We start from the raw sequence: 124,409 nt of genomic DNA, 5'->3' as shown, positions 1-124,409 counted from the left end.
TCATGGTTATTGTTCACATATCATTTCACAAACTTTTGAAATTCAGTATGCCAGAAAATACCATCATGGTTATATTTTCCGAATTCACTAAAATGTACCCCTTAATTTTTCCATGCTTCCCAAATACTGAACTCGCCGGACAGGAAATATATAATTAAGAAGTAGATTTGAAGTGCTACGTCGTTTCTATTCCATGCATCTTGTGCAATATAGATGCTAATAGCTTCTGATCGCCTTTGCTTTGTTGATGGGATACTCATAAATTCATTTGACTAAAAGCCTTTTCCATTCGAGCTCAATTACTTATGGTTTATTGGCGTTTGAGGACACCAGTGGCAATGTATTCTGGTCGGTGTTGATGCCGTGACAAGTTCGTGAGCATCGATCATTGTCGATAAAATTTCAATGAATTTTCAGTAAATCACTGATTACGCGAATGAGATTTGATACCCGTGAACGTTTGTTTACAAACAATAGGGGTGCAGGGAAATTTCCAGCTAGATTCGCATTTTAAAATGTTCTTTATTTTGTTGGTATCTCCTTTATTTCTTTGATATAAAGGATATCTCTTTGATTATAACCTTTTTTATACTATGCTGTTAAGGTTTCTTCATTTTTCAAGGAACATACTTATTTATGCAAATTACAGTTATTTATTTCTGAATCTTTGTTTGTTTCATCTACTAATTTTGGCCCTTTGGCCGCCCATTTCCCTGCTTTAACAAACATCAACAGCTTTCTGTCTATCACAGCATTAAAAGACATTTCAAACAATTTTTTTATTTTGTGTACCAATGTTTTATTTTTTTATTCTGTCTGAGTAAAATGTTTTACTGTCATGACGTGTACACACGTTTAATCACATCAGGCCGTAAAACAGTACAAAACAAACAAAAACAATCAAATTTACAAACCGGAATATCAAAATTAATACATTCCCTTTTTTGTGACAAGTGTATTTCAATAATAATTTTTACTCTTCATAAATACAATCATCTAGAAAAAACTATTTCAATGAATTTACAACATGTATAAATATAACAATAAATAATGTCTTAAAACCCCGACAATTCATGGATTTAGAAGCATGACAAATGCGAAATTCTTCATTCAAAATCAGACGCATTTTGAATTTTGAAAGTCAGTTTGTTGCAATTATGACTCATGAAAGTGCAAATATACAAGCAAAATCAAATCAAGAAATGAAATTTATTCATACTAATGGTTGAATATGTGTTCCCAACGAAGTGTTTGCAATATCAAATTAGCAAATGAAAAATGTTAAACCTGAGTAACATGAACACATTCGTTTTAGTTTTACCAAAACAATAAAAACACTGTTTTTGATAATTATTTTTCAATCCATTAAAATACAGTATAACGAATGAACAAACCATTATCTTAGCTTTTAAAATATTTTACTTTTCGGTAACCCTGTACGTGTAACACACGACACTTTAAGATTATTTTCTTAAGAAAATGAAAACATTACTTATCTAGAATGAAGATGCAGAGACTATTGAATGCAATTAAGTTCAGTTGCAGATAAAAGTAACATATATGGGGGTAAGATTTTACAGCCATGCCACGGTACATTGCCAATATTCTCACCACAGTGGCGAGGAGGGGCAAATCTAAGTTCAAACTTTGTTCATCTATCGATCTTCTTTATGGTAGAAATTATGATGTTTTCCTCTTTTTCACAGCTCATGGTTATCCCATCATATGTTTGCAAAGGTAATATCATTTTGAACATCAGACCTGTTTACACTCATACACCTGCCATAGAGTTTCTCACCCGTATTTCTTATTTCTATATGTTTTTTTTAAACCCAATCATTTCCTGGTTCGATATTTTTTTGTTTTGTTTGAATGTTTGGACTATTCACTAACAACGGCGTGAAAATGAAGGAAACGGTATTTAATAATAGGTTTGAATAGATGCAAAGAAAATCCTCTTTTAAAGACTCAACATTCCCCGATTCAACATTGATGACAATGGAATATAATACGCATGCTGTTCAATCACGGGGGGGGGGGGCAGGGGTGGCTAAGCATATTTTAATGGGGGCAATTAAGATAACCTAAAGGTATATGTTTTTTCTACATCTAATTACAGAGTTACACGGTCCAGAAATATATTTTAATACTTTTGTTCCTTCTACCTTCTTTTTTCCTCCCTCCCTCCTTTTGTTGTAGTAGTGCGCCGCCCTGGAGGCTGTGGAGGGGGGGGGGGGGGGGGGGAGACAGACGAACATTCAAAGAAGAAGGACCGAATCCGGGATTTCACATATTCTTAGACAAGTTTAGCGTTAACAGAATGCATTTAATTGACAAGGTGAATTCCAGAGGTATTTCTGTTTTTACATTAGACGTGAGTCATCCATAAAGGTAACGCCCACATGTCTTTGTTATTTCACGAGGATGTGAAGTGTGGCTTATAAGTTAATTAAATACCATTTAGAGCTTAAATGTTTATATACTGAATACCGAATGAAACATTGTTAAATACTGAATAATGTACTATTTATACCTTTTATAGTACATACATCCAGTTTAAACCACTGACAACTGACTTTTTATCATTTAAAATCATAAAAATAATTTTGAACAAACCAATACTTGCTGTTTAATAACCACATATATCAAAATTGAAATATATAAACGAAATACAGACTGGGAATGTGGTTAAATCTTATTTCATAATGTTGATATAATTATGTTAAACGTCTACGTTAAACAATGGAATACAAGGTTTTGTATCATTGTTAGAATCGCACACACTGCGAAATAGTCAGTTTCACTTGAAAGCAACTTGATAATTTGACGTTTTGAATTGATAACGTCATCATTGCAGGATTTACATAATTGAGCAAATACATACGACGTTTTTCACTAATAATAATAATCAGAAACCTCATAATGTTCATGGGTGTGCTTTTCTCAATATTCTATTTTTGGAAACACATTACGTGTCGAACAAGGAACTTCAATTTCAAAACATTACTATTCTTAATTTCCCAACATTATTTGTGCACCTCAAGAGTTTGTTTCAATTTGAGAAACCAGTGTGGCTTATTGAAAAACACATTGAAAATGTACAAAGACTGACTTGTGTAAAAATTCTCACTTTTTCAAATAAACTTCAGCATGGGTTCATTTCAAGTCGATTTAACTCTCTCGAGCCACCATGGATTTATTTTTCATGTAGTCACTTCCTGGTTCGAAATTCCTCTCAACGAGTTCAAATCTGGTGTTTGATATCGTGAGATCGTGATAAACACAGTCATGGATGATCGATCTATCGAATTGTATATCAAATACACTGGAAAATTATACTTGGCCATGCAGTCTCCCTCTCTATTTCTCTTTTATCTCTTTCTGTCGCTCTCCTCTTGATTTTTAAAGTTTATAACCCGATTACTATTGGGGACATGAACAAATAAATTTAGATGATACTGATTACCAGTCATAAGAACAGTTGAAATCATAAAATTACCCAGATAAACAGAGAATTAAAGACTATCTCATTTACAAGATCAATATTGAAAAAAAAAAACACGTTGAATGGCTTTCACAAGATTTATATTTGATGTACGATAAGTAACGAATTTCATATACGAAAAAGATTTGTTTTTGTTAATTAGGGGATTTCAAAACGAATTTTGCACAGGGAAGAAATAACATGAAACAAACACCCCCCCCCCTTTCGAAACATGATTAGGGCCCCGTAACACAAAGGTTAGCGATTGATCGTATACGCTTGATTTTTACGATTGATTGTACAGTGTAGTCAATGGAAACAATCAAGGAAAAATTTTCTACGATCATTGCTAAACTTTGTGTTATGGTCTCCTGGTTATCAAAATCGAATATTTATCTATATGCGCAAGTTAATAGAAAACAAATATTTTCTGAACAAACACATAGGATAAATATGATCTCTGAGAGGGAGGGGAGGGATTTCCCCGAATTCCTATTTGTTTATGTCACATAATTATAATTTGGCTGATATGAGATAGAAACAAGAAAGGATGGATTATTTTAAGAGTGCAAAAACTGATGACTGTCCAGTAGTACACACGGATGTGTACAGTTTTGGAGTTGATGGATCCTTTTTTACGAAATCTTGAAAAAAAAAAGAATAAATCCTTGGCAAACGAACGTTAATGTCAAGCATATCTTTAGCGTTGTCAAGAAGTCTTGTTTGACCTTTAATTTTAGACCAATAATTACACATATTCCATCTTCCACTTAAGACGTTTTTTTGGTGGCGTATATATCTAAGGGCTGGTTTGTTTGATGACTGTTTGACAGCTGAATTAAAGTGCTATGTGCATTTGTAAAAATTTTAATAAAATGATGCAAAGTGATGTTTATTGTCAGTAGATAGGGCTAACTTGAATAAGGACTATAATCATGATAATGTTTACGGTCATGACTCTTTAGCTCTGGTGAGAGCTTGATGATTGATGTATGCCATTCATGTTCAAATGTTATAAGGAATCATTCGTTTTGAAAGCTTTTACACATCACGTAATACATGTCACTTAGAGATTAATATTGAGGGTTAATATCGCTTCTTTTGAGAGCAAGAGGGGCGTTAAATCAATACTCTCATTATACTAGGAAATCAAAGTTCCATATTCCTGCCCTAATCAAAGTAAGTTCAAAGGGGTCCTTTTGTCAAGAACTTGCTAAGGTCCATTTAATGCATTGTGTTTCGCCTTGTTAACTGGTCTCAATACCACTATTGTTTTCCAATGTATTTATTTACCCCTGAAATAGCTCAAGGAACAAAGCTTTCACCAGAGGTGCCCATGACAGTAAAACTTCCCGATCACGCCATTACTTGGCACTTGGCTTCATCCTTTTTAAAGAGTGGCACTCTTAATTGTGAAATGGTCCGTGTCGAAGTTGGCCAAAACCCCTCAGAAAGTAAATCAGCAGGACAAAGGGTCAAGATGTTTATGAGGATCACCATAATCTTGGACAACATGACCGATGACGTATACTTCTTAACTTACACTTATTCCTACACTCTTAAAACAACTCAGTAAAATTTCACTGTTTCAATAATGGAGCTGCAGCGTGTAAAATATGCCTATGTCCAATTATGTATGACCATGTCAACATAACACATCTAGGAAAATATCTGAAAAATTATTCCATTGCTTAACCATATACATATTAAAAAAACACTTGTGTTTACTTACATCATATCTTATATAAAAAAAAACCTTATATACCTGTAAACCGAGTATGCAATTAATTGCAATATAATTACAATAAAGTTTGGCAAGGTGTTCCTTTAAACGATTCTCTTATTTCTATATATTTACAAAATTCTTGAAATAAATAAGAGTATGCACCTTCCTATGCACCGCAAAAACGATGTTTACAACTTTAAGCACGTTTTTTTATTTCATTCACTGTAACAAAAACTCTGAAGCAATTGTTTACACTTTTTAAACAAAAAGTTTAAACAATAGAGAAAGACGAGCTTAAAATTTTACACAGCGTTGTTATATACATTGTATGTATTAACATACTAATTATGGTTTTAAACTAAACCAAATGTGGTTTTTGATGTTGCATGTTACAAACTGTACAAAAACAGATTTACAAGGCATTACAAAAAATATTGAATAATCTTAACCACTAATGGAGCGCAAGGCCTCTTAAGAGTGGAGAGCTCTATTCATTTACCCACAGACAGGGTCAACACTTCCAAATAAAAATAATGTTCAGTAATATTACTCTAATAAACTATAGATCACATTAACTTCTTTCACTTCAAACATTAACCCTGAAAGTATAACTGTCTCGTGGCAAATCATCTTGATAAATTGAGTTTTGAGAAGACTGCATTAATATGATTAACCATCGATGCATTACTAATAGAATGGCTCGTGTTTGCAGTTTTAATATATTTTAATTATATAATGTTTATGACCATTAGACAAGGTCGACTGAATCTCAACTGAAAAAGGCACTCACATTAATTTCAACAATCTGAAAGATAGTGAACATTATTCTCATTGTCTCCGTGCAACATGTGCAGTGTTTATCTCCCCGTGGAGACAGAACAAAATTACCCCTATTTAGCGCATTCATCATTTTTATTAAAAACATTTATGTAAACAAATTAATGTAACACTATATAAAACAGAAAACTGCAAACCCTTTGCTTTTGGCGACCCGTAAACAAGGTAAACCGTCTTCAAGACCCAGCCAGCAGAAACTATGCGTTTTTGCACGATGTCGCATTGGTAAAGTAATGACTGTTTGCTGTTTTCTGCCAGACGCGACTCGAATCATGAATTCAATATTGTTTTACTTGAGATAATAGTGATATCAAAGGTATAATGAACACATGCATCAACCATATCTCAAAATTCCTTATATTTAGGTGCATTTTCATTTTTTTTCTTCTGCAAGTTGAATACGTACCTCAATAAGAATACCAAAAAGACTTGAAACTTATGAAGGTCAGTAAGATTCTAGGAAAATAAATATTACTGGAGTATAAGGTGTTATCAAGGGTAATGAAAACATGTACCTGGGTAATTTGCAGTTATTCTGGCATGCATCGATAATTAACAAGGAAAGAGAGTATTTTTCCTTTTAATTGTGTACACATGGTATAGGCATATACGGCTCTGAGTGAAAGACTGGGCCATAGAAGGTTCGAGAAAAATATTATCTGGTTACATTTATACAAATATATCGAATGACGGTGAATAAAGAACAGGTTGATCACAAAACTTTAATCATAGACATCAACATGATTGAGGCGGATAATAATGCAAGAAGGAGCAAAATTATGATTTCAATTGTTTTATCAATATTTGAGATCAATCCAATTTTGTTCAGGCCACAATGAATACATTCGAGAAAAATAGGCAATAAATGATCCCAAAATAAATATTCTTTATTCGCCGTCATTCTTACTTTTTGCACCACAGTAATTATCTATATATCCGGCATATAAATATATATTATATGATTATACTTTTAGATCTATTTTCAGAATAATAAAATACAATCAACTGCAGATTCATATATTTGAAGAAAAAATATTAACTTTGCACGACAATCAAGACCATAACACGGATTGCATATTGTACTGCACAGAAACAAACAAAAATATTAAGCTTTTCATTAATGTACATTCAAGATGCATAAATTAGAAAATAGTGTTTTGTGCTATTTACATGATAAAGGCCCCCATGTGGAACGTTTGTTTTGAACACGCTGAAACAATAATAACATTTCTTATCTTGAAAATAGTTACTAAGCTTTGCAGAAAGGATTCAGTTCAGAAGTAGAATGATATACTATAGGAATGTACCGGGTGTGTGCAGAAGAGAAAACATTTTCTCTTAATATGAGAACATCATAATTATTGTTAAAACCTCTTTTTATACGATAATGGTCAATCAAGTTTGTTTGTAAAAAAAAATCTTAGCAGACAGTTGCACAATAACTGAACAATAATTTTCAATAGCATCTTCTATCAAAGAAAGTTGTCAAAAAAATTAATGAACTAAAAAAAATCTTTCAAAAGAGTAAAGAATTGGCTCTATTTTGTCCTCCTTCGTGGCTACAAATATACATTCAAAATCTGAAATTCTTTACAAATACTATATTATGATAGAAATCTTGGCTAATTTTGTTATCCTATATACACACACAAAATTATACAGTCATATCAACGATACCGATTCCAAACCCGGTAACCGATATCAAATAATAACTTTGGTCGGGTTGGAGTCGGTTACGCGGGTCCGACTATGGTATTAATCTTGCACTAACTTGAATTAAGTAAATAATTAGAAATGGGGTATAAGCAGTTACTCTACCGCTTGTGGCATTCGGGGCACTTCCGTAACCCATTCTCGTCGCAATACGAACATTTGAGTGCTATGAATGCATCCGTCCAGTTATTACGTAATAACGACTTCTTACTCCCGTTGCAAAACGTACAGGGAATGTAGCGATGGCCGCCGCATCCTTTACAGCTAATCATGGGGTTGTGCTTCTGTAAAGAGAGAGAGAGAGAGAGAATAAAATAAAATAAAAAAGAGAGAGGTTATTAATGATGATTTTAAAAAATGAAGAATGTACCTCGGTGTCACGCTAGATCACTCCTTTTTAACATCCTCATAGTACAAAATTGTTAAATCCACCAAATACTCATAAGAATGCGAAATTATTTTGGTAGTGATAAATGTAGATATACGGTGGCGGTAAAAACTTATTTTTTTAAATTAGAAAACAGAACTGTCAAAATAAATGCAAATATCTCTGAATTCATCAGAGTTCTGGTGATAACTCTATACTGTATAAATTATCCATTATCGACTTTTATGAGTGGAATGACTTTATTCGGCATCTTATACTAGTAATGAAAGAAAATGATTTCATATCTTAGTCTGATAGTTCTGACGTATACCGTTCAAGAATGGTACTTTTCTTCAAATAATCAACTTCTGGTATACTGTACATGTCGAATGTATGTCTGAGGGCCGTTATTTTAACACGTTGCACCGCTCCAGAAAATCGCGAGCGAGTGAAGCGAGCCAGTCAAATTTGTTGATTTATTATGTATAATGATGAATAATTAGCACATCATGATTCATTAAAAAAAAGAGAATATATGCAACAAGATGTTCATAGACAATCGATGAGAAACATGATGTTGAACAATATATATATATATACATGTATATATACATATTTAGAAATGGTAAATATTATATTTTGGGTAGGGGGGTGGGGAGGGGGCGGGGTACATGTACCAACCTCATACTCGCACAAAAATTATGCCTATGAGTAACGTACATTTAGTAGAGAACATGAAGTTTGTACCCATGCATGCATGTCTTTATGCAAGAACCAAGTTCATCCAAAATTGTTTTTAATTAAACAAATGACCGTCTCATTATTATAGTTGTCTATCAATTTTGCAAAAACTTGTAATCGAGTGATCTAAATCTGAGTGATTCATGATCTACAGTTCATTCATTCATGTGTAGCGCCTTCCTGGTTATCTTTTGTATGATTAAAGCAATTCTAAATAAGCCTTGAAGTTCTTTACCTTTAGGACTTAACCGATAAAAAGAGAGATAAGTATGATTTAGCTTTTGTAACAATGAACATGCTCACATAATGCAAGGACATATCCTGTTTCGTGATAATAGAGTGGGCATAAGGATCAGTATGAATCCAAGAAACATAACAAACATTTAAGGGTCGCTATCACTGAAATGATAATGATCCCAAAAGTTACACTCGTGTATTTTCACGTGTCTGATTTATTTGCAAGCGAATAAACCACAAACAACAAACGACTTCATACAGCTCGCTTTACTCTAATGTTAACATTTCAACAACAATGTTCAATGTCTAATATGCATTGTTTAAAAGTTGGACATTGTTTTTGTAAATTTTCAAAACATTTTATTCAAACTCTCTTTAAACTATCAAAGAATAACCGTAAGTTTATTTCAATAAAACACGCTGTGTGAAACATACATTTCGTTTAATTCTTTTGTTATTGTGTACATCATAATGATACGATATCTCTTTGAAAGAGGGGTTCTACATTTTTTTTGTTAATAGGCTTATACTAACGCTTTAGGTATGATAACACAAGTAAGAAAATGAATCTTGATATCACCATCGCTCAATCTCATTTAAAAGATGGGGGTGGGGTCATATTCTGCTTTTGATGTTTTTGTTATTGTTATTTCTTGTAACATATATAATGCATGAAGGGATACAGGCACTATTCGTTGTAAGTATTAATAACTTGCCATTGTGGTGCTGAAATGTATTATGTTGCTGATGTCTCTTTGGTAGTTGTTAATTTTCTGCTTTTCATAACTTCATATATAATTCATAAAATGATACACACACACACCCACATCCAAGCGTAAAATAAAATAATCATAATAATACTGGTGCATGGACGTATCACACTGATCCCTATATATACCCTAAATGTTAAGCATCCGATTTAAGAATTAGTACCTGCGCCACAGTATTGACCAAAACCTACTCCTACCCATAATTACAAGCCAACAAACATGTAATGGTAAATTCCAGTCAGACTTTCAAGCCCTTTCAGGGGGGCCATTTGCATTGTAATATACCAATGATGCTTTGAAAGTTGGGTATTGATCGGAATGACTATAAAACGAAACAAAGACTTTGTGGATGAAAGGATAACAATGAATATTGTAAAGAGAGAGAGAGAGAGAGAGGGGGGGGGGGGGGGTTCGGTGTAGTATTCTATGTCCGTAAAGACAATGCATCATGGATATATCTACTATTATACTAGGGTGACCCGAAATGGGTAGAAGCTATGGATCTGCAATTCCCTGCTCAAACTATACATCATTTCCTTTCCAATTGTTATGCTTGAATAAGATTTTTTTTTAATGTGAAAGCTGGTGTAAGAAATGGATCATCCACTCTGGCATTATAGATTATGAAAGCAAGTTAGCCAAAACATGACTATGAAAATGATCAGGGACAACGGCTGCGACTTTTAATAGGGGAGGGGGTCGGTGAACTGGCAAGACAGACTGCGGATGCCATTCTATATTGTTCTTAATATCCTATGGAGTCGCCCCTGAAAATAACATATGAACATGATGAAGGTATACACCCATATTACACAGCATCTAAGTTTAATGGTTGTATTTGTGACAATTAGAATTGATGAATATTTCTTGGAATGTCGCCTCAAACCACAATCAATATAGATCGCCACTGACCAAGCTTTCGAAATGAGCTAGCTTTTTGAACAATGCTCTTCAATAATCTGTTAAACTCGGTAAACAGAAGCATATATCTTTCTTTAGAATCAGCCATGACTAAGTCAGTTAGTTTCAAAGGTTTATTATAAACTTCATCATTCCTTTTTCATTATTTTTTTTATTAAACCTTTAATTCTATATCTATATCATTTTTTTTTTGTGGGGGGGGGGGGGGGGGCTCCTTTTCTCCATGCTAACATGAATGTTAGCTACCAGGCAGTTCATGTATCTGTGAGTATTTACTTTAAAGTTTAATGTAGAGCAGGTTTATCTTTTCTATTTTTCTCAATCTTCCTCGAAATAATCTAAAAACTTTTATCGACAATAAATGAACGAACTTCTTTTCCACTCTTGGGTTTTTTTCTTTCTTTTCTTATTTTTGCACCTAGTTTTTGTCTTCTTCAAACTTAAATCGTACAAATCATAGAAGGAATTTCTTAAACCAATGTACGTGCAACGACCCTGATTGAAATATTAATTAACTAATGGTTCGTAAGACAATTCTGTCATAAATACGTTTCAATTTTAGGTTTAAAACTCAGATGACTTTTATGCGTGATGACAAACCGATGACCTGTGCCTAAATTTGGTCTACATTACTTGAAATATATTTTTAAATCTAATATTAGTAGTAGTAGATATAGAAAACAGAGTTGACTCTAAATTTGCTCTTGAACTTTTTGACACCTTTTCTTTTCTTTGGTTCACAAAATAACAACGATTACATAACCAGTGCGACAGTAAAAAAAAAAATCCCCCTTTCTATTGCATTTTTTTAGGACAGAGAGAACGACCTTACATAATTATACAGTGTTATTTTCATTGTATACTAATGTAAACAGTGATTCAAACAGGCAATTTCACAGGTGAATTCCTCCTTTGAACAAAAAAAATGGAAATAAAGATAAATGACGACAAAGATCGGAATGCAAATGTTGCATTTTCAGTTGTATTTCTCGTCAAGCTTTTATACCTTCCTTGAAAGAAGGGACAAAGGAAATCATCCAAACCTGGGATTCAATGGCTAATTTGTCACTATCGTTTTATAAGATGTGGGCAATAGAAAATGAAAATTATTATTTTCTTTGTTAAACTGTCATCAGTCGAACACAATTTGACAATTTTGAGACAAAAAATGTCGCGTATGAGGTGAGCGCTAGGCTATCATTGTTTTGATTCTCGGTTGCAGGTGAATAAAATATAATCTTTCTTCTGAAGTTTAAGGATTTGAAAAGTTGCACATAGAGCAATTAGGGTTCATTATGCTTGAAAGCTTCCTCGAAAGGGGAAAAATCAAACATTTCTAATTTGATATCGAACAACATGTTTGAATAAAAAATCCGATTGAAATATTTTGTAAATTGATTTTGTATATTTGGCAGAAGCGTACAACATCAATAATAGTAATGGTATTTTCCCTTTCTATGTGAAATGTGCCTCCCATTTTCGTATAGGCCTTACTGCTTTATTTTTACTGAATGAAATACTGAATTTAATTTAAATGAAAATTGAAACAAAGACTTCCTCAGTTGACGATATATTTACCTCAAATCTTTGTAAAATTCTCCTCAATTCTCCAGATTCATTGAGTTCTTCTAGCTTCCTGAGATCCTGTGAAAGCAAAGGAATAAAATTATTGAATAATATTATTAAAATACTGTCAAGAAATCTCTGAAAAAAGAACGAAAGACATAGAAAGATAGTGTAATAAAAATATGAAATATGCAATTCATATTTGCCTTCAAAAGAAAGAAGTCAAACGTCTCGAATGAAACAATTAAAAAGCAATTATTATGCATGATAGATCCTGCTTCCTGTCTTTAATTAAAGATTCCAAGGTGACACAAAATAATGTAGATAAAAAAATTGTGCAATACGATGGCATCACGTATTGCGTGTCCTTGAACTATACCATTATACAATAGACGAAACACAATGGGTAATAAAGGAGCGCCAAAGTCATTTTTACATATTCGATTTAACACCTAACTGGAATGTTATGGATGCCAACTGACGTGTGTAAATAACATAATATGGAACTTGTGCAGAAGTTCTATACCACAACATGAAAAAGGGAGAAATTTGTGCTTTTAGGGGCTGCTTTCCTTTAAATCTTTAAGCGAGTTTAATTTGCCACAAGCATAAAGAGTAAATACTTTGAGGGCAGACCGTGATTTACACGTTATTTATTCTGTAAATGTGAGCGAGCGAAGCGAGTGAGCAAAGGAAATTGATTTTTTTTTCTCATAACTATAGCTTCATTCCCGTTATTTAGTATATAGCAGTAGAAAAAAACACCAAACATAAAAGCAAATTCACCGGATTCGCATTCGTCACCATAATGTGGCATATAAGCCTGAATGTTCGTTGGCATTACACTTAATTTCTCAAATGCAATACTCCATTACATACAGACGACGTCATTTTACAAACGGGTTTATTCGTTTGTCTTAGTTATGTATTTGACTATGTCTATTCAGAGAGCGCAAGCAAAAATGTAATTTTGTAATATACATTGATTGTCACACTCGAGGAGTTAATTGCTGTTGCCATGAAAACGGCACAGCTGAACCAAGCTAAAAAAACGTGAATTATCTAGCGAAAGCAAAAATCAATTTTCGAAGCCTCTTGACACGAACGTGTTGTGTGTTATGGTAATGGTAGAGACTAAAGTGTGTAATTACACTGTCTGCACTCTGAAGCGTTCACAAAATTTATGTTTGTAATTAATTTCGATGTCCAAATAATTTTGAAGTGCATAGATACATATTAATGTGCATAGCTAAAGACATTAAATAGTGAAATTTCAATAAATGCCCCTTAAAGGACAAGTCCACCCTAGCAAAAAGTTTATTTGAATAAAAAGAAAAAAATCGAACAGACATAACACTGAAAATTTAATCAAAATCGGATAGTTATGACATTTTTAAGTTTCGCTTAATTTCACAAAAGAGTTATATGCACATCCTGGTCGGTATGCAAATGAGGAGACTGATGACATCATCCACTCACTTTTTCTTTTGTATTTTTTTATATGAAATATGAAATATACTATTTTTTCCTCATTGTCAAGTGAAACAACAATAATTCTTCCCTGAAAATATGGAATTAGCATTGTGTAATAATATATGGTTCAGTAAAGTTGGTCCATATTGTCAAATTTGTAAAAAATGAAATATTGTATAATTCAAACAATAAAAAATAAAAGAAATAGTGAGTGAGGGACATCATGGACTGTCTCATTTGCATGTCACTGAGTTGTGCATATCACTGTTTTTTTGAAAAATAAGCGAAACTTTAAAATGTCATAACTTTCTTATTTTACATCCGATTTTGATGAAAATTTCAGCGTTATGTTAGTTTGATTTTTCTCTATTTATTCAAATCAACATTTTACTGTGGTGGACTTGACCTTTAAATTCGAATACATGTAATTCATTTCGAAAGTTAACATATTTTAATCATCCTACAAGCTCGATCAAAATGCATCATGTTTAGTAATTGGTTCGTTGCAGAAATATGGTGCGAACTTTAACATAAATGTATTTAAAAAAATAAGATGTAATAAAAGAAAGAGGGATGCAACTACAATAAATGACAAAAATGAATATCAAATTAGGATAAGGAAACTATCAGTTTTATATCAAGCAAATATTTGATGTTCATGTTTCGTGAAAGAAAGACGCCATTTTTGCAAGACCTGTGTGTATGTTCAACTTAAGCCCATACATGACTTTTCAAAAGGACTAGAATTTCAAAGAATCCAAACAGCCATCAGCATAATAAGTATACTCTTTATAATACATATTTGTATAATTTATTATTATCTGCTGAAATGAATACATCTCGACAGGTTTTACATCACTGTTTGTCAAATATTCATGTTTTAAAAATGCCGTCATATAATTCACAATATTGTCATCGCTATAATATGTTATATATAGATGCAATAGGCACTGGCGTGCATAACATTTCCGATGTAAACAGCTCCGTTATATCTTACTTCGTAAAGTAACCATACATTTGAATTTTAATAATTACAAAGAAAAATCAAAAGAAAATCATATTTATGGAATTTTCCTCTGTCAAAATAGTCATTATCATGACCTTGCATATATAGCCTACAAACGAGACAGTGTGTTGTAGCATCGACAAAAATAGACTAAAATACACATAAAAGGGCTCTCTTTTCATGGGGCAAAGGAACATGACAATAGACTGACGATGTGAACAAACAACACGTCTGAAAACAGTGACAGGGCTGTGCATAATGATTCAAAAAGGAAGTATTCAGTGTAACAGAAACGTCACTCACTGCATGTGGGAGTAAACACACGCAAATGAGTTACTTCTACTATTCTACACTGTATATATACTGCATAGGTGTATAAGTATGTCCGAGTCTGTGAGTCCATGTATGTCTCGAGCTAAAAACTACGTTCATACTCATTAACAGCAATTATATCTCTCACCAATATATTCATTAAATGTAGAACTATGTATATACTACAAGTGATCTTCATTATACATTAACGTAAACTAACTCAAGCTTTATTTTAGGGAAAAGTGAGAAAATATTTTTTTTTTAAGGTATAAGAATAGAAGTTGAAGCATTTCAGCTTCTCGTTTAGTTGATTTCTTTTATTCAGAAATATACCGTATAGGCCTGACTAAAGAAATGAACCCAAGATATACACGACGACATGTTATCACCTTTTGAGGGAAGGCGTTTTCTACGTGACATCAATCTTCTTTGCTTATTAACGATGGCTCTAATAAAGTATTATACAGTCTAGCAGAGCAGGTGTATTACTAATACCCTTTTACAAAAAAAAAACACCTGCCCAAATCAAGTGGCTTGCATAATTATATCAGTTGTATTGTGGAATTAACTTGTGGACTACAGAGATCTAGTGACACAATGACTCCGTGTAAAAACATTTTTTTGTGCACATTATGTGATTGCACAGTCGATACAAAGGATGAACATTCATTTATACTTCTCAAGGTGTGTAAATAAAGTGTAGTAATATGCTTTACCATTAATTTGCTTAAGTATGTTTGCCTAAGGAACGGGCTTAATACTTCATCAGGGTTTACATTGAGAAATAACCGATAACCTTGGGTAAAAATAAAAATGATATAAGTATACTAATGATTATGCTGTCACCTTGAATGCTTTCATGTCTGTCACGCTAACTTATTAGTAGTTATTCTTGTTCTAAATTTCAGACTTAACAAAATGACACAAAGCTAGTAACTTGCAGTGAAGGTCTACACACACTGACACATCTAAAGGAATACATAAAATGAATGCATGTTTTCCTCAAAGGAAAACAGGCCTTTTACTTTCCTCAGCATAAACATCATCTAAAAGGACAAAGGAGCTCTGTGAATGGAGAATGGCATTTGAAGAAGAGGAGGGGGAGGCTGGGGGATGCAGAAAGATCATGGACCCTACTATAAGGTCCATGGAAGGATCGAGGGAGGATGGGAAAGATGGAGAGAAGGAGCTACGAGGAAGTGAGGAGGGGAGAGAGGGAGGTTACGGAGAAATAGAAGAAGGGAGGAGATGTATAGAGAAGGAGGAATGGTAAGGATGAGACAACGTGGATAGAAAGTAGAAAGAGGGAAGTTAAAAGAGAAGAAAATTAAGGGAGGAGAGTGTGATGAGCTACGAGGATACGAAGAGAGGGCGGATGTGAAAAAAGGTGTTGAAAACTGAAGGGGAGGAGAAATGAGAAAAGGGTAGAAGGAGAGAGGAGAAATTAAATAAGGGTAGTAGGAAGATGAAGGAGAAATGAAATGGAATGAGGGATGTGGGATGAGTATATGAGGTAAAAGAATAATACAAAAAATTAAGTAAAAGGAGAAAACAAAACAGTTATCCACTCACCCCAACCAATTCTCCATCTATGAAGCAGATAGGCAAGTTGATGTCTGTGGTAGTACCTAGCCTCTCTTCAAGCTCCTTCTGATGTTTCGCGTTCATGAAGAGATCCCGCTCCTCGAATAAGACCCTGTGATTCTGAAAGAGTTTCCGCACGTACTGGCAGTCGTCGAATGTCTGTCGGACGATCCTGACGCTGGTCGTGTAAACGATTATCCTACCGACCTCGTCAGCAGAGTTGACGACATTTGATTTCTGAATGAAAATGATTATAATGATGATGGAGTAAAGATGTGTCAAACAATTCAAATTTATCACAGAAGATTTTAAAAATGCAGTATATATAATCACATCGACAATGTTGAGAAGCGATGTTAGAGATTTACATTTGTTAATTGTCTTTGTCATGTTTTCATTATTATATCTTACTATTTAAAACAGTGTGTAAATTGAGATATTATATATGTTCATCAACAAAAAGAACAGGCAATTTCTTTATCTACTATAGAAAAAGTATGAACTGACTCATCAATTCCATTTGATATTTGATGCGAATTTATTCATCGGTGTCTTATTCCTGCAGAATGGAACATGATGAACTTGAAAAATTTCATGATACAAACCGAAAATAATGATAACACCTTTTTGGCATTTCTATTCTTTACCATATTCATTCCCAATTATGTTGCTACAATGTTTAATATGCCTCTTCCGTAAAGAGCAAAATGTTTGTCATAATCTATACCAAACTTCACAATTATATTCATTATATTTCGTACTATATATTATTACAATACGACTAGTTTACATGACATGGGTCCATTACAAGACCCTATACTGTCTATATTCCTTTGAGGACAGTGCCTCTCTAATGTATAGGAAAAGCAGTCAGTTTGATTTGCCTGAAAATATAAAGATTTAAATTACACGAAAGGGCATCAAATACATTTGTTATCAATATGTTAACTTTTTTTTACCTTGAACCTGTATTCAATGACCTGAAATGACTAGGGACGTCACAATAAACAATCTCCTTGAATACAAAATTCCATTTACATAGTATCTATCCTTCAATGGTTTTCAACCATATCTTTCATAAATGTTCATAAATGCGATTTGTATTTGCCCATGGAACGCAAGGATTTCAACACGAAGGCTGACACTGACAAAAGAAAAGGATACAATCGAATTATTTAATCTAAGCTATAACAGCCAACCTTTATTTGTCTAAGATATCAGAATCCATTACTTCGCGCAAACAGATCGTGAGTTATGCCGACTTGAAATGCAAATATACTCTTCGCAAGGTCAAAGATGCCTTGTTTTAATTCAATACCTTGACATTTACATACGAGCTAAAAAAAAGGAATTTAAATATATCATATTTAGGCTTATTTTTTGTTACACGATGAGATCATTTTACAGGAGAACTCCGTAATCATGGTGATGATTTTTTTTTCTTAAAGAAAATACGAACAAACAGCATTTCATATCGATTTCATAGCACCAACTCTAGAGCTCAACTACTAAAATCTGGTCAGATTCATTACCCAAAATGCAACATTCTGAGCAGTGTAGTCTTGATATGGAGACTCGCTTGAAAGATAACATACTAACTCACTACTTAATACATTCATACCGCAATAACTATGTTACCAAGTATAGCAAAACAAGTTCTTTCCCATTCAAAGCATTTTTGGTCTCGCTGTGATAATGAAATCATAAGTAGATATTCTCTATATTTTTATTAATATATCAAAAGGTAAATCTTAAACTTTAAGACTAGCTCGCATACAGTCAATGAGAGACAACGCATCGTTTTGGTTAGTTCGATCCCCCGTTGAAAGTAGAATAATCGTTTGCAGACGTTTAGTTTTTTTTTTTAATACACACATTAATTATTCTAAGTTCGATTTGCAACAAAAAGTGAGTATTCATGTATAAAATAATCTCAAAGAAATGCAAAATATCTTGAAGACATTGTTTCAAATACTTCATGATTTTCCATGTACATGTATATAAGTCAAAGAATAGTGCGTCAAATATGATATCACGGACCGCAGAGCCCTCCTTTATAATTTTTAGGGGGGCAGTAAGCGGGAAAACTGGCAGGCGGCGATGTATCATAAAGGCAAATAAAATATATCGGTATAGATATAAAAGTGTAGGCCTATACTAACAGAACAATTAGCATGATATTGCTTGCGGCTGTAATACCTGTCCTCATCTCGCTCGCGAGTTCATATGAATAAATAATGATGACGGGCTGACACCACAATTACTGGTCCGCTTGAATAAATAGGCCTATCAAAGAATTATTGATCTTTTGGTGCACAAAAGGGCTCATCATTTTAACACACGGAGTCAGTGGCTGTTTTTTATGCACCTGTAGTATATTGCCTAGGCCAATAAGGCACCCCACGGTGGCTGCTTGATATATCGGTGATCATTTTGATTTTTTAAATGATAATTCATTAAATGATGGGATATAGTGCCTATGGTACTTACTGCGTGATTACAGTCGATAGTATTTCTGAACGTTTTCTGTCAATCTCGTTTACAAAAATATAAACACAAAATAATCTTCATGTAGACTTATAGAAATGACACACTCATGTCATTACACTCTAAAAAGGATTGGTCATCAACATGACAAATCTCTTGCATGGTTAATGTGTGTCTGATCGATAAATTTGGTCAAAATCAATCAAATTCCTGGTAGATTTTAACCAATAATCTGGTATATTTTGACTATTTTTCTCAGTAGGACACATATTACCCATGAGATTAGTCATGTTGACCAATTTTTGTTACAGAGTGTACAGTAGTTCTATGCACAGAGGTGATAGTCTGTAACTATAAACTTCATAGAATGATTTGGTAATCTGCACAACAGTATCGATTGATCATCAATAGGGTGGTGTTTTTTTTCAATAATTTTTTTTTGGGGAAAATTACTTTTGGGGAAAATTACGAATATTCATACACAAACCTCTGGTCATGAGAAGAAGAGATATTCATCCATAACGGATATGATTTGTCAGAATGTATATTTTCATGCCCATTCTCCGTATTAAATTTGGGCATTTTTTTGTTGGTATAATGGGTGTAAGCAACTAATCATACTTCAAATATACGTGATGCTATGTAAAGATGACAGGGTGTGGGCTTGACATGCCCAGCTATTAAGGGTCTCCCTGCATCGCAAAATAAATATTATGGTAATGTGGACTATCACAACCAAGGTTTATGGGGGAATGATAATTATCTTTATCTCGACCTGATCCAGACTATTGGCTGATTGGACTTAGGACTCATTTTAAGGACAAGCCTGAACTCACAAAAAGAGAAAGAAAGAAATGAAGAGAGAAGGAAGGTTTGGAAGGCGGGAGGAAAATTATTTAAAAAAATATACAAAAAGAGAAAGAAGGGGGAAGAATGGAAGAAATGAATAAAAAAGGAATAAAAAGTGAAAGAAAGAAAACAGAGAATGAAATAAAAAAGAACGAAACCATGAAAATGGGTAAGAAGAAATAAATAGATTTTTATAACAAGAGAAAGGGATAAATAAAGAAAGAGGAAGTGCAGAAGAAGAAAGACAGAAAGAAATGGGTTCAAATAAACCAAAAATAGATTGAAGAAGGGATATAGGGAAATACAAAATGATAAAAATTAGAAGAAAAGTAACCAGAAGGAGTTACGAGATATATTTAAAAAAAAACACACATTTTGTCAAAGGGTTAATTTCTGTTCGGCCATTGTGTTACTGAACTACCTTAACGATGCACTTTACTTCAGTAATTGACTGAAAGTCATTTGGGAGTGCCACTGGCATCCAATCTCAAAACAATTTTACTTTTAAACATTATTTGGTGTACAATAATGATTCAAGGTAATACAAATACTTAGTAAGTTTGTATAGAAGAAGTGACGACTGGAGGTGTAGCCGGAGTGAAAAATGTATGATTATGATTGCTCTTGGTATATGGAGAGCGCTATTGAAATCCAGCTAACATTGTATCGTTATCATTATCATGATCATTATATAATTAGCATTTTTATTATCACCAATGTTATCATCATCATCATCATTTTTTTTTCATTATCACTGTCATTATTATTATTACTATTATCATTATCATCATGATCCTATTTGTGACAAAAATATGAAGCGACCTCTACAAGGGTTGAAACATTCAAAGTTGACGTCTGATCTACATGGCTCCCGAACATGACTTCTGTTTCAACTACCATGCCAACAGCTCTGAATCATCCCTTATGAACATACAACACCCTAATCCAACTAACCTAAATGTTTACCACCAATTAAATCCATGTCTATCTTCCCACTTTCTTTCCATTTCTTCTAACCCCTCTCTCCCCCTCACGCTCTTATTTTTTCAAACATCTCTATCTCCCAAATTCTCTCTTTCTCACTCACTCTCTGATTACTCAGTGATTCTAATGTCTTCGAGTTGTGACGCATCACTTTTTCACATAATTACCTATTTACTAATGGCGTACAAATTCATGCACATGTATTGCCTTTTTGGCATTTTCATATATTCCCTTCTATATCCAAAGACCATCCCCTGTAATTAAAGATTAAACTTTAATAAAAAAATGTATAAATTTATATTTTGCGTGCTATTATAGGCAGAATGCACATTCAGCAACAGTTAGTATTTAAAAATTCGGTATTTGAAATATAAACACTTTCTTAAAAAAATATTGTCAATAGATAATAAATAATGAATATCGTGGATTACAATGGGTAGACATATATTTGCACCAAGTTTATCTCAACTGACCCTTAATCTTGACATTTTATCTCGTTTGTTTAAGAATTGAATTGAATACCATGTAATATTCAGCATACCTCTTATTGGGTATATATACATGAACACCCCTATTATAAATAGAATAAAAATAAACCATGATTAGGAACTGTATAGAATATAAATAATTACCTTACCGGTAGATTAAGGATTTATATTCTATACAGTTCCTAATTCAAGATATTATATGTACATGTAGTCCTCCTATCTCACCGTAAACAACCCCCCCCCCCAAAAAAAAAGTGGGGGGGGGGGGTCAACATAAGAGGTTATTGAGTGCATGTGTGACTTCCATTACCCTCATTCATTCCTAGATCCTGGTGTAGTGGTAGGATGTACCCCCTTGTTATTGAGTTATTACCCCTGGAATTACTTTCCTTACCCCCATTCATTCCTAGATCCTGGTAGGATGTACCTCCTGGTTACCGAGTTATCACCCCTTGTGTTACTTTCATTACCCCCAAATCCTGGTAGAACGTACCCCTGGTTATTAAGTTACCACCCCTTGTGTTCCTTTCATTACCCCCATTCATTCTCAGACCGTGATAGGATGCACCCCAAATACCTGTTATTAGACATCTTTCAACACCCCTATAAACCACTCCCATGTAATTAGTGAATCTAGAATGCTCTTAATGGTTAAATATTTGCTTCTTAGGAAACTGGATAATTATCATCCATGCATGGGTCTGTAGACATAATTATCAATGACTTTTTGACCTACTTGTACTGTACATGCATGTTGAACGTGCAGTGTTATGGTAATTGGTTATGTTCTAGATGTGACTCTAGAACATTTTCTCTATTCTATACTCATTAATATCCATGTCACATTACCATACGAATATATAAATGATTTACTAACCTACTTGTGCATGTAAGTTGTTTGTAGTGTTGTGGTAATTAGTCATGATCTAAATTTGACTTGATCAAGTAAGGGTGTTTTATCATGTTTATTCTTAAAATAATGTCAATTTCATATGATTACTGATTTTATGTACTGTTTGGGACCTAAGGCTTATCAAGGGAATGTTGATAAACATATCAATACCCCACCCTCATTGTATTTCCGGTATTTTTTTCATGGTTATTATGTTACATACACGGTTCTGTTCATAAAACATGCTGAATAATAAGGAAAAAAAGTGTAATTACATGTACATACAAAGACCACCAATAATTTCACTTTGACTTTCGATTATATTCATGCAAACTAATAATACAAAACATCACAATACATACACAGTACAATTTCACAAAACAATTAATACTTCTAATACAAACCTTATTATTATCCAGTGGTTTAAACTCGAAGTTGGCTATGCCGGCCCGAACCCTGTTTTTGACACCCCTCACAGTTCCCTTGACACTCTTGATGTCGTCACCGTCACCCCTCGCCAGCCCTCGGCGACCGACGAACCTCAGAGTCCTGTTCTCATCCTCTTTCGTTTTCGGAGGCGGGTTGAGGTTCTCGTTCACATGAAATTGCATCTGGGGAATCTGATTCACGTTGTTATTCTCACGGCTGTTGTTGGAGTTGATGATAGCAGTGTTTCTGGACTTCTTTTCGTGCGCGGCAAACGCCTCTGGCACATGCAGCTGCATAGGAAAACCGCGACAGAAATGATCTATCGAAGACGATGAAGATGTGGACATAGAAGATGGTGAGCTGGGTTCGTCCGAGGACACTCTCATCTGCTGGAAATAAGAGTCCAAATCTTCTTGATCCTCAGTGTGATATAACCCTGATTCGCTGATTGGTATTAGTTTCTTAGATCCTCTGCCTCTGGGTGTTGAAGGCGATGCCATCGCGATGAAAATATCCGAAAAGATAGAAAACGGCGACTCAACAAGTTAAAAACCACTTGTTACATCCACAATAGTTATACCGGTTCATACACCATGGAAATATACAATGCACTCTCGTACGGCGACGCCACGACGAATGTGTGTGCAAAGCGAATGGCAGTTGGCGTCCACAACAGATAAAATGCTCGGTGTGTTGTCGAACGCCAAGATTCGGATGATTGCGCATCGCCTGGGGGCGTTGTAGGGATAATAGTTAGCATCAGGATAATAGCTCGCATCAATGCCTCGAACGGAATTATGAATTACGGGATTGAAGGGGAGAGTTTTAAAAGAGGCCTTTGTGACATCATGAATCTTCTCTGAGTTCGTTCACGTCAAACTCCGAGAAGGCGATCGATATATTTGCTATTGAACTCTATTGATACGAAATGACTATGAAATGACCCGAAACAACTTTAGGATACTTAACGAGGGAAATTGGAATTGCGAGACGGATGTGGATTTAGATGAGGAACTTAGAGCTGAATTGGATTTGAGACGATATCACTGGAGTGAGTGTCGATATTTGGCAGAGGATGTCTCATATCCCGTCATGCATTGCACGTTCACTCCTTGCCTCTCCCTTTGAGGAGCCCGGCATAAGGGATTTTTGCATATTTCATTTGCAATACGTACATGGGTTTTCTTTTACTAAAAATGAATCATGTTAATCTTTGAATCGCCAAAGGTATACCTAGTTTAAGTCCTGATTATTTTTTTAATGCTATGTTGCATGATATTTTTAAATAATAAACAAACAAATATTTGATCTGCCGTGTCTTTCTGTTATTTAAATGCCCACAATATCCATCCACTCCTAATTTTTATTTGGAATTTCATGTTTACTGAAAATACAACATGCACTAGTCTATAAAATATTATTTGCACATACCAGTTTATTACTTCAGATGATTCATGAACTAAATTTCTTAATGGTTTTCTCATCGAACCACGGCTTGATTATCCGAACTGTGGCATGTTGTGTGGTATACATTTATCCTTGTGTTGTTCTTTTTCCGACATTTGGGGATCAGCGGTTTAGGTTGAGTGTTAAGTTGTAGAAGTTTCTTCAGTGTTTCTCTATTTCTATCAATTTTATAGTCCATTGTGTGTACTTTTATGTGAAATTGAATATATTGAGAGAAAAGGAAAAAACATGAATCAATATATTCTAACAACATAACCGTGATTTTATTCAACTGATATACATTATATAGAAAATGATCGTCACAATATTAACAACCATTGCTTAGGCTAACCATCAAACATCATTACTAGTATCATAACATGGACCTACTACCCCTACTACAAGTCATGATCACACCCTTCCTAGAAATGCTGATATGTTCACGGAACTAAAATGTACATATACTGAATATAATCTTAATCAAGTGTGACCAAGCCAAGGTTATAGCGGATCTAAGTAAGATTTATTTTGTTAGCCACTGAACTCGATGGCCCAAGTTCGGTGGACTGCAGAAGTTTTGGAGATCAGTGGTTGCAGAACACAATAAATGGCGCCCTCTATATGAAATGGATATGAAGGCAAATGCTCGTGATCTTTCGTGGGGACCCGGGTTGCATAACCTTCTTAGTTGCATATTCATTTTTGATAAACCATAATCATCACCCGTGTCATCATCGCTGTTGTCATCGCTATCACCACCACCACCGTCTTCTTCTTCTTCGTCGTCATCATTATCAACGTCTTAATCGTCTCATCATCATCATCATTATCATCATCATCATCATCATCATCATCATCATCATCATCAACAACCACCACCACCATCACCACCGTCATCATCACCTATCAAACATGTCACTATACAAAATCACCACCACTATCATCTCCATCATCATCATCATCTTCATCTTCATCATCATCATCATCATCATCATCATCATCATTATCATCATCATCATCATCATCATCATCATCATCTTCATCATCATCATCATCAGCATCATCATCATCATCACCACCTCCATTACCACCACCACCACCACCATCACCACAGTCATCATAATCATCATCACCCATCAAATCGTCTCATTATCATCAACCACCGCCAACACCACCACCATCGTCATCATCATCCTCATCAGTTATGGACAAGGTCTCGAACTCTTTATCAGTTCTACAGAGGATCTTCAAACGGTATGAAATATCGAAAATCAACAAAGGGTATTCACACTAATAAGAAAAAAATCTAGATATTGTAAACGAGATGATAGAAAAATCTAACGAAGAGAAATAACACCTGCACACATAAACACGATGATTTAATTGTGTGGAAGAGCCGTGGTGTAGTGGTTCTGACTCTCGCCTTGTAAACAGAGGGTCGTGTGTTCGAATCCCACCGCGGTCTAGCGTCCTTTGGCAAGGCGTTAATCCACACTTTGCCACTCTCGACCCAGGTGCTAAATGGGTACCCGGTAGGATGCGAAAGATATTGTGTGTTTGATTTTGCTAGCGCCATAATGAGGCTGCGATGAATGCAAGGAATGCTCCCCAGGGAGTGGATATTGTGCACTTTTCGTGCGGGATTGAAATGAATCCAATGACCGGGGTAATAATATGCTGTAACGCGCTTTGAGCCATTCAGGGAAAAGCGCTTCATAAAAATTGGCTATTATTATTATTATTATTATAATTGATTTACTGTTTCATATATCTTCAAAGAGGTAAATAGCTAATATTTGGACAAATGAAACTGAAACTAAAACAAATAACAAAAAATGTACCCTTGCTGATCTATTTTAATTTGCTACCCCCTCGTTATTCCATGAATCATCCTTGATCGTCGTTAATTATTTAAAATGGAGTTTGGTATTGATCAAAGTAAATGCAGTATAAACGATGGGAATGCTTACTATTAGGCAATTTACAAAGCCATCTAATTAATTGCATTGAAAATTATCGATCAACGCTGGAGTTAATCTATGAATCTGCATTCCGGCATATTCGTTCGGAATTCTCATTGTTATTGCAAAATCTCATTGTTATTGCATGAATGAAGGAAATGTATGGTTTACATCCTTGAAATCATTACGAGATGCAATCAATATTAATTCATCCAAAAATTTACCTTAGAAGCTTAAATCATTTGTTACCATGGTAATATTGTAGAACGCATCGGTATGTTATACGGAGACAGATCAGCTCATTTGGGAAGCATGTTACATTTTCCTGGTTTGGACTTCAATTCGAGAAATGAATATGACACCAAAGGTAGGAAATTAATGATTTAATTTTCTGTTTTAGATTCGGAGAGATATTATTTTACAGTATAGTCGGCATGTATTATAATTTAAGGATTATTTACTACTAGTTCTTATTGATTTCATAACAGTTTCGACCCTGCATCATCATCATCATCATTGTGGTCATCATCATCACTTCAATGGTACTCCTCTATATCCTCCTCAACATTTTCATCATTAACATTATTTCTATCACCACCATCACCATCAATATCACCATCACAACCACGTTCATCATCATCATCATCACCACTACCACCACCAACAACAACATCATCATCATCATCATCATCCTCATCATCATCATCATCACCACTACCATCACCACCAACAACAACATCATCATCTTCATCATCACTACCACCACCACCACCATCATCATCTTCAACATCACCACCATGACCACGACGACTATCATCGCCATCAAATTCTCCGTCATCATATGAATAATTTACATGAATATAGTCAACTGTAACCGAATCGACTGCTTGTGATTCTTTTTGTATACCCTCCTAATAAATGTAGCCTCTGATAAGATTACTGAAATTGGTGGTGACATAAGGAATGAACAGTGTGCATATTATAATAAAATTATGATGTATTTAATGAGTAAATATCGGGCAGAACTTGTATCCTGCGTTCGTTCTAAAGTCATTTTTACTTCAACTGGAGTTTTAGAATAAAAAAATATATATATGGTAGGAACTGATTGAATATCCTGCTCTTATCTCCCACAGAACTTTATCCAGATACTATTTATCTCAACAAACCTCGGTGAGTAAAAGAAGGAGACTGCCATTGCTTGAGAATATCATCACACTGTTTTGATAGGAGATAAATTATCAGACATCTTATTTCGAATGTGAGCCAAAAAATTCAGTTTAGACACGACCCGCCATTATTACATAGTTGTATTTGATTCAAATCAATCTAAATTTATATAAATCTAAATTTATATTGATCTTATCGGGTTGGTAAATTGCCATTGCCAACTCGTCCACTCATCACATGGTCTAACTTCATTTAGTCCAGTGTCATTCGGTCCATCAACAATTCGTCTCATAACCATTTGGTCTAATATCCATTTGATTTTTTTTTCGCCCAATTAACACTTATTCCAATTAGACTAAATGGTATATGGACTAAATGGCTATTGGACCAATCGGTTTTTAGACAAAATGATGAGTGGACCAAATGATAGTAGGCGAGTTGGTAATTGGACGAATTGGCATTAGACCAATGATAATCCCATATTCTGCTGTAATATTATATTGCTGCTGGTCTTTCATGGAGCCAGGTTACTTGAATAGGATTACCGTAATAATATATAGGAAGATGACCATTGATTGATTCAAATATTTTGTAGCTTTCTGTTAGACGGGAACACATATATGCGTTGCACCGAGTGAAACATAAGACAGTTCATCGATAAAGGAAATAATTGGTTGTCTCATGATGCGGCACTGAACTGAAATTGCGACGTTTCGACTGCACCTGCTAGTCTTCGTCAGGCAATGAAGTGGACATGTGTGTGTGTATTTGAGTTTTGTCAGACTTGTATCAATCAGATATGATTATTTACGTCTGGGACCGACCTTTAACGTCACCATCCGAAAGACGTGACCAGGGCTCGAACCTCGAACCTCTGCATCAATTTGTAACTTCCCCACATAGCTTGGATTACAGGCGCACGCCACAACGCCCGGACAATCGCTGCGTGCGCCTTTATACCCTAAGCTGCGTGCCGTCGGTGCTATGACGATGATCAACATCTTCCGTACTAAGACAGTTCATGTTCTGATGAAAAGACAAACATAAAAGCTGATTGAGCTTACAAATTAAGGAGCAAGAGTTCTTAACAGGGGCCTACAGATGGGGGCGGGGGTGGGGGGCTTGGGAGCGCTTGCCCCCGCCCCCAAAAAATGTCAAATTTGTTGTTCGCTCCCTCGCAAGTTTTTATAAATTTTGCCCGATACGCCATACCTGGCCCTTCAAAATTTTGGGCACATTACACCACTGGTAGTATTTAGTATTTAGAACGTAAATATCATGGACCCTTCATATGAAGGTATAATTTTATGTCGACGAAATTTATTATCATCTGTTAAAATATTAATATCTACATTATTATGGAGCATTCATCCGTTTTTGTTATTAAACTCAGCTGCTGCTGTTTTGGCGGCTTCAGGGCGTGGCCCCTCCGGGCTCAGCTCAAGCAGCACATGGCGTGCGAGCTATATGACTGACAGAGAGATAGGGGTGATTGCTTCGTTGATCGTTTGAATGGCAGACTGACTGGCAGAAAGTCTGACAGACAAAAAATCTGACAGACAACAAATCTGACAAACAAAAAAAATCTGACAGACAAAATGTCTGACAGACAAAAAAATCTGACAGACAAAATGACTGACAGAAAAAAATATCTGACAGACTGACAGATAAAATGATTGACAGATAAATTGACTTACAAATATGTGACAGACTTTCTTACAGACTGACCGATTCACTGATTTGGTGATTGCTTCATTGATTTGTTCATTAATCTATTGATCGATTGACTCGCAGACAAACAAAATAGCCTGATAGACAAAAAAATCTGACAGACAAAATGTCTGGCAGACAAACAATCTGACAGAAAAAAAACTGACAGACAAAATGTCTGACAGACAAAAAATCTGATAGACAAAATGACAGACAAAATATCTGACAGACTGACTTAGAGAGACAGGTGTGATTGCTTTGTTGATTCGTTAGTTGATTGACTAACAGACTCGTTTGCAGACTGACGTTAGAGTGGCTGACAAGCAGAATGACTAACAGATAACCTGACTAACTTATTGGTACTGATTGATTACTGATTAATATACATGGTAAACGCTACTTGCGTTGTTTCTTTGTTCACATTTGCATTTATCAATTCAATATGAATCAACTTCATGATATTAATTCATTTGCAATCAATAAAATGTGGTTATTATCAAACCCGCAAAACCATTCATATTTTTTTTAATGTATCGCTCATTATTCAATTATATCAAAAATTTTAGCTTGCGCGATCGGCTGAGAAACACATCTTGTCCTTTATTCAACAACGTGCTTTGAATTTCCAGTTTTCGATTCGAAGTGTAAAAGAATAGTGAAGCTTGCGCTCCGGGCTCGAATCATTTGTTTAATTAGATACAACAGCTCACACTTAGTACTTATAACAAAAAAAAAACATTGCACGGTCCCTCTTTTAGATATAACTCTAGAAATTTTAGCGCACGCTTCGCCCTCACAAGATAATCGAATCTTAGGATAGATTTTGACATAACGTTTAGAATAAGATATTTCACCCTTTTCTTTTCCATTTTCTTTCGTTACCTTTTTTTTCTTGGTGGTGAATTTTTGTTTGCCCCACCCCATCTGTAAGCCAGTGTGACCCTTTAATTTCTCGTAATATTGATTGTTTTTCGACTTGAATATGATTTTACATGATTTCAGTGATACATTGCCTTCTGCTCGATCAAAATGAAGCCCATACAAGAAGCATGGAGTTTCTTTAAAACGATGCAGACAATCACCGTTAACCCATAAACAATACGCCGAATGTTCATTCACAATATGTCCATGTGGTATATGCACTGAGGCGAATGAGCACACAATGGCGGGAAATTTTGAAAAATGCTTGTTTCAGTCGTGTAATCTGAAGTCGAAGCCGGAGTCGACGTGAGATTTCTTGTTTTTGTCCATCTTTATAGTGTCCACCTTGTGATGACAGCGACCCCTTGGGAAATGTTTAAAACGGTGAACTTTTGCGACCTTTTGTAATTGGTTCAAAGCAATACACTAACTGTTCCATTTTACCAATGACGAGAAAACATATACAATGTGTTGATGTTTGTCAATATCAATTAAAATGTTTATCAGTTATCATGCAAACCTTAAGAAAACCTATAGGTGTCGATCCGGGGGGGGGGGGGGTGGGATATATCGCCCCAATATTTCAGGTGGAGATGGCCTGTGTAAGCATCCCCCCAATAATTTAAGGTCGAAGATCATATTTTAATATGATGAATCATAAAGTATGATCATGATGATACTAATAAAATTTGTATTATATCCTACATAGATTGAATCTTGTACAGTGCGTCCCAAAAAAAATATACGCTTTTGAAATGGCTGCCGAATAAAAAATATAGCACTTTGGGGAAATAACTTATAGATATGGAAAGCCAATAAAGCCAACTTTCAAGTGACACCAAAAACTTGGAAAACTATTCATGCTTGAGCGAGCACTGCCCACTGAAACAAAGGGTATGAAAATTAGAGTGGGCCGAAATTAGCCTTCCAATTTCTTTCAGGTTTTTTGTTTGGTACTTGCAAAGTTGAGGGTTATTTGGTGAATTAAAGATCAATTGTGATCAGTTTGTTGTTTGTGAAAATTTAATGCGTTATTAAATTGAATTTATTACATTGAAATTTAATGCATGAGTTATAGTGAATTACAATTTTTAGTGCAGCATTTTGTCTTTATCATGTGGATCTCAACAATGTGTTTATGAAAGTCAGGAGAAGAGGGGGTAATATGACTTAGGTAGGTGAAGTACGTTGATGGGATAAAGATCAACAGCACATTTAGCAACCCCTCCCTCCATCTCAACCCCCCCCCCCCCGCTTCTCTCCTCCTCAGACGCTAAGCTCGGCTAGGCTGGGCAGGAATTAGCCTTACAGTATTTTTGAGTGGTTAGTCCTTTGGAACTTGCTAAGCTAAATTAATGAGTGAGATAAGTTTTGGTTTCTTAGGCAAATTTCATGAGTTACTAAATTGAAATTTAATGCATGAGTGAACAGGAATTGAAATGTTAGTGTAGCATATTCATCTTGTGGACCTCAGAAGTGTATTCGTGAGAGTCAGAGTAATGTGATGGTACCTGTTACAAGCAAGAGGGCGAGATATGCTAAGACTTGGTTAAAAGGGCATTCTTCTTCTTTTTGTCCTTTTACAAATTAAAAGTCATATGTACCCTCCCCTCTCCACTTCCATTTGGACTTCACGCGTACATGACAATAGCCACCAGTCTCTCAACATGAGGGGAGGGCGGGAAAGAGGGAGGGGGCGGGGGCTGAATGTTCTGTTGACCCTTATTCCATCAACCTACTTCCACTTAAGTCATATCTCACCCCCTATTCTCCCGACTCCCATGAACACACTGCTGAGATCCACATGATAAAGTTGAAATGCTGACCAAAAAGTGTAATTTGTGTTCACTCATGCATTAAAGTTCAATTTAATAATAATTTGCATAAGCAACCAAAACTGGTCACGGTTGATCATTAATTTATCACAACGCCCTTAACTTTGCAAGTTCGAAAGGATTTGCCTCTTAAAACTGACATAAATTGGAAGGCTAATTCCAGCCCACCCTAATTTTCATACTCTTTGTTTCAGTGGGCAGTGCTCGCTCAAGCATGAACAGTTTTCCAACGTTTTGGTGTCATTTGAAAGTTGACTTTATTGGCTTTCCATATATGCAAGTCTTTTTCCCCAAAATGCTATATTTTGTTTATTTGGCAGCCATTTCAAAAGTGTATCGTTTTTTTTGGGACGCACGGTATAGTGATTGGTTCAAATAGCATCATGTGACCAAATATATTTCAACTATGATGTTGCGTGACGTCAGACCTCGATATATTTTTCGCTATACCAATATTCTGACGTCATTATTTCAGAAAACTTGATATTAGCTAAACTGTCGGGCGCACCGGCTAGCGAGCTCTCTCTTCCGCGGAAGTCCCGTGATGCGTCGGCGCAGGCACTAATCTGCGTTCCGCTGAGCGCGGTGGCTCGGAGAAAAGTAGGTAATTCAACGCAAGTAACCGGACTTTGCAAGCTCAGCGCATAGATTTTGGTTATAAATTATTAAAAGTAGGATATAAAACAAATATATCAGGCGTTTCATTCGAAAGCATAGTGGAAATTATTAATCCTCGGTTGGACTGGCAAAACTACTATGTTTCCCTCGGGGCTTCGCCCCTCGGGAAAAATAGTAATTGCCAGACCAACCTCGGATAAATAATTTAACTATACTTTCTTAAAGCCTGATATATTTGTTTATTATTGCTATTATTATTATTTATTATTATCAATATTATCTGAATAATGATAGTGATGACTATTATGATGATGGTAGTGATAGTGATCATATTTGGGTGTTTCCATTATATAAGGGACAAAATGGGTATCAATCACGCACGGGGGAGGGGGGTGAATCCCCCTTTCAAGTGGGGGTGGCGTGTGTTATCACCCCCATCCAATAATTTGCGACCAAACATCATAATATTTATCATGAATCATATATATGGCAAGTATCCTCATGATACGAAGAGTACATGCTCACGGTTCGTTATGGTGATATTGATTGTTGTATATATGCATTTTTTCTCTCTCTGAATTTACTTATATTTTGAATAAAACCACTCCTTACAGATATTGTTAGAAACAGATAGATAGAACAATAGAAGAAGAAAAAATAAAGGATAAAAGAGAATAACATTTTCATACATGACATTATATTTTTTAAAAATGTAATCCTCCCCGCAACCAAGCGCTTGTGTTGTGCCCGCGCACCCTTTTGTACGTCATCTTAATTTTTGTTAGTATTCTTTATCCCGGTTTATGATGCAAAATAAGTAGAGAACATACATTTGTACATTGTAAAAGAAATGAGAATGGAAATTATAAAGATTGTATGAAAGGTTAGTAACCCCGGAAACCGATAAAATTCCTCAAAACAGCTCATTTTCAGGTCATAAAAAAAAGCTAGAGATTCGCGCTCTCATTGGTCTAGTACATGTACGTAGTATCTAGTCTTGGGGAAATACAGCTGACTTGTACTTAAAAAATGGAAAAGGAATGGGTTGATTGATCAAGTATTCATTTGAATATTGCATAACAAAATAACATAATTCCACATGGTTGCTATGGTATAAAAACTCAAATCATTGAAAAGAAGGAAAAAAAATGCCATCAATATCAATCCATTTGGCAACATTCACCTCCCCCCTCTCCCCAAAATCTGGAATCTGCAAGTCAAAATGTGACATTGTCCTTGAAAGTACTCTATAAGCTGAAATTTTGAGTCGACCATAAAATTGCCCCCCTCGACAATAAAAATGGGGGCTGAATAAATTAAATCACTCAACCTTTGATGAAATAGAAACTGCACCTAAAAAAGAAAAAAAATCACAATGTTACACCTCGACATTCTAAATTTACTATCTACGCATTGTACAGTACCCATGATAAAACTAAGAACTGGGGGTCAAGAACAATGACACAATTGGTTTGCGAATAAGGGCTCCTGAGTCGATTGCTCTTCTGGGGAAAGATCCTTAAATGAAGCCAACCTAACCCCGACCTCTAACCCAATGCTAATCCTACACTGAAGAACCAAAACCCACGTCATAACACTAACCCTAGAAGGAAGGAGCGATTGACTCAAAAGCAAATATCGCATTATTACAGAAGAGGGGGGGGGGGGGGTTAGGAGATCACAAATGACAGAAATGGGAGGGTGGTCACAGTGCATAGGGGGGGGGGTCACAAAGAATAGGAAAAGGGGAGATGACAATAGAAAAAGGGCAGGCAACACACAAATAAGCATCACTAAAGAGCAAGAATTTGTCATTTTCCAAGGGATTTATTTATCAAAGAAAGTGTTTTAAAAAAAATGACCAGCAGCCAAGAAGATTCATTCAAGTAAGGAGGTTGCCATAGCAGCTGACCTCTTGATTCAATGGAGCAAACCTCACAAAATGGCCAGCAGGCTGATCTGAGCTGGGAGCCTTCTTGACCAAATCACACAATATACGATGCCACCACCGCTGGACACTGTCGTGCATGATATACCCCATCCTTGATGTAGGTGCTTTATTTTCAAGTTCCATGATACCCTGCATAGCTAAGAGTAAGGAAGACAATGCATTGATTTTCCAAGCAATTTTTTTGTTTTGGGGGGGGGGTGGGAACTTTACCCACATCCTCTACATTTTGCCCCATCCCCAACACTCTCTTCCCCCACCCCCATCTTTTCTCTTTCCTACCAAATGAATCAGTGTGTTAATTTCCTTTGTAGTCTCTCTATTCACCCTTGGACAATACTACCACCTTATTGCCTTTAATATGTTCCCTATCTCATTACCCCCCCCTCCTCTCTATTCCCCCTCCTCCCCTATATTTCCCCCTCTTTCTACAAGTTTACCTGTGAATCGACCAATTGCATTCTCTCTCCATACCTCCCTGTACTATCCATTAAGGGGAGCATTTCATAAATATCTATGTCGGTGAATTTCACCATCAGATGTTAAAAGCTACTGTAAAACATAGCATCTGATTGGCTAAGATCAAATTAGTGATAATCACTGATAAAAGTCTTCATAAAATGCCCTCCATATCTTTCTTCATTTCACATCCTTTCAACATCTTTTCTCAATGACTGATATGTTCTAAATAATTTATCATAATTTAATTATATTAAAAAAAGATCTGTTTCGAACGGATTTTCGGGTCTCTCGCCCCACCCGCGACCTGGCAAAAGTGTCCAAAATTGCCCCCGAAACCACCCCAAACCAGCCGTCTTCGCCCTGAGGAGTCTTCTAGCATCCAGATGGGTCGATATACAAAAAATAAAGAAGATCTGTTTTGAACGGATTTTCGGGTCTCTCGCCCCACCTGGCAAAAGTGTCCAAAATTGAGTAAAATCAGTATTTTCCAAAATTGCCCCCGAAACCCCCCCAAACCAGCCGTCTTCGCCCTGAGGAGTCTTCTAGCATCCAGATGGTTCGATATACAAAAAATAAAGAAGATCTGTTTTGAACGGTTTTTCGGGTCTCTCGCCCCACCTGGCAAAAGTGTCCAAAATTGAGTAAAATCAGTATTTTCCAAAATTGCCCCCGAAACCCCCCCAAACCAGCCGTCTTCGCCCTGAGGAGTCTTCTAGCATCCAGATGGTTCGATATACAAAAAATAAAGAAGATCTGTTTCGAACGGTTTTTCGGGTCTCTCGCCCCACCTGGCAAAAGTGTCCAAAATTGAGTAAAATCACTATTTTCCAAAATTGCCCCCGAAACCCCCCCAAACCATTATAAGCAGAATTTTTGGAGAGGTCAGACGTGTTTTAAAAGTGCTCTGACATTTTGTGCAATTTTGCCGTGTTTCCTGACATTTTGTGAAAACGATTTATATGGTTGTATCAGAAACTGGATAGCGGATATCAAGGATATACTCATTTTTCAATTGGATAACTTATTTGGATATTATCGAACGTTTTTTGCTTGAAATTTCGATCATTTTGGAGAGGAAAGTGTCAATAAACTTCTAAAAATAACTTCATTTACGCGTCATTGCCTAGCAACGCATCATTAAACGCATACTGGCCTGGATGGAACGCATCACTGGTATCTCTTTGCGCAACCATTCTTTGTGCGCGTAATTCTAATTGTTTCCTGTCATTGTGACGTCAACGATGTCTGGGAAGAGAAAGTCGTCGAAAAACAACTCTGGTGATAACGTAGAGACGAATGAGAGCTATCTTCTATCACTAATCAAGGATGAGCTAGGGAAACTCTCCAATTCCTTGAATGCTAAGCTGACCGTTTTGGAGCAGTCGATCGACAGTGTACGAGAGGGACAAAGTAGCATTGTCAACTCGCTGTCGTTCCTCAACGAGAAATTTGGGGAAATGAAGTTGAAGGCCGAGAAGATTGAAAAGGAGAACAGAGAACTGAGGGAGCAGAACATCTGTCTTCAGAAGAGGTTCAGTGAGTTGACCTTCCAGCTTAACGATCTTGACCAGTACCACAGGAGAGTCAACTTGGAGGTGGCAGGTGTACCAGAACGACCGGGAGAGGTTCCTGAAAGGATCATACTCAATATTGCAAAACACATCAGCCCAGAGCTTGCAGCATCCGACTTCGATGTGGTTCATCGGCTGGGTTCCAAGCGCCAAGCTGATAACAGAGCCCGTCCAATCATCGTGCGATTCACCACAAGACGTGCTCGGAACATCATGTATGATGGAAGAAGAAAGCTGAAGACCCTCAGCACAAAAGATCTTGGATACAACAGCGATGGCAAGATCTACCTCAATGAAAACTTGATCGCTTCCACTAAGGAGCTAATGAAAGATCTCAACAAGGCCCGCCGAGATGCCGGATACAAGTTCTTGTGGACCCAGAATGGCCGAATCTATGTAAGGAAGGATGAGAAGATCATCATTCATTCCAGAGAGGACTTTTCCAAACTGTAGTAGGACTATCCTTCACCCATTCCATGTTATTCGATTTTCCAGTATTCTTTTCATTTATTATGAAATTCTCGTCCCAAAATTTTTCGCATTGTTCAATATCTGTGTTATTTTCCGTGGTATATTTTGCATTCCTTCACTGCCCTTTCAATAATGTTTCAATACCAGACATTTTATGGAGGTCATTTTACTTATTTTTGTGTGCAAATATTCTTCATCGCCCGTTAATAATTGTATTAGATAATCTTTATTTTGTTAACCATTACAACTGTAGTATTTTCCGAACTCGAATTTTTGGTCATGATGGTATCAAATCTAAAAAATGCTTTATATGCTCAGCTAACAAAGATTTTGTTTTAAAATGGCAATATATTATATTTCATAATGGTGGATAATATGCGTGATTTCCCCTTTTATCATCTGAATAATGATGATTTCTTATTACTAAATCATCAAGATAAAAGCAATGTTATCTCAAATCATTATACTCCATTTGATAGATTTTCTACTGATATTCTTACAAATAATTTTGATGAACTTCAAGTTGAATTCGATATTCATGATAAAGCATACAATCTTTCCTCTTCTCCATATTATACAGAAAATTCATTCAAAGACTATGCTAAATTGATTGGAGAAGATGATGTTTTTATTTTGCATTTGAATATAAGAAGCGCTAACCAAAACTTCGAGAAATTACGATTATTATTAGAAAATACACAGTTTGCCAATCCCCCAATTATTGCTCTTACTGAAACTTGGTTCACGGAAACCCCGAATTCCTTATGCACCCTCCCGAATTATGATATTGTTATAAACAATAGGAAAAATAAAATTGGAGGTGGACTAGCATTATATATTCCGTCTTCATTTGATTATGCAATTAGACATGAATTTGAATATATGAATGAAATCATCGAATCCTTATTTGTAGAAGTAAAAATTCAAAAAGATAAGAAAACTCTAATAGGTGTCATCTACAGACCTCCTCAAACTTCTTGTATAGAAGATTTTTTACTTGCTACTAATGAACTTTTGCAAAACGGAGAATTGATAAATAACAATTGTATCATCACTGGTGATTTCAATATTAATCTCTTGACCAGTAATCACTCTTTAACAAATGATTTCCTTGAATTAATGTTATCTTCTACTTTTTTGCCTATTATTTCTAGACCAACCCGTATTACTGATCATTCTGCTACGCTTATAGATAATATATTCTGTAACTCTCACCCTCTTCCGAAAGCTGGCATTGTAACGACAGACATGTCCGATCATTTTCTTATTTTTACCCATATCCAAACAATGCAATCACTCGCAAAAATGGAAAAGAAATATAGGATCTGTCGCAACTTTAGTGATAAAAATATTGAACGCCTTCAAGAAGATTTAAGCTCTGTTGATTGGTCTGACGTTTATAACTCGAATGTGAATGTCGATGACTCATTTGACATATTTTTGAAATCTTTCAATGACTGCTTAGATTCTTGTGTTCCTTTAAAGAAATATCGAAATTACGATTATAAACGTGTTCCAAAGCTCCCATGGGTTTCAAAATTGATATTAAGGTCTATAAATCGGAAAAATAATCTGTATGTTTCTTATATATCAAATCCAAATGATATTTCAAGGAATAGATACACGTCTTATAAAAATACCTTAACAACTACTCTCCGAATAGCAAAAAAGAGGTTTTATTCAGAAAAATTAAATTCATATAAAACGACCTTAAAAATACATGGAAAACAATAAATGGGGCTCTAAACAAAATTAACAAATCTAGTGCTGTTCATAAATTATGTGTAGATGGAAATATGGTTGAAGATACTCATTCTATAGCAAATGAATTTAATACATATTTCTCTCAAATTGGACCAAAGTTAGCTGGAAATATTATGCCTGTAGAAAATTCGTTTAAGGACTTTTTGGATAAACAAAATGAAAGTTCAATATTTCTTACTCCAGTTCATAGAGAAGAATTACTTGAGATTGTATTTAATTTGAAAGCAGAAAAGACTCCCGGTTATGATGGCATTACAAATAGAGTTGTGAAAAACATTATACATTCTCTTGCTGATCCTCTGCTTCATATATTTAATTTATCGTTGCAGCTTGGCCTGGTCCCAAAGAAGATGAAAATAGCTAAAGTTATACCCATTTTCAAGAAGGGAGACCAATTAATTACTAGTAATTACCGCCCAATATCTTTGTTAACTTCGTTCTCAAAAATTCTTGAAAGGATAATTTATAAAAGGACAGTTGCTTTCCTTAAGAAATATAGTATTATATGTGATAATCAATTCGGTTTTAGAGAAAAACATAATACAACTCATGCTATATTGACATTAATAAATAAAATATCTACTTCTATTGACAATTCTGATCACACCGTAGGGTTATTCCTCGACTTCTCAAAAGCGTTTGATACAATAGATCATGAAATACTATTATGTAAGCTATCAAATTACGGTATCAGAGGGACAGCTTTACAATGGTTTAGGAGTTATCTTACTGATAGAATTCAGTTTGTTACAGTAAATGAATCAGAATCTCCAACAAGGCCAGTTTCCTGTGGAATTCCACAAGGTAGTATTCTTGGCCCTTTGCTATTTGTACTTTATGTTAATGATATGAAAAATTCATCTCATGTTCTCTCATTTATTCTCTTTGCTGATGATTCCAATATTTTCTTTACACATCATGATCCACATGTACTTGTGAGCACTATGAATGCAGAATTTAAAAAAGTAACAAACTGGATTACAGCCAACAAACTGTCATTGAATCTGCAAAAAACTAATTATATGCTTTTTAGTCATTCATTGAAACATCTACCGCATCAAATACTTTTAGATAATACTGAAATCAAAGAGGTGCAAACAACAAAATTCTTAGGTCTTACTATTGATCACAAGCTTACGTGGAATGCTCATATCAACAATATTTGCAAAACTGTGGCAAGAAATATTGGAGTCATCAATAAGCTTAAAAACGCTCTTCCAGCACAGGCGCTATCCATGTTGTATTGTGCATTGATTCTACCATATCTTAATTATGGAATTCTGGCATGGGGTAATGCCTCTCAAACGAGACTCAATAAAGTCTTGCTACTTCAGAAAAAAGTACTGAGAATAATATGCAATATGTCCTTTAGAGCTCATACAGATGAATTGTTTCGTCATAAACGTATCCTTAAAGTCAATGACCTGTACCGCTTGCAACTATTCCAATTCATGTATCAGCTAGATAGAAATAGTGTACCTAATGTCCTACAAAAGAAATTTATGAGAAACAATACTTTACATTCATATAATACGAGACATTCAAATGACTATCACTTACCCAAAAGTAGAACAGTATTTTCTAGCAAAACTGTATTTTTCACAGGACCAAAACTCTGGAATTCTCTGGACAGAGTAATAAAAGAGGCAGCTAATCTAAACCGATTTAAATTACTCATCAAAAAATTTATTCTGAATTCTTATTGATTCAATCAAATATTTTGTGAACCTCATACTTACCCACGGTATTATTGATTATTTTAAAGTCAATATTTAATTTTGTATATAGTGTAAATCCATTTGTGTTACAGTGTTTATATATAATTTTATAGAATTTTGCTGATTATTTTACTCTACTTATATCATATTACCCTTGTATAACATTTTGATAGGGGGTCTACATTTTACAAGCTTTGCTTTTTAGTAGACCCCTCCACTTTTTTCATTTCATTGCTACGTTTCAATCCTGTGTGTTATGCATTTTTTTTTTAGTGTTAAAATGATTTATTATAAATGTACTTTGATGATTGTGGAATATGAATATATCAATAAATAAATAAAAAACCAACTGTCTTTGCCCTGAGGAGTCTTCTAGCATCCAGATGGGTCGATATACAAAAAATAAAGAAGATCTGTTTCGAACGGATTTACGAGTCTCTCGCTCCACCCGCGACCTGGCAAAAGTGTCCAAAATTAGGCAAAATAAGTATTTTCCAAAATTGTTCTTGAAACCAGCCGTCTTCGCCCTTAGGCGTTTTTTAGCATCCAGATGTGTCGATATACAAAAAATAAAAAAGATCGCTTTCGAACGGATTTTTGGGTCTCTCGCTCCACCCGCGACCTGGCAAAAGTGTAAAAAATTGAGCAAAATAAGTATTTTCCAAAATTGGAATCGAGTATGATATTACATTGGTTTTCTTTATACGGCCCGAATACTGATATTCCGGAATCTTACATCGACTTACAACATAATCATCATTGACTTCGAAAATTCACATTTGATTATTTGTGGAGATTGGAACCTTGTTCAGGACCAGATTCTAGATACCCATCGTTTTTTTACACATGAATAATCCTAGAGCAAGCTTTCAGGTTAACAATATGAAATGTGATGTAGATTTATGTGATCCATGGAGAATCAGGTTTTCGGTGATGTGGCATTATACGTGGTGTCAGCCAAACCCTTTTAAGCAAGGAATGTTAGATTTTTTCCTTATATCTTCAGAATTGTTATCACTTGTCCATAAAAAAATCGGAAATTTTGTCAGGTTATAGAACAGACAATTCATTGGTCCTCCTAAGTTTGAAATTGAGATAAAGCGGGGCCCTGGTATATGGAAATTCAAATATTCTTTATTACAGGATGATCAATTTGTGTGAAGGATTATCAAAACTATTAAAGAAACAATATTACATATTACGCTACAAATGAGGTGATGTTCGATGAGAACGATAATATACTGTAGTTGGAAATTGTGAACTTTCTATCAATGACCAGTTATCTTTGAAACTCTGATAATGCTTTTGAGGGCTTAATCTATATCTTACAGTTAATTCGTCAAGAAACAAAATAAAGATAAACGAACACTGAGAATTGGAGAAGAATATTGAAATACTTAAACAAAGACTATAGTGAATTCAAATGATAAGATAAGTTTATTTGTAAAAATTAATGATAAAAAAATCACAACTTGAATCATACCGTTTGAATAGTATTGATGGAATTATTATGAGATCTAAAATAAAGTGGATGGAATGTAGTGTAAAAACATCGAAATATTTCCTGAATTTAGAAAAAGAAAATAAAGTTAATAAAGAAATAAGACAATTGTCTACAGAAAATGGAGAAGTGATCACTGGACAAGATAAAATATCCAATGATATTTTTCGATTTTATTCAAGACTTTATGAAAAAAGGAACACCGAAGATATAGATTTGGCAATACTGAGTTTTCCGGATATTCCCAAGTTAACTCCAATGTCCAACATACTGGAAGGACCTTTAGAAGAAAAGGAAGTGGTTAAAAAGTATGAAAAATAATAAATCTCCCTGGCAAGATGGATTCTCTGTTGAATTCTTACGCTTTTTTGGGGGGAAATATCTAAAACTATTCATGGTCAGATCTTTGAATTTCGCGTATATAACAGGTTCTTTGAAATCACAAAACTTAGGGGGTGATTACTTTAATTCCCAAGAAAAATAAGCCAAGACATTTATTACCAAATTGGCGACCAATTTCACTTTTAAATGTTATATATAAAATTGCAACTGGGTGTATAGCAAATCGTTCCCTCTAAATAAATGAAAATCTAAAGGGTTTTTTGAAAGGACGTTTTATTGAAGAAAACATTCGCTTGCTTTATGATATTCTCCTTTACACTGTACTCAATGATATACCTGGTATGCTGTTAATGATTGATTAAAAAAAAAAAGCATTCGATTGTGTATCGCATAAATTTCTAATTAATGTCTTTGACTTTTTTCAATTCGGTCCGTCATCTAAGAAATGGATTCATGTATTTTATTCAAATGCTTCTTCTTGTGTAACAGTGAATGGTTTTTGTACAAAAAGATTTAATATAGGAAGAGGATGTCGCCAAGGAGATCCGTTATCACCCTATCTCTTTTTACTTGCTAGTGAAATATTAGGAATTTTAGTTAGACATTATTTCCAATGATATTATTGGTTTCCATGTAGAAGGAAAATATAGTAAGCTACAACAATATGCTGACGACACAACTTTTTACACTTAACGGTTCAAAAGAAGATTTAAGGTGCATTGGAAATATTAGGTCATTTTGAAAAAAATGTCGGGCCTTAAGGTCAATATATCAAAAACTTATGCAATATGGATAGAGAAAAATAGATTTTGTAAAAAGCAACTTCGTCCTGAGCATAATATTAAATTGGGTATCAGAGGGCTACTCTAGGTACTTGGGTATAGATTTTTCGGTTAATCTAGTAGAAATGGTCCACCATAACTATATTGAAAAAAAATAAAGAAATAAAACGTCAAATTGTCTCATGGTCTAAAAGAACTTTAACCGTTCTGGGAAGAATTACTGTAGTAAAATCTTTGTTGGTACCGAAACTAAATTATTTATTGCCTTCACTTCCAGAACCAAGTCAGGCAATAATTAAAGATATAAATCGTTCATTCTATGCATTTATATGGGGAAACAAACCTGATAACATAGGTAAAAGGCAAATGTGTCAACTGTGTGATAAAGGCGTACGTGGTTAAAATGATAGATATTTACATACATGCTAAATCTCTGAAGATTTCATGGATAAGACGATTTTTAGACGATTCTCAAAACAGTTTTACTTTTCATATGTTCAATGTTTTCTTAAATCAAACACACCTTCACTCGTACATGGGCTCACATTATTATAGAACAGGGGTTCTCGAACTACGTACGGCCCGCGGGCCAGATCCGGCCCGCGGAGCTTTTTAATCCGGCCCGCGAGACTCTGTTGGGTTTTTTAATCACTTTTAAGTCACAATATGAAACGTATAGCTCAATATGATTACATTGTGTATCCATGTAGACCTAACCGTAATAAAAGTAATGGCAGTCAAATAAATTTGACTTTTAAAAAAAGTTTAGTGGAGTCTTTTCTGTCTGTTCGATCTACTTTCTTATTAGATGACCAGCGCTGTTCTCACCATGTTTGGACCTACAAACAGGTGCGAAATTGCATTTTCCACAATGAACATTTTAAAGAACTAACTCATACCGAAGTACCTTGACAGGGGCCGTGGAACGGTTTTCAAAGTGGGGGGGGGGGGGGGGGGGGGGCTGGCCATGCAAAAAAAAATTCATATCATGGTCATTTTTACGTTTTTGTACATGGTTTTGGAAAAAAGTGGGGGGCAGAAGCCCCCCCCCCCCGCCGCTTCTGCGGCCCCTGCTTGACCAGAGAAGATTTGCACCAGTGCCTTCGTCTGGCAATTACGCCTTTTGTGCCAAGGTTCAAGCAACTTTTTGTTGACAGACTGTCACTTTTCCCATATTGAAAGAGACTAGGAGACTGAAATCCTTGTTAGAGTCTACGACAGACATGCTCTATTATTCAATCTACTTTGACTACAAAAAATATTGATACTTCAAGACATTATCTGTCTCCCCAATACCAGGTATGTACAGGTACAATCTAGATTCCTTTTAACAAAGTACTACAATTTTGTTATCATTAATATTGACTCTCGCTGTATTTTGAAAGCTTTTCTAATTTTGCCTGCGTTCCATATGAAACTGTTATAAATTTGCTGGATTAATGCTCCCAAAATAGGGCCAGATTGCACAAGAGAGCATCTAGGACCCCGACCGCAAGGGTCTTTGCGCTTCGCGCACATTTTTTCTAATTATCCACTTCATCCTGGCCCTTTCAGGTCTATTTGGAGTCTCATCTGGCCCTTCAAAGAAAAAGTTTGAGAACCCCTGCCGTATGTCAACTGTCCAGCGCGCTGCAATATACGCACGTCGCGTGCGCAAAAAAAGTGTAGCCTATTGGTACCGTAGGAGGCTGAAATACCTCTTATCGAGACCAATTAACATTTTGAATTTTAGACAGAATTATAGAAATAATCGGCTCTGTAATGATATTAAAATTACATTAATAATTATACCAATATATATATATATATCGAAACATTTGATCAAAACAAATATTTATAGAATATATTTATTACCTTTAAAAGTTTAAACAAAATTATAGAAATCATTATTTCTAAGATAATATTCAAATTACATCAAAAATTACACTAAGATATATTTTGAAACATTTATCAAAGTAAATAATTATAATATCTACCTTAGAAAGATTTGATAAATGTGGAACCAAACGGCGGCTCTCCTATCGTTTCGGCAAAAATTTGAACCAGTCATTTGGATCTGGCGGGCCCGTTCAGCTAGCCGTTTTGGACCCGGGCCAGTTCGTTATGACACCTGCACGAACTTCGCTCGAGGTATAGTTATAGCACTCATCTCGACTGTGGCGCTGGCATGCCGCAGTGTTGGTCAACTCGATAAAGGCCGATTTTCGTAGTGACTGTACTATTGAGAATGCGTTAAGATGCCCAAATGCTGTGTTCCTATCTGCCCAAATCACACGGATCGAGCGGTTGTGCCTGGAAGATCGTGGCATAGGTAAATTTTACATTTCAAACCATGACTATCGAGTTACTTTTAATATGTTTACAACTGCACTGCCACGATTTGTACGTGATGTAGATCTATGTAGTCCCATGTATTGTGTTGTATGTACTAGTTCTACTACTACTAGTACTAGTAATTATGTAGTCTACTTTCTATGTAATCCAGGGAGCTTCGGCCCGCGAAGCGGGCCGGAGCCCAGGAGTCGTCCGTGTATAAATACTATTACTAGTCAAACATATTATTCTCTCCAAAATGGGGTAGAAAACTAGAATGGGGTCGGAATCACTCCTAGTACCAATGAGGTCCAACATTACATGTATGGACCTCATAGGCGACATCAGTGGTATTCTTGGTTAGAAATCTCTGAGAACAGGATATTTATATATTATATCACAAGTACAAGCTATATTCCTTTCTCTTATTTAAATTATAATTTTATAGTGTAAATGCATCGTTAGCAACAACAAAAAATGAAAGAAATGAAGGGGAACTTACATTTTCACGGCTTTTTCCTGATTTTCTGGGCAGCTGCTCTTCTCTTCTGACTCGCGATCGAAGCTGATATGAAGATCACGTGATTCGCGTTCTCGTCAGCTGATCGGTTGGTTATTCTTTTCGTCAGACGTTAATAATATATATTTTATAATGCTAGCATTCATCGCTAATTTAGGTGAAAGAGATTGAAGTTAAACAGCGCCAGGTCGGAATCATAATTATTTTGGAAGAGTGTATTTATACACTCGATCTCATACCTGACGTAGACGGCGCTATTCAACAAATGCACAATCTTCAATATAAAAAATAAAACAGAAAGAACGCCTTGAACACAGGCCAAAATGCCTAACGATTTCTCCGCGGCATTAACAACTATCGTAAAGGGCGCTCCATTTATCAATAAAGATGGATGCTAAGCTGTCTATGGCGACAAAATTTGCCGCAAATATTTACGAAGAATTGTGAGAAATGGTCTGAAAATGCAACAAAAGAACCGGTGAGTACCGATTAAACATTATCAATTTATTTAATAGAACATATTTAATGACTACAATGTAACAATTTCTAGATAATATTGCTTAGTTCTAAGCTAGGGCGGCCCAAATGCGCGTGAGTGGAGTCCCAGTTTATTAGCACGGGTAAGTATTGGGGTGTCGCCTAGAGTGGTCGGAATAGCACTTCAAATAAAATAAAATTGAAACCGACCACCCGCGATACTCACTCACACAACATGCGAGGTTAGTATACTAACCTCGCACAACACACGTGATTTCATAGTGCATTTTGACGTTTTCATTCATCACACGAATGTGAGGGACTAAACTACGCCAAGCCTTTCAATATTTGTCCACTATGTTAATCTTGATCATATGATTTATTTAAGTATATTTGAAAAAGGAATTATAAATTATTTATTAAAGTGTTTTTATCGCTTACCTCCAAATCTCAACCAGGATACTTCGTTCGATCCGTCCTTGGTCATCCTCATACTGCGGTGGAAATTACGCAAACAACAATCGAAATGCGAAATTTTCCTATCGAACATTCTCTATTCAAGTCGTAGGGGAGGGAGAAAGGAAAGAAAAGAAGGGAAAGGAAAAAGCGAGAAAGGGAATGGAGGGGGCGGGAAAGGAAAGGAGAGACAATGAAAGACAGATCAGGGGAGGGGGAAAGGTAAAGGAGAGAGAGGGAAAAGGAGACCATAAAATAGAAAGAAAACAAAAGAAAGGAAGAGGGGAAGGGAGAGGGAAAGAAAAATGGAAAGAGCGAGAAAAGAGTAGGGGAGGGAGAAAGGAAAGAAAAGAAGAGAAAGGAAAAAGCGAGAAAGGGAATGGAGGGGGCGGGAAAGGGAAGGAGAGACAAGAAAAGACAGATCAGGGGAGGGGGAAAGGTAAAGGAGAGAGAGGGAAAAGGAGACCATAAAATAGAAAGAAAACAAAAGAAAGGAAGAGGGGAAGGGAGAGGGAAAGAAAAATGGAAAGAGCGAGAAAAGAGTAGGGGAGGGAGAAAGGAAATAAAAGAAGGGAAAGGAAAAGCGAAAAAGGGAAGGGAAAGGGAGAGAAGAAAAGAAGGGAGAACGAAAATGGGGAAAGGGAGAAGGAGAGGGGATGATGAAGGGGATAGGAAAATGTCAAGTTTGAAGATCTGAATATTAACACTAAAACAAAATTAGACTCCCATGTTTTATTTATAAAAATACCATCTTTTTCATGATTATAAAGGTTCAACGTCCCTGTTCTAGGTCTAAACTTCAACATAAATCTACTGGCGCTTCGCGCTTGAATTCTGGAGGTCATTCCTCTTTTAAAAGTATAGGTAATCTGTCGGACTTTTCAAATCCCAAATTTAAATCTTAAGCGCAAATGCCCTCGCATTATTTTTCATTTAGATACAGTCCTGTCATCAATATCAAAAACTCTAAGCGCGAGCTTCGCGCTGGCATCATTTTTGTAAGTGACATTTATGATGTTGTTCATATTTTTAAAATGTCCATTTGTTGAGGTTTAAATGTCCAAAAGTTCAGCGCTCGCATAATTTGTAAGGTAAATAGGCCTACCCTTTTAATTGTTATACAAAGGCGCTTATAAGTTATACAACGTCCAGAATGCAGTTCGGAATATTGAAAATAACTATTGGTCCCGCTATTTCTGCCCGTGCGACAAGCATTTATCATTTTGAATCATGAGATTCACCTTTAAAATATGATGAAAAAGTATCGTTAAGACTGAATTAAGAAAAAAAAGAAGCTCACGTTTCACGCTCGCATTTTGATCCGTTAGCTTGTGATAATAATGGTGACTTCGTTAATATATCTTAGCGGACATGTCCACCTTTTGGTGCTTCAAGAAAAATAAACACAACACACAAATAATAATAGAAAACGAACAAGAATAGAATAGATAGTTACCTATCCCACTCATGAATTCTTATTTAACAGTCCCCAAAACGTCTTTTTTTCGTGTTAGCTTATTTCATATACATATATATATATATATATATATAGGTCTCCTCATCATGGTTATAAAAAGTGCTCAGAATGTTTTATTTTCAAGTCCTTGTATCAGAATTTTCAGCTCGGGCAGCTCTATCGCATTTTGATTACTATCCTGTTGATTTATTTACTTGAACAAAATATTTAAAATGTCCAGCTTTTAGAACAGATATCAAAAAAAGGTATTCACCTTTGATCATAGATGAGGAAGAAGAAAAAAGTACAAAAAAATAGGAAACAAACTAACGAATTAATGTGACATAATTTTTCTTCATTTCAAGGCGACTCTTTACATTTCATCATCGCTGATGGCGCTACAATAGAAAATACCGCTTGACAGCAAAAAAAAAAAACAGAAAGAGGAAAATAATGCTGAGCGTCTAAAATGAAGCTAGCAGTACAAGCTGCAGAACCGTAAACAAACATCTTGTGAATAATATCGCGCGCCCTCTTTAAGCAAAAGTTTACAACCACGATGACCCTGCGGTATCTACGTGAAGATCACGAGAAAATGTTTTTTTTTCTTAAAAACACACCAAAGAGAAGACAAGAAACGATCCATATGGTTCGGTAAGTGTCATAGCACAATTAGAAACATTATTTTAAAAGGAATGGCATAGTTATTTTAGTAAAAAGGGTGTGAAAAATTCGCGTGCACCATGTGCATATGAATCCTTTGCACGCGAGATGCATTGATCCCATGAGTGCGCGATACTACATGCTTTACATGCTTTAAGTTAAACTTAAACTAAAAGTTAAAGGCCGATTCTTGTCGCGGTGGCAAAATATTTTGACTCTTCCAAATCAATTCTATGATGTCAACATGCTAAATGATCGTCTCACTACTTCCACTGCGAGCTCCGGCACATGATGATTCGACAATTGACAACGGATTTTTGTTCTAAACAAGACTAAATAAAGCCATTTCCTATCGGAAACGGGGCGGGTTCGGGTCTAGTCAAAACAATTTTGATGAATTCTGCTAAATTTTTGCCTTTTTCCTCTTTTTCTCTTGAAATATCGATTCTTACCTATGGACACTGCACCTACTCTCCTGCGCGTATCGTTTGTAATACACAATAATCTTAATGCGCGCAAGGTGGTCGGTTTCAAAAGAGGTGGTCGATATGTGGTGGTCTCACTATACTAGTATCCGGACATCGAGGCACAAACTGGACTCTCAATCCCTTAATTTAAAAAAAGGAAAAGTTAGACGTCTATGTCACATTCGTTTTGGTATTGATCGGCCATTTTGTTTTTAATTTTGACAGAAGGAAAACGAACGAGACAGATCTTTTCCTTTTTTTGAGGGTCCAGTTTGTAGCTTTCACAGCCGGTTCGACTTTAAGACATTCTCATATCTGAGTGTTGGCAGCCAAAAACATAATCTCATGAATGAATTAGCATGAATATGCTTGATCCCCCCATTTGTCTGCAAAAGATCATGATATGGCAATAAAAATTTACAAGATGGTAGAAAAATTACATTAATTTGTAGAGCTAAACTTCACTGAGTATATATTTACATGTATATACTTCATTTTATATGAAATAATTATATGCTAATTTATTCATAAAATCATATATTCTGTTCTAATTCAGTAATTAAAGCTTGTAGAGTGCTAATTTGTGCTGTACATATTCTTCATGGCATTTCTAACAAATTTTTTTTTTAAACAACTGATACTAAAGACATTTTCTCACCTATTTTTTCGCTTTTGAAAATTAAATCATGTATTTCAGCATTTTGGGGGCTGACATGTACTACTAAATGTTGCATAATTTAAAAACTGCATACCCGAGCATCGTAAATTTGGACTCAAAAGTTCTGCAAGACTTGAGGAAAAATATTCTTGGAATGAAGTGGAGCAATTTTCAAACATGAAATGTTTATCGCAAAAATTTTGAGGCATCACATTATGCGGCGGAATGGGTTTTGAAAATTTGATCTTTAATTACCCATAACTCCTTTAAAAAGTTTAACAAAAATTCACCTAAAAATGCATTTCATTTCGTCCAGGTAAAATTTGAAAAGCAAAAAAATATATATATTCCTATTAAAAATATATGCTATGACTTTCGAAGGGGGGAGGGTACACGTGTAAAAGCATTTTATATTAAAAATTTTGATAATGGCCCTCAAGGGGGGGGGGGGCGGGTTGGATGTGCCCCCCTTGGATCCTCCACTGATCATGTACAGGAGGCATACTGTATGCTGCAGGCTTCCCAAATTTTAAGTGCAGGGCATGAACATATTTTACTTGCATTGAAATGAAACATTTAAATGGGGGGTGGGGTATACCTTGTAACTAACCTCTGGTGTCAAGCACTGGCGTATCCAGGGGGCACAGCTGGCCCGTGCCCCCCCTAGAGGCACAATTAAAATTTGTAATGTCAAAATGCTGTTAAAACTTAAAACAAAGTGTGCCCCCCCTTTTTTTGCTTGTAAAATTTTTTCGTGGACGAAATGTACTTCATTTTGTTGAAAACATTTTTTTTTTGCTTGTCAACTTTTTCCATGGGAAAATGTGCCCTCCTCCCTTTGGAAAATCCTGGATCTGCCCCTGGTGTCAATATACTATATTTGAAAAGAGATATACCACTTAGTTCCATTCCTGATGTAACCCATTTGCTGTCAAAATGAAGAGGGGGGCTAACATACCCCCTTTGTCTCCTTTGGTTTCACGCCTTATGATTGCACATGACTTGTAATTGTATACATGCATGCACACACACACACCACGTGCAGATTGCATGTTCTACCGTACCGGTGACCACTGCACTAGCTAGAGACACACAGAGCTCGATCCATTTCATTTTTAGCATCAAAAGAACTTTTCGAATTCGAAATCATGCTCGCATAGAAAGAAATTTGATGTTTCATCGAATGGCGATGATATGAGAGAGAAAATACAACCCTGAAGTCAAATCTTGCGAAACTTGATATTTTCATGGCAACTTTTTTGGGGATGTACGAGTGACAAGATTGTCTCTGTAAAATGGATTATTATGGACCTCAAAGTACACGATGTAATTTTTAAAAGTAATGATTTTGTATATCATGTAGGTCATTTTTAATTTTTTTAAAAGTTTGACTGTTTGTAGAAATTATGTTATTGATCTCGCCAATTTAGCACGGTCACAGATACGAGAGTGTTGTAAAGTCGAACCGGCTGTGATAGCTAAAAAAGGAAAAGTTAGACCCCTATGTCGCATTCGTTCTCGGTATCATTCGGCCATTTTGTTTTCAACTTTTGACAGAAGGAGAATGAACAAGACAGAACTTTTCCTTTTTTTGAGGGTCAAGTTTGTGCCTCGATGCTGATTTTAATTATTACTATCAATAATTTTGATACAGAAATCGGTAAATAATGATGATTTTAATTTACTTACCAAATGGACCTCTTTCGGCTCCGAACATTGGACCTCTTCACTCGGTTGCGTGCGACTTCATTCATTCGGCCAATATGTCTGATGTTTGGGATCGTGCAATATTTGGAAGGGTGTTGGATTTCCCGCCAGATTTATCGCGTACTGGTATTACAAACGGTACGCGCGGGACTGCGGCAGGAGACCTGGGGTGGTATTCTGGAACACTGTCATAACTTTTGTCATAAATTTTGTCATTTCTCTCCGAGATGTGACAACCCTATGATTGTCACAAATCGGTATTCTGAACATTGTCTTTTCCTTGTCATATCTCTCAAAGTTCCCACCCATGTTTTTGGAAGCAAACCAATCAAAATCATTGTTAGTTCCCAGTGGGAGCCCTTCTAACCAATAGGAAGGCCCCGTGACAGGTAGGGCGTATCCCCAATACAGTTGCTGGTACGCGTATATTGATGCGCTTTATTACAAAGAGAGACAGGGTGCTGTGAAGGATTTTAGAGGAGAAGTAGAAAGAGAAGGAAAACAGAGAAAAAAAAGGAAGAATTAATATGTAGGGCCTAACTAATTGTAGCATGAAAAAATAATTTTGAAAATTGTCATGGATGATGAGTGAAACTAATACCACAATCTAATCTAAACAATATCATTATATGCTTGACATTCAGTCGGCAGGGTATCGGGATATTTGGTACTAAAAGTTATGACAAAATTTATGACTGCTACCCCCCTGTCATAACTTTTGTCATATCTTTTGGTTGTATAAAAGGATTACGCGCATTTAAATCCGCATATTTTTGGTGCGCGCTAAAGAGAAGAGACGAAATTTATGACAATTTTTGTGACAAAAGTTATGACATCCACCAGAATACCGATTTTGTCATATCTCTGACAAAAGATAAAATATGGAGAAAAGACAATGTTCAGAATACCGCCCCAGGTCACTAGTTACTGCGGCAGCCCGAACACAGTCTGAAGACGTGTCGAGGTCCCCGGGGCAAGGTCACTAGGTGGAGTGCCACTGTCCAGGCAAAGGAGCGGTAAGAATAAATTTTATAAGTGAAAAACAAGGATAAAATTTAAAGGTAAAAATTTAGTAGAAATGATCAAAAATTGTATTGACCAGACCTGAACCCTGCCGAAAACAGTTGTTCATACCAAGAAATCTGATAGGAAACGGCTATAGAACAAATATCCGTCGTCAATCGTCGAAATCATGTGCCAGAGCTCGCAGTGGAAGTAGTGAGACAATTTAGCATGTTGACATAGAACTGATTTGGAAGAGTCAAAATATTTCGCCACTAAGTTTACGGCCGATCCGAATCTTGTCAATGTCGGCTGGTCGGTTTCAAAAGAAGGGTGCAAATGAGCAGATGTAAAATCGTCGCATTCATTGTTCGCAATATATACATGAATAGAATCGGAGTAGATAGAAGCATGGGAATCTGATATGCTTAATTTTCTGCACAATGAGACGAAAATTAGGTAAACTGATTTTTGCAGATATGATGCTTAGAAAATTAGATGGTCGATAGGGGTAGGTCAAACCATACATGTAATGCCGACCGCGCTACCGTTGACCTTCACTTGTTCACTGCCTCACACTAGTGCGAAGTTAGCTATACTTTAAACCTCACACTACGAACGGGATTACACAGTGGATTTTAGAGAAGTCAGTAAACATCGCTTTATAACAGAAGTAATGTTTGCCGAAACTTGGTCTGTCCACGTAGAGTTACTCACTGGGACTATTCCCGGTAAATTATAACTTTAGATTTAAATTTGAATATTTCTTTAATAATAAAATGAATTGAAATCATTAAACCAAAATCGATCAGGGTCTACCTCGGCCTTGTCAGCGGCATACATGTAGCATGTTTCTTCCAGGTCTCCGATGGTGGCGCTAATAAAATGCACAACCTTGATTCAGCTTATCAGTTATGGTAGTTTTAACTGTGTCTAGTTTAGTAATTCATTTATTCGCGATTCTTTGATTATTTCATAAAATATTGGCGCCAATTAATGCAAAACCTTCAAAAAGTGCTTGTAGATTATCATTGCTGATGATAGCACTACTTTAAAAAAATTATTTTCAAGTGACGACAAATTTTATAAAAAATAGAAAAATCTCAAAGTAAAAACAGTAGTACAAGCGTTTGTTCGTTTGTCAACAAACGGTATACCAAAGTCTATACAATGAAAAGATGGGATACTTTACCGACTTCACCTAACGCTTTGCATCGATTTGCGTGTAAAATAGTTAAAGTGCCTAGTCTTTCCCTTGCAGTGTCTTTGATATCAATATAACTTGTGCGCAAAAAATTCTTATACCCAAAGTGAAATTCGATCCTCGTCAACTTTAAGAATTTTTTTTTTTGCACACAAAGCTAAAGAGGAACAGGAAGAAGTAGAGAAATTATATCCTTCGGTGAGTTTCATAGAAAAAATAGCATGTCTCTTCCAGGTCATAAAAAATTTAAAAAAAAATTGTAATAAGCCCATGAAAGTGTTGCATGTGTTGTGCCTGTGATTTTCATGTGCATGACACATGTAATGTTTCAATGGGTGAACCATAAGTTGCAGTAAAATCTGACTGCCAAAGTACAAGCATTTAATGATAATATAATAATGCAGTTCTTGTATAGTGCATATCACATGTCCATAACGTCCCTATGGCTTTGCGCATTCAAAGGACTTGGATATTATTACCCTGGCTTCATTCCCCACAGCCTTTTACAGCGCAAAGGCATTTCAATTCAATTCACCTCACCTGGGCTGAGTGCCGCACAATTTCGATGAATTTCTAGCCGAAGGAAATTGCGCCTCTGTTTCAAAGTCAGAAGACTAGTCCACTGGTGGGCCATAACACTCCAAATTTATATGCTTTTTATTTCTTTCAGACTGCCCTTACGTAAACCTGATTTGCTGCGTGTATGGCTTTCGCAGATCGGAAGAGAAAAAAATTGGATACCCACGGTTAGTAAAGTCATCTGCTCGGATCACTTTGAGGAAAGATGCTTTGACAGAACGGGGCAAACTACAAGGCTCCGGGAATATGTAGTTCCAACAATTTTCAGGTGCGGTAGTTACCGAGCATCATCGGCAGTAGCGCCTTCTGCAGGTCCCCGGTCTGAAGAAAAAGAGTCTGAGAAGAAACAGAAATCCAAGGAGGAAAAACAATCTGAGGATGAAGAGCAATCTAGGGAGAAAAAACAAACTGAGGAGAAGAGGCAAAGTAAGGAGGAAAAGCCGGCTAAGGAGGAAAGGCGTACTAGAAATAAGAAGGTAATTCATTATTTTTTGGGGGGGGGTACAACTCTCTCTGGGGGTCATTCCATATGAAAATAACATAGCATCCCTAAAAAAAAGAGAGAGAAGATACATATTAAACCCCCTTTCGGCTTCCACCCTCTTCCTCTTGATTATGTTCGAGAGTTCAGTCCAGTGAGTGACTTGGGTCTAATTTTTGAGGAAGATTATTCTGAATAATTGAGCATGCATGAGCAAAGCATCTTTCTGCCAAGTTTTTTAAAAGACTAATGCAGAGCGTGATCGGTTCATCACGGACGGACATCTGATAGATTTTGAAAACTTCGAAGGCTTGTAACAAATTAGGAATAAGATGAACATTGTTCCTTTGTGTTTTATAGTGAAGGGTAGGACAAAGTATGCTGAATGATGAAAAAAGTTTGTTGCCATGGTTACCTACAAACATACATGTAGGTAGCCACTAAATGTGCCATATCACGGACGGACATGATAGAAATGTGGTTTTCAGAATTTTTGAACATTTTTATTGTTTCTATCTAAATAGCTTAACTTTGACCAATAATTGTTAATGCGACTTATACTCAGGTATGTTAGCTTCTATGTTCAGCATATTGAATCCTTAACCAATATCAAACTTCTGAGAGAATTGCAAATATTTTCCATCTCGGACGGACATCTCGGACGGACATCACGAACAGACACAATTAAAATACATTGGAAGTACCTTGTAAGAAGTTCTTATTACTTGTTTGGGGGAACAAATGCTATTGTATTGATGATTTGTACATTTTTTTATATGATTCAACAATATTAGTTGCACAATCAAGTTGCTACAACTTCGATCAAGTTGCTACAACTTGATTTAAGTTGCTACAACTTGATTTAAGTTGTAGTAGCATGATTTCTATGCTAGACACACAAAATAATCTAGCCATATGATTGCTTTTAAACATAGTTCTTTTCAAAATCAAATATCCTAATGCACATTGTCTTCTTTTCAATTTAAAGAATACTATAGTTGGTACCAAATCAACATCCAGTGGATCAATGATCATGTTGATACTTTTTATGATATATCATGATGATACATGTTCATACATTTTTAGGCATTAATTTTCGAAGAGCACATATTTTTTTATGTCCATTAAGTAAATCAAAAAGATTCACAGGTTGCTGATCATTATGCTTGTTTGGTGGATCAAGTATGACCACAACACTTGTCCAGGCTCTCTTCAAATTCATCTTTTGTCCATATTAAGTGGAGACACCCCTTCACATCACCAGCCCTCATGTATTTAGGCCCTGACCGAATCCAAAATTGAAATCAGATACCAATTAAACTTCTAAACACATGTAGTGCAAGCTTTACATGAATTGTATGCATTTTCAGATTACCAGATCAGCAATTTGCTCAAAATTAGCTCCAAAATGGACTTTAAAAAAAAGGAATTCTTGTACTTTTCACAAGTCTCAAGGACGTGATGTCATGTTCTGTTAGAAGCATTGTGAATCCATATTGTACATGGAAAAAATGATTTTTTTTTCTGCTTATCAGAATATGCATTCTACTTTCTTCTTTTCCATCACTTTCTGCAAGCTTCAATTGATGAAATATACAGCTTTTGACTTTATTCTTGCTCTATTTCATTTCCTGCTTTTTGGCATACATGTAGCTTCCAACTCTATCTGCATTCCAAATCCAATTATGTTTAAAAAAAAATTCCTGACAACAATTAAGCCCCAATAACAGCCAAAGAAAGATTTCACCAAAATTGTGAAGAGTTGTAGGTTTCCATCCATTTGAGTTCTGAATAATTCTCAGCACCATTTTTCACTGCAAATTGGAACTAAAATTAAATTCATAATCTGCTCAGTATTTGCTCATTGTCTGTCCGTGATGAAATTAATGTCCGTCTGCGATTATTTTGATTGATTTATGATATGGATAAAATGTATGGATTTTAGCTATATTCAAATGAAATGATGTACAGTGTCTAGTGAGATGCTTCAACACACTTTTATTTTTGTTTTTATTCTGATAAAGAATAAAAAGCTGAATCCATACGCGTATTATCCATATCATAAACTCAATAAAAATGATCACGGACGGACATTAATTTCATCACGGACGGAAATTTCAAAATGGAATGTTAACATCTACCAGAAAAATTTACTTCCCATATTTTTTCTACTAATTTATGTTTGATGATAGATTAATGTTCAGAGTACAAGAAAATCCAAACCAAATTGGGGTAACTTTGAAAACAATAAAACTAGAGTGAATTGAATTTGAGTGAATTTACATTGTCCGTCCGTGATGAAATTAATGTCCGTCCGTGATCAATTTTGATTGAGTTTATGATATGGATAAAATGTATGGATTTCAGCTATGTTCAAATAGAATGATGTACAGTGTTTAGTGAGATACCTCTACACCTTTTTATTGTCTCGCCCACCGGAGGTGAAGGCGAGACTTAGGGATCCAAATGCCGTCCGTCGTCCGTCCGTCGTCCGTCCGTCACAAACCTAATGACACATAACTCCACAACCGTAAGTTGATTTTCAACCAAACTTGGATGGTAGATGGACTTAGGGGACCTGCATGTTATGCTGCAGTCAGAGGTCACATGGTAAGGTCAAAGGTCATTTTCAGGTCAACGTTAAAGTTTACATGCAAGACTCTCTTATGACACCTAACTCCGCAACCGTAAGTCGCTTTTCAACCAAACTTGGATGGTAGATGGTAGATGGACTTGGGGGACCTGCATGTTATGCTGCAGTCAGAGGTCACATGGTAAGGTCAAAGGTCATTTTCAGTTCAACGTTAAAGTTTACATGCAAGACTCTCTTATGACACCTAACTCCGCAACCGTAAGTCGCTTTTCAACCAAACTTGGATGGTAGATGGACTTAGGGGACTTGCATGGTATGCTGCAGTCGGAGGTCACATGGTAAGGTCAAAGGTCATTTTCAGGTCAACGTTAAAGTTTACATGCAAGACTCTCTTTTGACACCTAACTCCGCAACCGTAAGTCGATTTTCAACCAAACTTAGATGGTAGATGGACTTGGGGGACCTGCATGTTATGCTGCAGTCGGAGGTCACATGGTTAGGTCAAAGGTCATTTTCAGGTCAACGTTAAAATGTACATGCAAGACTGTCTTATGACACCTAACTCCGCAACCGTAAGTCGTATTTTAACCAAACTTGGATGGTAGATGGACTTGGGGGACCTGCATGTTATGCTGCAGTCGGAGGTCACATGGTAAGGTCAAAGGTCATTTTCAGGTCAACGTTAAAGTTTACATGCAAGACTCTCTTATGACGTCTAACTCCCCAACCATAAGTCACTTTTCAACCAAACTTGGATATTAGATAGACTTGGGGGACATGCATGTTATGCTGCAGTCGGAGGTCACATGGTTAGGTCAAAGGTCATTTTCAGGTCAACATTAAAGTTTACGTGCAACGGTGCAAGGCTCTTATGACAAGTGTTATTCCATTCCAGTCATTTCACAATTAAGTTTCGATATAATTCTCTTGCGTGCCCTCGCAAATCATGATATTTCTGGTCATTTTCATAAGTGGGCGAGACACAAAATTGCTTTTGCCTTGTTTTTTATTTCTATTCTGATAAAAAATAAAAAAACTTTTTATATTTTTTTTCATCATGGACGGAAATTTCAAAATGGAAATGTTCACACCTACCAAAAAAAATTACTTCCCAATATTTTTTTTCTACTAATTTATGTTTGATAATAGATTAATGTTCAGAGTGCAAGAACATCCAAACCAAATTAAAATAACTTTAAAAACAATAAAACTAGAGAGAATTTGAGTAAAAATGTCCGTCCGTGATGAGAGGTAATAGCACCCCCACGAATAAAATGGACTATTCCAGTACTTTCGGATTTATCAATCTTCATGAAACTGAGTTCTTTGAAACCTGAGATACCAAAGATTATCTTAAAAGCAATATTGATAGAATATTGATAGATAAGCACCAACTTCGATGTCTTGATTATTCATATATTCTTTTGAATTGTGTTTTTCATTCACATCCACAAAAAACAATGTGTCCACGAATGACTGGTATCACAGTTTGCCTAGTACATTGTACAACATCCTCTAATATGCATTCAAAGTAGAAATGCAACAAATACCTTCATAGAGTGTTCATTGATGTGCTATTCTAGTCACCTGGTCTATTCAATTTCTTCATCCCGCTATGTAAGGCATGCATACGTAATATCTTGCTTTGAAATCTGCCTATCTTAATGAAAGGTCATTTGACCAAAATTGTCCATGAAGTAACTACGAACTGGTCTATTGATGAGCATAGAAACCTTGACATTAAAGAATGTGTTTCATTGTAATAAAGCTCTTAATCTTCCCGCATCAGTGTCCACCAATACAATCAGGGAATTCAAAGCTTGATCCATAGTAAGTGATGACCTCACTTAATGGATGTATTGTCGGAACTAGTATTTTCCCTTTAAATCTAATTTCAGCGGTGGCAACAATCCCAAAATGTGTACAAATAGGTTCCAACAAAAGGACTATCAAAGTATTTGCATATAAGTGATCGTAGTAAAACATGAGTGATTGCTCAGTAATTATCCTAATTAAATTACCATTGTATTTTGGCGGTCAGTCTAGTCTTGTTTTGCTTAATATGATGGTCTTCAGTGGCTTATGCAGGGGGGTGGTTACAGGGGTTCAACCCTTCCCCTTTAATTTTTTTTGATACCCAAAACGCCCCCTAAGAATTCAACCCCCCTAAGGTTTTTTTGAAGGCCTTTTTATAATTTTTTTTTTTGGGGGGTTGCCAATTTTTTTTGGGTACGAAACAACGTAAAACTGGTGGTGAAGACCCTTTTTTGGGGTTGTCAACATTTCATTCAGCTTGAACCCCCCCTTTAAAAATACTGCGTATGCTACTGATGGTCATTATTTCATACCTCATGGCTCATACTATGTCAGAACTTCAGATCTATATTTAGAACCTCCATTTTTGATACTTTCTCCTGTAGTTATTCACTCGGCAGTCATATGCATTTATTTTTAGTTACCACTTTCATGTTTTTTTTCCCCCCATTCTTATACTAACAGAAAAAAGAGATGATTGTGAAACTTCCTGTCAGAGTAAGAACCAGGAAGAAGCGGAAATCTCCACCTGCATCAGATAGTGAAGCAGACTGTACATCACATGACCATGACTACATTGGAAAAGGCGGAACTAATCAAAGTCTGCCGCCATCGTATAGGGATGATAGACGCCGTCCACCTAGAAAAACACGTAGATATAAACGACCTCCCACCTTGTTGCAAGCGCTAAGCCTGTTGGCTAGCGGGAACTTTTTTTCACATTCTACTGGTCAAGATGATGCACCAAGTGATGAGGAAGATAGCAACCCAAGTAGTGCTGTTGCTGGGGAACCTGAAGCAGGCAGCACTGAAAGGTCACAGCTTCCGCAACCTGCAAGTGAAGCTCGTACAGAGTACAATCCCAGAAGCCAGAAACAGGATGGAAGAGTGAAGCGTTCTAAACCTGTGAAAGATAAGGTGCAGCCAGTCCAGGTTGAAGCAGGCAGCACTGAAAGGTCACAGCTTCCGCAACCTGCAAGTGAAGCTCGTACAGAGTACAATCCCAGAAGCCAGAAACAGGATGGAAGAGTGAAGCGTTCTAAACCTGTGAAAGATAAGGTGCAGCCAGTCCAGGTTGAAGCAGGCAGCACTGAAAGGTCACAGCTTCCGCAACCTGCAAGTGAAGCTCGTACAGAGTACAATCTCAGAAGCCAGAAACAGGATGGAAGAGTGAAGCGTTCTAAACCTGTGAAAGATAAGGTGCAGCCAGTCCAGGTTGGTAAAACGGGGACAATGTCCAATAGTGAACTCCCGGATGAAGACACCGATATGGTGACATTACCTGATGGACAAGGCTTTATCAAAGATGGTTTCTTCCACTCTAAACATCCGTCGCTGACTCCCGACCCCATCGCCATTGGTGAAAGAAGAAGGATGGTAAAAAGCAAAGAACACGATCATTCCTACAGTATCGCTGATAACCCTGTGGTGCTGAAGCATCGGATGGATACTAGCTGCGCTAGGTTGGCTGACCTTCAGAGGCGGTTGAAGACCAACCAGCAACGCAATAGGAGATTAGAGGGAAGAGTCAAGACTCTGAGCAAGGAGGTTGAGGGACTCAGGCACAAAGATGTTGTCATCAAGGATACCCTAAAGTTTCTGAAATCTCTCGATTATAGACCCTCACCTGACACATGATGATGATTAATGCAGATGGGTATTGTCATTGGTTCATTTTCTTTTGAAATTTGTTTATTATTCTCTGTGATAAAATCCATTCACCTTATGAAAGCATATTGAATTCTAAAGGGGGATTTGGTTATTAAATTATTTTTTTTTAATATATAGAATACAGAATAAAACAAGAAAGATCAATAAGGTGTTTGCAAAAAAAACAAAAAAACATTTGTATTCAGTTTTACTTTTGAAGCATCACTGGCAAGCTGTTCTAGTATACTGTGAATGAATAATATAAAATGCAATTTTTTCTAGAAGCCTAAAATAGCTATCAAACTGGTCCAAGTATACATGCATTATCAGACAAACTTAGACGTGTATTTGTTACTAGTGTTAAAATATAAACATTAAATATAGTCAACTCTGCATATGTTGACCTACTTTCAAGTTGAATATTTCGAGATCAGATCTTTTAAGCCATATGTTATTTTCTTTTATTTTAGTCAAGCCGGGGGCGGATCCTGGATTTTCCAAAAGGGGGGGGGGCACATTTTCTGAGGAAAAGTTTGACAAGCAAAAAAAAAAGGTCTTCACTTTCAAAAGGGGTGGGGGGTGGGGCACACTTCTCTTTTAACGGCATTTTTTACATAAAAATTTTTAATTGTGCCTCTCAAAAGGGGGCACGGGCCAGCTTTGCCCCCCTGGATCCGCCAGTGGTCAAACATCTCTCTGTTGTCCCAAGGTATTTGACTCGAGTTTGCCTCGATATGGTAATAGATGATACAACATATATCTAACCCTTCAGTTATGGGGAGGGGTCATATTGAAACTCCCATCTTGACAAACTTTGTGACTTCACTGCTGCATGACTCCTTTTGGCCAAGCTGCTTGCTTACTTTTAACTTTCTGGTCTTGCGGATTTTTGATATTATTTTCACAATGCCCGGGTATGCGGTTGGAAAATTATGCAACATTATGCAACATTGAAATTGAGCATGACCCCAAATTGCTCCAAAACATGATTTTATGTAGAAAGTCAATACAAACAGAGTTTTTTCATCTTATGTTTACTTTTATCAGTTGAAATAATGACGCTTCTAAAAGGTTCTGCAATATATGCTGCCCCAAAAACCAAAAAAAAGGTTGAAAAACAAAGAAATGCATAAGAAATTAATGAGACAATAAAATACATAAGAAACTGTTTTTGAAAACGAAATTTTATTCTGACAATTGTTAGGAATGCTACAAAGAATATTTACACCAGAAATTAGCATTCTAGTACCTTAATTTAGTGAAAATGTATGATTTATGCATCAATTACAGTAGCATAATAAATTCATAATAAAAATTATATTAGTTCGAAAAAATTAACCATGCAGCCTTGTAGATTACATCACACACTACTACTGTGCCAATTTTTGCAGCGGCTAAAATCACCCCCCCCCCCCCCCCCCGTTGGTGTTCAGATAAAAAAAAAATTATGTCAAATAAGGAATCAATAAAAAGGAGTAATTAGCCTTACGTCTTTGACCCCCCCCCCCCATACAGACAAGTAGTGTGTGTAACAGTACATCGAATATCAATAAGCAAAACCTACACTGTATGGTCAGTGACGTCACACAATGCATCTTAATGGATTCATGAAACTGGATATGACGAGATTGTTTTTATGTAGACACGGTTAAAAAGCTGAAACGGGTCAAAGACTGTTTTCCATTTGGGCCTTGTAGAACATGATACAATTGAAATAATAAACATTAAAACAGTGTTTAACAAACAGTATAAAATCAACAATTATGTTGACATGAACAGATGTATCAATAGAATATTATAAAGGGATCATAGAAAGATGAGGAGGCGGAGAAGAAGAAGGAGGAGGGACGGGGAGGAGAAGAAGATACCGTTTACAAAGACATCAATAATATACAAAATGAAATATGGTTGCATATCTATCACAATAATCAAGACCAAAATCTGACAACAGAATGTGAAAGGTTAAGTAACAGAGGGCAAATGGAAATTTTGTATAAAAACTAAAGAAATATACTGGGGTAAACAAAAAAATAAGATATATGTTGTCTTTTGATTGTGGCAATTAAAACTTGACCCAGACGAATAATTCGAACAAAGCGGTGCATAAATAGGTGAAAGTATTAATGTGAACATAAAACAAAAACTATTGTCCTTGCATGAACATTTGTCACACTTCTATTAATTTGTTTTTTTTATTTTTCTGATTATGTTACCAACTGGTTTGTTTAGAAAAAAGTTGACAAGCAAAAAAAAAAATGAAGAGAGAAAAAAAGTTTTCACTCAAGCATGAAGGTGCCTTTTGTCACAAATTTAACAAGAAAAAAAAAAGGTTCCCTTTTCCTGCATTCCCGCTTCCCAGGGCCATGAGAGGAAAGGGAGAGGTGGGGTTAAAGTTCAAGAGTTGCTTTGATAATATTCATTGAAATATTTTTCCTAAGAAGATATCTCTTCTATTGCATTTAAATGCTGTATTGTGTATGTGTTTGTATTTGTTTTGTTTTTCTCTCATTTTACTTTTAATTTGTTATATTTGTTTCATTATTCTTTCATTAAATATATTCAAAATGATTTTGTTTTTATTGTCTATTCACCCAGTGGGAGTATTTCATGTATTTGAAATATTTGTCTGAGGCCCATTTTATAAAGACCCACAAGTAAAGTAACTGTGCCATTATGGTAATTACCACCATGGTAACCTTGATTGTGATTGGCTGCTGAGCCGGGTTGCCATGGTAGTTACCAAAGTGACATAGTAGATGTAACTCTATATATATATGAAGGTGCCCCTTATGTTGTCTGCTCTTTTCCCATTGGATAAATTTTATGATATCTGATATGAAGGGGCGGCACCATGGAATTTGATAGAGAGAGGGAGGGGGGGGGTAGCCAACTAAGAGTTGGTTTGATTTTTGTCTTGATTGATTTACAGGGGTAATTCAGACTTACACAACAAAGAAAGACCTCTCTTTTTTATACCCTACATTCTTTTTCATCTATTCCTCACTGCCCCCCTCACTGCCCCCCCTCCCTTTCCCTATCTTCCACTGCTCATAGTCATAGGGGGGCAGTGCCCCTAGAGCCCCATTACATTAATTTAATTGATTAATTGACTGATTGATTGTATGGTAAATTGAATCAATGGCGTCATTATTGAATTGTGTTAATGACTTGTATGATTCATTGGATGAGTTTTGATAGGATAATTGATTGATTGATTGAATGAATGAATAACTGGCTGAGTGGATTGTTGATTGGTTGATGGAATGGATGATTGATTGGATGATGAATTGATTAAATTAATTATAGCATGATTGAATTGTAATTGCTGAGCATGAATATAAGTAAAATTACAATTGATAGGATTATTTTTCGATTGATTTGATTGGATTATTGATTTATTAACGGATAGAAAGTTTCATTGGATGAATGATTGAATGACAAGAGTGGAAGGATTGAGGACACAATTAATAGATTATCTAATTGATTGATATGATGATTTGTTGATTGATTAATTGATAGAATCATTGATTTATTAAATGAAAAACTTATTTAGCGAATTGACTGATTTGTTGGTTCATTAATTATTGAACGGTTGACAGATTGATGAGGTAATTGATTAATAGGCTGATAGATGGAATGAGTATAAGCATTCATTCATTGATGGAGTGTATGTAAATGGATTTTATGTTTTCTGTCATTTTTCTTTCATCATCAATTATAAACAGGAATACGAAGCACTGCATACAAAAGGGAGGGCCTTGGGGCCAATGACCCCTAACTTTTCACTACCAATATATAGGAGAAAAAAAGGAAAGGAAAAGGGTGAAATAAGATGTTATTGTCTAAATGTTACGTGAAAATCTGTTACAAAATTAGATTTTTGTATGAAAAATTTCATTTTTTTTGTTCGCAGCCTTTTAGCATTTTTTTTGGGGGGGTCCAGTGTGCCATGTCTGGCCCCCTAAAAAAATTTGCGCTCATTACATTACTTTTGAAAATAATAACTATTTTCATTAGTCGACACAAAAGTAAACATGAGCACATTTGCCTGTCGAACTGTAGTGTCGGAATAGAATGTTCAAATATGTGACTTACACTAAAGAGTTTCCGGTAAAAATTGCAACTTACTGCTTAAACTTATCTGGAGGAAATGACCATATGCGGGATTTGTTTTTCCCTGGGGGGGGGGGGGTGGAGCAAGATACAATTTTTTTTAAAAGAAACTTGAAAGCGAAGCGACCGAGCTGGTCAGGGAGCACTTTTTGCACTGTAATGTGAAATTTAAGGATTCTGTGCATATTTTGTGAACAGTTTCAATAAAACTTGTAAGTTTTCAATATTCATGGGGGGGGGGGGGCTGCCCCCTCCCCGGTGCGTGTGGCCATGCTTGGGGATTATAATTCAAAATTACTTATATGTTACAGCCATTTTTTATTTTATTTTTTATAACAAGTGCACACCTAGTTACCAAATATGCATATAGCATTTCCATTTATTTGAAAGCAGGATAAAAGAGCATTGTAGATTAAATGCCTTGCTCACGGGCATAAGTGCCGCGGCCGGGGATCGAACCCCGGACTTTCCATGTATAGCCAGGCGCCTTAGACTCGGCCACGGCACCTCAAATACACAAATACGATCAATTGCCGCCCCCTCAGTATGTAACTGTGTTTACTTGTTTGATGATTTTGATTTGGTATCGGGTCTCAAATATTTGACTCGGTTGGCCAACACGAAATAGTCTATAACTTTGCGAGGGAATTTCATCTGATATAGTACAATTAGCTAAATTCCAATAGCTGACGTCACGATGTTGCTATTATTTGATTGGAGGTCCCAATGTCTTATCTTGTCACTAATTACCATTGCGTTTAAGAATCATCCACTATAACCAGAAAGTCTGAATTATAGATGCAAATCATCAAGACATTCATTGGGAATCCAATAGATTTAGAATGTAGATTTAGGAAACGTGAAATAGAATGATATTTTATGATTAATTTCATATAGCATGGTACAACGATGCCTTTGTTCCTATAGACCTAGTGGTGAGCGGGGACTGGGCAATAAGTATGAAAAACATATGTTCCTCTTCACGAATGAAGATTTGAATGACTGTAAAATCAAGTTTGTATGCCCATCACACACGTAGTAACCATTTTATCTGTAAACAATGAGGGAAAAAAAACTACAAAAACGATTTGCCCACCCACTCGAAGTGAGTGGCGCCAAATTATGGGTTAGCGCGCAACAATAATGTTAGCAGAAAACAGTTCAGTTCCCATTTTGAAAGGTTTTACTTTCTTGTCGAAATTCATCATTATTTTTTCTTTCTTGCACTTCATTGAGACTAAGAAATCGGGAAAAGATGTGCGTGGACATGTTTGATGTTAATACATTTACGATCTTTGTAGGTTTGCATGGTGGCATGGGCGGAAATCCCAGGGGGGACAGGGGGGACGTGTCCCCCCTACTCAAAATAGTAGGGGGGACACAATATCAAATGTCCCCCCTACTATTTTGGTCTTTTATGATGGTAAGAAATACATCATTCTAAATCGAAATAAAACATGTATTTTGGGACGAGATGACCTTACTTTGGCGATGATAACCTTTTTTTGCTCGTCAAATTTTCCCGCTCCTTGTCCCCATAGGCTTACCCCCCCCCCCCCCCTCTTGGCGGAGCAAAAAAAAAAGGAAAAGAAAGAAGGAAAAAAGTAGGGAAAAGAGAGGAAAAAAAGAAGAGAAGGACGACGAGTGCATAAAATAAGATGAGGGGAAGACTTAGAAAATAAAAAGAATCTTTCGTGCCACTACATAAAATTTTCACTCGCGCTTCGCGCTCGCATTGCCTGTTAGGTGATTTACATATCTTGTTCAATATGGAGTTCGAATATCAAGTTTGGAAGTCAATATACAAAACATATTTCACCCCGGAAATCGAACTTTCATTATTTTGTGTTATTAAGAAATTGGTTTTAAAGAAGTGCTATGTAAAAATGTCAGTTTTATGGTCTGAATGTTAACATTTGCTGCTTGCGCTGCGCGCTCGCAAATTTTGATTTATCAGGTACCTATTATTTTCGTGTATTCCATAAAGTTTTCAAAATATCCCTTTTCAGGTCTGATTGTCAAGACGTATCAGTTAGCGTGCTGCACGCTTGCATTTTGATTGGCGAGTTATATAAATGTTTCAATATTGATTATACAGTGCGTCCCAGAAAAACGAAACCGAGATTTAGCGATGGTTTATCATAACTAAATCATAAACAAAATAGACAAATGACCTACCAATGTAAAGCTTGATATCTTTTCTTTCATCTGGTATTACTTAGATTATTCCTCATTCACGCATGAGTGAGCAAAAACAATTCGAAGAAAGGATGCCGAAAACTCATTTGGCGGGGGTATCTAAATTTCAAAAAGAAAATCACATGACTAAAAAGTTCAATATCTGCTCTTTTCTTTGATAACTTAATCACAGAAAATGTAAAAAAGTTATGGTCCCTCGAAACAATGCTTGTATTTCCATAATTTCATTAAATAAACGTGTTTTCACCGGTTTCCCACAGAAGCTATGGCACGGTAACAAAAGACTTAATGCATGGCTGATCGTCAACAAAGTGGAGTGTCGAGTAAGTTTGAACGCTAGCCTGTCAAACCTCTTCATTTTATGAAATTTTTGAAATTCAAGCCTTATTTCAAATAACCAGAACTTCGTTATGAAAAGGGGATTTTAAGTAGTTTGTTGTACAGTGCATCCCACAAAAAACGGAACCGCATTAATGGTTAAAAATATATCAACTGATGCATCCTATTCATAATAACAATAGTGAAATGTCCAGTTTCTATGTCATGATATCATCAGATTTCGCGCCCTCATTAGGCATTAATAAACATGATATTAATTTGATAATTAAATTGTCCCTTTTGCTTCATCTCGCGCTTAGCAAGAGAAATAGGAAGATAGTCATCATTTTCATATGATGACATGTCGTAAGGATGTCCCGGTCCTATGTCAAAACTCAAAGTAATAATGATATCAGCTCTTTTTAAGTGCGATCCATATCCACCTTACAATTTTTCTACAAAGTGCTTGAAATATAAAGCTGAAATTGACTCTTTTTTTTAGATCGGAATATCAAAGGTATCAAAGATTTTCATGATTAAAGTTGTATTTAGAATGCCTAGATTCTAGGTCTAAATATGAAACACGCTCGCGCATGTCTATTCAGATACTCAACTTGTTCTCTAATTTAAATCATTATCCAGTTTCAGATCACAATATCAAAATGTTTCTGCTCGCGCTTTGTGCTCGAATTATTAATGTAGGAAGACCCCATATTACTCATCCTTTTGATGATTTACAAAACATGAACAGAGTGGCCCATTTTTAGGTCTAAATCTCGAATTTTTTTTCTGCTCGCATCATTCGTTAAGTTATATAGCTATCCTGTTCACGATTACAAAAACTAATTAAACTTTTCCATTCTTTCTTTAGAAAGTTCAATATTTTTCAGCTCGCGCTTCGCGCTCGCATTTTTTTTAATTGTTGAAATATGTAACGCCTTCATGGCTAAGTGCAAGCAGTCCTTAACAGGTAACTTTTCAACAGGTATCAGTTCAAAAACGTATATAAAAATTTTCTGATCGTGCTTTGCGCTCGCATTATTAATACTCATCCTTTTCAGGATTTACAAAACAAGAATAGAGTGTCTCGTTTAGTAAATATTATAGGACTAAATCTCGAAATTTTCCGCTCGCGCTTCGCGCTCGCATTAATTGTTTACTTATATACCTGTTCTGCTTGAGTTACAAAAAGTGCTTAGAATTTCCATTCTTTAGGTAAAAATGTCAAAAAAAAAATTAGCTCGCGCTTTGCGCTCGAATTATTAGATTTTTTAAATGCTACTTTAACAGGTATCTTTTCCATCAGTTCATTTCTGCTCGCGCTTTGCGTTCGTAGTAATTATGAAGTTGCATACACATCTTTTTCAGGATAACAAACATTGCCCAAAATCATTTCAAATTTTAGGAAAAAATACATAACATTTCCAAAAAATATCTCGCGCTTCGCGCTCGCATCCTATAAATAAGGATTATGATATCATATATTAATTTATAAGAATAAAGCTTAGAAGTGACTAATGAGGACTATCCCTTCAAAGATACAAACAAAAATCCTCTTCGAGCTGCCGATCGGGGAAAATATGGCTGACACAAACCCCCCCCCCCCCCCCCTATTGGCGAAGACCGGATCCGCCCCTGTGTCCCCCCTACCTTTTGGGAGAGATTTCCGCCCCTGCATGGTGGAGTACTGGAGTTTATAACGTGGAGGTTTAAGGTACACCATGTGTAATGTGAAGAAGGGAAGGAAATACAGGCAGAAAGATTGAAATTGAAAGACGAGATAGGATGAAAAGAGGATATTAGAAGTATTCTTTCTTGAAAGTGAGTGAAGTCCTGAAAAGGACTGAGTAGTACTCAAACCATCGCTACTCAAGCCATATTCATCTCATCTGCATGGTTTACAGTCTCTTTCAGGACTTCACTCACTTTCAAGAAAGAATATTTCTAATTTCCTCTTTTCATCCTATCTCGTCTTTCAATTTAAATCTTTCTGCCTGTATTTCCTTCCCTTCTTCACATTACACAGTCATGGTGAACCGTAAACCTTCTCCACTTTTAATACATTTACGTAATCAAGAGACTTCATAATCATGTTTCAATTGAAATAATAGCCATTAAAATAACTCATGATTATAACTTATTCTTCTTTTGATGATACACTATTTACAAGATCACCAAGAAATCATTCCTTTATTTACCAAAGCACCAAGAAACATTCCGCTTAAGTGCACTTCTGTTGACAATGTCTCCTCGATCTCCCTGGCAACACATAGCTCTAGCTGTTTCTCTGCAGTTTAGCTCAAGATAAATCTCTAATTATCTAGTTAGTACATAGACAAGACAAACATTTTATTCTTTAAATCTTGCTACCGAAACGAGTTTGGATCTACATCAGAGATTAGAGAAGGTCGTCATTGCTGAGCTAGAGAGCTTGGAGTTCGGATATCTATATTTTCAGCTCCTGTGTTGGGAAGAAAAGAGGTTTAGGTAAGTCATCGATTTTCATTTCCACATAATATTTATTCAGAAAAAAGAATAAACATAAAAATATATATTTTAAGATGATATATGTGAGCAATTTTACAAAGATTTTAATGGAATGTGATGGGGTCATAACAAGTTGAGAAACGTTGTAAACAGTCCTGGTTCCGCTTCACATAGACACAGGATCTGTATTTTCATCCATTTTATGAATTCGTCGATTTCTCTTCCCTTAATTTTACATTAATTAAGTTGGTCATTCAATTATTTATGACCTGATCCCACTACCAATTATTGATTCCCCGTACATGAATAGACATACAAGTGTTAAGGGTGGTATTGAAGACATTTAAGCAAGGTTTATTTAGAATTAAATGTACAACCATGATCGACCATCGCAATAATTGAAATGAAAATACCCGGAGAATAACAAGGTAGAAGTGATTTTTTTAGATTTTTTTTTTATAGATATCAATTCAAGGAGTGATGTGAACATTTTGATGTTTTGGTAAACTCGATTAATCGGTTTTACACTTCTTTTTCTTTTGGCAGAAAAAATGCCGAGACTGAATATCTTTATTTTGAGCCTTTTGGCGCTCATTAGTTCATCTTCAGCGTGTAAGTATGACGATCCTGTGGACATTCTTCTTCAAAGTTCTAACAGATTGTTTATACCAACGAACGATCAGTGTAGGTCCATGGTATAAAGACCGAATTATTTTCCGTTTCCAGGGGCAGGTCCTGGATATTTTAGTAGGGAGAAGCAAGCCGATTCCATTTTCCCTTTCTGTGTAATATGAAAAAAAAATTATATCGTTCCACCGTACAGTTCCCATTATTGATATTTATGTTCTTCTTGAGTTTTTCTATGTCATTTAAAAAAATATATTATTTGTGCAATTGAGAATCGTCTAGGTCTATGGGTGTGGTCATGGATGTGGTCAGGGTGGGGTTAAGGGTGTGCATGGTCACGCCCTTGGTGCTGCCACAATGCATCGCCGCCCCTTCATATACAGGGGCCGCGGAACGGTTTTCAAAGGGGGGGGGGGGGCTGAGCCAAAAGTGGGGGGGCTGACCATGCTAAAAATCACAATCATATGGTAATTTTTACGTTTTTGTACACGGTTTTGAAAAAAAGTGGGGGGGGGGGCTGAAGCCCCACCAGCCCCCCCGGTTCCGCGGCCCCTGATATATTCTTTGAATATGATTTCCCAAAGCAGTTGAACATATTTTTCATTACATTAATCATAGATGTGACATGCCCCGAAGACTGGGTAAGACACGGGTTCTCCTGTTACTACTTCCGGTCATGTGACGTCACGTGGGATGATGGTGAGCGCGAATGTCTTGCTCTTGGCGGCCATCTTGTTTCCATAGACACCAGGGCGGAGCAGACATTTGTTGAAAATCTGGTGGCTGGAGAAAAAGGACCGGTGAGAAAAATCATGAAAAAACAGCCCCTTCCCCACTAGTTTTGATTAATATCAATTATAGTAAAAGTGCAGGGTCGAATGGATGGAATCTCTTGAATTCACTAGTTCGTCGGTAATTGAGCAGTACAAAACTATTCTCATTTGAACAATTTAGGGAAGAAAAATAGTGCTTTATCTTAAAATTATTTAGTGTTAAGTTTGTATGGTATTTCCTCACGTCTTGTTAAACACGAGACATTGTACACGGGAGTAGGCCTACTTAAATTTCATGGACATGAGATACCGAGCCTAGTACCCATGTGTTCTGCCACTGTCAATGAGCATAAAATGTTGCGAACATCATTATTAAATAATATTCATGTAATTTGAATATTTCTATAGTTCTGGATCAGCCTAATAAAATGACAAGTGTCACTAGGGTCATTTGTTCTTCACGGACACGAGACGGCTCAGCTAGTACCCCCTAGTTTGCTTACGAACACAGAATATTCTTTATTATCACCATTATCAACTAACTGGGTGTCAAAAGAAACTGATCAAACTTTACAGGGGTATTGCACAATTCCACTCAGAACATGAACAATATTTTGACGCAGGCTAGCTTCAATAATCTGTAATATGCACATGTCAATTATTATAAAGACATCGTTCCTCACAACGATTTCTTAATCCAGAGTCATAAATTAGCAAAAGAAAGTCCAATGGAAATGAGATATGACAAGTATCTCGAGGGGATGGTTCTTCACTGACAAGAGAGGGCTCTGACCAGGGCTAGTACCCCTCTGGTATCCCAACGAACCCCAAATGTTGTTTATTATCATATTTTTAAACGATCTGTTTTTATGTAAATTTTCCTTTTGTAGTTCTGGACTGGTCTAAATCACAAGTATCACGAGGGACATTTGTTGTTCACGGACATGATACGGCTCTGATCCGGGCCCCTCTAGACTGCCAACAAACCAAAAATATTGCATATCGTCATCATTATTAGTTACTTCTAATGCTAATTGAATATTTTTTTTTTCTGAATCGGTCTAAACGACAAGTAGCGCGAGGGGGTAATATGGGTCTTCACGGACACGAGGTGGCTACGGCCCAGCTGGAATGAGACCCCTATTAATAGTCTGCAAGCGAACCCCAAATTTCGTTTATTATCATCATTTATTTTTATGTAAATTTGAATATTTTTGTAGTTCTGGATCGGTCTAAACGACAAGTATCGCGAGGGGCAGTGGTTCTTCACGGACATGAGGCGACTCCGGCCTGAGCTGGGACCCCTTTGGTCTGCCAACGAACCCAACAATCATGGTGACGAAGATTGCGTCATGTTTCCCCATGGCAACGATAAGAAATGGAACGACGCCAAGTGTGATTTAAAGTACAGCTTCATCTGTGAGATTGAACATTTCGGTGAGATGATAATGATCTTAATTAGTTGAAGGGATACTCTAGGCTGAAGATAATATAATTTAAACAGATAAAGAAGAATCAGACCCAAAAAAAACACTGAAAATTTGATCAAAATCGGACAATGAAAACAAAGTTATGGCATTTCGAAGATTTGCATTATTCCGGTGAAACAGTTCTATGCATGTATTCATGAATATTCAATGAGCAAATTGATGATGTCATATCCCACTTGTTCTTTTGTATTTTATTATATGAAATAAGGTTCATTCAATTTTTTTTTTCTACCAAGAACTGAACAAATTGGATTGACAACTGATTTAGTGCATTAAAATATTAATTGCTGCAACTTATTTCATTATAAAGGAGACACATTATTCACACATGTATGAAAGTGTGAAATAATTATGATTTCATGTAATAACATAAGAAAAAGGAAAGTGGGGATGTGACATCATTAGCCCACCTAATGAATTATTCATGACGTGCATATAACTATTTTTTTTAAATTGCAAAATTTTAGAATTCAATAACTTTGTTATTTGTTATCCGACTTTGATGAGCATTTTGCTCTGTGAATTTAACTCTTTTCAGCCCGGAGTAACCCTTTAAGGGCGGGGAGGCCAGATGGGGAATGGGAAAATATCATTAGGGGCAAGGCGAATGGCGATTTCATTCTCAATTAAAATGGGGTAATATTGAAATGAATGAAAAGGGGTATATATTGCAAAGTTTGCGACCCAATTAAAGAAAGATGAAAAAAAGGTTGCATAGTTCGTAACCAATTCGATCTTCAGTTTGCCATCAAATAGTCGAAAACTCTGACGGGACATGACCTGTCATCCAGTTCATTTAAAAAAACCAACACCTTGACTTTGTGAGCTTTGAACAGTGTAAAAAAAACAAAGTAGGAAAGCCGTTGCTATTTCAAATATATCAGCGAAGTTATCAAAATTGAGTCTTACGATTGTTGACAAAATTTCCTTTAAAAGTAATTGAAAATAAATCATCAATGACCGCAAGAAAAATTGAAAATTTGTATACTATTTGTTCATGTTTATAACATATTCACTCACACGTTCATTACAACTTTGATTTTATTATTATTATTTCAGATTGAACTAATGATTTAAATTGAGGTGTAGATGATATTCTAAGAGAACCGCATTCAATATCTTGTCCGTTTTTGCAATATCACCCTCAACGTCTCAATAATTATAACTCCCGAATTCTAATTATTTGAGTTGAGTTGAATTTATTAACAACATTAACATATTTACATGAATGAATATATGTGTAATACATATTTACAAGAATGTGTTATATAACATGAATCATATAAATGCAATTCATAACATAACATAATCATAGTCTAAATAAAAATACAATATAATACCGCATGTGATATCAGCATATAATACAAAAGAGTAACATCATGTGGTTTGTCTTGATGCAGTTTCACCTGACAAGAAGCAAATCACCATAAAAATTGATTGTATGCATGAACATAAATTATAAATGGTATGGGTGATTTTGTACCAAATGAAATGCTGTTAAAGGGAGAACCAAAAGTTAGCACAAGTGCTAGTCGAGAATGGTTTCCCAAAAGGATCAAAGTTCAATGTATCTACTTCTAAAACAACTTTGTTTTATTTTATTTTTTTCCAAACTCATATCAATCATCAACTTCATTAATCAAGTAAATTTTCAGATTTTTACGAAATGAAAACCGTGTTCTTTTCTCTCGTATACTCTGGGGCAAACTATTCCAAAACTTTGCTCCAATAAAAGATATAGAAAAAGTGCCATGTGTAGTGTTACATTTGGGGAGTCTTAGCATGGAATGTTCTCTGCCTCTGGTTTTGTAACTATGATTTAACATCTCAAAGTATTGCTTTACAGAATGTGGCAAATGTTCCTTGTGTAAATCATAAACAAATGTTGATACTGCAAGTTTATGCAAGTCATAAACACCTAATACCCCCAGACTGACGAATAGTGGCGTAGAGCTTGTTCTAAGTGGAGAAAATGTAATTGCTCTCATAGCCATTTTCTGCGCCAAATATATCCGATTTAGGTGGCTCCTGTAGCTACTTCCCCAAACTTCAATTCCAAAAGATATGTGTGGTTGTATAAAACATTTATACAAAAGCATTAGAACATGCCGTGGTATATAGTAACGTAATTTAAAAAGCAAACCAATTTTCCGCCTAATGCATTTATCAATACATTGGATCTGGTTTTTCCACAACAAAGATTCATCGATTTGAATTCCTACAAAAGATGCCACATGTACTTTTTCTATAACTGTTTCACATAAAGTTAATACACCTTCAATTTCAATAGATCGTCTTGGTCCTTTTATTATCATATAATTAGTTTTCTTCAAATTTATGGTTAATTTATTAAGTATACACCAACTATACACCTCTTTTAATTTCTTACTTACATAGTTCATATCAATATCTTTTTGACATTTGGGGAAAGTATGGAAAATATTTGAATCATCTGCAAAAAGTCTAAACTGGAAAAAATCAGTTGATCTTGGTAAGTCATTAATATATAATAAAAAGAGTGTTGGCCCCAGGACTGATCCTTGGGGAACACCACATGTTATCCTTCTACTACTGGACATTTCATCTTTGTAACATAAAACCTGCGATCGGTCCATTAAGTAATTCTGGAACCACTGCAATACAATACCTCTTATTCCATAATGCTTTAATTTTTCGTAGAGTATGTTATGATTGATTGTGTCAAACGCCTTTTTGAAATCTATAAATATACCTATGGTTATTTCACCTTTATCAATCGCCTTCAATAATGTGTTTACCAAATTTATTACTGATAATTTCGTACTATATCTCTTACGAAAGCCATACTGATGTCTATACAAAATATCACTGGACTCTAGAAAGGCCATGAGACGCATATTAACTAATTTTTCAAAGATTTTTGCAATAACTGGTAAAACTGAAATGGGTCTATAATTGCCTGGGTCATCCTTCGAACCCTTTTTATACAGGGGGGTCACTTTTGCTACCTTTAGGGCATCTGGGAATTTGCCCAATTCTAATGATAAATTGAAAATATAAGTCAACGGAGAAGCAATGAAAGGTGCTGCATCCTTGATCAATCTAACTGGCAAATTATCATACCCATGAGATTTTGAAGCATCTAAAGTACATAAAATATCTTTAACTTCCTCTTCCATTATGGGTTTCCAAAATAAAGAGATCTCATTTGAAGCACCCAAGTAATCTTTAAAACAAGAATTAGGAGGCCCATTTGGTATTAGTTCTGCCAAATTTGACCCAACAGTAACAAAGTAGTCGTTAAGTTCCTCGGCTATATCCTTTCCTGAGGTAACAACTGTATCTAATCCACCTCGATTAATGACCAACTCCTCAATAGTATGCACATTTTTATTCTTCCTTTTCCCAATTAACTCTTTAATAGTTTCCCAGGTCTTTCGCATATCGTTTTTATTATAATCAAAAGAATTGCAATAATACATTCTCTTAGCATTTTTTATAACTGTCACCAATGTGTTTCTATACCTTTTATATTTATTCCCATACTCTTCATTAAAATTCGACGACCGGTACTTTTTGTACAGTTTGTGTTTGTTCCTGATACATTTAATAATTGCTGATGAAATCCACGGTTTCTTGGGACTATTCTTTTTACGAGATACATTGTGTTCTGTGTTAGGTGCGTGTTTATCACACACTTTCACAAACATGTCATAAAAAACTTCATAAGCTCTATTTACATCTTTGTGTCTGAATACAGGTACCCAATCAATTTTGCCAAGATCTTCATGAAATGATTGAATATTAAATGACACGTAGGCTCGGGCAACTTTCCTCACGAAAGCATTCTTACTCTTATTCTTACTTTCAAATATTACAAAGATTGGAAAATGATCAGAGACATCTGTCTCGATAACCCCTGAATGAATTGCGTGATTATAAACATTAGCATAAACATGATCAATAACTGATGAGGTAGAATTAGTCACCCTGGTGGGGAATGAGATAAGCTGCTGAAGTCCTATACTTTCTATCATACTTAAATAATCATGTACATTTTGATTCATTGTTTGAGATGCATCTATATTGAAATCACCAATAAGTACAATGTTCGTTTTTCCAACATTAACCTCTTCCAAAACACCAAGCAAGCTACTTTGAAACTGATCAATATCAGTATTTGGTTTCCTATAAATTATACCTATCACAGTTTTATCAAAACAATCTTGATTTATATGAGGCGCCGAATGTACCAATATTATATAGAACAATTATTTGTTATATAATCATTATTTATTAAATAATAACTATTATTTATATATAATTTACATTTTATTTGTAAATAACTACTATTATATAAAATATCATTTCTAATTATTTATATATAATTCCAAGTAATACTTCATTATTTGTAAATAATAATAGTTCGACATTCCATTATTTATAAATAATGATTATTTGTTTTTCATTATTTATAAATAATGATTATTTGTTTTTCATTATTTATAAATAATGATTATTTGTTTTTCATTATTTATAAATAATGATTATTTGTTTTTCATTATTTATAAATAATGATTATTTGTTTTTCATTATTTGTAAATAATGATTATTTGTTTTTCATTATTTACAAATAATGATTATTTGTTTTTCATTATTTATAAATAATGATTATTTGTTTTTCATTATTTATAAATAATTTGTTGAGTTTTCCATTATTTATAAATAATGATTATTTGTTAAATAATGAAAACGTCTACTTCATTATTTATAAATAATTTTTTCGAGTGCACCATTATTCTCATTATTTATAAATAATCATTATTTAATGTTCGAGTTTTCCATTATTTATAAATAAAGATTATTTGTTAAATAATGAAATATCTACTTCATTATTTATAAATAATAATTTTGTTTCAATATCCCATTATTTATAAATAATCATTATTTATAAACAATTTTTACAGTTTGCCATTATATACAAATAATCATTATTTATATACAAATAACCATTATTTATTAAATAATGCCATTATTTATTAAATAATGGAAAACTCGCTATAACATGCAAATGTGGGACCGCCCATGATATGAATATTCATGATGCGATTTCCTTTTTCGTGATTTTTCTTCACAAATTTTTGTCCATTTCCTCTTCATAATGACATTTCTTGAAGCAATTTTCTAGGGATATGGTCTGATTGTAATATTCTTCATTTTCTATATAACTTCGTCTTCGTAGAAATATCAAAAAGTGTAATTTTATACGATTTTTCCTACAGTTCACAATCCCCATAGGCGCGCGTGTACGGTAGGGACAACCGGTGAATCGACGGAGTGCTAAATACTACGTTGGTTGGTCCCCGGAAGTGGCGGGCGGAATTTAGCCCGAATCCTCGATGGAAGTCGATCAAGTGCATATGAGCTGAGAGAGTGAAATATCAGTGTACTTGTACAGGCCCTTCTACTTTTTATAAATATTTCTTGTTGCTTTTTTTGTTAAGTTAATTTTTCCTGGTGTAGAGATAAGTTTCAGTTCTAATAATGCACTTCAAATACATTTTGGAGTGTCTGTTTGAGGCGTTTGGGGCGATTTCACCCTGGCCCCAAAATGCTCGCAACGACAATACGGGGGCATGATGACCCCTAATTTTTTAAAAACTTATTTTTCTATCGAAAATTATCACAAAATTCACCAAAAGTGTGCACGAAAGCCTTCGTATTTCACTTTTAAAACTCCAAAAAGTGCCCAAATGACAAGCTTGGTCGCTTCGCTGTGTCGCTTTCAACTTGAGAACGTTTACGCGTCTGCTTCCCCCCCCCCCCCTCCTCCGAAAGAAATTCTGTATACGGCCATGCTCTAAAGAGCCTGGCACATTGATTTATGTATACTTCATTTTCATTATTTTTATCTCATTATCATCATGGCCTTACGCAGAATTTTTTCCGGGGGGGGGGGGGGGGGTGGGGGAGCAGGACGCGCGTAAACTTTCTCATAAAAATCTTGAGAAAGCGAAGCGACCAAGCTTGTCATTTGAGCTTGGTCGCGTCGCTGTCTCGCTTTCAAGATTTTTTTGAGAAACTTTACGCGCGTCCTAGCTGCCCCCCCCCCCCCCCGGTAAAAATTCTGTGTAAGGCCATGATGATAATGTGATAAAAATAATGAAAATGAAAAGTACATATAAATCAATGTGCCATATGCTCTTTTGAGCATGGCTATTCACAGAATTTCTTTCGGGGGGTGGGGGCAGACGCGTGTAAACGTTCTCAAGTTGAAAGCGAGACAGCGAAGCGACAAAGCTTGTCATTTGGGCTTGGTCCCGTGGCTGTCTCGCTTTCAAGATTTTTTTGAGAAAGTTTACGCGCGTCATGCTCCGGCCCCGGCCCCCCTGGAAAAAATTCTGCGTAAGGCCATGTTGATAATGAGATAAAAATAATGAAAATGAAAGTATACATAAATCAATGTGCCAGGCTCTTTAGAGCATGGCCGTATACAGAATTTCTTTCGGAGGAGGGGGGGGGAGCAGACGCGTAAACGTTCTCAAGTTGAAAGCGACACAGCGAAGCAACCAAGCTTGTCATTTGGGCACTTTTCTGAGTTTTAAAAGTGAAATACGAAGGCTTTCGTGCACACTTTTGGTGAATTTTGTGATAATTTTCAATAGAAAAATAAGTTTTTAAAAATTTAGGGGTCATCATGCCCCCGTATTGTCGTTGCGAGCATTTTGGGGCCAGGGTGAAATCGCCCCAAACGCCTCAAACAGACACTCCAAAATGTATTTGAAGTGCATTATTAGAACTGAAACTTATCTCTACACCAGGAAAAATTAACTTAACAAAAAAAGCAACAAGAAATATTTATAAAAAGTAGAAGGGCCTGTACAAGTACACTGATATTTCACTCTCTCAGCTCATATGCACTTGATCGACTTCCATCGAGGATTCGGGCTAAATTCCGCCCGCCACTTCCGGGGACCAACCAACGTAGTATTTCGATGAAGAGCACTCCGTCGATTCACCGGTTGTCCCTACCGTACACGCGCGCCTATGGGGATTGTGAACTGTAGGAAAAATCGTATAAAATTACACTTTTTGATATTTCTACGAAGACGAAGTTATATAGAAAATGAAGAATATTACAATCAGACCATATCCCTAGAAAATTGCTTCAAGAAATGTCATTATGAAGAGGAAATGGACAAAAATTTGTGAAGAAAAATCACGAAAAAGGAAATCGCATCATGAATATTCATATCATGGGCGGTCCCACATTTGCATGTTATAGCGAGTTTTCCATTATTTAATAAATAATGGCATTATTTAATAAATAATGGCATTATTTAATAAATAATGGTTATTTGTATATAAATAATGATTATTTGTATATAATGGCAAACTGTAAAAATTGTTTATAAATAATGATTATTTATAAATAATGGGATATTGAAACAAAATTATTATTTATAAATAATGAAGTAGATATTTCATTATTTAACAAATAATCTTTATTTATAAATAATGGAAAACTCGAACATTAAATAATGATTATTTATAAATAATGAGAATAATGGTGCACTCGAAAAAATTATTTATAAATAATGAAGTAGACGTTTTCATTATTTAACAAATAATCATTATTTATAAATAATGGAAAACTCAACAAATTATTTATAAATAATGAAAAACAAATAATCATTATTTATAAATAATGAAAAACAAATAATCATTATTTGTAAATAATGAAAAACAAATAATCATTATTTATAAATAATGAAAAACAAATAATCATTATTTATAACTAATGAAAAACAAATAATCATTATTTATAAATAATGAAAAACAAATAATCATTATTTATAAATAATGAAAAACAAATAATCATTATTTATAAATAATGAAAAACAAATAATCATTATTTATAAATAATGGAATGTCGAACTATTATTATTTACAAATAATGAAGTATTACTTGGAATTATATATAAATAATTAGAAATGATATTTTATATAATAGTAGTTATTTACAAATAAAATGTAAATTATATATAAATAATAGTTATTATTTAATAAATAATGATTATATAACAAATAATTGTTCTATATAATAATGGTACATTCGGCGCCTCATAGATTTATTCGCACCCATAGACTTTCAGTGTGCGTAACATTATAATCAAGTCGAGTGTAATTCAACAAGTTATGAATGTAAGCTCCTACTCCACCACCCCTCTCATTTGCCTGACGGCAATTGACCTCCAAAGCATAACTCCTTAAAGGTAAAGTGTCTATATTACAAACATTCCAAACTTCAGAAAGGGCAATTATATCAAATTTGAAATTAAGACTGTGATCATACAATAATTGTAGTTCACTTAAATTTTTATTCAAAGATCTAATATTGACATGACTTATACTAAGATTGTTATCATTTAGATTTTTCAATTTATTATCAAAATCACTGGGACATAATTGGTATTGTAGTACTTCAAATGCATTGATTTCATTTTCTATCATTATTGATATAGTTTAAGCTTTAGTTTACACTGCTACTAATCATTATGGTTAAACCAGAAAGTGAAGTTTAAAGTCACTGTACGAGATGTTGTCAACGCCCAGATCGAATAAATCATCTGGGCTCTTGACAAACCTTGTCTCGCCGTTGGCCAGCTTGCATGATATGTTCCCATATCTACTGTTCACAGATTGGACATTCGGGGCCTCTTTTGCCTTCATAAGCACAGAATGACGCATTGCCGTTAGGTCTTCATTGATGTATACACCTTTCACCTTTCATTCATTTCATTGCAATGATTTGTCGTACGGCAGTTTTTCCGATTAATTGCAAAATGTAAAATTTTGAAGAACCTAATAAGGAACCGCGTTATTCTCCTGGAAAGCGGCAATACAACCCCATCTCTGTGTTCATTGATAAAGACCTCTTTCTAAATCATGAAAAGTGATTCTCGAATAGTGACTGTGTCGTGAATTTAATAGACCCCGATTTTTACTGTGACTGGTCACCGTGGTAGTTTTCTTCATAGATTATGAATAACGACATTTATGGTAAACAACCTTGCTTTTACTTTATGAAATGCACCAATCTACTTATATTCGATGTACCTTACAAAATAATGACACTTTAAAAGAAACCAATCATGGGGCCCATTTTGTAAAACTTGTTATAACAACAAATTTGCAATATTACAGTTTTAAGCTATACTGAAATAGGAGCTGGTAACCCTTTGTATTACTGACCTAGTACCTCACAACAAGTCGTGGGTAACTTAAGGAATAGCTTTATTAAACACTACCCTGGATCTTCTAACCCAGCGCTGCTCAAACGATGGGTCGAGGCCCACTGGTGGGCCGCGAAGCTCTCTCAGGTGGACCGTGAAAAGCTCCAGAGAGAGAGAGAAAAATAGGGGAAAACCCCAAAACTAAAGTATATTTCACAGACCTGTCCGAAAATGATTATGTGTGATCGATGTACGTGGCTCAGACCACGTCCGTGGTCAAACAAAACTAAAGCACGTTTCGGTATGATAATCATGCATGTTGCAAAGCATGCACAAGCACACTATGATGGTTTCGATCTAACTTTGATGTGAACCTCATCTGCATACATATTGTGTATGTAGCTAATTGCCGCCCATTTACCGGACATTTGCGATTGCAGATTAGTTCTCAAACTGTTTGTTTCGAATGGGCTTCAAATTGCACGAAACATTTTTTCATAAAAACTGACGTTTTCTTAGAATTTTGGTAGGTGGGCCTCAAAAAAAATCTGAGAGTCAAAGTGGTCCTCCAGGAAAAAATACTGAGAAGCGCTTATCTAACCTTACCCTTTCCTTCAACCTCCAGGTTGCCCGGACGGCTGGGCGGAGTACGGCGACTCCTGCTACCAGAGGATCGCATCCCCCAAGGCCCATCAGTTCGATGCCCAGACCCACTGTCAGACCATCCACCCGGACTGCAGCCTGGTCAAGATCGACGACCATGACGAACAGACCTTCCTGGAGTCTTTCATAGGAGGGAGCTGCGCAGACTGGATTGGTCTTATTGGAGATGTAAGGACTTAGATGAAGATACAACCGGGGGGATATGAAAGGATAGGGTGTGTGACCCCTAAAATCTTAAACCGTACCCTTGGGAACCGAAGTTGCTATGAAATGAGGGACCAGCGGCGTAACAGGGGTCGGTGGCCAGGGGGGCAAGAGCCAAAAATTTCCGGTCATATCATGGAACAGGCAATGGCGCCATAAGGCAAAAATTTTGAGGGGGCGATATGGCGTATCGGGCAAATTATATATATATCCGGGATATATATATAAAAGCGAGCGAGCAAAATTTTTTGACATTTTTACATAATGGTTAGTCGCGTGCATTTGAGTGTCCGAAAGTCCCCACACACAGCTTCAACACAGGGAACAGTGGTTATCATGAACGTAATATTGCAGAAATCCGGGTATATCTTTATAACTATTAATAATCTCACACCAGATTGATAATAGTGTGAAAATGTTATCCAATTCCATTAATTTGATGTAGATATTATTACAATTAATTCACTATTTACGTCTTGCTGTTCATTTGAAAGTGTCCATGACCCTGTTCACAACTCTTGCTATGGCAAACATCTCATTTTTTCCCCAAACTTTGAGATCGAGCAGGCAGAACATGGCATATTTCTTTGTACAACGTCACGTGACTAACGTATGATAGTTTCCGTTCCTAGACCCTTTTCATTTGAAACAATTAATACAGTCTAATCAAACTTTATTAACGCATTTAATGTTGAAAGTAACAATGTTTTTGTACTACAAAGCTTTGACTTCTGATATTTATAATATAGCTACAGTTTGAGGAAGCAAATATCGAGTCCGAAATTGATTTTGATTTGCAATAGGGTCTGCGTAAGTATACTATATACTAACAGGCTAGCGTCGTCTGCTATAGGTTAACCAAATGAGCGAATATGACCGAAACTAACCATTATGTGCAAAAATCAAATTTTGTGATATATTTTGACATAATGTTAAAAAGATGATATCATATTTCACCCTCCTCTCTTTCCTTTTTTCTCTCTTTTTTTGTACGCCACGGTGAACAGGATTTTTGTTATGATTGTGAGCATCAGGGCAAAGCTCTATATGCTCGAGGGGGCCGAGTATGGCGCTTCTGGCAAGAAGTAGCTTAATATAGGTCCCGAGCGAGCGAAGCGAGCGAGATAAAAAAAATAACCTTTTCATGAAAATAGATTTAACGTGATATTCAGAAAATATAACACACTTTCCTTTCTTTCCTCATTTTTTGTTTTGGTTGTAGAACTTTTGGGGGCCATGATCCAAACTCATCCATATAACAGTGCTTTATGGGTGGGGTCCAGGGCAGAGCCCCGGAACCTCTTGATATCATTAAACCTTACAGATGGCCACTTATTTTAATCAAATTGCGTGTATATTTATATAGCTTTAACACAACACATAAATTCAATACAGTTGTGTATCGTAATCATCCAAATATTGTGAGGGGCACACCATAGCAAATGTGGGACAATTTGTAAAAAGTCGCCAGCGAGCCAGAAAAAAAAATGGCCTGTTAAAATGAAATTCTAATTATGTGATAGATTTTTACATCATTATAGCAAATATCATGTCATATATTTTTTTTCATTCATCTCATTTCGCTGCCTCCTTTATTTTCTTTCATTTCCCCTTGGCTGTGGAACCACCCCCCCGGTACGCCAGTGCTTCAACGTAAAGCTTAATACAGGAAGGGTCCATATAGGGGCTCGTTATAGAACCCATTAAAGGTTACAGATGAAGAGCCCCCACTGCACGGGGTCTTGACTCTTGGACAGAGCCTTTGGAGATTTAGCAAGTTTATGATAGACTTTCATACGACATTATGCTATATACCATCCATTTTTCTTCCCGCTCGTTATCTCAATCCTCGGCAGCCCGGTATAGTGTACGTTATCTTGTCCCTATTCTTTATTTTGCAATTTAGATTTTGGTTAATTCCATTTTGCCTTTATTTCCCGTTTTTGTTTGCCTTTTTGTCATCTTTGATTTATTTCCCTGTCTTACTAATCATGCTAATGTATTTGTATATCGGGGCGAATTGTTCTAATTCTCACTTGTTCTTTTTTCCTTCCTTTTCCCGTTATCTTTCCGTTTTCCCTTTTTTATGTTTTTTCTTAGTATTATTTTCCCTTTCCTTTCCCTTTCCCCTTTTTTCTTTCCTATCCCTTCCCTCCCCCTTTTTTCTTCTTTTCCCCGTTTTTTTTAATTTTCCCGGTGAGCTCCGCCAGGGGGGGCAGCTTGCCCCCCCTGCCCCCCCGCCTGTTACGCCACTGTGAGGGGCTCTAATAAGAAGTAGATGGCCCTCTGCAAATGTGAGTGCTTGGGAACTGGAATGGAACATGAAACGCATTGTCAAAGGTAGCGAGTGCTGCAGTAGAATTTGAACCCCAGACCTTGTGGTTCAAAGTACTTAGATTTATCCACAAGCCACTTCAACTTTGTATGCCTGAGGGCAAAGGGATATTTCCTTTCATTTTCTTACAGTATTTTATAACGATTGTAGTCGCAATTAATATCGTTGCTTAAATTTCCAGGTTAACCCAGATGCCAACGGCGCTTCCGCGGCGCACCACAACAGCGGCGAAGTCCTGATTCGCGACTACTTCTTCACCGACGGACAGCCGATGGTGCACGACTTCTGGAAGTCGGGCGAACCCAACTTCGACAAGAACAACGACCGCGTGTGTACCATCCAGAAAAATGCCGTGGGATGGAACGACTACGGGTGCAACCAGGAACAGAGCTACGTCTGTGAGCTGAAGAAACCAAGCTTCTAAATGATCGTCATAAAAATGTAAAATAATTATGATAGTTTTTTTTTAATACAATCGTGTAAAGAGATACCTCGTGCGTATAATTCTAACTAACGCCCTCGATAATGTGCATTATCTATAAACTGATATCATTTAAAGACGATAGACGAAACCCATGCTGTTTACACTCTTCTCACTTGCATGAAGACTATTATGATAAAAGAAATCTGCCACTATTAACATATTAGAATGGAGTTTGTGCACCGTGACGCACAACGCTTCCAAGAACACGTACAATTATTTTCAAATGCTTTTCATGAGAAATGAACAACCAAGAAATCTTTGTCGAAAATTGATATATCAAAACGGCAGTTTCCTTCTGTCTCTTCGATAAACGACATATTTGCAATTGTTCTTCAGTTCTGAAACTTAGGTCGAAACTGCTGTTCCGGTTCACCAGTTTTCGACAAAGACCTCCCAGTTGTTCATTGTGATATTACTCGCAATTTCAATACATTTACTGTGTTTTTAATTTGTTATGCGTCGCGTACAAAAACACACTTATGATTTGTTGAGACCGCAAATATCAATGTGCCAATCCTATAGAGCGTTTTGAAGATAGAGTTGATCTATTCATGTGACAGTCAACGTATAGGTCATAAAGTATTGCCGTCAACGTTTTATTTGTCCCTTTTCTGTCTTTAGAATCTGTTTCTAATGATAATTGTATGATATGACATCTTTTCACTGTAATGAAATGATTGTTGCCTTTCAGTGCTATAAGTTTGTAATAAAATCTAATTATGATTTGTATTAATATGGATCAGATGTAGTATTTTTTTCTGGGAGTAAAATGCGTTTCTATGAGTGTGGATTGGTTGAAGAGGCATGTGCGTGAGGTTTGGTTGCCAGAATCGGGGTTGGCGTAGGATACAGAGAATAAATTTGTGTTAAATATATCGATAATTTTGACATCTGTGATTTTCCTGCTGTCTCATTCTACATTCTTTTTTTTTTTTTACCTGAAAATTGCGTTTTCCGTGAAATTCCGTCAATCCCGTGTTTCTTTTTTATTTTGCCGCCTGTTTCCAATATCGCTGAACAGTGGGGACTTGATAGTAATCCTTCGTCCTTATCTTTCCCTGTTCAGTTCTTTCTATCGGACCTATCCCCTTCTCTCCTCCCTCCCATCTCTCCCAAAGGAAAAAAAACGAAAGAAAGCGAGAGAGAGAGGGAGAGAGAGAGAGAGAGAGAGAGGGGGGGGGGGGGAGAGAGAAATATGCAATATGGGGGCACAGGAATGTGATTTTTCACATTTTCTTGGAGTGGGTCATGGGGGCACTCCCCGAGAAATAACTCGTCCAGACAGAATGCATTATAGAATATAAACTAACACCTTGTAAGAAAAAAAAACTGTAAGGAAATATGAATAATTCTAATATTTGAACTAGATATCGACTGATAATAAAGGTAGCAAATATAGATATTAGCTATTATGTTAACGTACCTTTGTTCATTAAACAATGCACCCGACTTTGTGACGACAGTTGTACTATCAGTAGTTCGGTATTTATCCGAGGGGGGGGGGTCAGTTTGGTTGTGCACTGTAAAAATGCTGTTTAAATTTTTTTTCAAACATGTCACTCTAACAACTATTTTCAAAATTAAAAACAAGTTTTTTTCTTAAGTTTTGAACAAGTTGTTTAACGTTTTAAACAAGTTTAATATTTTAAGCAAGTTGTTTAAAATTTTAAACAATTCAAAAATAGACTACACAATTGTTAATGAGTTTAACAAGTTGTTGGTAGAGTGACGGGCTTAAACAACATTTTTTTAACTTTGTAGATGGCTTTCGCATCATTAATATGATTAAAGGAATGAGTGAACTTCTTAGTAAAATAATTTTTTTTTTACGAAATGAGAACTATACTGTATCTCCTCCTGGCTTATAATCCAATGTATAAACCTTTTTAGACGAACCTTGCAAGTCACAAATCATCTGAAAAGTGTCATATAAACATTATTTGTCATATTACGTGTCTGGGGGCACCAGACCTTCTTAACGTAGACGCCCGTTAAAACAGTAGTAGTTTTAACAGTAGTTACGGTAACCATTGCATCGTGGTTTTGAAGCAAACTTTATTTTGTGACATTGAAGGCGCAAAGTGCCCCTTATTATTGGCACATGTATTTTTGTACTTTGTGACTTTGTGATATGAGTAGATAAGGAACATGACACTGTAATGCACGTACTTCATTTCCCTCATAATTTTGAAAGAGTACATTGAACACAGTTTTCCAATCCTACTCATGATTTGGACCCAGTGGTGATTTAAATTACCATCGTATGCTGTTTTGCATTGAGGATTTTTTTATTTGTGAAATCAAAGTATTGGAATGAAATATAAATGTTTTTGATATGGATTATGGAACGCTATTTTGGGTGAGTAATAGACTTTTCAAAGAATTTCACGCGTTATATGGCGATCCCATGGGTGGAGGAGGGCAGGGGTGATGGGACGTACCCCCCTCCCTAGACTTTCGAATTTTGTACAGCAGCCTATTGGAAAGGGTCGTCATGTCTCCATCTACAGTGACAAAAATTCTCAAGCAATCGCCGCACATGGCAAATCCTATTTCGTCCCGGGGGGGGGGGGGGGGGGGAGGGGCAGTCAAATATATTGCTGTACACACGCGTGACCAAAAAAAAAACGCGTTTCAAGGGGTGGTTTTTTTCTTCAGTTTTAGGACGCGGGCCGCGCGTGCACTCGTTAAGGGTATCAAAAACACCGATTTTCCAAAAAAAGTAGTTTTGAAAGACTGGTCAATGGTCACTCGCAGGTCAAACATATTTAGGGTATGCTTTTTTTCCAAAGTTTTTTTTTAAGACTAGCCAAACGTGTTTAGGGTATGTTTTTTCCCCCAAGCTTTTTCCCCGGGGTCATATTCTGGCGACAACTTGTTAAGGGGCCAAAATGTGTAAATAAAGCCCGCAAAAAACATGTTTAGGGGGTTATTTTGCACACATAAAAAACTTGTTTAGGGGGTGTTTGGAAATAATTTGGCCACGCGTGTGTACAGCAATATATTTGACTGCTCCCGGTAATTCGTCCTCCAGATAACTTCTAGCAGTTTCTAAAAACACACTTAACACTGTCTTAATCTTATTTTCTATTACTTGAAAAGGTTTAGTGTGTATCGATGGTTTCTTTCAAACCTCAAACTAATCGAAACGTGCTTTATCACCGATAACAACGACTTTAATGCTTGTGTGAATGCTTTTGTAAACTGATATTCTTATAAAACCATCTAAGGGAGGATGCTTATGGCAAGCATGATAAGTACCGATCAAGTTTTACTTCAGATTTTTATTCTCTTTCTGAAGTAAAGTCGGAAAACTTGAGTGAATTCTGAAGTGCACGAATTAATCTTCATTCAGCCAAAAAGATTTAAGAATGGATTTGCAACGAACAGTGAATTAATTCACGCAGCTTCCCATTCTTACAGGCATGACAGGTGTGGAAATGTTACATAGGTGCACCATAGTCTTGGATTTTGATGTGTGTTGCCGCAAGATTCGCGGGGAAACTGGAAAGCCATTGTTTAAAAAAAAGATGAATGGGACATTTCTTTTTATTTGAGGGCAAACCCTGGATATGATCAAAGACATATTGTCTTGAAATTTGGCTAAATATCATGTGATAAGTTTTAATATTTGAAGAGGTCTTTCAAAATAATTTCAGAATATGTCAAACATTCGACAATCTTCCTTAGATCCTCAAACTCTAATGTTAACTCCATAATAAAGGGGGGGGGGGTGCCTCCTGCCCTCCGATGTTGCCGATCATGGCAAGGACCCCCCCCCCGTCCAGAGTGCAACATCACCTTTAAGTTCGTTTTCTCCTTCTCATCCTCTCTCTCTCTCTCATCCAATTGGCGTCGTAGGGGTAGAATATCCGCTCGATTGTCCAAACTGGAGCAATACAATCTCTTCAAGAAATACAATTCGCGGCAGATCACTTCTGCCTAGTAGCATAGCCGGTGATATGGGTAGAAGAGGGCGAGCACTTTAAAATGCAAGATGTGGGGGAGGGGGGGGGGGGCAACGAAAGTTTCGATGAATAAAATAATTTTGTCCGGGGTGTGGGGATGGGTCTTAAGGATTATCGTCTTCTTCTCCGAAATTATTCTTCCCTTCATCATCTCTAGTTAAAGTTCAAGAAAGCGATTAAATCCCATCTATATATTTTTGCTGATATTAGTGACCCAGTCATGAAGTAGTGAGTGTGCAGCGCTTCGCAATCGAAATAAAATTAAGGCGCTATGTATTTTGAATGACCTTTGCATCGGTTCTGTTTTTACATTTCGATTTGTCATTTCAGTTGGATTATCTGACCCATACTCTTCTATAAATTAGGAATGATGCCAATGTATTTTTAGATTATGGAGAAGGAGAAGGGGGTAGAACCTATGTCAGATTACGTCATGTTCTCTAAATGAAATTGTCCTCCAAAACATGGCCGTATCTTTTCAATTTCTCCTTTTTCTTTCCCACTATTCTCTTCTTCCCTTTCTATTACTCGAAAATCATAGGGGTGATAGCCCCCAGCCACCGTGGCGCCACCCCTGTGTAAAAAGTTTTCCGACACTGAGCTGCAAGATAAAGCTTGGATGAATGATGTTGAGATCCATGTATATACCTGTATACGGAGCATGGTGAAAGCCCGGGGCCTTGCGAAAGGTATATGGCGTATACGGGTAGTGTATCTCGACTCGTTGTGCCCTAAAGGCTGTCTCTGCAATTAAAGAATCAATTTTTTATTTGAATATTACCCCTCGTCTAATGTCCCTTGACTCCCTTCATGCATCTACCTTTCGGCACCTTCATCTCAACATTTTATAACAATTTTCATTAATAAATCTTATTCTATTCTGTGGAGCGTTGTACTGGTCTGGTGGGGCTGACACTCGTCTTTGAAAGAGAGGGTCACGGGTTCGATTCCAAGCCATGGCGTAATATCGTTCCGCACGATATTGATCCACATTGTGCTGCACTCAACCCAGGTGGATTGAATTGGTACCGGCAGCTATTAAAGTCGGGTTAACACGAAGTGCGCCATTTAAATAGGCAGCTAGGTGAACGATGTCTCATAAATGATTATGTATTCATTTTCTCTACCCTTCATTGCCTCTCTCCTTGAATTCTCTTTATTATTTTCTTGTTTTTATTATGTCTTCTTCTTTTTATCATCATTATTGTTATGCATCTTCTTCTGCGTATATACTCCTAGTCTTTTTCTTCCTCGTATTCCTCATATTCATTTAAACATTGTTTCATGTCCACACCCCTCCCTGTGCTCATTATGTAATGCCTTTTTATCAGTTTATCCTCTTTGTAATTCGTTCCCTTTTCTATTTAATTCTTTTACTTTAAAAAGGTTGTTGGTTTCTAATTTTCATTTCAATAAAGGCGCCTTCTTTTCATGTACAACCTCTTGATGTAGGCCAAGATTTTCTATCCATCTCTTTTCAAATAGCTCTTGCCTCAGATACCATACATCGTGTATACCAGAGGCGCGCATGCATGGCAAAATACCATTAGAATCTGATGGGTGCGTGGCGTATTTTTTTTTTCCTCAGTGTGTGTATATAAGTACTGTCAGCTGGCGATTGAACCTAATGCGCGCTAATTCCCCTGTCTTCGAACACCCTTAACGGAATCACAAAGAAACACGGTCGGTTTTTAAGAAGAAAATGCCATCTTCCCTTTTCCCGCCATCGCTCTCACTAACCCACCGTCTGCGCTCCACGAGCATGCTTAAAACCGTGCTTCGTTGGATCTGGGGATATAATTCACATATTCTTGCCCTCGGATATTTTTCGGATCATAACAATGATGCCAGCTTAAGGAATATTGTGTGCCTCCTTTATTCTGTCTGGTAGTGGGTCGCTTGCTTCTAAATATAACCAGCGGAGAAATCCCGGCGGAGAAATTTCATCAATGCGAGGTAGGCTCAAGCTCTATGCAAGCATGGACCTATTACGAATGATGCAAGTAACATAGGTGAGAGTGTAGGTGGTAGGAAGTTAGGAATGTATTTGGGTAATACATAACAGGATGGAGAAACCGGGGGGGGGGGGGGGGGCTGTAACTCCGGTAATTTGTGCAAACACATTCACGCATTCATGGGTTCGAAAGCGTAAGAATGAGATTCGTAATATTCCACTTGTATTTGAACTTTTTTGCGGTACACCGTTCTTTCTGCACCAGTGATTTTTGGAAGCCCGGTACCAGTTTCGAATTCATTAATATATATATATCAGTTAAATTACGGTGTAAATTACGAAGCTCCTGAACGGTTTGTGTTAGAAATAGGGCACCAGACAGATTCTCAATTTAGCATTATTCCCTTTCTTACTTTTTTGTACCAGGGTCGATCAAATGACAATTCACACTTACAGAAAATCAATATTTGAGTATGTTCTGATCATTTGCGAACCGATGCAGATTAGTGTTAATGCTATCAAAATGCATTTACAAATCTATTTATTTATTTTCGTTTCGCCTGAAAGAGATTTTGCAGAGACCTAGTAATTACTTTTCCTGTTGGTCTGTTTGCTTGTTGGTCTGTTACAAAAATGTTTTTGTAAAAAAGGATTTTGTTCATCTTGCTCCCATTTCTTTATTTCTGTTTCAATTATGTTCACACTTGGTAGATATTGGCTTGGTAGATCAGGCGAGACTCGTGGTTCACGAACCACCTTATGATAGGTTATTTAATAGCATTGAGTATATTCCTTCAAATTTTGTTTTTGTCAACCCAAGTAATGGGAGGAGAGACCTGCGGGTCACAGTGATTCTATTCGCTTTTCGACTCCCAGGCACAGGTGACACCAAACAAATAATAATAATACTAATTGGATTTGCATTACATGTATTAATGGGAGAGCTTGTAATTTATTCAAATCCTTTCTTTGTGTGCAACAAAGCTTATTTTGAAAGCATTCGAAAATAATGGCTAAAATAATGAAAACGTTAAGATGAATCTGCTCATCAGCAAGTCTGATGATTATTTCTATTCTTTTTGTTGCAATTTTGGCGCAAGTATTTTTTGAACCCCCCTAAAAAAAGTTCCGTGTTCGCTCAAGCATGAAAAAATCTTGTATGTTTTGAAATGGCATTTGAAAGATAAGACTTCAGAGCATCTATGAACACCAAAATATAGACATCATAATTTGAAAGAAAATTTCGATAAGCCTTTCGACACTGTTCCGTTTTTATTGATACGCACTGTATACTAAAACGAGGAAAATTCGTTCCTTTAATAGATTTGATGTGATTTTATATTTTCCTTGACATATTTTTGAAGGAAATCATGTCAGCATTGAAAGTGATAATCCCTCTGTGCGCGCGTGTCTTAGAGACAATTATTGGGTCTTTTCGGGAGTAAAAATCCTTTTTAGTTTCAATTCATGCACTGACATCGCAACATGCAGACAGCTCATTGCATGTAACGATAATAGCCCGAATATTATATATAAATATATTTGAAAAAAAAAACTATATATATATATTTATAGTTTTTTGTATTCTCAGATAATCTAATACCCCATACGATTATCCCATTTGGTCTACACTATACATTTAGCGTAATTCTCATTTACTCTAGTGTCCAGATTGTCAAATTTACACTTCGTCTATTATGTTATTTGTACTTTGTCAAATGAAAGTTTGATTCATAATCAGTTAATTTCTAAACATGAAGACGAAACTGCTCAATGGTGTTAGGCTAAGTGGGTATGCCATGCATACCTTAACTCGAAATCATTCCTGATGAACGTGCTAAATGGCAACTATATCAAAATGGTTAATAATTTATATAGACAAACGTTTTGTAGAAGAAGTGGGATGAGACCATGTCGGATAAGACCAAACGGAATGTGGACGAACTGGATGTAGACCAATTGGCAACTCACTGTCTTGCCAACGTGTATTGAAAGACAGCTTCATCGCGGGCGCGTCTATGTAACGATATCCATCGTGCATAAAGGTCTCGAGTATCGATATCGGAATGTTCAATGTCGTCTGGTCTTGAGACCATATGCACCGATGATTGCCTTGGGTATGATGTTAAGATGCAGAAGTTCTGGTTCATCACTTTCCCCAGATTTATGTACCTTTCATGGAATTTAAGCTCTAAAATGCTCTATCGATTTACATCAGCCTCAATAAAATCCATCTATGAAGATTCCTAAGCAGAATATTATACCGTATCATAATGAGCACGACTCCATCACCCCATGAACTCATCACCAAAGGCATGGGTCTACATAGCGCCAAACCTGAGCATTTTGCTCGGTGTGCTGGCAACAGCTTACCAATATTATTACTCTTAGTATACATCAAATAAATAGTTAAAAGTTTACGTGATGAAAAAAAAGTTCATGCAGGGGCTTGCCTTTTTATTATAACCACCCCCACTGGCATGTATACGGGAGGTTTAGGGCACCGAAGGCCCCCCCCCCCCGAAAAAAAATCCACAACAAAGAAAAATGGGAACTAAGAAAAAAAAGGAAAAGAAAAGGTAAACTACGATATAATTTTTTCTCAAAATCTATCACAAAATAACACTTTCATTTTAAGATGTGAAAATTTCACTCGTTTTGCTCGCTCACGATCTTTAAAATCTTTTTGCCGCAGATACAATGATTTGCCCGTCAATGATTGACTCATTACGCCACTGCAATGCCATCCCCTTCTCACAAACATTTCCCTGAAGTTATCTTATAATACTCAAGTCAGCTGAGACTGCAATCAAAATTTAAATCAGTTTTTCTGTTCAATTCAATTTCATTAAAAAATATATAATTTAGTGCCTTCAGTCGATCTCCCTGACGCTGTACGCATCTGCTTGTGCTGTTGATCACATCACGCATAGAAATGCGATTTCCATAAGGTCATCGCCATTTCATGACACCCCGTCTTTATGTATCGCACTATATGCCTGGACGAGGATTATCAAATCATATTATCTCATCATCAGTATTCAAATGCCAACCCCTCCCTAGACTTTATTGGGATATTAGCAACTGCCATCGCTGGGCAGATGTTCTCACATAACACGTGGCCTACTTTACGACAGTGCAGCAGTGAAAGGAGGGAAAATACAGGGGCACTTGCCCAAATATAAGATTCTGTCTGACATAACAGAAAATCAATGAATTGGCTGTTGAAAAATGTTTGCCACAAACACAGCAATGATATACATAATTAAAGTGTGCCGTTGTGATGATGACGATGATGTGGTAATAACAATAATACCCGATACTATTAGACGGTATTATATATAATTATGTAACATAATTATAATATAATATAATATGATACAAGTAGATTATTATAATTATATTACATTGGCCCGAATTCACAAAGGTGGTTTCGTTTGAAACCATGGTTTTCAGAAACCGTGGGTTTTAGAAACCATGGTTTTCAAAAACCATGGTTTCTGAAACTTGCGATTCACAAACGATGGTTTCTAAAACCCACGGTTGAAACCATGGTTTCATTTGAAACCACCTTTGTGAATCGCAAAATCAGTAAAACCCACGGTTGAAACCATGGTTTCTGCAAAAACCACCTTTGTGAATTCGGGCCATTATGTTGATGATCATGATGATCCACAGCATTTATCATGTTTATATTGCGCCATATTTCTGCTAAAAACATAGGCGCATGCAGGCTCATCCAATAAGTTAATACTATACACATCTGCTGAATATTATGTTATATTAAATTATATAGCCATATTATAGTCATAATTATCATAATTGGGTACTATACTCTACTACTATACTACTACTGCTACTTCTACTATATTACTACTACTACTACTATACTACAAATGATAATAATGGCATTGATATGTAAGCATTACAACAGCAATATAAGTAATATCAAATACAGTGGAATGATGACGATTGCAGTAATCATGTTGACTGTTACGATTATGTTAGGAATACCAACTTAGACTGAAAATTACCATCGGGATATTACGATATATAACAACTTCTTTCAAGAAACCTAAAAGAAATATACATTTTCTTCATAACACACGAGAAACAACATGAATATGTATTATGGCTTCGGAAATCATACAATTTTACTTAAATCTGTTTCATAACACTTAAAAATAGGCATTGCGATTCGCATAACTCTTAGCTTCACTCGCGTTCATTAGTTACCACTGGGGTAGAACGATGAAATGTATACTAATGCATAATAAGAATTTGTATGTCTCTGAACGCATATTTTTTTTACACTTTATATGAAATAAGATATTGTGCTTCATTTTCAATCAAATTACTCATAAAATTCCTTAGTCTAGACTGAGCAAACACTGTAAAAATGAAGTGCTAATTTAGCACTTACAGTGCTTGTATAGGGACTGCACTACTAGTGCTGATTTTCTAGTTCAAATTTAAACTAGAAAATCAACACTTGTAGTGCAGTCACTATACAAGCACTGTAAGTGCTAAATTAGCACTTCATTTTTTACAGTGAAGGCTTGGTGATAATTTTAGTGCTAATTTAAAATCCACATTATATTCACTAAACTTAATTAGCATTGGTCATAGCAGTCTAGACGAGTCTTACAAGTATTAGAAATATCCTGACATGATTATGTCAATTTGAAATAATATCAATTTCTCCAGCACTCTGATAAAACTTAATATTACTTAAACACGTGTAAAAGCCGTTGCCCGAATTTCACCAACTTATCGATTTGTGTTCGTGTTATTAACGATTACAAAATGATTGTTGAAATCTCCACTGTGTTTTTATAATTTGAGCATGGTGATTCTATCATGCTGATTGACGAGGAAGATGTGATATTGTAAGCGTAATTATCAATGCTCCTGAAGTGATATGGCGGGCAAGAGATTGTATGAACATTTAGAAACATGAACTTAAATAGAACAACGTCTCAGCTTTTGACTCACATTTCAATCTGGTGACAAATTAGAAGTTTGTGAACACTTTAGATTATTATCATTATTGATATTGTCCCTTGCAAAAAAAATCTACCTCTTCCAAGAGACCCACCCCCCCCCCCCCGAAAAAACACCCACAAAAACAGACTATATATGTGAAACTGTAATCATCTGAGTGGTGAATTAAGCACTTTATGTTTCACGATGCTAGATGATGTCTTTCATCAAACTTCTTCATCGCTATCTTCATTCACGTCATCCAAGGAATTAACTCTACTTTATTTATTCCAATATTGTTTTGTATAACTTAACATTTAATTTCTCGTCCCCATTCCTACCCCCTCCCTTCATCCCGCCCTTTCAGTAAAAGCATTCTATGTTATCCGGATGCAATCATGCGAAATAGTCCTGCGCGTGCAGGTGCACCGGCTATATACCGTGTTAAAGGCTCACCGATGGAAACCTTGAACTTGTAAGAAAATCCACATCGCTTTCATCCTCCACTGATTGCATAATTAGGTGATCGTCTCGCCTGATTTCATCAGTAATGATGGAATACAAGCCTTGATAGCTCCATTTCAAGTCCTCAACATCTCAAATCTGGCCAGATTCATTACCCATAATGCAACATTCTGAAAAGTGTAGTCTTGTATTATAGACCATATCAACATAAATATCAACAAAATTTAAATATTGCTTTAGCAGTTTTGTGAAAACTGGTTTACTGAAATGAGTAGTAAAATTTGTTATTAAAGGACAAGTCCACCCTAACAAAAAGTTGATTTGAATAAAAATAAAAAAATCCAACAAACATAACACTGAAAATTTCATCAAAATCGGACGTAAAATAAGAAAATTATGACATTTTAAAGTTTTCCTTCATTTCACAAAACAGTAATATGCACATCCTGGTGGGTATGCAAATGAGGAGACTGATGACGTCATCCACTCACTATTTCTTTTGTATTTTATTGTAGAAATTGGGAAAATTCTATTCTTCTCCTCATTGTCAAGTGAAACAACGATTAATTACTCCCTGAACATATGGAATGAGCATTGTTTACTACTATATGATTCAGTCAAGTTGGTCCTTATTGTCAAATCATAGAGCTATTATGGTCAAATCTATTAAAAATGAAATATTGTATAATTCAAACAATAAAAAATACCCAAAAGAAATAGTGAGTGAGGGACATCATCGAGTGTCTCATTGGAGTTGTTCATATCACTGTTTTGTGAAAAATAAGCAAAACTTTAAAATGCCATAACTTTCTTATTTTACATCCGATTTTGATGAAATTTTCAGCGTTTTGCTAATTTGATTTTTCTCTATTTATGCAAGTCAACATTTTTCTGGGGTGGACTTGACCTTTAAAGTCAATAACTTCACAAATATTAGAGCAACATGTAGTAGATAACTGGTGCATTTATACTCGGGCATTTAATTTTTTTTATAATCTTAACCATGCTCTCACTTAATCAGGTTTTGCTATAGAAATGGTGATATTAAACCCCCAAAAATCAACTTGGTCACTGTATTACAATAGTCTTAAAGTTACTTTCACATAATTACGTCTGATGTGAGAGATGCTTGATTATATTGGATATTATGATTGCATTTTTTTAATAAACCATTATCGCCGAGGAAACTCTTTAATCATTACCCAAAAGGGCGTCTCATCAACATGATCAAGTTTTCGTAAATAACCAAACAATTTATATAAAAACATTTCCGTAAAATTCATTTGAGTTATAATAGATTATATTACTTATTTCATAACTATTTTAGGGTATGGAGTCGAAATAATCGTGATTAAAGTTTTTTTAATTAAAATTAGTCTTAATTTTACGGACATATTCATGAAACGAATGATTTATGAAAAGAGAAATAATGCAGACGCGTACCTCCAATCTCTGCATTTATTTGTAATTACTTCCTTAATGTTGCTTGGATTATAGCACAAGACACAGCGATGTTTTTATTGCATTTATCAAACCTGTCAAAATAGAAATGTGAATTCATGACATTCAAAGTCGCGTGTTGTTAGGTTATTAGTAAGTTTTAATTTTCTTGTCAGAAAAATACATACTTTGGACTGTCGAAACTTTGACCTCATTTAATTCATTTGAAAGTTGTTAATGACTCGTTATCTAATTTAAGTGTCACATTTATTACGCATGGGTACAAACATTTATTACGACTTTGAACTTCAAACATATAAGTAGTTAACTACAGTTAGGATAATGTCTGAATGGCTGTTAAAGGACAAATCCATTCCAACAAAAATTTGATATGAACAAAAAGAGACAAATCCAATGAGCATAACACTGAAAATTTCATCAAAATCGGATGTAAAATAAGGAAGTTATGACGTTTTAAAGTTTTGCTTAATTTCACATAATAGTTATATGCACATCCCGGTCGGTATGCAAATGAGGGATCTGATGACATCACTCACTCTTTCTTTCTTTTTTATTATAAGAAATATTAAATATTCTAATTTTCTCCTCATTGTCCTTGAAACAAAGTTTTATTTCTCACTGAACACGTGGAATTGCCATTGTTTAACATCATATGGTTCAGTCGAGTTGGTCCTTATTGTCAAATTTGTAAAAATTGAAATATTGTATAATTCAAACAGTAAAACACAAAAGAAATAGTGAGTGAGTGACATCATCAAATTTCTCATTTAAATGTGACTAAATTGTGCATATAACTATTTTGTGAAAAATAAGCGAAACTTTAAAATGTCATAACTTTCTTATTTTACTTCCGATTTTGGTGAAATTTTCAGCATTATGCTTGTCTGATTTTTCTCTTTTGATTCAAATCAACATTTTAATGAGGTGGACTTGACCTTTAAGTTACATTCTTATTAACCAATCATGAAAAACAAACTGATCTCTAAAATATGTGTGAGCTATGGGTATTTTATTCGGGTCATCCTTTTTCGATAGTATTTGGATCTTATTATTGAGGGCGCCATCTTAAGTCTGTAACATAACAGTCATTCATTCATTCATATCAGGGGCCGCGGAACGGTTTTCAAAGTGGGGGGGGGGGGGGGCTGACCATGCAAAAAATCACAATCCTATGGTCATTTTTACGTTTTTGTACACTGTTTTGGAAAAAAGTGGGGGGGGGGGGGAGGGGCTGAAGCCCCCCAGCCCCCCGCTTTCGCGGCCCCTGCAAATAGATTTTTTTTTTAAGTGAAGGGGTACCGAAAAAATTACGAGAGAAGGTTCAACTGATGGGTATTGCGAAACGATATATGACTTACTTTCTCAAACGTTTCCTACTGATTCTCCACTTTCTTTCCTTTTTAATCAATCAGTTTCAAGTAGCCGATGATGTGACTGCTGACTTGCTAATGCTAACAAATTAACAAGACTCGAAGCAGAGTAAGTCACCACCGATGTAATCTTTATAATGGTGTTATCAATTTCTCCAAAATATTTCAACATAAATCATATGTTAATCAACCATGTATGATCTCATTCGTGAACAATTTTTAGTGCGACCTGTATGAACGAATTAAAAAACATTTCGTAACTTTACAACTGCCTTCCCGCACGTCTCAATTTTACCTGAAAAATTGCACAACAATCGAAGAAAAACAAAAAAATCGCAAGACGCCCCCTCATTCTGACATGACGTGCCATGTTGAATGCTTAGTGTATTGCTTTAAGGGGGGGGGGGGGGGGAGGTCATAGCCCCTCTCCCGTAAAGTAAGGGTTGAATTAGCCTTCTATTTTTCAATTCAGTTGATATTTTGTATACACGTGCTCTTTATTTATAGCCCATGTTCCTCTGAAATCAATGCCATCAAGCAAGGCTTTTCTGGGCTACAACCATGGACTTACTAGCTCCTTACGAGACAAAATTAATACAGTCTTTCTGTCATTCCAGTAGTATATGCCCTTGGTGTACTGTTCATACATCTTCTTGTCACCTTTTGAGTTCTATTTGTAGAACCAATGACTCACCACCGTGTTTACCTAATGTCTTTTATAGTTTTTATTACATGGGTCCGACCCGGGTACGTCTGTCTTAGCTCAGTAGAGACACCCCTGGTAGCGAAACATGAAAAGGGTCAAATATATCTAATTTCCTCATCGAAAAGAAAACTTCCAGGCATGGTCGAGTGCGAATGATTTGACAACCATGTATTGGGAAGGTGATTTGAGATCTCGCAGGCGCTGTAAAACAACGCTGTAAAAATGAGATTAATATTTCAAGTACGTTAGCCCGTCACTTTAGCCACCATTGTTAAAAGTTTTAAACAAGTTTTTAAAAAGTGTAAAACATGTTTTCAAACAATTGTTATTTTGTTTGTTATTTTGTTTTATTATATTATTTCATTAGCGAGTTTTCGCACCGGGACGCAGAAATAATTCAAGAACGCAGTAAATGAATAGAGAATCACAATGGATAGCTAGGAGGTCTTTATCGAAAATTGGTGAACCAGAACAGCAGTTCGTCCTATATAAGTTTGGGAGCTAACAAAAAATTGCAAATATGTGATTTGTCCCGAGTCCAGGACGAACCTGCTGTTTTTATATACAAATTTTCGACAAAGACTTCTCGGTTACTCATTGTCATGAAGGGCATTTCAAAATACATATTCTATGTTCTCGAAAGCGTTCTTCGTAGCAGTGCGAAAACTTTTTATTATTGAATATGAAGATGTGTCATGTTTGAATAGCGAGAAAATCAGAATAGAAGCTTTCATACTTGATTGGCGATATTATTGCAGGCATTAAAATGTAAATATGAAGATCAAATATGGAAATCCGATTTCCCAAGGACACCATTTGTGTTCAAGATAGGCCTAGACTCAATCAATGATTGGAAAGCACGATCTCAAGTTCGTGACGGTTGAACGTTTTAATGTGAATTTGATTGTCCCTCTTTTCAAACACTGGACATGCTGGAGGTGGTGAAAGCTAAGAAGTCGGTCTTTGTCTTGTCATTGTCCGTGTACAAATGACCAACAAACGCCTGGACATTGCACCTGTACGGTGGGCTCTTTTCATGGTAATAGAGAATTTCGCTCCACAGCGCACGGCGGATTCAAGAACTAAGAAAATATATTGAAAATGTCCTTCAAACTGACAAAGAGCAACCATAAAGCCTTTGTCGAAAATTGGTGAATCAAACCGGCAGTTTCGTCCTGATGGACACTGGACAAACGACAAATTTGCAATATTTCGTCAGCTCCGAAACTTAGGGCAAAACTGCTGTTCCGGTTCACCAATGTCGACAAAGTTCGCACAGCTGTTCTTTGTCATTTAGTGGGCACTTTCGATACAATTACTATTTTCTTGAATCTGTTCTGCGACACGGTGGGAAAACTCTCTAATTTTGTAGTCACTTCAACGAAACCGACCCCAGACCGACCGAATCTATTACATTATTACCAATGACATATCATCGGTCGGTTTGGAGTCGGTTTCATTGATGCGACTGTAGCATCAATTAGAAAGCAAATCCAATAACCATTTGGTCCAATCATCACCTCGTCTAATCACCATTTCGTCTAATAACCAGTTGGTCTTATACCCATTTTCTTTTCATTCATTTTGCACAATTAAACCTTTAGTTTAATTAGACCAAATGGTATATGGACTAAATGGCTATTGGACCAACTGGTTATTAGACGGAATGGCATTAGACTAAATGAAAGTAGACCATGTGGTGAGTAGACGAACTTATGATAGACCAAATGGTAGTAGACGAGTTGGCGATTGGACGAATTGGCATTAGACGAATTGGGAATAAATCCAAAATAGTTATAGAAAGTCACTGATTGCATTTGATAGCTGATGACTTTTTTCTCGGAACATCATGCATGACTTTCTTGACCTTTGCCACCACCAATGCATACTTCACACACACTTCATTCATTGATTTCTCAACTCCGCCAACTCAAAAAAGGGGGAGGGGGGGGACCAAAAAGAAGAAGTTTCGATTTGTTAGAAAAGGTCTTATAAAATCTTCAAAAATAATGTTTTAATATAAAAGTGATGCTTTGCGATCCTTCTTAGTATCTACTGTAGATTTGGAGACACTTTTTTTTTGCTCGAAACCGTTCTGCAATGTTCTGTGCATGCCGTTAGTGGTAACACAAGGCATTTAAAGGGGGGGGGGCAAGTGGAAGGCAAAAGAAACTGTTGAATGATGAATATTTTTCTTCCTTTTTCGAAATTTCGAGGGACAAAATATCTCCGTTCATCACTTTTCATACTTCTAATAAACGATCAGAGAGATGTATCTAATCAACAAAAAAAAGGAATATACTTAGTGTATTTTCTTGACGATAAAACTATATAAAATATATCTGGTTGATTTTTATTGATTCACTTTAAAAGTTGATTCAGTACTCGATTCTTTGTCCGATCATCCGTCTTTTGTTCTCTATTTATTCAACGGGTTTCTATTATCTATACCATCCAACCTTCAGGTTTGAATTGAAGGGCTATATTTACATTTTAGGTGTTCCTTTAAACAAAATTGTGTTCCGAATGTTGACAAGCTATCCATGCAAACAGCACACATTGGTATTAGAAGGCTCAATGAGACTGCGACTTTGAGTTTGCGACGGTCGATCAGCATTAATAAAGTGCGTCCCACAAAAAACGAAACTGAGAATTATCGTTCATTTATCACAAATTAATCATAAATAAAATAGACAAATGACCATTGTAAAGCTTGACATCTCTTCTTTCATCTCGTGCAGTCGTGTAATTCATAATTCGTTAAAGCATGAGTGAGTAAAAAACATTTGAAGAAAGCCAAATGACTTTTGGTATCCTTTCTTCAAATCGTTTTACTCACTCATGCCTCAATGAATTCTGAATTACACCAAGTGAAACATTAGATTCTAAGATTTGCAGTGATAGGTCAATTGTCTATTGTGTTTATGATCAAGTTATGATAAATGAACGACAATTCTCGGTTTCGTTTTTGTGGGACACACTGCATAAGGTAAATGAGTGTATACCCCAATATTTTATTTGGAATGATCTACCAACAGACATTCAATCCATCCTAACGTTAAATTCAGTCAAACGTCAAAGTCATAGTATAAGTCACACCTCCTTCAACAATACTACAACCTTTTGGCATCGTATTTTTTATGGATTTGTCCTGGTTGATTAACTTTTATTTCCATTTTTTATTTGCTTAATCATACTGCTTTATATAATTATTGTATTGATAAATTATTAGTGATTTATATGTTGTTTCTTCAATAATCATTCGGTTTTTTTAAACACATTTACTTTGCAGTGTATCCAGGTTGCATCTCTATGAAGTTCTTTATCATGTTACTTTGGATGCATTTTACTGAAAGTTGATGGAAATGAATGAACAAATGAAATTGATTAACAAAATAGAGGTCATTTACATAGAGGGCTAAATGGTTATTATGTTTTATTATATATCATTATTGTAATAGCTTTGATAGGTCTGGGCGCCGTCTTACAAATCAGCAACGTCAACATATATTACACAAGTTTGTTCAAAATATTTTCTAGATATAATGTACATTGATATATTCATATTTTTCATGAAAATTCAGTGTGCTTCTCTTTGTAGTTGACAAAGGACATCGTGCAAATTTCCTGAAGAAAAACAATGACATTGATGGATTTCCATATACTTAATGTTGATTGGATCAATCGTAACTCGAGTCGGTGTCGGTGGAGTCGGTGTGAATGCAGATGACATTAGAAATACAACATGGGACAGTAGCGTAATGAGTCAACAAATTTCAGGGGCATAACATTGCGCATGTGGGAATTATTCTTAAAAGATGCGAGTGAGCAAAGCTAGCGAGCAAAAATGTTGACCGTTTAATACAAAAGTCCCTTTTTACATTGATTTTGACATTAGATTCAATAAGTGATATCATTTTAACCTTTCCCCTTTCATTTTCTTTCTTGATCTCTTTCTTGTATCCTTTTTTTTATATGTTCGTGGAACTTTTTTTGTGGGGGAGGGGGGGGGGGAGGAGCCCCCTCCCCAACCCACCTTCCACCCTGTACGCCAATTGCATGGGAAAGGGTATAAATAGAAAGGGGGACGCTATGAACCGACGGCAAGTGCAAAATAATATTAGAATTTCGTTCATTTCTATGGAGAAAGGAGCACAATATATTATGAGAGGGGAAAGGATTTATGAAAATAAATTAATGAAAAAATTCCGAGGCCTCGATATTTTTTTGTCAGATCGAGGTATATGGAGTAATACTGTTTTGCTAACATCATTCACTTAGCATTAGCAATGGGATGTTATGACAACAACCGAGCGCACATTACTGTATGCATATTCAGGAAAATACACAATTCACATCCTCAGAAATAACAAACAGAAAATCATGAAATCTTCCCTGGAATTTCTTCATTTTGTCTGAACTATAATATCGTCACCAAATGCTTAATTCTAATACAGGTGTCAGATTACCCCACGAGTATACTTGGGCCATTCACACGCTTAGCCTAAAATCAACAACACTTTCTTAAATACAAAGGAATGGTCTCATATTGTAATAACAATGAAAGAGGGGGCAGTACAATTAAATTCGACCATTTTTCCTTGTCGAATAACGTCCATGATTAATCTGGAATGTTGACAAATCTAACAAGGCAACTCTACATTATAGAAAAGTCCCGTTTGGTATCGAAAGCAATCTGAGCAAACTGTTTTCTGTCGTTGAGCTAGTCCCTGTCGTCTGCATGCACATAAATTGTTGTCGCCTGTTTCCCGCGCTTTGCTGAGTTTCGCTGGCTCGTCAAGGGAGTATGCACCTGCATGCGAACGTAGAATACACGAGGGAGCAGTGGGCGAGATGGATTCGAATTTTGTAGTTGTTAAGGATTGCTTTGCTAAATGAAGTTACAGCGATAGCAGGTAAGTCATGATATCTGCCCAAATTATTTGTGTGTGCGTTGTGCGTTGTTTACATCAATGGGGGAGCGGGGGGGGGGGGGGGGTGCGTCGTATAACGAGAGCAAAATGTGAATCGTGACGAATCGGGCGAGTAAAACGCACTCGGGGTGGGGGTGTCAGTAGGTGTATTCCCTGTGACGACCCAACCCTCTCGTTTTTATCCCTCCCTTCATAACTATTTCCTTCCTTTTTGTTGCATTTTCATCTCGCCTCCCGCCCCAAATACTTGAAAAATATATAGGAGCAATTGCAACCCCCCCCCCTTCGGAACCACCCTGTGTCTAACAGGTCATCACCACTATTCCGGTTTTTTTTTTAAAGAATAGTTTGGGAGCTGGCCTGGTCACAAGTTTGAAGGTGACCTCACAACAAGGGTAAATATGGCACAGGAGGGATTCCTTTGTTACTATTATACAAAACCAATCAAAATATTGAGGGCAACGTTAGTGGCGCTTAAAAACATTATCATTGACTTTCGCAGATTAACTCTCTACAAAGTTTAAATTCATCAAATGACATAAAGATTGATAAACACATGTCTAAATGTTGAACTAGTTAATTCATGGACCTACGTCAGAAGTAGGTCCATGGTTAATGTTACATTGGTGTTCATCATTCAGTCTTCATGATCTTGACTTACAGACTAGCGAATAACTATTTCATGCACTGTTTTCAGCTTGTTTCATGCGAAAAGAAATATGGACTTGTAAATTTAAATGACATGCAAATTACATACGATAACGACTTTCGAAAGGGATTGATGATAATTAACGCTCACTGCTTCTGACATCCTGAAACCATCACCATCTATTATTTAATTAACGATTAGTTTTTCAAGGTCCTACTCGACATTAAAACTTTGAAGGTAAGTCCTATATATCTGCTTTTGTGCATTTTCTAGACATGCCTAAATATATGTATTTTAGCATTCTCAGCATCAATTCTAAAATTTAAAGATTCTCTAGTGGCTAGCCATGGGGATGTTTGTAAAATTCACAACTGAAAAGATATCCATTGCTCCTACTATAATGAACTTAGGCCTTTAGTTAATACAAAAATCTTGCTTTAGGTATTTGAGGGGAAAATTTAAAGAGATACCCCTGGCTGAAAATAATTTCAACAGATAGAGAAAAAATCAGACAAACAAAACACTGAAAATATGACCACGAATGACGAAGTTATGACATTTTAAAGATATACATTATTTCCGTGAAACAGTACAGCTATGCATATCTTCATGGATATTCAATGAGCAAACCAACGTATCATATCCTCCTTGTTGTTTTGTATTTTATTACATGAAATTATGTTTATTTGAAATTTTACTCCAAGAACTAAGCAATAGGATTAAATGTTCATCGATGCAACTCATTTTATTACATGTTATAAAAGAAATGGGAAAGTGTGGATGTGATATCATTAGCCACCTCATGAATATTCATGACGACGTGCATATAACTGTTTTCATGAAATATTGCTAAACTTTAAAATTCAATATCTTTGTTATTCTTAAATTAGATTTTGATAGAATTTCCAGCATTTTTCTTAGTGGGTTTACTCTATTCATTTTAAAAAATATATTCAGGCAGGAGTAACCATTTAAGCATTTGTTTTCACAGTTTACGGTTCAATGTAATTGTTCATTTTCTGTAGTAAGGGAAGGAGAGGATTATTTAAAAGTTGTGAGTATAGAATAGCGATATATTTCACCTCGTTGTCGATAGGAACGATTCGTCTTTCTTAGTTTTAGTGGAGTACTTATTCCATGAATTCTGCCAAAATAAAGTTTTCAGCTTGATGATATTTACTATTTATGTGGTAACAATGACTAAAATTATATCAAGGATTTTATCAATCGGAGAGAAATGGATTAAAGCATTTTTCGGAACAGCAGTCAAGCAAAGAAGGAGAAGAATATTAGTTGTTTTTAATCCGTTGCGGGATTATGAAAGGGAATACACTTTACATTAATCACTGTAATGTTGGATTTAGCTGAACCCCTCTCCCAAAACAAAACAAAAAATAGGGATTATATGATTAAAATAAGATTTCAATGAAGTGACTCGCTATTTTGATGTGCAATATTTACATCACATCACTCTTCGTATCTTTATGCATGGCCGTACGCAGAATTTGTTTTCGGGGGGGGGGGGGGGGAGAAGCGTTATTTTTTAGAAGAAACTCAAAATCGAGGGAGCGAAGCGATCGAGCTTGCCCCGGGGCGCTTTTGCATTTTCTAAAGTTATATTGAAGAATTTTGTGCACATATTTGGTGAATTTTGTGAAACTTTTCAGTAAAATATGTAAATTGTCAAAATGTCGGGGGGGGGGGGGGCTACTCCCTGCTCCCGCTGTGTACGACGATGTTAATATCACTGGGACGTGGTGTCTTAATCAACTGATAAATCATCGAATACTCCGTGGTGGTGAGGGGAAGGGGGAGGGTTATAATTCATCCTATAGTTCTACATCTACTGATGATGGGGGTATACACTCATTCTATACACCCCCCCCTGTTCAACCACCCTTGGCATATCAAACCAATCCTGTGTTTATATCATCTCCGTCTACACCAGATGGGCTGTTCTAATTTCAAGCCTGAATATACCCCCCCCCCCCTCACTCGGCCGACTTCCATCTGGTCAGTGCCTTCGATATGGTGACGACGGGGTGAGAAGGGTGATGGCTCGGGCGTTGTAAACGGGGGAGGGGTAAATATTTGTTTGAACTCATATCATCACCCTGTTCATTCCACAACTTCACTTGATCATAAACATGTACCTGTAGATGGGATAGGCGATGTAAACAATTTGGGAGGGGGATTAGATTCCTAACACCGAACACACCTTACCCCTATCCAATGCCCTTCTTTACGGTGGCATACGATGGGTCGGGCGATGTAAACTTGTGGGGGATATGTAAGTTAGTTACAAAAATACCAAACCCACATGTATCATACCCATTCATTCACATCTAAATGTAAACTTGAGGCGGGAGGGAGCGGGGGTCATTATTAGCTACCCCACCAAACCCATATTCCACCCATTTACCCATTCAGTCCCCATCTTAACGGTAGCATATAGATAAGGGATGAGCGATTTAAACGTGCGATTATTGAGAACATGACGCCTTGTAATACCAGAGGACTTCGAATCACCGCACCATTGACCAAGCATGACTAAATACCCGGCGTATCAATCACAGCTTCAAAACACCAATATAACATCAAGACTGGTAGGAAGGTTGACTATACTCTACTCATATACCTCTGCCAAGTGATATGAGAAACGTCCCTCAGTCGCAAAATTTTAGGAAATCGTTGAATAATAATGCTACTATAAATTATGATTAATCTGATCAGTGGCAAAATGAGCCCGAAAATTTCGAGGGGCCAAACATGGTGCATTGGGCACTAATAATTTTCTTAAAAAGTCTCGAGCGAGCAAAGTTTTCGACATTTTTTAACATGAAAAGTCAATATCTGAGATGGATTATGACAGTATATTTTCAAAATGTTATAATATTTCACCTTTTTACTTTTCCTCTCCTTCTGCCCCTCTTCTTTTTCTTGAACATGGGACTTTTGGGGGCAAGGTCCCCAAGCACCCCCATCTATCCACCAATGAATAATATGTTTGGCTAAACTGCCTAGATAATAATATTTATAAAACGTTATTGTTAATATAGGAGATATTATTTTATTAATACATTCGCTAAAGATGACTGCAATTAACTTTTTTTTTTCAATTTCAAGAATGACTTTTATTGGGAGGGTGGGGGGTTTGCTTATCTGTATTAGCATGTTGCTATTTTTAACTCCAGTTATTAATATCATTTATATGTGATGTACTTTTTGTAGATGTACATGAAGGTGAGAGTTTGTAATAAATTTGATTAAATTCAATATTCAATACCCACATGAATCATATTGCTACCGCTGGAGTCTCACACGTTATTTATTTACTAATGAATTATGAATGCAAAATCAGAAATAATTCTATTTCCAGCTCTTTTTATGTTGCCACGGCCGTTAAAGGGAGAATAGCGAATATTATGGGAATAAAATGTTTACTCCAGTAAGCAACCAGATGAGGTGAATATTTCCTTTAACATGTTGAATGCATGACCGCTGAAGGCGGCAGCTCGAACTAAAACCGAGGTTATAATGATAATAATCTTTTTATTCAAATGCTGCCAGTTTTACTCTCAAGTGATATAATTTCAAGTACCACAGTGAAATTCTTGTAAGAATATGAAAGATGGGTTTCCCTTTTTACACTGTACAAGATAGATCTGTGTCGAAGCCTATAGTGGTTAAGGCACAGGTAATTGTTAATTCGATTGTTTGGTTGTTTTTTTGTTATTTTGTCATACATTGAATGAATTATTCCTGCCTTGGCAGGCGTGTAATTTTTCTTTTTTTTATATCATGTTTCTTACGTGTAATTAAACTTATGCAAACTGTCCCTTTTTAAAGAAATTTTTATATATAATGATTTTTTTTAATGAAAGTCTGCATCAGAAATCATAATCAAATATAATTTTTAGAATTAGATCAAGGCTGTCATAAATACATTTTAATATCTTATGAGCTTTCACGATCTCTCATTTTTATATCTCCCCGAATAGCTTGTTTGAAATTTGATGAATCAGAAACAATAAAGAAGAAATGCGATATGAATCAAAGACGTCTAAAGAGTAAAACATAAAACTTTCGAATCAGCCGCCCCGAATATTTAAATAATTGTGTTTTTACGTGATTTTGTGTCATGAAAAATCACAAAAGGTGTAACATCACATGAAATGTATTTTTCATTCTAATTTATTTTCACCCTTCCCTTTTTCTTTATAATTCACACTACGCTTGAATGCATGAATTGAGACAGTATTTGCAAATAATGGTCTTATTTGATTATATTCCAGCATGACGTCTTTGTCTTACAGAATCATATTCTATGTCTTCCCAATCGAAAAACCACAGGAAGTGTTATTTTAGCATTGTCTGACAACTTACCGTTATGGTTTATGCATAATATGTCCCCATCCGATTGTTCGCACTTCGATCATACCGACATTGTTTTAAAATCAATGTTATTGCCTTGGCAACGGGCGAAAACTTTATGATTATGATGACTATATTTACATAAAAGATTTGCGTCAAATGTTTCTTCACCTTTCAACGAATTGTCAATTAATATGTTTCGTTTAATTGTGTGGTTTTGCCGAGAATGTGATACGCACGGCCGTACGCAGCGGCGGGAGTTAGGAACAAAACTCAGTAAAATATGCAACAGTCGCCAGTAGCGCCTGTCCATCTTTAAGAAATGGGGCACCAGTTTCTTTGGGTTCAAATGGAAAATTATTAAAACAAACACTCTGGTGATCAACTCGGTCGCTTCGCCCACTCGCTAATGTTTACAAACGTTTTACGTATGCTACCCCCCCCCTCCTGAAGGAAACCTGCGTATGATCATGAATATTATTCAAGTTAGCAATAACTCAACCCAAGCTGTAAGATAATAATGTTGAAATATTTGAATCGAAACATTCTTTTCAGGGGCTGATCCAAGATTTTCCAAAGGGGGGGGGGCACATAAATTTAACAAACAAAAACAAAAAAAAATTCTCGCTTGTGTATGAACGACATATTCCTATTAAAAATATTTTCTGCCACTCTCAACGGGGGGGGGGGGGGGGGGGGGGAGGCACCTGTGTGTAAAAATGACATATTTACATTAAAAAATAAACTATAGCTCTCAAACGGGGGGCACGAGCCGTATGTGCCCCCCCCCTGGATCCGCCACTGGTTCTATTATAAACAAAGGAAAATAACGTTGCTTTCCAATGATAAGAAATCAGTATTTTTTAATGATTAGCGATTAAGATTGTCGACGTTTATTTTACTCTTTAGGTACAATGAACGTTCCCATTCATGCATGTTATCATGATTACAAGTTCGCTCTTACAATTCGTCGTGCATGCAGGTTGTAGGTATATAGGGTGTGTGTGATGGGGGGGGGGGGGCGTGTTCAGATTTCCCTGAATTGAAATTAAAGTCTTATTTATTTATTCATTTCCAATAGAAATACAAACTTTACTAATATAATTACGTTTGAAATTATACCAGAGAATTATCAGATAAAGAAACAGAAAAAAAGATAAAGAAAGTGTTCAAACAAGGATTATTTTGCCTGGACTCCTGCAATAACAGCGAAGTTTTTTTAATGGACCTTTATAATAAAAAATGGCTGATTTTATTTCAATATCTATTGCAAGACATTTGCAAAAATATCGAAGTTTGAATGCTCTTTCCTATAATGACAGAAAATTATCATATCTACGTGTTATTTCATATTTTCTATATTGAATAACTTTTCTTCTATTTATTCCATAAAAAAAAATATTCGACTATTTTGGGTAAGTGCCCCCATAACCAAAGACGCTACTCCATAAGTGTATGCAGTGAGTCCAACAGCCCCGCACCCTTTATGACGTATGCCTGACTCAATGTCACGTGTTTGAGAACGATTACTATCTTATCTCCCTATTAAATAAATATAAATACTCATCGACGAGTATATCATATACGACACCTGCCACTGCCGTCATAGTCTCGCTTTGGTTTAAAAAAGGAAGAGAATATAAATGGCGAGGGTGTGTCTAATGTACGCCAATGCGAAGATTTCAAAAGGGGGGTTATTTGCAAGATGGACGACATTTCATAGCAGAAATCTTTATAGAATATCACCTGACTTTAATTACTCATTCACTTATCGTTTAGAAAGGTGTATTCCCTAACTAAAAGGACGTAGATGAAATCATTTCTGATAGCAAATCCCCAATTAGATATTTTTTGTTTCATATTAACTCACAGTTGCAGAATTTTATTCAATTCATTCGTTTCATATCACAATTACTCTGGCAGTGTATGTTACCACTGTTACGTATATATGAGGAAAGGCAACACGTCTTATTAATGTCCCACGTTTCTTTAATGATAAATTTCTGTACAAAAGGCTATTGCTGAATAAGAAAAATACTAAATTTTTATTTGAATATACACTCTAAATTCCAAGGATTTAGAAAAAAATCCAGATCGGCTGTGAATAGTGACCAACCGAATATTAGACTAAGATTTAAACCATCAGGATTTAAACATAAAGCTAAAAGATTTGAATTTAAATCATTTGAGATTTGAAAGTTAGTCCCAAAAATAAATACAAAATTTGGCTGGTCACCATTCACAGCCGATCTGGATTTATTCGAGATCCTTGGAATTTAGAGTGCAAGAAACCATGGACCTACATGAAGAAACACAGTGTTTGTAATGCGCCATTTATTCTAAGCTAAGACGCAGAGGGTTAAATCTTTAAAAGGGCAAAGAATTATAACAACATCACCAACAACAAAAACATTGGAGGACCCTTTCAATATTTAAATAAATAATACTAATCTTCTTATCTACGACAAAACTGATCTAAATAATGATAAATACGGCTCTCTGGTTCTTCTTGGCTGCGCATTCATCCACGGAAAACCGTGTGAATTTCAAGCTCTTTTGACCTTGTCTCGACAATGGTTTGGTTTCTAATTGCTTAGTCCCACTCGTATGTGTTTCGACTGGAGACCCGTCCGTAAAAACACAATGCAGTCAACGGCACCTTCCAGATCTTCACACATTCAATCGAATCGGCTCCTCACAAGCAAAGCAAATACTCGCCCCGATCGCAGACAATTTGAGTTTGCTTAATTACTTTTGGAAAATTATCTCGGTATTTAAATCGCATTTAGGAGGATAACGTTAGATTATTCTGGTAAGTGATTAAATTGTTTTATTGTTGCGACAGTGTCTATTCTTTTATAATTCTCTTTCATAGATTGTCTGATAATGAAATAATGTTTAAGAATATAGTACTTATGGATCGATGGGCTATGCAACTTGTAAATGTTTTAGATACATTTTTTTTTATCCTGCACTCTAGATATTCTTTTAATTTAATAAATGCATGTAACATCACTGCGTAAAATATCAAGTTAGTTAAAATATGAATGAATCATTGTTTTTTGTCAATATGGGTATTAAGCGATATTCGCTCAATATTATTTTCAGAGACATTCTTTAATTTCGTCCTGGAGCAAGTCACCTGTCTTAGCCCCGTGCATGTTGTATTTTATGCAGGTTTGTACGATAGTTCTGGCTCCAAATTGGGAATCAAGTTAATGTAATTTATGGTGAGGGAGAAGGGGTGGGGATACCCTCTTGAATAATGTACATGTAGATATTTATGGCATATCAATTATTACAGTAATTAATTTTGTAGCTTATTCATTCTGCTATCTACAGAAATATTTCTTAATTAGAGAAAAATAATAGCTCCATGCGTTTCTTACCCTCATTTTGTTGGGAGAGGAGTGGGGCGGGGATGGGGTGAATGGTCAGATGGTAGCCAAGGAGGTTGCAACATGGTTGCAATAACATGTGTCACGGAACCACTCATACGGAGCTAAAGAATGAAAAAGTGCACTTCGGGGATACCATTGTATAAGTGTATCAAGTACAGTCACACCAACGAAACAGACTCCCAAACGATCGATACTATACATTATTTTCAATTACATGCCATCGGTCGGTTTGGAGTCGGTCTCGTTGGTGTGACTAGACCATGTATTGCATGACCGGGTTTATCAGACCATTTCCGAGGTTGTCTTGTCCCTTACCAATGCTTTAATACAAAGTTATTTAGTTAAATTGTGATAAAATCCCTGTGCTGATTAATTATCTTTTAAATGATGTTACGAACCCCATCACTAATATTAAATGGTACCCAAAGCGGTACAGTGTATCGATTACAGCCTTAATTGTGACCGTGCGAAAAGGTGTTGAAATATATCTTGATCAGATCTTATTTATTCCCATTAATCCAATGAATCGCTATTAGGAATGCATGGACAAAACGGATTTTATTGACTTTTTAATAGATGATAGGGATCTTGGCTTGAATATTTTATGCATTTGCATTTATGTAGGAAAGTAACTGTATGGAACGATTTATAGATTCCGATTGTTGTTTCTAATCGCTGGCGCCATTTTAAATTTTGGCATTTATGGTGGGCTATATCATGCAGAGGAGATGGTAATAAAAATTGTTATTTTGTATACTGCTATCGTCCATTCATCACATGGTCTAACTTCATTTAGGCTTAATCTATCATAATTTCGTCCAAAATTTCGTCTAACTTCCATTGACTTTAATAATCATTTCGCCGAATACCCATTTTGTCTGATCACCCGTTTGTCAAAATCCATTTCATGAAAATGCCACTTCGTCAAATCATCAGTTCGTCCAATATTCATTTGGTCCAGTTGACATGTCAGGTAATTGAAAAATATCTACATGGTCTATTTACCAATGCGGCAAGCCCCCATTTCTTCTGGTCATCATATTATGTGTTCTGGTTATGCCAAGGATGCGACGTATATCAAGGAAGTGTATCAGAAAAATAGCATCTCCAACGATTGTCTGATCTGTGTCTTATGCGTAGATTCTAATTTTGTTTCACTGTTAGTCTGTTTTAATGTTATAATCATGAACAAAGTAAGTGTACAAACCAAGTGTCATGAATTTGATCAATCACGGGCGGCGACCCAGTTGGGGGGGGGGGGGGGCGGTGCCAGGGGGACATGTCCCCTCGAATGTCAAATTTCGTACAGCAGCCTATGTGACATGGTCGTTTTGCCCACCCCCCCTTCTCCATTGGAGGGATCAACATTACGAAATCGCGGCGCATGCATCCAATCATGTCATTCAGTTCTGCTTTAATTCTAGGTTTAGCTTATGAATGATATTAGTGTGTCTTTACACCGCGACGCAGAATCAATCCTAGCACGCAGCAAATGCATTAAAATGCAAGTCAAATCACAATGAAAACCTGGGAGGTCTTTGTCGAAAATTGGTGAACCGGAATAGCAGTTTCCTCCGCCGTTCCGGAGCTGACGAAAAATTGCAAATATGTTGTTTGCCCATAGTCGCTGACGAAACCGCTGTTTCGGTTCGCCGAACCTTGACAACGACTTCATTGTCATGGAGGACATTTGACAATAGATTCTCTACGTTCCAGAAAGCGTCTGCTTAGCTGCAGCGAGAAATACCTGTTACAGTAATCATTTAGCTCTAGGATCGTGTTAGTACTGCATTTTACTCTCATTTAATCAGCCATTTTTATCTCATACCGGACATCCACGTACAGAGTAAAGCTCGTTGGCGCTTTTTATATTTCCGCGATTTTATCTTAGCCTAAATAAATATATCATATGCGTGACTGGTCTACCATAAATTAAGGTACCGTGATGTTTTATGTTCAAATCATGAATAGAATAATGAATAACTCAATATAAAAATGATACAAAGTCAATATTATTTTGATAATAAGGACATCCTGAGCGGAATATGACTTTTCACTCACCGTTGCCAAGTTTACATTCTCCGTCTGAGTCTGGTCTGAGATCAAAATATTAAGGGATAGTTTTTCCCTGAAACACCTTATTTATATTATGACTTCATGTATACGTCATGGAGACAATGATTACATTCCCATCTCAATATAGTGTGCTTTGTATCAATCATTTGGGATGGGAATGGTGGGTGGGGCGTAAACCCGATACATTAACGATTCTACTGTCAACCACTGTCGTACAGATGGGGGTGGGGCTTTAGGGGCCATGGGCCCCCCAAAAATATTTCCACGACCAAGAAAAGAAGGAGAAAGTGAATGAAAGGGGAGAGGGTGGAATATCATTCTATTTTCTGAATATTATGTAAAACTCTGTCCAAAAGTTAGATTTTCTATTATAAACATGATAACCTCTTAATTCTGGTTTAAGTTCTTGCAATTTAATTTATTTAGTCAAGAGTTATTTCACCTTTGTTATTTGATTGATTTAGTTCCATATAAATACAACAGGTTTTCCTATTAATGTCAGTTAATGATGATGATCTGAAATAAAGGGTCGAAAATTTAAAACTCACGAATTATGGCTCTACTCGGAGTTTTCTTCCTATCATTTTATTTAATGATATGTGGCAATAATGGATGATAAACTAAAGGTCAAAATATTTTTGCTCCGTCGCTTCGCTTGCTCGCAGCTTTTTAGAAAGTTTGTCATATACGCCATGTCTGGCCCCTCAATATTTTTGGTCATTGCGACAATGCTGTCAAAGTATGGTATTTATGGTTTTAGTGTGGTTTCATTTAGCGTATAAAATTCAAAACATTATAAAATCCTTCAATTCCATAAGCTATTTAACTGAAACCTAAATTTTATATATTTTTAAAGCCAATCATTGACCAACTGGCTTAAAACTTTCCTGCTACGAATGTGTTCTTGATTTCTTTCAGGGTGTGGAATAATAAAGATCTCTAATTTCTAACCTTCCCTCCCCCCTCAATCCCCACCCTGTTTCATCATCATGCCTTCACTGTTTTTTTTTTTTGACGCATCGCATTTCAGACATTGGTGATGATCAGCGAAAAGGTATTTTGGGGGGAAGTCCCATGTATCTGATGATCTGACCAACCGCCTGGTCAGGTGTGCTATGAAGGCATGCTTCCTTTATCTTGCACTTCATGCATATCATGTGATGCAAAATGGCAGCGGCATATAACCAGACGCTGATGAAAATGGTTGTGGTGGGATGGGGTGGGACAAAGACGTTTGAATCTATTACTGGGTGGGGCACAAGGGACATGTGTCCCCTCCCCAACGTATCCTTAGTTATTGTCCTTTTTACTGACTCGGCTGTATTTTAATTCTCTTACCATGCTTACCGAGCAAGCCGCAAAATACAAACTCTGAATTTGATTGCTGTATGTTAATTGTTTAACAATCAGAAGAAAACAATCTTTAATCTGAAACCGAACCGGACCTCTTCGAAGATCCTTCTGTTTGCACACACCTCTTTTTCTTACATATAGGCCTAAATATTTTCTTACTACTTCTTCCCCTTTGCATGTTTATTCAATTACATCTGAATTTAATTTCAAAGAGGTTTATATTGGATATAATTCAAGGTACCTTGTATTATTATTATTTTTTTCTTTCAGTTGTTACACTTCAAAAACTCTGGTGTTGATTTAAGACCAGCCCGGAATCTATATATGTCCATACCAGAGAAGTGTTAAACAACACCAGTTTCCTTTTTAGTCTAACACCACATAGGTGTTTATACTATACAACACCAACTAGTATTAAAACAGCATCGGTTTGATTGCAAACTGATGTTGTTTCAATACTTCTCTGGTGTGGACATAATATAGATTCCGGGCTGGTGATAAATCAACACCGGAGTCAACACGGAACTATAATCTTTTAATATTTTGAACTCATTGTAAAACTAAGAGAGGATTTTGATTATTGATGATTAATGGTGTTTCTTTTTAAAGAACAAAATTGAGAACACAAAATCAAGTCTGCTGTGATGACTTTCGTGAGTTTACATAAGGATACGGTATGATCTATATCTATATACAGTATAATGTTGGATAGACCAATTTCGTATAGGTGCCTATTTTCGAATGTGTTCTTAAGTACATTTACCAATGCTTTTAAATAGTTAATTCTGTGACCTCATTGTAAAACTGTGGTGTTGATTTGGTGTACATAGAAGACCACATTTTATTCAGGTGTTAAGTTTGGTATTTTACTATAAAAAAAATATTGGGTAAAATTCTAACCAGCACAAGGGTAATTATGTGCCCAACCAATTTTGGGCAGTATTTTACCCAATGCGGGAAGCATATTGTCCAGTAAGGTTATATTGCTTTAGAATGGCTAAAATTTTCATCATACTGGATAAATAAAAATGGTCAAAAGAAATGTCCAATGTTGGTTAGACACATAATTACCCTCATAGAGAATATTTACACTCTTAAAACAAATCAGTCAAATTGACTAGACAAGTAGTCAGCTGGGTGCAACTGATATGCTAGTCACATTTCTGACATAATTATATTCTAGATAGAAATAACTATGTTCTAGTAAAATACGACTAGAAAATAGTCAAATATGACTAGAATGCACCAAGCTGACCCTATTAACTAGTCATGTTTGACTGATTTGTTTTTAGAGTGTACCCAATATTTTTTAGAGTGTAGTTCAACACCTATAGTTGTTATTACAATACATCTGGTTGTTAATTTTACCATCATGTTATTTACAACACCTCAGGGTGCAGTCCTCTAGGGACACTAACAGGTGTCAGTTTTAACACTCCAATTTTAAGGTGTACATGATTTTATAATCTTATACTGGAATATATGAGCAATTATCATACATGCCATCGATGATCTAAAAAAAGTTTGAATATTTGGGGTGTCTCTCTGCTTTTACACAGTCAAATATTTAGTTTCTTATACCATGTATACAGAAATTCGCGAAGACTTTTCAACTTTTGCACCCTTTTATTCATTGTCTATGCGCGTGACTTGACAAAAAATATATGATTCATTATAAAAGCACTTCTTCTTTTTAGATGAAAATCTATTGGTTTTTCGTGTTTAAGTGGACATTTTCTGTGTTGAAATTGAATCAGGAATGCCTTTGAAATGCGATCCATTAGAGTTGGGAGTCTACTTGAATTTGAAGTTCACGTCGGGATCTTGCATTTGATGGTCGGCCTTATTTGGATAATTTTAAAAGAATGATTTTAGTTCCCTTTTTTAGATCTTCTGTTCACTTTGGGGGATTCGTGATTTGTTTGGGGTCCTACTGGGAAAAGACACTTGACCACTGTGAATATAGCAGTTTTGAAGGACTTGAACGCTATGAAAGTCTGTTTTAAATCGTTTCATTTCTTATATCTTTCATTGAAAGGACAGTCGATTAAAGGGGGGGGGGGGTCACTCTGACTTCATGCATGTTGGTCTTGAAAATACACGAATTTTTCCATTTTCGCCGTGGAGCTGTTAAAAATGAAAGGACACATATACAGTGCGTATCAAAAAAGTAAAATTATGCATTTGTAATATCCTGAACATTTTTCCACATTTTAACATTTGTACAGATCCATTTAAGCAAATGACGATATAACTGTCGAAAAATACTTCCGCTTGAGTGAGCACCACTTACTTTTGAAAAGTTAGTGAAAAAATATTTGCGCAAAACTTTGAAATAGTTATGCGAATAAAAGTAGACCTTAATCATGAATAACACGTTGAATTTAGCTAGTAAAATTGGTTTGAAGATATCTTTTACATTTTTAACTTGTTTCCTTGCCCAAAACACTTCGAAGGGTGCATTGTGCCCCACCCCACACACCGAGGCCATCGTGACGATATTTGCTTTACACTGAGCTGTGATTTACATGAAATGGCCTAAGTTTGACTTTCATTTTGTTAATCATTGCCAAGCTTGGGAAAAGTGTGGAGAAACAAGTAATAATGAAAAATGAATTGTAAACCCACTTTAAATGATAAAAACTTAGTGAAAAATTGCTGGAGATGTCTGATATAAACTTTTGTTCAAATTTAGTTATGTCCTCAGATCCAGCTGGCACAAAAAGGGTAAAGGTTGTGCTTACTAAGTGTTGAAATTTCAATTTGGGTGGCAAAATTGTTACAAAATTAATGCTTGCATGTATCCGTTTTATTTCAATTGACCAAAAGTGCAAGGGAAATGTATGAGAAATGTTTCGCAGGGTAAGTTTGATTTCGCCCTTTCCCCTTGACACAGCGTGAAAACGAGCATTTCTGCGCAAACAGATTTCTGCGAGCTTTACAAAAATGGACAGTGCTCACTCAAGTGTAAGATTCTGTCAAAACCTTAACTTTCATTGGATAGATGAGACCCAAACCCAAGACTATATGTGAAAAAAATACCCACATGTTGTATATTTTTTAATTCCCAGGGCTTTTTCAAAGTGTAAACTTTTTTATACGCACTGTATATCACCAGTTCACGTTCCTAGAAATGTAATCAAAACAAACTTAACTTCCTTATCTCCGAGATTACGTTGCCTTTGTGATTATTCATATTTTCACAAGGTCGCTATTATTCATGTTTGACTCTCCGTCACAAAATATTGCATTCGATTAGTCATGAAATCAACAAGGTGTTTTAATAAAATATGAACAGGATGGAGAATCTGTCTGGTAGTTATTTCCCCAATAAATACCAACATTCAAAAATGATATTACATTTTCAGATATGGTATAAACTTTCGTAAAGAGAATCGCACATTCGGGAGGTGTCGTGACCAAGTGGTCTAAAGCGCCTGACTATACATTGGAAGTCCGGGGTTCGATTCCTTAATCGACAATGCTCTAAAATAAATGGAAATGCTCTACGCATTCTTGGGAGGAGCGGTAGAGGGCGCACTTTAGATATGATAATATTACCGTGGTAATTATTGTGAAAATTTCTTTCCATTATTCTTCACATGTATATTAGTCATGATAGTCGTGTATCTCACCTTTTCGTCATATCATCCCTTTAAATCGATCGAAATAATGCATGTTTACAATGTTGGTTTTAAGAAAGTGTCGTGGTGTAGCGGTTCTGACTATCACCTTGTAATCACATAGTGTATATGTGTTCAAATTCCACCACAGCCTTGCGCCATTTTCAAGGCGTCAATCCACACTTTGCCACTGTCCACCCAGGTGGGGTACCCGGTAGGATGCGAAAGCCTACTAGACGGTAGTATGCCTAGCAATTGAGTTTGAAAATTCATGTTGGACTGCTTCCTAGGGAGTGGAGAAAATGCATACATTAATCTTTACGCGGTTCAGCCAGGACCAAATGACCGGAGTAGTAATCTAATATGCGTATTTTTGTTATTATCGGGAATAAACCGTCCATGTTTAGATATGAATAGGCCTACACACAGTGGCGTACCTAGGATTTTCCACAGGGGGGGGGGGGGGCAAATTCGTCCGCCAAAAAATAGACAAGCCAAAAAAAAAAAAAAAGTCTTCAACCACAAATAAAGGATTTCGTACCAGAAAAAAATTTGACAAGCAACGAAAAAAAAAAAAAAAAGGTCTTCCAGACTCGTCAGGGGGGGGGGGGGCAGGGATATGTCCCTTACATGGGTTCTGACCCCCGGGGGGGGGGCACTCAGTATATAATGCATAGTGGGTATGTGCCGCGGAGGGGACCCCCATTTTTACACTCAAATTTCCGTTCCAAGGCATAGCATTTTTGTCTTATTGAGAAAAAGAACAAAGAAAGCCGCTCCAAGGCTTAAAAGCTTCGCATATTTTTCGTTACGCCGTTCCGGTCGCATTGATCTGCTACAATTTTGGTGAAAAGCGGCCGTAGAGCGCTTTTCGACCATCGCCTAAGCGCGAGCGCACCCGGCGGAGGCCGCGCTAGCTGCGTCATGCACGATTGCCCGTTCCATAGGGATGCATACGCACTAACAGAGATACGGAGATCCGTTCCGAGGACCCCCGTTTCACAAACATTTGTAGTTCCGAAGCCCGTTCCGAGGACCCTCCTTTTTACAATAAGCCCGCTCCAAGGCCCCCGTTTTTTGCCTCGCCCGCGGCACACCCCTACCACTTTTTTGGTCGAGTGCCCCCCCGGGGTTCTGACTCGTCAGGGGGGGGGGCACTCTTCCCCCTCTGCCCCCCCGTAGGTACGCTAGTGCCTACACATCAAACCGCATTTGATAATTTCAAAACTATCGAAGCGACCTTTGAAGTATTAACTGTCTTATCTGAAACCAAAAACGTGTCGGCCCTCGCAAGATCTTCTGAAGATAACATCATCCATCGATGTACAGAGTATGAGTATCATTCAGAGTTAGTGGCATATTATGTTCCCCTGTGTTTGGTAGGTGTAGGGGTTGGGGTGTGCACATACATTACATATCACACACACACCCACACACTAACACGGTCTTGTAATTTGACAATTGGGGACACATTCATGACATGCACGTACGGTCTCATACACCCAAAGTATTTAATATTGAACCCGATCACCGGACTCATTTTTGGACACATCGTGAGCATAGTCCGCTAACCGAGGATGTTTATACCCCGGTATAATACACAAAACTTCAGTTTAATTGACTGAGTGGGATCGTTTGATAAAATCATACGTTACTGTAATTATGAAACGGTTTGAAATGAGACGAGAAATTGATCAGCATGCTGGTTAAATCTAGGCCGGGGACGTCCCCGGTTGATAGGTAAAAAGGAAGACAATGTCTCCAAAAGTAGACCATTGGAATACACAAACACACTCTGGGAAGAGATTTTTTTCACGTGTGTTCTTGTGTGACTACGCTATTGCCAAAGACCTTCCCCGTCTTTTCCGTCACGACAGATGTCACGTAATGGATTCCAAGAGGTGTGTGACGAAAATTCATCACTCTTTTTTTGCATTGAGATCAAGATTTTGGTTGGCCAAAATCTGCCCAAACGCAAGTTTTTCACACTGCTAAGATTTTGGTCAGTCAGAGCTTTTCTTTCCCATCAAAACTTTGGCCGGCCAAAGCACCCGACCCATCCTCGACCGAACGTGTGATCTTGCCTTGAATTGGGCTGGTCATAACCATCTTGACCCTTCTCTCCAAAGTAGGGCTAGTTTTGGGGTGAAAATGAACCACCTCAGTCTTTGGCCATGTTGGAGGGCCCAAAAGATCTCTCTTCGTTGACCAAAACTTTTTTAATAGCCAAAAGGATCTCGGTGTGGAAAGGGATATCTGTCTTATCTTTATAGTCTTTGGCCATGTAGACGAGAATGAACTGCATCTACAAATCATCCTTACACGCACTGTCGTATGTTGCACCTTTTTACCGCACAGTGCCATGGTGCACTTAATTTTCTGATACTTATCTCAATTTATTGGCAATTGTCAGTATAAACAGAGACGTTATCGGAAATCACCAATCCGGCAATCGGCAAGCAGATTTCCCCTCATTTCCATGATGCAGCCTATATTGGATAAGAGCCGATGGAAGAAAGAAAAAAGCCAGCTAATGTATGATTATTTCGGTATAGGCCTACCGACTCTAAATTAACCCACGAAAAGTGCATGTAATAAAAAAATGTGACATGTTTTTTTTTTTAAGTTTATATTATCATCACTTTTCTTTTGCTAAGAAGTGCAGTGTGTCTTGACGGATAGTTGACGCATCTTTAAAGTAGAATTGTTTGATGTCAAGAATATAATGTGATACAAAAGCGTATCGTCATTTACCGAGTATGAATAGCGCACAAGCAATGCAATCATGGCGATGTCACATGTAAATCAAGTTGGAGTATCTCAACCTGCGCAGAATAC

At 36.2% G+C, this 124,409-nt stretch overlaps 4 protein-coding genes across 5 annotated transcripts; 3 read left to right on the top strand and 1 right to left on the bottom strand.

Moving 5' to 3' along the window:
- Positions 1–3,155: 3,155 nt before the first annotated feature.
- LOC129261154 (glutaredoxin domain-containing cysteine-rich protein 1-like) lies at positions 3,156–23,953 on the bottom strand. The gene is made up of 4 exons (XM_054899211.2): positions 22,842–23,953; positions 16,726–16,974; positions 12,375–12,440; positions 3,156–8,044 (listed from the first exon to the last, which is right to left on the bottom strand). The coding sequence occupies exons 1-4, from the start codon at positions 23,364–23,366 to the stop codon at positions 7,862–7,864; spliced, it is 1,023 nt and encodes a 340-aa protein (XP_054755186.1). The 5' UTR covers positions 23,367–23,953; the 3' UTR covers positions 3,156–7,861.
- A 12,225-nt stretch (positions 23,954–36,178) lies between these two features.
- On the top strand, positions 36,179–36,961 carry LOC135154202 (uncharacterized). Its single transcript, XM_064099534.1, has one exon. The coding sequence runs from the start codon at positions 36,179–36,181 to the stop codon at positions 36,959–36,961; it is 783 nt and encodes a 260-aa protein (XP_063955604.1).
- An 8,259-nt stretch (positions 36,962–45,220) lies between these two features.
- LOC129261155 (peroxynitrite isomerase THAP4-like) lies at positions 45,221–63,914 on the top strand. 2 transcript variants are annotated; one of them, XM_064099134.1, is made up of 4 exons: positions 45,236–45,397; positions 54,680–55,064; positions 60,162–60,770; positions 60,912–63,914. In XM_064099134.1, the coding sequence occupies exons 1-4, from the start codon at positions 45,324–45,326 to the stop codon at positions 61,332–61,334; spliced, it is 1,491 nt and encodes a 496-aa protein (XP_063955204.1). In that variant the 5' UTR covers positions 45,236–45,323; the 3' UTR covers positions 61,335–63,914. The 2 variants fall into 2 exon arrangements, with proteins under 2 accessions (XP_063955203.1, XP_063955204.1); XM_064099133.1 differs by having other exon boundaries at positions 45,221–45,397; positions 60,162–63,914.
- A 6,408-nt stretch (positions 63,915–70,322) lies between these two features.
- Positions 70,323–86,983, top strand: LOC129260139 (macrophage mannose receptor 1-like). Its single transcript, XM_054898181.2, has 6 exons — positions 70,323–70,463; positions 71,010–71,075; positions 71,709–71,890; positions 73,084–73,300; positions 83,194–83,399; positions 85,952–86,983. Exons 2-6 carry the CDS (start codon positions 71,015–71,017, stop codon positions 86,192–86,194), a joined length of 909 nt encoding a protein of 302 aa, XP_054754156.2. The 5' UTR covers positions 70,323–70,463; positions 71,010–71,014; the 3' UTR covers positions 86,195–86,983.
- Positions 86,984–124,409: the final 37,426 nt, after the last annotated feature.

The sequence above is a fragment of the Lytechinus pictus genome, chromosome 5, assembly GCF_037042905.1.
Source record: "Lytechinus pictus isolate F3 Inbred chromosome 5, Lp3.0, whole genome shotgun sequence".
Classification (NCBI taxonomy): domain Eukaryota; kingdom Metazoa; phylum Echinodermata; class Echinoidea; order Temnopleuroida; family Toxopneustidae; genus Lytechinus; species Lytechinus pictus.
The sequence above is the reverse complement of the archived record's forward strand: the minus strand, read 5'-3'. Positions and strand labels throughout refer to the sequence as shown.

Coding starts and splice junctions, on each gene's coding strand:
- LOC129261154 (XM_054899211.2), bottom strand. CDS start 23,366: ATGGCATCGCCTTCAACACCCAGAGGCAGAGGATCTAAGAAACTAATA. Junction 16,975..22,841: donor AACCACTGGATAATAATAAG/GTTTGTATTAGA, acceptor ATTTTCATTCAG/AAATCAAATGTCGTCAACTC. Junction 12,441..16,725: donor TAGATGGAGAATTGGTTGGG/GTGAGTGGATAA, acceptor TTGCTTTCACAG/GATCTCAGGAAGCTAGAAGA.
- LOC129261155 (XM_064099133.1), top strand. CDS start 45,324: ATGCCCAAATGCTGTGTTCCTATCTGCCCAAATCACACGGATCGAGCG. Junction 45,398..54,679: donor CCTGGAAGATCGTGGCATAG/GTAAATTTTACA, acceptor TATTTCTTTCAG/ACTGCCCTTACGTAAACCTG. Junction 55,065..60,161: donor GGCGTACTAGAAATAAGAAG/GTAATTCATTAT, acceptor TTATACTAACAG/AAAAAAGAGATGATTGTGAA.
- LOC129260139 (XM_054898181.2), top strand. CDS start 71,015: ATGCCGAGACTGAATATCTTTATTTTGAGCCTTTTGGCGCTCATTAGT. Junction 71,076..71,708: donor CATTAGTTCATCTTCAGCGT/GTAAGTATGACG, acceptor CATTAATCATAG/ATGTGACATGCCCCGAAGAC. Junction 83,400..85,951: donor GGATTGGTCTTATTGGAGAT/GTAAGGACTTAG, acceptor TTAAATTTCCAG/GTTAACCCAGATGCCAACGG.
- LOC135154202 (XM_064099534.1), top strand. CDS start 36,179: ATGTCTGGGAAGAGAAAGTCGTCGAAAAACAACTCTGGTGATAACGTA.